The following is a 144179-nucleotide window of genomic DNA, read 5'->3' as shown; positions in this document are numbered from 1 at the left end:
GGATCAAACTCAGTGCCTCACATGCACGAGGCCAGTGCTCTACCACTGAGGCATAACCCCAGTCCCTGTGTTCTCTTTTGATAATCAAAGGGATCTGATACATTCAAAACTACTAAATATCAAGTTGGCAAATTTAAGAAGAGAGGCACCTGTGATAACTGTTAACAATGTTTTCACAAGTAGTTGGGAAATATGACCTTGTGCATTTTTTTTTCTTTTTCTTTTTTTTTTTTTTCAGTGTAGAAGGACTAGTGAGAAGAATAATAAGGGAATTTATTCCAGGTGTTTTTAGAGCAGAGGTTATCTGATCTGACAGTAAAGCCCCAAATTAACTAGAACTTAATCAGTGGTCATTAATTAGCATCTTCAGTTACACACACATTTAAGGTGGGGATGGGAGAAGAAGAGCAAGGAAGGATTTGCTCTTAGCATAAAGACAATTGATAATGGCAACAAAATACTATCAAAACAGCAACTAGCCACCCATGTCCTGTTCTCAATAACAGCATGATTTTCAGAAATGAAACAACTCAGAATTCTGAATCATGCAATGAGATCAAAAGATAAAATTGTCACTAGAAAATTCAATTAACCCACACATGTCATTTCCCACAAATTATGGTGAAGCAGCATTATATTGTAAGACCATAGTGAACCATCTAGCAATTGTGGGTAAGTGGGAATGTATAATATTCTTAAAAAAAAAACTTTGCAGAGTTGTTTAAGGAATGAATTATATTGTAGAACTAAACTAACTACAAGTGTAAGAGTATTTTTAAAAAGAGAATGGACTCCTTAACATGCAATTGAAGCAGAAGAGTCTGGTGTGCCTTGTTTTCTGCTAAATTGCAGGCTTCCTCAAAGATCAGGTTTCAAGTTTCACTGCAGCAACTGACTCTAAGTGATTATCTAGCCTGCAAAAAGAGAAAGAGTATTAAGGAGTATGATTGAGGTATTGAAGATTGCAATTACAGAAGGCTCATGAAAATTGATTTGTTCTTCCATTTTATCTCGTTGAACAATACAGGAATAAGATAATTTAAAATAAATTTTAATATTAATGCGAATAACAGAAATATGATTTAATGTGGCATTTTATTATTCACAATGACAAAGAGGTCATGGAGAAAAAAAAACTGACATAAGACATATGGTTTTTTGGTTTTTTTGTTCTGTTTTGTTTTGTTTTTGGTACTGGGATTGAACCCAGGGGTGCTTAACTACCGACTCACATCCCCAGCCCTTTTTTTATATTTATTTAGAGACAGGTTCTCTTTAAGTTGCTTAGGGCCTCACTAAGTTGCTGAGACTGGCTTTGACCTTGTGATCCTCCTGCTTCATACTCCTGAGTTGCTGGGATTACAGGCATGTACCACCATGCCCGGCTTAAGATTTGATTTTAACTGAGTAATCACACATTTTAGCATTTAATGACAAATTCGCATAATTAATTTTCAGGTGATTTAGAACCCAAGATCTTTTTTGGGCTAACACTCAAGATTCTGCTGGAAGAATGTAATGGTTTTAGAATAAATAAGGCTGTAAGCAAATTAGCATGTTGAACAAAGTGACTGATCTGTCAACTAATGTACAAATAATAAATGATGATGCTGATGGATAATAGCTGATATGTTTATAGTGATTTCCCCTATTTCTGTATTATTTATAAGAAAAATTCTCTAAGTTTCATTTTGTTGTGTTGTTTTTCTCCTTTGGTTGGATTGCTTTCCCTGGACCCTTCCCACCTTTCCATGATCAAAGTTGACTCTTTTTAAAATGCAGTTTAATCCTGGCAGCAATCTCTGACCTCACTACCAAGAAAAAGCGGTCTAGGCTGGGGTTATGCCTCAGTGGTAGAGCACTCGCCTAGCGCATGTGAGGCACTGGGTTTGATCCTCAGCACTACATAAAAATAAATAAAGCTAATTGTGTCTATCTACAGCTAAAAAAAAATTTAAAAAGAAGCGATCTTTTATACTTTTCATGCAGGACTAGTCATTTTCTGCTGTGTAATATGGATGTATACTGTTGTGGTTAGTTTCCCTACTAGGTCTTGTGCAAAAGATTCATGATTTATCTCTGCATTCTACACATGAGGGTCTTTTAAGGTTTTTTTAAAAAATATGTTTGTGCTTTAAAAATATTTATTTATACACAAGAAGTTACATTTTTTAGTATATAGCATTATATGGTTTGACAAATGCGCAGAATCACATAACCAAGGGACAGAAAGTACCATCACCCAAGAAATTCCCTCATTCCATCTGTTTATTAGCCTATCCCTTCACCTCTGACCCCATGGCAACCATCAATCTTTTTCCTGTCTTTCTAGAATGTCATATAAATGAAATTAGATAGTATATAGTTCTGGCTTTTTTCACTTAGCATAATGCATTTGAGACTCTTGATATTGTTATATGTATCAATAGTTCATTTCTTTTCATTGCTGATAGAGTTCATGGCATGGAGGTACAGGGAGATTTAGATTATTCCCTGGCTTGGGATATTATTTAAAAAACATATTGTTGTACAGGGAATTGTACCCGGGGGCACTCGACCTTTGAGCCACATCCCAGTCCTTTTATTACTTTTATTTTTTAAATTTTGAGACAGGGTCTTGCTGATTTTCTGAGACTTGCTTTGAACTTGGAATCTCCTGCCTGGGCCTCCTGAGTCACTAGGATTACAGGTGTGTCCCACAAGGCCTGGCTGGTTCAGGATATTATGAACACATGCATTTTCAGATATTTGTATGAACATGTACTTTCATTTTTCTTAGGTAAATTCCTAGGAGTACAATTATTTGGTCATATGGTAAATGTGTATTTAACTCTATTAAAACTGCCAACTGTTTTGCAATGTGGCTGTACCATTTTGCATCCCATCAATAATGTATGAGAACTGCTTTGTACCTTTACAATCACCTGTTAGTGTAATTTTTATTTAAAAAGCCACTCCAGGGGGCTGGGGAGATAGCTCAGTTGGTAGAGTGCTCACCTTGCAAGCACAAGGCCCTGGGTCCGATCCCCAAATCTGCAAAAAAAAAAAAAAAAAAAAAAAAAAAGCCACTCCAGGTCACTGGGTCATAATATCCAACCCAATAAACAAAGCACATGATTATGAAGCAGAGCACTAGGAATAAAGACCAGAAGCTTCCAAACAAAAGAAAATGATTATATTGAAAGAGTGGGAAAACAGTAACTTCAGGTTTCTCAAGTGTCACTGAATTCTAGAAGGCAACATTCTGAAGTGAAATTATGTTTAGCTAAGAATTCTATATCCAGCCAAATCACCGATAAAATATAAGGGTAGAATAAAGACATTTTCAGAGATTCAAAGACTCAAAATATTACCTTTACATACCCTTTCTTAGGAAATTACTATTTCAAGAATATGTGAGAATAAACCAAGAAAGAAGACGGGGTCCAAGAAATGGGGGAGTCACATAGAAGGTGGTGAGGGAAATTCTTTAATGACAACCATGCCCCAAGCCTAAGGAGACACCAGTCCTGATTAGGTCAAGAGGACAGAAAGGGTCTCGAGGTATAGCCCTTGCCAAGGTAGGACCTGGGTTAGATTTTCAACACAGTAAAAATGGGACAGGGACTCAGTAGTGGCACATGCCTGTAATCCCAGTGGCTTAGAAGGCTGAAGTATGAGAATCCCAAGTTCAAAGTCAACCTCAGCAATTTAGCAAGACCCTGTCTCAAAATAAAAAATAAAAGGTGCTGGGGATGTGGCTCAGTGGTTGAGTACCTCTGGGTTTAATCTCTGGTACCAAAGGGGGGAAAAATCAAATAAATAAAAAAGAAAAGGAGGTAGGGGAGACAGAGGGTATGGGAGTCCTGAGTTGGGGGAATAGAACTGTTAGTTTTGTGTTTCAAGATTTGGATAAAATATTGTTAGCCCTTTGATGTTTAGAAAACTTGTCATAATTATATAAATATTAACTACCAAATTAATCAAAACATTGTTGCCCGATGATGTTTTTGCCAAAAAATCCTGCCATGTGACACAAAAAGATTATGATAAAACTATAGTGAGAGGATGTGGGGAAGTGAAGTAGAGGTGGAGACTGACTGAAAGAGCTACAACCTCAACCACCATAACAGGATGTCAATAGACAATGTCTTTTTTTGGAGGGGTACTGGGGGCTGAACTCAGGGGCACTCAACAACTGAGCCTCATCCTCAGTCCTTTTCTTGTATTTTATTTTAGAGACAGGTTCTCACTGAATTGCTTAGGGCCTCACTAAGTTGCTGAGTCTGGCTTTGAACTCATGATCCTCCTGCCTGAGCCTTTCAAACTGCTGGGATTACAGGCATGTGCCATTGTGTCTGGCGGCAATATCATAAATTGATAAATTAAGAAAAGATTGAATGAGCAAATTATTTAAACTCAAAGAGATAAAATAGTAGGTATAACAACTAAAACTTTTGTGGAAGTGGCAGAGTAGAAAGCAGTATGGGTAAGAGATGGAGCAGAGGCTAGATGGTTTTTAGAATAATTTAAAATACTATGTGTATATATTGTTTTAATAAAAATTTCTAAATATTTGCTTATACTTTTCAGATAGAATTGGGATTGCTGGATCTAAAGATCTAACTTTTTTTTAAAGGTTTTTGTTAAATAATGTAAAATCATCTTCCTGAAGTTGTAACTATTTACAGTCTCATCAGCAGTATGACAGTACCCATTTCTTTACATCTTTGCTAACATAGGTTATTTTACAAACCTACTAGGCTAGGCAAGAAGAAAAAGTTTCTCACTATTATTTCAAGTAGTCCTTTGAGTAGGTCCTACTTGTAGCTGAGGATAAGTGGCGTTTTCTGTTTTCTCTCTATTGATTAATACTTCATGGAATTACAAATCTTCTTTATAAACACACGTATTAAGATCTAGATTCTGGAACTAGAGGGAATGAAAAATTTCCTTCAGCATGAAGTAACAGAAAACATAACATATCCCAAATTGAATTATTTATCCACTTGCCCAAATGAGTGCCTCATGACTTCCTATTTCTATTAATGCCCCTAGTAATGTTTGATACTTTTCTCCATATTTAGTCGAATTAGTTAAATTTGACCCTTTTTTGATTTCCATGCCCATCTCTCCCTACCTACCTTTCAAGTGTTGATTTTGTTTTCAGGAAAATTTTGAGAGATATTTCCAAATTATTCTTCTAAACAATTTTATATAAACATATTTCTACCAATAGTATAGGAGAATGCATCCTTGAACTGTCAACAAAGCTTGGTATTAATTAGGTGTTGATTAACTTTTTAATCTTTAGCAATATAACAGGTAAAAAATGGATGGCACTTCATTGTTATTTTCATTTGTTTTGCATATGCACTCCAGCAGAATATATGATTAGTTCTTAGTGCCAGGCTATATACCCTGAGTCAATTAACTAAAAGTCTTTTGGTAGAGGGGTGGAACTCATGTATTAGCATTTAAAAAAATTTTCCATGATTCCATTGTTCATCTATCAGTGTTAGGTCATGTGGATGGGCTCAGTGCCCAGGGATGAGCAATGCCAGCATTTCACTCCTCGGCCTTTATAGTGAAGGCAGGGAGTAAGGGGGCTGCCTTCATTTATGACTCCTGGTATTTATGCCTTCTCCACCCTAAGACTAAAAATTCACTAATAGTTTGTTTTTTCTCTTAAATTTTACTATAAAAAGATTCACATACAAAAAAGTAGAGAGAATAGAATAATAAATTTTCATCTATTTATCACACACCTAATTATTTTTTTCCAGAATTTTTAAAGAAAATCCAGAGTATCATATCATTTCACTCTTTAATACTTTAGTGTGTTTTTCTGAAAGATAAAGACTTTTTATTGGCATATAATTAATACATTAAAATAGATGGCCCAATGCTGGGTGCAGTGGTGCACACCTGTAATCTCTGCAGCTCAGAAGGTTGAGGCAGGAGTATTGTGAGTTCAAAGTCATCCTCAGCAACTTGGAAAGGCCTAAGCAACTCAGCAAGACCCTGTCTCTAAATAAAATGTAAAAAGGGTGGGGATGTGACTCAGTGGTTAAGAGCCTACAGAATGGGAGAAAATCTTTGCCACCTGTACCTCAGAACGTTTATTTCCAGGATACATAAAGAACTGAAAAAACTTAACACCAAAAGCCAAATAACCCAATTAATAAATGGGCAAAGGAGCTGAATAGGCACTTCACAGAAGAAATACAAATGGTAAAAAAAAAAAAAAAAAAAAAATAGGAAAAAATGTTCAATGTCTCTAACAATTAGGGAAATGCAATTAAAACTATACTGAGATTTCATCTCACTCCAGTCAGAATGGCAACTATCAAGAAAACAAGCAAAAATAAATGTTGGTGAGGATGTGGGACACTCATACATTGCTGGTGGGACTGCAAATGGGTGCAACCATTCTGGAAAACAGTATGGAGATTCCTCAGAAAACTTGGAATGGAACCACATTTGACCCAGTTATCCCACTCCTTGGCATATACCCAAAAGACTTAAAATCAGCAGACTACAGTGATGAGGCCACATCATTGTTTACAGCATCTCAATTCACAATAGTCAAGCTAGGTGCCCTTCAACAGATGAATAGATAAAGAAAATGTGTCACATATACATGATGGGATATTAGTCACCCATAAAGAAGAGTGAAATTATGGCATTTGCCGGTAAATGGATGGGATTGGAGACTATTGTGCTAAGTAAAATAAGTCAATCCCAAAAAACCAAAGGCTGAATGTTCTTTCTGATATGAAGACCTTATACACAATAAGTGTGTGTGGTGGTGGGGGGATAAAAGTTCATTGGATTAGACAAAGGGGAATGAAGGGAAGAGAGGGGTTGGGAATAGAAAAGACAGTTGAATGAATCAGACATAAGTTTCCTGTGTTCATATATGAATACACAATCAGTGTAACTCCACATCATATAAAACCACAAGAATGGGATCCTAATTAGAATTGAGTTGTACCTATGTATGTATAATGTGTCAAAATACACTCTGCTGTCATGTATATCTAAAAAGAATAAGTAGAAAAATGATGTGAAAAAAATCATATTACCAATACTCCCTCTTTTGTCCTTTCCAAGTCACTATCAAAGTTAAGTACTCTCTTTACTTCTATCAGCTTGAATTAGGTTTGCCTGGTTTTGAACTTTATATACATAGAATTACTTCACAACTTACATATATGAATAGTATATAGTTTGGTGTCAGATTCACTTTACTCAACATTATTCTGGTAAGATTTATCCATATCACCATGTGTAGCAGTAATTTTACTCTGGTATATGGATTATTTACATACTGCAGATAATTTATACATTATTTCTTATTGTATGAATATTCCAAAAGTCTTCATTTGTAACATTGATAGTTGGATTATTTCCATTTTTTTGCCTATTGCAAATAGTACTGCTACACATATCTGCACATATATCTGCACATCTGTTCTATATATACCTAGAAATTGCAATTGGATCATAGGGTATGCCTATGTTCAGTTTTAGCATGTTTCTGTTAGTTCTCTAAAATGGTTGTACCAAGTACGACCCCACAAGCAGTATATGAGAGATACAACCAGACCACATCATCATCATCATCAACAACACTTGACATGATCAATTGTTGCGAATTGGGTTTCTGGCAAATAGGCTGTAGGGCAGGCTCAAAGTGGCTATAGTTAAGCTTCTCACTGAGGCCTCCAGCAGACTATGTTTTTAGTAGTATCCAAGGTCATGAACACCCTGATTCAGTGTATGTACTCAAGGTCATAAACATTTGCTAGTAAGCATGTGCCCACTTATGTAACCTGTTGGTAATATGCCTTCTTTGGCCTGCACATAAAAAAAGCCCATGGAAGAACTCAGGGAGCAAAATGGGGCTGGCGAGGATCTACTACTGCCTCCAAATAAAGAATGTCTGCTATCCCAACTGTGCCTCAAATCTTTCAACTGTCTTGCTTCCTGGGCCTGAGTCACAATTGCCACAGGACAACAGGCCTAGTCAATGGGATTTTCTGCAAGTGACAGGTGCCTCAACCCTGCTAGATGGAGGTGGAGGGGAGGGACCTGTGACCACCAAGCAGCTCATAACGGTAGGTTGTCATGGTCCTATCAGTATGGACTCCTGTAGAGAGTTGGAATATGGTTGGATGGGTTCCCTGTGAGCATAGAGAAGGCTATACATGCTGTTAGCTCCTATCTATGAAACTGTGCACTCACTATGCAATAGGACAAGTGGGTTGAATTTTTCTGATTGACCTACAAATGAACATGGACCTGGTGAGGTGGGCTGTGAATTGAGCAATGAAGCCCAGGCACTGGCCCACAGTCAGTGAGAAAGGTGGCGGTGGCGGTATAGACTGGATGGAGAAAGAGGCTGAGGAGCCACGCACATGGCCCTCGGGATGAATGTTTCTTATAACTCTGAAAGAAAAAAAAAGAAAAGAAAAGAAAAAAGGAAGAAAAACCTGTGCAGCTTTAGGAGAGATGAGGGAGTTCTAAGATAAGAAAGAGGCCTTGGAAGTCAGAGTATAGTCACTAGAGGAGGATCTCTGGACCTTAAAAATAGTAGTGCAGAGGCCTCTCCTGTAGTCCTAATGAAGTCTGGAGGAGGGGGGGGAGGGGGAGGAGGAAAAGGAGGGGAGAGGGGGAGGAGGATTAACACCTGAAAGCTCAGCCAGTGATAATGCAGAAAATGAAAGAGCAGCAGCTGCTGGCTCAATGGACAGCTGCCAGCAGGGCTGGGCCAGGTAACCAAGTTCACCATGTTCTGCCTGTCAAGCAGAGTTGGTGGACTTGTGAAAATAATTTGGACAAAGGCCAAGAAAGCCCCTGGCCACTTTATTGTTATGCCTGTGAGATTTACGGGTGCCAGGAGCTGACATGGGTGCAAGACATCCTATGTGCCTCATGTTATTGACCCTGCACAACCTTGTGACTCAGATGTGTTAGGAGCTGGCTGGGGACAAGAGACCTCAGGAGATTCTAGGGCTTGTTATCTATGTAGGTGAACCATAAACAAGCCCATACCTTGGAAATGAGGCAAGTATATTGTTCAGTGTTTGGCACTGATAATTCCAGTTGTATAGAGCTGTGTGAAGACACTGTCTCATTTGATATTGTAAAAGACAAAATAGCCAGTGGGCTGAGCTAAATGGCAATAGCAAATGAGGTATCCCCCACTGTGATATGCAGGATAGTTGTGTTGTGTATTGGGGGCAAGTTCTGTGGCAAGAGCTCTGGAAGCCGGGCCACCAGGAATAGGTGAATATAGGGCATGTTACTGACCATGCATGCCCCAAAAGCCCAGGAAATGATGAAACAGATCCTTTGGCGAGGGTGTGGTGGTTAGAGTGGGTACCTCCCACCAACCTGGCGGCTTGGTTACACCACTGCCCACAGCATGCAGGTGTGAAAACTATGTGGGATGGAGTCAAACAATGGGGTCTGAGTTTAACATGGAATGTTCTGGTAGATGCCTGCCAGGCATGTGTGGTTTGTACTCAGGAGTATCCACACCCTGATGCCTTGGAGCCATGGATGGCCAGGTAATGCATGGATGTGTCCCCTTGACACAATGGCAGTTTGACATTGGCCCTACATTGCAGTCAGAGGGGACCATGTTTGTCCTGACAGCAACTGATACTGTAGGAGTTCAGGTAGGAGTTCAGGATGCCAAGACATGGAGGCAGGGTTTAGAAAGATGCTACTGGAGGACAAGACAGAGAGGAATCCTGTCCCTGTTTACCATAAGTCCCATTACCATGACAATTCCCACACGTTTAAAATACAGTTCAGTATTTTAAAATGACCAATGGGGGTGAATTGGGGAGTATTCTAATTAGGTTTTTCTAAAGTAACCAATGGGGAAAACTGGACAATATTCTAATCAGGTATCATAGGGTAACAAGTGGGAGGAAATGGGGTAAGGTCTTCAATCAGTTCTGTTTAGGGAAGAGAATGCCTCACAGCTCAGAGTATAAGACACTAATTTCAGACATAGGGCCTTGAGCCTCTCTCTTGTTCAGTCCATTACGCTCTATTAATGGAGTGCTACCATCACCTTCAATAAATCTGTACTTTGCCTGTTACTTGTGCATGTCTTTCTCAATTCTTTGTTCAGGACATCAAGGACCTGGACCCCAACTGGACACCCTGACAATAATAATGTGTCTACAGGCTTGTTGTTTGCCTGGCCCTGTTGTCAGGCAAATCAGCACACTACGATTCATACCCTGACAGTGTTAACAACCTTGTCCTGCCAGCCCATCACAATAGAGAGTGATCAAGTCACCCATTTCATGGGTCAAGATGTGCAGCCAAAGGCAACTCAGTTACAGATTCCACAGAAGCTGCATGCCCCATATCACCCATTGGCTGCAGGCATGATAGACAGATACAATGGCCTGCTTAATCAAGGACTTAAGATTGCAGGCAAACCCGCTTTCTATGAAGGGGTGGGCACAGCATCTGTGGGTATTTCTGAGAGCCCTGAATGAACATCCCCAATGAGGGGGATCATCTCCTATGGAGGCTTTGTTGCACTGCAGAGCAGTCTCAATATAGGTCCAGGGGACAACAAAGGATGTTGTACTTAATTAAGCCTCGGTTTAGGAAACAAGGGATGTTCTTTTGTTTGCTCCCAAAGAATTGAATATAGGGAAAACTGTGGATTAGATTTGGCCCTGGACAATAAAGGCTCTCCACCTTTGTTGGGTAACCCTGTTATACCCATGGAGAAAACGTTTGGAACATGATCTACTTGTGATAAAGTGGGTGACTAGTGAAAGCTCTGGATCCTACCAATAATATTTGTTATTTCCCTTTAGTCAATTATGAGTTCTCCAGTGCTGATACACACAGAGCCTGCTTAAGTGTAGGACCAAGCTGTATGAGTGTGGTTTCACTGCCCAGGGAAGCTGCCACAGGTGGCCACTGTGCTTTCCTGGGATTCAAAGCTGGCATGTATTCCCCTGGATGGACAGGATTTACCCATACTAGTGCCTGTAACTGCTTTGTTCTTTTATTTATAGGTGTGTCCTTGCAAATACCATTGTGAACTGGGCACACACCTACACCGGAGTAGTAAACACCTCTTCCTGCTGGGTGTGCACCAAAGTACCTATGAGTTTTGCTGAACTGCCCTAGTGAATCCAGACTACATCCATGGGCAATTGGACATGGCTGAGAAAGGCATTCATTACCACTTCAATATGGGATTAAATTGGCAATGGTTTTTGGTAATCCTAGGTGGTGGGGCTTGTTTTCTGTTTGTGTGTTATTACAGTTTATACTGTTGTTGTGGCCTGTAAATGTAGAGCTCTGCCTTCCTCACTGAGGGATCATTGCTGAAGACCTTGACCATGTAGATTGTATGGCAAGGAATCCTAAAAGGATGGGTTGTTGAGCAGACTCAAGAGAGCTATAGTTAGGCTCCCTCCCTAAGGCTTCTGGCCAGTTATATTTTAGTATGTAGTCAAGGTTATGAACGCTTGGATTCAGAATATGTACTCAAGATCATAAACATTTGCTTATGAGCATGTGCCCACTTATATAACCTGTTGGCAATGAGCCTTCTTTGGCCTACACATAAAAAAGACCTATGAACGGACTCGGGGAGCAAGATGGGACTGGTGAGGGGCTACTGCCACTTCCAAATAAAGAATGTGTGCTATCCCAACTGTGCCTTGCATCTTTTTTCAACTGCTGTAGCCCTGGACCTTGCTTCCTGGGCCTGCAGGACATAGACGCTGAGAAAGAGGTCATTATGTAGGAAGTTTATTGGGAGGTGCTCTTGGGATCAACACCTGTTGACGGGAAGAGACAGAGGCAAAAATGGATGGAAGGAGATGCAGGGCTATCATACATTTTTAACCAGTTCTTCAGGGGAGCTCCTGGGAAGTCCATGCTTTTGGAGCCTTGCAAAGCTTCTACCCTGGTATGCTGTTATATCTACGAGATCACCAGAAGCAGATGACGGAGGGTAGTGAAAATCAGTCAGTCAAGTCATTTTGCCTCCTGGTTGTTTGGGGCCATGTCTGTGGCAGAAACTCTCTGGTGGGTGTTAACATGCAACTTTCATACCCACTTTGTATTCCCTCTCACATGGCCACCCTCCCCTAGAAAAACTTGCCCCTATCTACAGCATTTTGTCTTCCAGGCCCAGACCAGCTGATCAAACCCTTGCCACTGCTTATAATTCTGTTCATATGCTAACCTGGGGCCACTTTTCTTTCCACGCAAAGTGGATGACTGGTACAGTGAAGCACCTCGGTAGTTCTCGATGCCAGGCTACATACCCAGGTTGATTAAATGAAAACTTTTGGATGAATAGAAACCAGGTATCAGTGTTTTTATTTGTTTTTAAGATTTCTAGGTGACACCATAGTTCATCCAAGGCTAAGAGATGCACTTCAACAGATAAATGGATAAAGAAACTGTGGTATATATACACAGTGGAATATTACTCAGCCATAAAGAAGAATATTATGGCATTTGCCAGTAAATGGATGAAGTTGGAGAATATCATGCTAAGTGAAATAAGCCAATCCCAAAAAACCAAAGGCTGAATGTTTTCCCTGATAAGTGGATGATGATATATAATGGGGGTGAAGGGGTAGTGGGGTGAGAGAAGAATGGAGGAACTTTAGATTACATAGAGGGAAATGAAAGAGAGTGGGGGCAGGGGTATGAAAGATGGTGGAATGAGACAGACATCATTACCCTATGTACATGTATGATTACACAAATGGTATGAATCTACATCATGCATAACCATAGAAACAAAAATTGTACCCCATTTGTGTACAATGAATCAAAATGCAGTCTGTAAAAAAATAAAATAAAATAAAAAAGAACGGTTCAGTTATTTTATGGTTCTAAAACTTGGTTGTAAATTAGAATCAACTTGACAACTTATTTAAAATGCAGATTCTTAAGCCCCACTTCCAGAGATTCTGATTCAGAGGATCATGTCAAGGCCCAAATCTTTGCATTTTTAAAAGTCACCCATTTTTAACAGTAACTTGATTCTGATGTGAGTGGACCAAAGAGCTAGGAGAAAATCTAAAATAAGTTCCTTGCTTCCAAGAAGGAAATCTCATAGAAGCACAAATTATTTTAATTGGTGGCAGAAGGAATTTTAGCATTTTTGAAAAATCGTCTTTAGAGGATTTTAGAAATCAGACAATCCATAATCTGCTAGGATAATTTAAATGAAATCTTACTTGAAAAAGATATGCGTCTGGGAGTAGGGTTGTGGCTCAGTGGTAGAGTGCTTGCCTAACGTGTGAAGCCATGGGTTCAATTCTCAGCACCACATATAAATAAATAAAATAAAGGTCTAGCAACATCTATAAAATATTTAAAAAAAAGATATGAATCTGAGTTGCTGTGAGACACTAACTAAACATATTTAAAACTCTTACTGAGTGTGGTGGTACACCTCTGTAATCCCAGTGACTTGGGAGGCTGAAGCAGGAGGATAGCATGTTCGAGGCCAGCCTGAGCAATTTAGAAAGGACCTAAGCAACTTAGCAAGATCCTGTCTCAAAATAAAAAATAAAAATAAGTAAGACTCTTCATCATACATTTGACTTTTTAAAAAAGTCAGGCTACATTCTCAAGCTATGTTTGTAACAGAACCAGCCAAATTAAAATTACAAAGGCTTTTTGCTATCTTTTTGAAATTCATGGTGGGTTCTCTTTTCTGCAAAAGCCCATAGACAACTGGCAGTAGGAATTTTCTCTATTTAGAGCACTGCTTCTCAAATTCAATGTGCAGAAGAATCACCTGGTACTCTTGTTAAACTGCAGATTCAGATTCAGTAGGTCTGGGCTGGTTTCTTCCTGTCCTGTCCCTGGTCATGTCCCCACCCCACCCCCTGCATTTGTAACAAGCTCCCAGGTGATGCTGATGCAGCTGGTTTAGGGACCACACTTTGAGTAGCTAAGTTCTATGGATTCCTTTTCCTTCCTCTTTAGCTTATGCTTCACCTTATAAGAAATTCCGTGACACATTAGTCCTTTGAGCTAATTCCAATAAATTCAAACTGCTAGAATATTTGAATCTGATTCCATTACATGTTCTGCCCTCAAAGTTAGAATGAGGACTTAAGGAAATAAAAAATCACACTATTGTCAAATATGGACTTTAAAAACAAACCAAAATGTGACCCACACTCTCCATATTGATTCAGACTTTCCATGTCCTTTGATTTCAGTAATATTGTTGCCACATCTTGACCTCTTGTTAATTAACAAGATTTAAAAGATATATCAATGGAAAAATGTGTTATTTATCTGTGACATTGTAATTAAGTAAAATTTCTTTAGAAACCGATTTGGTAATATGTATAATATGTATAATCAGACATTTTGTTTATATCAAAACTGCCTTAATGTCTGACCCTATATTTTCAGTCCTGATCATTGATTACAAGTAATTTACTTACATAAAAAATGTTTGCTGAGTGTTTGCTATGTGCTCCTCTCTGAAGATGATAGATTACAGAACGGGCAAAAATAATCCTTACATCATACTTTAAGTTTGGTAAGTTACAAAGGCACAGATTCAAAGGCATAGAGGGAGATGGGGTAAGAGCGGGAACACCCTTGGAAGAGGATAATGGTAGGCAAAACCCGATCTTAAAGATCTGTGTGTACTATGTAAATTTAAGATTACACAAATGGTATGCCTTTACGCCATGTACAAACAGAGAAACAACATGTATCCCATTTGTTTACAATTAAAAAAAAAAAAAAAAAAAAAAAAGATCTGTGTGTAGAGGGAAACCCAGGCAGCTGGGAGGGATGAATGCCTCAAGATAGGAATAGAAAGTGGAGAAGAGAGGAGAGGGTTCAGGGGAACAAAGTAATGGGCCTATGCCGTACTTCAGTCATGATTTTGTAGGGGAGGTGAAGATTTTCCCGTTGCCCTCCTAGATTGCATAACTAAGTCTATGAAATAAACTGTCAGCAGGCAGATGATCAGGATAAAGATATTTATCATCTGCATGGGAACATCAGAGGAAAAAAAATGTGAAGACCTGAAGAGAGCAGATTTGGGAGCTTCTATAATGACTTCACAGAGGGATGGAGAGAAGGGATAAAGGCAACCAAGGGGAAAGTAAATGATTTGGGGAAAGACAAAGGGACCCTAAGAAGAACAGATGAGAGAGACGGTAGTTTGTGACAAAGTTTGTGTTGGTGTGGTGTCACTTCCTAGTGTCCTCTCCTATAATCAATCTTTGCTGGTTGGGGAAATTCCTAGGGGAGGGATTTATGACAACTGAGTTCCTTTTGGAAGATGTGTCTTTTGACTGATAAGGAGGATCAGGGAGACAGAAAAATGCAGTTTCTTCCTTCATTTTCTGTCTTTTAAACCCTTTCAGCTCAAAATAATTGACATACCAGTAGGGCATATTTTAGCATGTCCCAAACTCCTTCACTTTTATTTTGCTGAGCCGTGAAAATATTCATCCTTTTCTTGGGGCACACTAACCCCACCAAGAACACAGAGAACAGAACTTTTATCTAATGAGATGGGCACAGTGATGATCCTGGCCTCTAAGGAACAACCTGGGGTTCTTGTAAGAAGTCGGGATTAAGGCTAAGAGGTGCTTCCCTGAAGATGAGCATAGAATTAAGGATGCTTTCATGCTCAGTTGCAGTGAAGCCAGTGCATTCTGGGCATCACTCTTATGATGAGTTTACCTCTTGCCCTTGGCTAGTACCTCCTGCTTTGCCTCCTATTTATACTTCTGACATGCAAAGATGAAGGGCGGTGGTGTTGTGCCTACATTAGTTTTATTCGGAGAAAGTGGTTGTTCAGTGATCTTGGAAAAGTCCAATGCAAATGTGTTACAGCAGATGGCAGCCTTTCCCCGGGAGAGAAGGAAGAGCTAATGCAAAATTGGCTTTGGTTTCGTAGTTGAATTTTAAATCTTTACCCTGGCATAAGTGTCAGGTGATTTATCTAGGATCCGAAGTTAGAGATTGGCTTTATCATAGAGGAAAAGAGAAGCAGGTACCAGGACCTGGAAAAGGGGATTGTGAGCTTGCTTCCAGGGCCAATCCCATACTGCTAGCTCTTAGGAGCTCAGTGGCTCTCTTGGCGAGTCTGGTCAAGTTCAGACACCACTGGGCATAGTGGGCAAATGTGTCAGTTTGAGGCTCAGAACAGGCTCTGAGCATGAGTCTACAGGAAGGCACAGAACTATCACCAAGACACAGAAAAGAGCAAATCAGGAACTACCATGCTGGGGCTGGGAGTATTACTCAGTGGTAGAGAGTTTACCTAGCATTCTCGAGGCTCTAGTTTCAATACCTAGTACAAAAATATTGAAAAAATAAAAAGAATTACCCTGCCATGTATTCCAAGGTAGGAAATTTGATAGTAGAAGTAGTCCCCTTTTCATTCTGAATCCATAAAAACACTTTAAAAACTAAGTTGCCATTTAAAAAATTAAATTATGTGCATAGACATTTGCAAAGTGCTTGGTGGAAGGTCATATTTGGTAGAGAAACTTTACCCTGGAAATATATCCACTTTGTTTCTACTTTTTTTTTTTTTTTTTTCTTTCCTTTTTTGTGATACTGGGGATTGAATCCAGAAGCACTCTACCTCTGAGCCATATCCCAACACCCCCAGTTCTTTTGTTTTTTACTTTGAGACAGGGTCTCACTAAGTTGCCCAGGCTGGTCTTGAATTTGCAATCCTCCTGTCTCAGTCTTCTGAGTAGCTGGGATTACAGGCATATGCCACGGCACCAGGCTGTTTTGCTTTTTTAATGGTAGGATTGTACTTCTCACATATCAAGGAAGTGCTGCAGAGAATATCTTGTCATTTAAAACCTACAGTAAATGAGGAGATATTTACTAAAGTCCCTACAGATGGAGTTACTTGGTGCCTGAAGGAAATGGTGGTGATTAGACAAGGAGAAAAGCAGAAAGAAGTCAAGAGACTAGCTCTGACTAATGAAATTAGTAAGGCTTAAATAAAATTAAAATGAAAAATTCCTCAGTTGCATAAGTCACATTTCAAGAGCTCTACTATATTGGATTGTACGATTACTGACAGAAGCTCTACCAAATAGCACTGGACTAGAGGTGAAAACCACTTGTTGCCAAGCAAAAGGTCAACAGTTTAGAACAAACCCCCTTGTTACACGAATTATTGTACTAATAACTCCTAAGTGGGGCAGGGGTTACAAATCATTTCTTATAATCCTCACACTAACCCACACTGATGTGGCCAACATTGGTTGAAACCTTTTTACTTCAGGTCAGACACTATCTGTTGTCAACAACTCATTAATCTTTGCAAGGACCCAGTGAGGTGAGTACTATTATCATTCCTATTCAATGGATGAGGAAACTGGTGCAGAGAAGGGCTTTAGTAATTTAGCCATGGGTATGTAGCATAAGGAACAGTTAGAATTCAAACTCATATCTTTCTGGAATGTAAAAATTAAAGGCAAGGAAAATGTCTAGCTCACTCTCTGTGAGTAAAATTTGCTTTTGAGCCACTACGCTCCAAGACAGACCCAACTCTTAGACTTTCTATCACATAATTGTCTTTCTGACTGAAGAAGGCTTTTTTCCAATTCCATAGAGTAATAATGATCCTGCTAGCCAGGATATGAGCCACTTCCTTCCCCCAGAGCAGAATCTGTTGTCTGCACAAGGGAAGTTGGTTTCTCAGAAGCTCACCTTAGGAAACAAGTCTATTTGGGTGAAAATTTCAAAGTAAAAATTTTCGCTTAAGATTAAAATGAAGATTAACGTATATGAGTACGTGCTATTTTCTCTCACTGGTGAGATTATGAAAATTTTTCTGTTAATCTGTGTTTGGCAACTTTTCTACATGACTATGTATAGTAAAATTAAAAATTCAAAGTCAGACATTGTTTCCTAAAAATTGTGAATTGGGTTTTGTTACTAGTCTTTCAATAATGTAGTAAATGTTATAAATATTATTTGATGCTAATAGTCAATGAAAATACTTATAATTGAGCGCTAGATACTTCAACCAATAGCAGAGGAAATATAGAATTTTGTTATAAGGTTGAAAAGGATGCTAAACAATGTCTAGGAGCTCGGTGATTCTCTGTAGATCAGGGCTCAGTTATTTTGTGTTCATGGTCCCATATTGTGTTGAACACTTCAAAGTGAGGTGCTATCTGCTAGATAATAAAACAGGGAAAGGCTGGGACTCTCACAGCCTTTATCCTCAGTTAGAATCATGGTGTCTAAAAAGGAGGAAATTGAGAACTGGTAATTGCTAAGGTTCTTTTCTCCTACAAAATTCAAGATTTTTTTTTTTAAACTAGTTTTAGATTAGTAGTTTTAGTTGAGTATATCTTTATGTGCTTTTAAAACAGTTATGTACTTTGAAGTTTCTATACATTTTAAAATTAAACTTCTTTAATTAAATTTGGTGTGTGTCTAAAGGATATACTTTTAGTAAAACCTGCAGGAGGATTCAGTGTGAAAGGATAGCCAAGTAAGATAGTAGTAACCAGGTTTTTTGACCCAGTAGTAGAGTGCTTGCTAGCATGTGCAAGGACCTGAGTTTGATGCCCAGAACCACACACACACACACACACTAAAGAGAGAGAGAGAGAGAGAGAGAGAGAGAGAGAGAGAGAGAGAGAGAGAGAGAGAGAGAGAGAGAGAGAAATCAGCTAAAAATGTTTTCAAATATCTAAGTATCTTGAGTAAAGTTTAAGGAATCGTTCATTTTAATGGCTAAGGAAAGCAATTTTAAGCACAAGAGGTAACCTAGAGGAAGATAATTTAGAACCAAAGAATCAAGAACCACTGCCCACCCCCACCACTCAGGCTTCCATTTAAAACCAGTTCCTGCTTAGACAGTAATTTAAGTGAGGTGGCTATAAGCCTAAAGTTATGGAAGATGAAAGATAATGTGAATTCCCAGCAGTCATCTGCCCAGGCAGTCAGCTGAAAAGGAAGAATGAACTGGAAAAGGGTAACAGACTCATTCGACAGGTGGAGCATGCAGCTGCAAGGACTCGGGTCAGAGAGGCCCTCTCAGAAACAGAGAAATATTCAACGTGGTTCACTCTGATTCCCTGCAAGAGTACAGACCTGGCAGCCTTAAAAAGGAAGAGTCCTGGAATCAAACCAGACTCTTTTGTGTTTCCTGTTTGGCTGAAAGTAATTTGAAGCAAACAAAATCCTGAGATCAATCAATTTTAAAAATTTATACATGTGCACACACACACACACAAACAGGCATTTTATATTGCCTGATGATATCAAATAATCCACTTTTACCGACTAAATTGGTTTTGCAAATGGCCTGGAGCTACCTATTTGTCTCCTGTTTTCTGCTCTTCATATTTGGATAATATTTCAAATAACTTTTCGTTTGATGGAAATAACCAAGTTAGGGTCACCGATGTGACACTGTGACATGTTTATTTTTGATCTCATGTTGCACTTCTAGTTTCATAAATAAGACTGCATTTGAGCTTGGTTTATGGAGTTCGGTTTACAAGCATATCCTCCACTCTCTTTTATTTCCACCCTTTGGCTTTTGTAGATGTGTGTTTTGCTCAAGTGTCCTGAGACTTGGAAGGACCAGCTAGATTGATGAGCTTTGAGTTGCTGCTCACACAACTGTTTATGTGAATGATCTCAAAAAGCAGGCATCACCTCTCATTTGTGGGATGAACAAAATTCAAGAGAGAAAGTTGGGGTTACACCATTTTTTACATTTTTTTTTCAGCTGCAAAAACTTGAAGTTAATTCTCCTTGTCAGATCATGCTACATGATCATTCATACCAGGCCTTTTTTGTTTTATTTTACCTTGTTATTCCTACCCCCACCCCCATCATTGTCAGCCTTGGTAGCCATTCTAACATATTTAAATATGTGATTGGATATGCATAAATTCTTGTTTTTTTAATATAATGTTTTTTTATGAATGTATATGTTTAAATTCCGTAATGTTCAATGGCTTTCAGTCTTTTCTTGATATTTTATGCAGAGTTGTTTTTAAGTTCTATTCATGTCTAGCTCAACTAGCTCATGTCTTCTCTCTGCTGCATAAGAATCTATATTATGTGTCTAGTACTTTTAACATATCCATTCTCTTAGTTTTGGATCCTTCAGACAGTCTCTAACTCTTTTGTATCAGCACCAACTCTGCAGGAGACATCTTTGTACAGATCTCCTCATGAACCTGTGTGAAGAGGCATTCCTGGGTGGTAGGTTGTGTATATGCACACATATACACACACATACACCCAATTACATATTGTTCAGAGCTCTCTGGAATAGCTGTATCTATGTACCGTCCCACCATCAGCACAAGAGGATTCTTGGTTCTTACATCTTTGCCAAGACTGTCAAGATTGCCCAAATTTCTAATTTTTACAAATCTATGGGGTGTATGGTGCTATCTCAAAGACTTTTTATTTGTATTCCTCTGTTTACTACTGACAATGAACTTCTCTTTAATCCTTCGTAGGTATTACGTTTCCATTTCTGAGAACTGAGTTTTCATATTTTTGTATTTCCGTCAGGTGCCTTATCTGATTTACAGGAGCTCCTTATACACACTAGGTTTTAATTCCTTGTTGGTTTGCTATATCTTCTAAATGTTCCTTTCAGTCTGTCCTCTATCTACTTGAATTTGTTTGTGATGGTCTTCATCAAACAGAAATTCTTAATCTTGGTACAGTCAAATCTGTCAACATTTTATCTTATAGCTTATTTTTTGGTCTGATTTACAAAGTTCTTTCCTACCCTAAAGTCTCAAATATATTCTACCTATGTCTCTATTAGCATTATCCTTTTGTAGCTTTATAAGACATGAAAAATTTGTGACTTATTATTATTGGCTGTCCCTAACATTGTTTAAAAGAGTACCAGCCACATTGGAAGAACTTCACAAATAATAAAACTTTCTTGCAGAGAGAACTGTGTCTCTGTTAGTGAACTGAATGACTACTCTGGTGCAGACTGCTTGGTGGTTGAAGAGGTTAGACAACCCTCTTTGATGAGGGCATCAGTAAGTCAGTATCTCCCTGCCACACTCCAGGATCATCTCATGCCTCAGCTTCTGGAGTAATTTTCTAACTGACCTTATTAGTATTTTTGGCTTTTTGCTATTCATCCTCTGGCCTGTTGCCAGCATGCTAGAGCTTAGGAACAGTGCAGGCACATAGTGAATGCCCTTTACATGTTAGTTATTATGACGATGGTCATAATCATTATTATTATGTGTTGGTATTTCTTTTTAAAAAATTTTTTTGAAGTTGTAGATGGACAGCATGTTTTTATTTTATTTGTTTATTTTTATGTAGTGCTGAGGATCAAACCCAGTGCCTCACACATGCAAGGCAAGCACTCTGTCACTGAGCTACAGCCCCAGCCCACAGGTGGTCATTTCTGGGTGAAATTCAACCCACTATCAGTGGGATTTATACTTTGAGTTCCTTCTCCTCACTGGGACCCTAACTGGAAAAAAAATCAATCAAAATTCACTTTACCTAGCAACACTTGAAGTTTAAAAAAAATCCATTTTCTCAGATTAATTAGTTCACATAACAAAATTTACTCACAAAAATCATTGGCCTCACAATATCATTATCCAAAGTGATTTGTCAACTACTGTATTATACTTTATTGTACTGGACCCATTCTAGGTTCAGAAAGCGCTTCTCCCAATGTATCTCTCTCTCTCTCTCTCTCTCTCTTTTTCTTTCAGGGTTCTTGTTATTAGTAATTTCTCCCACAGGGAGAAATATGGATCTAATTAGCTTCAATGTCTTCATGAATCAGTGTAATATGTTGTCAGGAATGTGTACATTTTAAAAGGGAACTCCAGGATAAAAAGATGAAACCCTGGTGGCAGAAACTATGGGCACTGACACGGGGGTTGGAGAAGGATGTTTGACTTCATCTATTCTGATCAGAATGAGGACTATTTTCCTCCATCTTTTTGAAAAACATGGCTCACTGCAGAATTTAAACCCTTGTCTCAGGGTTTATGCAGCTGCTCAGGACTTTCCAGTGTACCATTTTCTCACTTTTTTGAAAGCACATATCAAGGACAGCTTAGCTTTCAGTCTTGAATGTACAAGAAATACCTAAAATTTGTTGGTGATTGTTTGATAGTATGCCTGAAAAACCATCAACATTGCATCTCTTTTTGCATCTTCCCTCTGATCAGCCCTCCCTCCTCTACTTCACTTAAAATGAAAGAAATCAAGTAAACAACTTGCAGCAATCACAGGACCCTAAAATAGCTGGTGATCTGCAGCAGGTTAAACTCAGACCAACACACATGCAAATCATTCAAATTGTGTACCTGGCAAAGAAAGCTAACAATTTATACTTTGATCTGACTTGATTATTTGAAAAAAGCTGATTTTTTTCTGTGGCATAATTATAGATGCTAGTTCTGTCTTACAGCCAAGTTTCTCACTAGAAGGCAGATTTGTCTTATGATTCCTTTACATAGAAATTAGTATTCTCTAACACAGAAATAAAGTGGTATACACTAGTGCTTGTGGATCTAAAAAATATGTTTTTAGCTGGGAACGCAGCTCAGCACTTGAATGCTTGCTTAGCATATGTGAGGCCATGGGTCCCCCCCCTCCACACACAGCTTCCTTCTTTTTGCCGCTGGTTGAAATTCATTGATTTTAATCCACAAATATTTACTGAGTGTTTACTATATGCCAGGAAAGAAACATAGTGCTACAGAAGACAAACTGAGTCCCTATTTAAGGTGGTTGCATTCCAAGTGAGGAGGGGACAGCTAGTAAACATGCAAACAAGCCAAATAATGCAATTTCAGTAACTAAGGACTGTGAAGAAGATAAAATGGAACAATATGGCAGATGTTACGGGGGGGGGGTGTGTGTGGCTAATTGGTGACCTCAGAGTTGGGAACTGAAGACTGAGAAGGAAGCAGGAGAGTGACAATTGGCAATCAAAGAAACAGTAAGTACAAAGGACCTGTGGCAGAAATGAGCCTCATATGTCTGAGGACAGAAAGGCGGGCTGAGCACAGTAAGAGGAAAGGCTTAGAAGGAGATGAAGAAACAAGGCTAAATAAGAGCAAGGATGAGAGAGGCAGAGCCAGATCAAAGAATGATGAGAAGCTGGGAAGTTATAGTGTACATGAAGCAGGAGTTTGGGTTGTTTGTCTTGTGAATTCAAAAAATGAAATCCACAGACACAGGGTGAGAGCAAAGTAACAGAATTTATTAGAGTAATAGAAAGCAGAGCTCCCAAAGGGGAAGGGTCCCAAGAAAGGGATACCAGAGAGTGGGAATTGTCTAGGGGTTTATATGGATCTACAGGGAGAAGGAAATTATCCCCCTACCCAATGCTGGGTAAGGCACTCAGTGTCCAGGAGCTCTTTGTACCCACTTTGGTCCAATGTACTGTATTTTTGGTGGGGGTCTGGGTACTAGGCATTGATTATTCTTTCTCTCTCTCTCTCTCTGCCTATATAGGAGTCGGCCTGACCTTGACAAGGCCTGGCTTGTGTCTGTAGTTTCTCAGCCCTGATACACAGACACCTCACTTTGAAGGAGCCCAATTTCTGCCTGTTTTAACCCTTTCTCCTGCCTCAATAGGATCTGATTTATACTTAATAAAGAACTCTGCCTACTTTGTGGGAAATGGACTGCAGGAAGGTTGAATAAAGAAGTGGAGAGATCCGGGACAGAGTATAGCTGTCCAGGTGACAAATTTTAAGGGCGTGAAGTTTTCACATGCAGTGGGTGTACCTGTATTAGCACTTGAAAATTCAGTAGCATTTACCATGCTGACTTTGGCTTCTTTTCTGCTGGCACTGGAAACATTATGCTGATATAACAGAGATAACACCTGTGAGATATTAAACCAATATATTTGCCTTCCCAGTAAACCCTTGTCCTCATGGCTCCCCACCCATTGATTCAATGGCATGCATTGTGTCATGGAGACAGAAAACCCAGCCAAGAATGGGTAAATCATCACTTAGAGTCTCAAAATAGGATCAAAAAAATTAATAGCAAAACAATAGCTTGAAATCAAGTAATTTTAGTTGGAAAAAGTCACACTCTGGTTGAAAGAAAAAAAAAAAATGAATGTGTACACACCAGTGAAGAAGAGCTGGAGGACTGCCCCTGAGCAGATCATAGGTAGAGCCAAGAAGAACACAGGATATGACCTCAGAGCCATTTTCCCAGACTGGAAAGGAAGATAAAAGTTAAAGCAACAGGCAGGAAATTAGGCTATTTGGGGAGTAGAAGCACAGGATTGCCCCAGATGAGTGGAGACAGCATCCTGAAGAAAAAGTTTGTATCCCACTTTCCATTTGGAACTGAGGCAACTACAGAGAAGCAGAATTGCTGTGATTGGACAAGAACAGTCCTTGAGATCATGCTTCCAGTTCCTTGGGGTCTGAGCATGGTCTGAGGAGAGCCAGTGGGAGAATGATGGAGGCTGACAGGATGAACAGGCTGGAAGAGGCCTGGCCTGGAGACAAGAAGATGCGAAGATTATGCTGTTCGCCCCTTAGGGCCGGGGCCAGGGATGGGGCCATCAGAAACTGAAATTGGTGTTGGCTCAAAGGCCAGAGAGAACAATTTCTTCAACAAGGGAGGTGGGAGGACCTAGAGAATGGCAAATAGATTTTTCCTGCACCTAAATGACATCTTGGGAAAAGGAAGGAGGGAGGAGAACCCTTGGGTGAGGGAGAAACCTTGAAAGATTGAGTGATTTCCCAAGAGACAAAGTTCCCAGTTTCAAAAAGACTCAGATATCTTTAATTGGCAAGACCAAGTCTTTCCACCTGCATGTGGAATGGGGACTTTCCAGCAAGAAGTCATTATAAATAATAAGGTGACTTTGTTTTTGCATAATTGATTTTTAGTGGGTACAGAAATGGGTTGAAAACCCTGCCACATTCGGAAAGTCTGTATTGTTACCAGATGAAGAGAAATCAGCTTGGTGTACCTCTGCCTAAGATGAAGAGACAGGAGGAAGGGGATAGGAGGAGGGGGATCAATTCAGTCAATAGTGATTACCTCTAGGAAGGGTGATTGGGGGACAGAGGAGGAAGGTAAGTATATATTTCATAGAATACCTTATGTACCTTTTGCGTTTGTTCTATGTGCATGCATTAACTATGTAAAAAAGAAAACAGGAAAAATAAGTTTCTGAAATGAAAAAAAGCAGATGCACATAATCTGATATTCAATGCTTAACAATTAAAATTAAATACTTTTCATCTCACCAGAATCTTTGATTTCTTCTCCATGGTGTACCTTTTGGTTATTCCTTTCACCTCTGTTAATGTTTGTTCTGTAAGCTGTCTTGCCTCTCCAACTAACCCAAGCACAGTACTGCATATCCTGCAGATGAGCTATCCTTTCTACATGGGAAAACAAGCCCACTGAATCAGTCTTTCTTGCTGTCCTGGATTGAATCATGGGAAGGATTGATAAGGGTATTTGTTCCCACTCTGGCATCGCACAGCATGGGGAGGTCGTGGAAGGAACTTGGTTTCTGGGGTCAAACTCAATAGGACTTACTTCTGCCAGCAACTAGCTTGAGGTCCTTGGGTGGGTTTCAAGTTTCTTCTTCCACACGTTGGAGTAATATAAAGCTCATTGAATTATCTGAGCACAATGCCAGAACTGTTCTGATTACCTTCAATTCCCAGTCCAAGAGAACAGAGACTAATTTTTGTAAACTCTTGCATCCAGCCAAACTCAGCATACCTCTTCTCCCTGTTTCCCTCAGTTTCTACCCAAGATCTAAGCCCCTTCATTTGTCGGTGATATCCCTTACTCTCATTTCCATTACCCACTGTGTGTATTTCACTACTTTGATTCAACCGCTCTCAGTTCCCTCTTTTATTAATGAGTATGTTTTCATTTGCAGGTAACAGGAAACTCCAGTCTAACTCTTTTAAACACTAAGGGGATTTATTGGCTCAAATAACTAAAAATGTTCACAGTGGCAAGGGCCTTGGGTTTGGTTACAATTCAGACTTACCAAGGACGCTGTGTCTTTGTCTCTCCACTCTGTCACCCTCAGGTGTCAACTTCATTCTGGGATTGGCTCCCCTAGTGGTCCTGGAGGTTGGATTTCAGCAGCAACTAGGCCCACCTGCTTCTTCATTATATTCAGAGGGGCTGAGAAGGAGTAAGTTTTTAACCATCAAACAAAAACCTGACCTTTCATTAAATGGAGGAGCCTGAATCAATCGTGGTGACTAAGGGAATGCCGCGTGCTAATTCCCTTAGCTCTGGACTTAATTATCCACCCTTAAGTCAATCACAATAGCAAGGGAGCTGGGATTGCCATGATTAATTTAGATTACTTGTTCTTAACTGGGAGCAGTACGATTTCCTTCCTACAGTCATGAATTACTTAACAATGGGGGTAGTTCTGAGAAACACCAATTTCGTTGTTACACGAACATCACAGAATGTACTTACACAAACCTAGGTATTTGTATTAGTTAGCTCTCCATGAAATACTTGAGACGACTTATAAAGAGAATAGTGTTATTTTGGCTCATGATTATAAAGGTTCTAGTCCAAGATCATGCTTTGAGTATTTGGTGGGGGTGGTAGATCATGGCAGGAGCATATGGTGGAGCAAACTGCTCATGTCACAGACCAGGAAATGGAAGACAAAGAGATTGGAGTCCCACAGTCCCCTTTGAGAGCATACCCAATGACTAAGGACCACCCATAAGGTCCCAACTTCTAAAGGTCCAAAGCATCTCCCAATAGCACTGCCCTGGTGACTGAGCCTTTAGCACATGGGCCTTTGGGGGACATTCAACAAACTATAGCAATGGTTTAGGATACTACACACTAGCCACTCATACTAGGATATAAAGTATAACCAACATCATATTTGTAGCCTGTCATTGGCTGAAACATCATTATATGATACATGATTGTATATGCAAATGTTATGACTAGGAGGAGTGCCACTGGCATTAGGGGATGGCAGTAGGGAGACTAGGAGCATCAAATGTCTTGCAATGCACAGGATGGTCCCATTGGCTTTCCCCAAATGCCAATATTGCCCCTGTAAAGAAACACTGTCTTAGACCATAATCACACATTCCTGAGGCTGGGGGTTCAGTTTTCCCTGAAGTACGAAAGTCACATTTATGGGATATGATGGATATCTGGAAAAAAAATGACTAGCTCACTTAGTTCCTCTCTAATCTTTATTGAATCCTGTCTTTACTTAAATCCCAACTCAGACTATTATTTATTACCTTAGCTAACCTCTTAACAATATTGTTTACTTTGTACTCCTATTCTGTTGCATTTATCCCGACAAACCCTACTGTGGCTTTGACTCTGTTATCTACCATTAGATCCCTTGAAAATAGGGGGTCAGAAATTTAACTGAATACATGGTCATTCATAATAAAAACTATATTTGTGCTGGATACAGAGGTGCACATCTGTAATACCAGTGGCTTGGGAGGCTGATGCAGGAAGATCATAAGTTCAAAGTCAGCTTCAGCAACTTAGCAAGATCCTTGCTACTTAGTGAGGACCTGTCTCAAAATAAAAAGGGTTTGGGATGTTGTTCAATGGTTAAACACCCCTGGATTTAATCCCTGGTACTAAAAAGAAAGACTACATTGTCAGCCTCCCCATGGGACTAAGCTTAGGTCAATGGATTTAAGTAGAACTGGCATACACCCTTCTCCTAGTACTTACTTCTTCCTGATAGCTAGAATCCAAACAAAATAGACGGAGCCAAATAAAACACATTGAACCATGACACAAAAACCAAGTCCTGAGGATGGCAAAGAAAGGGACTAGAAAGAATCTGGATTCCTAACACCATGAAGTTCTATTCCAGCCTTATTCATCTACCTGGATTTTTATGTAAGAGAGTAATCAACTTCTTTCATGTTTAAGCAACTGTTATTTGGGATTTTCTGTCATTTGTAGGCAAACATAACTGGTATAAAAAGAAGTCAATCTATCCATCTTTATATTGGGGATCCTAAAGCACATGATTAAGCAGGTCAGTGCCAATATCAAGTATGTTCTCCAACCTCAACTGGGCCTCAGGGCTGCCCAGTAGTCTCTCCAATTTTTTTCAAGTAAACACTTTTGGCCTTCTTCATGCTCTTCAGACTTTACACTCTTCCTTTTCCCACCTTCCTTCTTAGCATTGACCTCTGTTTATCTCAGATGGAAAATAAAAGAAAACTTTAGATAAGGACTTACCTTTAGATCGGGAGGGGGGTTCCCTTCACTGTCCACCTCCAAGATTACTCTATCCCACCATTTTGTTTCTTCCTATTCTCTCTCCTCCGTCCTATTCAGGGACTACTCTCTACCCATGATTTCCCTCCCCTATTCCTGCTTCCTTTCAGCTTTCAAACATCATCAAGTAGCTCTCATCTGCAAAACAGAACTAACCAACCAATCAATTAACGCTTTCATTCGACTTTGCATCCTCTTCCAGTTTTTCTCTTCCTTCCTTCCCTTCTCTCCTTTTCGTCACCCTCTCCTTCTCCTTTTCTTCTTGACTGTAGTCAATCTACTTGACTTTGTTGAGTACACTTCTTCGTCCTTAAGGATCTTCTCAAAATCTTTGTAATATGGTTTCTTCTTATGAGGGTCATAACGCTTTCTTTGTAGTTAAATCCAATGGACATTTCTCAGGCCTTAACTTACTTTTCTCCATAGTCAATATAACATTGTAGATCATGTCTCCTTAAAGCATTCTTTTCTCTTGGCTTCTGGGCCATTGATCTCTTCTGATTTGATACCTCCCCCATCTCCAGGATCACATATTTCTCTCACTCTTTGTTATGGGCTTTTCTTCTTCCACCCTACTCCTGTTAATCTCTGTTCTTCTAGGATATGGCTTCCTAGGAGATTTCACTCACTGGTAGGATCTTAGGCTTGAATGATCCCTAAATCCATATTTCTAAGGCAGGTCTCTTTTGGGGGGGACTCTAAATGCATATATCCAACGGCCAACCAAACATCATCATGGATATCTCATAGTGATCTCAAACTGTATGCATCCTCCTCCCCTTCCCTATTATAAAAAACTCATCTAGCTATCCAAGCCAGAATCACGGTTCTTCTTTCATCCAACCAACCACATAGTCCTACCAAGTGTACTCTTTACTTTTTTTTTTTTTTTTTTTTTGTGGTGCTGGGGATCGAACCCAGGGCCTTGTGCTTACAAGGCAAGCACTCTACCAACTGAGCTATCTCCCCAGCCCCAAGTGTACTCTTTAAAAAAACAAAACAAAACAAAAAAACCCTTTTACTTTATTTTTATGTGGTGCTGCCAAGGATTGAACCCAGTTCCTCACATATGCTAGGCAAGCACTCTACCACTGAGCTGTAACCCCAGCCCCCCAAGTGTACTCTTAAAGGTATTAAAATATGTTTCGGATCTGCCCACCATTCTCTCTCCCTTCTCTCTCTTGGGCAGACTTGCCGGCTGATTATCCACAGCATGCAGAACAATCTTACAAAATTGTCATTCCCTAATTCCCAACTGCCCTTAGGTTAAAGCTCAAAATCTTGATTCAAGCTAACAAAAGACCCTATCTCCTGCCTGCATCTCTGGCCCCTTTTCTTGCCATTCCCTTCCTTTTACTCTCCACTTAGACACATTCAATTTCGGTTTCTCAAATATGCACTACTCTCCATTGGTGCTGACTCCGCTAGCTAAGCTGTGGTCTCTGCTGGGAATCCTCTTCCCATCATACCCCTTGCCACCCTGCCTCCACCCATGACTGCCTCCTTCTTCCTTCAGACCCTGATTCATATTGCTTCTATCTAGAGCCCCTTCTCTGACTTCTCTGAGTTTGTTCAGCGCTCCTCCTAAGTGCTCCCAAAGGATCTTTACTTCTGTCCTAGCCCATACTATACTATACTATATTGTAATTATTTACTATTAAATTTTCAACATCATGAGGGTAGAAACCATGTTTATTTTATCAATCTTTGTATCTCCAGTGCCTCTCACTTAGTTCAATGTATTTTTATTGAGTAAATGAATCCAAAGTAGGTATTCAGTATTCAATACATGCTTACCTTTCATAGTGGATAAACGTGTCTGACTAGTCAGATAATTAAGTGATATTCAGTATAACAGTCACTCTCACTGTGAGTGAAAAGAAAGAATTCCTTTCTCCAGACATCTTTAGTTAATGTTTAAAAATTACTGCTAATTTTAACAGAGCACTGTAAATTGTGATGTTCATGCAGAGAAAAAGATCAAATTCAAACCAACTCTTGGCTTCCAAGTCAAGGTGCCAATAGGCCTCCTCTTTGAAGTTTGCCCAAGGGTCCCAAGAACAAGGAGAGAGAAGTTTATCACAACTGTTAGCCAAAATACTTATTACCTTCTTATTCTACTCAAAAGTAGAGTTCTGTCACCTATTCTGTGATCTCAAGGTTGCAAGAAAATTAGAAACAGCTCTTTAGCACATGAAGCATGAAGGGTCCAACTCTAATCTGCTCAAATATTCAATGAATATTTAACTGCAGGCTAACTGTATGCAAGACATCCTCTGCCTTTTCAGATTCTCCTTAGGTTTTATGAAAGATCAAACTTTTGTCTCCTGTTATTTCATTCTCTCACATAGTCCTTCATTCAAGAGAGGAGGACCCTAAGTCTAGTGAGAAAGCTCCCCTAGCCTTTAAGAAGCAGAATAAAATCAGATAAACAGTTTCAGACCCAGTCATACAAGTCCAAATCCCATTACTAATTTATGATTCTAAAAAGAATGTTGCTGAGTTGCTTGTTGAATCGTATCAATCATGGCCTACACTCTTGTATCATTCCAGGACAGATCAGGGGCTGGGGAATTAGCTCAGTTGGTAGAGTGCTTCCCTTGTATGCACAAGGCCCTGGGTTCAATCCCTAGCACCACAAAATAAAAAGCCCCCCTCAAAAAAACTACTTATTCAGGACAGTTCAGCCCTGGCACTTGTTTGTGAGATGGTTGGTCATAGGATAGTTTTCTTCATGAGAAAATAATTGGTTAAGGAATAGGATTAAATTTTAAAAGTATCAACAGACTAACTGCACTACCTCCAATTCCACTTAAAAGAAAACCAGTGATCCGGAATTCCATAAACACATGGCATTATCTTCTTGGCATCCCAGGTAGGTTTAGATTGCTTAGATGAAACACTAGAAAACAAAAAAGTAAATGCTGGCATTTTATAATTACTGTGTTAGCTGGAAATGAACAATGCAATCAGAAGCACATAGGAGAGGACTTCAAGGGTCAGTGTGTTCTTTCCAGCCAGGAAGATGGTGGCCATGCATAGGGCTCCCTTTTAATTATATATAACTCTTGAAATAAAGCCTATCCTGTTTCATAGAAAGAAAACCTTTAAAGAAACAAAGTGATAAAGCAAACTTTCTGGAAATGTTTTCACTGAACTGTGTGAGAGAGAGGTGGGGGAGGGGAGAAAATGGCAGGGGAACTATTCTTAAGTGAAATTTTTATGGACTACTAACAATCTAGACCAATGAAGTTTGCAGGCTAACAATAAGGATCAACGACTGACTAGGAAGTTCATGGGCTAGCAGTCTAGGTTGCAAAATGGTGTGGGGGAGGCAGAATAATTGTGGCAGCAAAATAACAGGAAGAAATGACTGCAGCCTTGTTAACCCCATTGTCCCTTCATTTAATTGTGTGCAAACCTTCTCTAGTAATGACTGGGTTCTGTGACCCAGTATAATGAACAATAATGACAAAGGTGAATGTAATATTCTCAGTGTAGAAATGTATATATTTGCATGTTATATCACTTCCTTTACTGACGTCTCTCCCATTTTGTAGTACATTTCATTGGTAAGTAGGCTTAATTCATCATAATAAAGCCGTGCATGGAAAAGTTAAGATCAAATTTTTATCTGAATCACAACAAAACATTTTTGCAGATCACAGTTGTTCAAACTGGTATCACAGGTCATCATATAATTCAATCCCAATAAAGGCTAATAGGAATAGATCCTTGTGATTCATTGATTTTTTTTTTTTTTTTTTTTTTGTACCAGGGATTGAAACCAGGGGCACTTAACCATTGGGTCTCATCCCCATCCCTTTTTATATTTTTATTTAGAGACAGGGCCTTGCTAAATTGCTGAGGCTGTCTTTGAACTCGAGATCTTCCTGCCTCAGCCTCCCAAGCTGCTGGGATTACAGGCATGCAAGATCGTGCCTGGCTGTTAGGGAATTTTTATGTTGGGTCACTACTGTAGAAGCACTGTGTACCCCAAATCACACCCTTTCAAGAAGTGTTTCAGCTAAGAATTATTTCAGTTACTCTTTCCATCAGTCATTGAATGACTGAAGATAGTCATAGTTCATTTAACATACATACTCTGACTTTGTTGCATTTCAAATAGGCTATGGAGTTCCCCAAGTGGAGAAGCTGTTAATTTGTTAGTCTGGGACCATCAATTGTACAAGTCTAATTTCATACAAAGGACCAGCACCAAAGACCTAAGGAACTAAGATGAGATAGAATGACATTGATGACAAAGGGTTAATTTTTTTTTTTTTCCCTATAGAATTTCAGGTAATTCATGGCTACAGCCAGAGCCAAGGAGTTAAAAAGTATGTTACAAAATTACAGGAAATGCTGCCTGCAGCACAACCGCATCCTCTCTGAAGGGCAGGCTGCTTATCTTGATGTATTCTAACTCCCTTCACTCACTCAGTCTCTAGTTTATTTACAATGAATAACTGCCCATTGTTACCTACTCTGATAAAGGAACATCTAAGCACTGGTTTCTCAGGCCAGACTGGATTAAGGCTTGGACTTGTGCCTTGCCTGAAGAATTCCTTGTAGTTGTGAAATCCCACCCAGACAACATTTTCAATGGCCCCTTTGTACCTAAAGAGGAATTAAAACACTTTGGTAAATAAGTATGGCCATATTTGAAGTCAGCAGCAATAATGAAACCATAAAAGCACCTTCAAACAAACTCTTGATTGTTAACTGTCAAACTTAAAAAAATCCTAGAACATATACCGAAGCTACTAAAATGCTCTTTTAAAGTTTCTCTGCAAAAGTCCACATCCCAAGAGTAGTATCTTTGACTTTCATTTCATCATATACAAGTATCATTTCACAGTTAAATTACCTCTGCAATAAGAAACCAACTTTGCATAATGTACTTGACTTAGGGATTCCTGCCATGGTTGAATTCTTTTGAGTAAAATCAATGAAAAACATAATTGACATTTGCATTCATGCAGTATAACTAATATAGAAATGGCACACTAACAAACTCGCTAGAATTTACATGCTCAGGTGAACAGGTTTTTCTTTTTTCCTTCAAGCTAGTCATCCCCCTTACCCTCCGTACTGGGGATTGAACCTGTGGCACTCTACCACTGAGCTACATCCCCAGTCCTTTTTAAAACTTTATTTTGAGATGGGGGTCTTGCTAAATTGCCCAGAAAGGCTTTGAGCTTGAGATACTCCTGCCTCAGCTTTCCATGGTGCTGGGATTAAGGGTGTGCGGAGCCAAGTTAGTAATTTTGAGAAGCATTACTTACTCTAGTTGGGAGCAATCTAGTGTTTGTGTGTTAAGGGAGAGGTGGAGATATTTTTGGACCTCTCATCAAGAAATTACCTGTCCTTGCCTCCTCAACCCCTGTACAAACTGGTCTTTGGAGGTAATTGCTTCAGGATTCTAACATTTTACCAACACCCACAGTGAGAAACTCCTCCTGCTACCCCTCTTCAGCTGCCACTGAAGCCTATTCTTGATTTGGGAGTTTCTAATTATAGATAACTGACAGCCTCTCATTCTCTTTTCCCTCTGCACCTGATTCAACTCCTGCCTCTTCACCTAGGGATTTGCCTTTCATGATTCAAAATCTACTCAACTTTATGGGTACAGGTGTTCAGATTACTCTTATTTAACTATGTTGTTAACTGAGTTTTTTTTATTTTTATTTTTGTTGCTTGACAGTATAGTAGCTATTGTTATTCATTTTCATCTCCATTTCAAATAATTCTCTAAAAGGAATTTAATGAAGCCAAGTGGAATTGAAAAGTATCTGAATGCATTGCATTCCTAGAGAGGTATGGTATGCACAATAACTACTGATTTCACAGTAAATAGTAAAAGAAAATAAAGAGCCTTGTCAATGAGTGAGATGGATGATTTGTAATGATTCAGGTAGAGTACCAAAGGACTGCAAATGAAACTCTCAGAGAATTCTTTTTTGTTTTTTTGTTGAGACAGGGCCTTACTATGCTACCCAGACTGGCCTGAACTCGTGATTCTCCTGCTTCAACCTCCTGAGTAGCTGGGATCGCTGGCACAGCAACTGTGCCCAGCAGAACTCTTTTACTCTTGTCCTTCATTTCCAAACTAGGCAAACCTTTTAAATGAAATCTGAAGCAGACCATCCCTTAGAATTGGGAACCATTGTTCACATGACAACACTCTGCAGACACTTATAATTTAAAAATAGAAGCTATTAAATGCAATGTACTTATGTTTGCTTCAATAATCAAAACATAGGAATATACCTGAGTCTGGATGACTCAAATTTATAATCATCAGTGTACCAGTGTAGACAGGGGATTGAGGTTCTACTACCAGATCTGTCAAATCAGTGACCGCTTCATCTAAGACTTGGTTTCCTCATCCATAATCTGATTGCCAACATCCCTTCTAGTTTATATTCTATTTAAAAAATAGTTATACAGTAATAAGATATAATACTTCAGGGCTGTGGTTGTAGCTCAGTGGTAGAGCACTTACCTAGTATGTGTGAGGAACTGGGTTCAATTCTCAACACCATATAAAAAAATAAAAGTATAAAAAATACAATAATATTAAAAAAAAGATACTGCGAGACTATCTATAGTAACCTTAATTCTCCCTTTTAATATTAACTGCCTTCTGTGTCTTTCCTTATTAATCATTGGTACTCAAAATGAAATGTCTGGCTGTCATATTTTTTGGCCATAACTGGTATTTCTTTTCTTCTTCATGAGAATCCTTTTTGTTCTCTTCTGGTACTATCCACGGATTTTCTTCTTATTGCCCTGTCAAACTTCCAGTTAGCGTCACTTTTTTTAGTGTGTCCCCCATTCCCTGCTTCTCTCTTGTTCAGCCAAGGTAAATGCATTTTCTGATCAAATAGCTTCTGTAACCTTCTTCCTTTTCCACTTTTTTTTATTTTGCGGTGCTGGGGATCGAACCCAGGGCTTTGTGCTTGCAAGGCAAGCACTCTACCAACTGAGCTATCTCCCCAGAACCTCCACTATTTTTTCTAACTCATAACTCAAGAGTGTTTCAGTAGTTTTGAAGTTGAGTTCTTAGTTTTCTCTATCCAAGAAATAGTTTTCAAGCATTGACCATGTGGCTTAATAAGTATCATATGACTATGATACATTTCAATTTGCAAAAGAATTTCTTCAATGTACTTCACCATTAAAATGGGGAAGCAGCAAAATGTAGTGGTTGTGTACATACAAATAGGGTAAGACTTCCAAAGTTCAAATTCTGAGTCCTTTAGTTATAAGTCCTGTGAACCTTGGGCAAGTTACACTGTTGTGGCTGATTTCCATTGTAAAATAGAGGTAACAGTTCCTACCTCACAGGGTTGAGTTTTTAAATAATATCACTAATATTATTAGTATGGTGCAAACAGTGCTTGACACACACACTCAAATGTTAGCTGTGACAAATTTATTTTATACTATGGCTTGATTTTGACTTACATAGCTGGGTTTACAATTTAAGAGCAACCAAAAGAACCTAGCATTACCATCACATCACCTACTACAATGTTTGGACATGATACTTTATGACAATTACTAAGAAAACTCTTGATCTTATTTATTTTCTGTTGACAATGATCAGAGAGGCATATTACTTCAGGGAAACTGGTATTAAAGTCTGGATTTATAAAATAAGTTCAAGAATTCTGTTTGCCACAAATACTTCAATGTTTATAAACAACAACAAAAAAACTTTAAGAAAAAAAAAACACTTGTGCTCTGCCACTTTTATAAAGGATTTGAAGCAGCAAAATATTAAAACTCAGGAAAACTGAGGAATATTTATTTAAAAAGTCAAGAGTCAAGTAAAAAGGTGTATATGGGTGAGAAGAAAGAAAAACTATCAGAAGACTTTAGCAAAAAGGAATTTACTGACTGCAGTTGAAAATAGAACATTTCCTTAGAGGGCAGCCAAAGCGAAGACAGAAACTAAGTGCTGTCCCTTATTTCAGTGAAAGGAAGTCACTATTAATCATGAGGAATACTCTTTTGATTTGTTTCTAAGCTAGCATGAGGTATATAGAGAACACTGATCATAATGATCATAAGTATACCGAGAACTTCAATAGCAGTTAAGAAAAACAGAGACATTCCAGTTTTGGCAAAAATCTCTTCTAATAGGAGCCTCAATCTAATGTCCTAGATCACTACCTGATTCCACTGTTAGAGCAACCCTCCCCCTAAACTGTTAAGGCCATCCTTCCAGTTACTCAAGTTGATTGAGTTGAGTATTCTTTCCTCACCTGCCTTTTTTTTTGTTTTGGTGCTGAGGATTGAATCCAGGGCCTATGTCACTGAGTTACACTCCTAGTCCTGAGCCCATTTGTTCTTGATTCCTTCACACACCATAGCTGATCTGGCAGCAAATGCCATTGATTCTGCCTGCAAAAAATCTAGAATTTGATCACTTCTCAAACAATTTCCAATGTCACTGCCTTGATCCAAGCCACTCTCTCCAGGATTACTGTACTTTTCCTGCTCTCACCTTCACTGTTTTAGTCAGATCATGTCACTCTCATTCCCCAAACCCTCTAATGGCTCCCGTCTTACTTGGAATAAAAGCCTCATACTCAGATGGTCCTTCATGATCTAGTTTCATCCCAACTCCTGCTCTCCTTAACCTGTCATTTCACTTTATCTACTACTTTCCCCCTTTCATACCACTTAGCTACATTGGCTTCTTTGCTATCATAGAAGTATTCCAGAAGTTTCCATTTCAGGGCCCTTGCCTAAATGCTCTTCTAAGTAGCCACACCCTTCAGCTACTTCAAATCTTTACTCAACTGGACCTTCCACATATTACAAAACACTATCCCTCCTCACCAGTACATAATGTATATACTTTCCTTTTCTGCTTTGTCTCATCAGCATGGTTCACTATCATGTTGCATTTTTTACTTTTTCTTGCTCATTTCTATCTTTCTCACCTGACTACAAATTCCAAGGTGGTAGGGCTCTTTTTCTTCTGCTTCTCACGTAATGTTTAGAACAGTTTGGTGCATGCTAGCTATTCAGTATCTGCTATAAGAATGAGTACATAAAAATTTGAGGTAAAGACATTATAGTATACTTATATAAGAGTAATTCTCAAAGTGGAGGCATAAGACAGATTATAGTTCACTTAGGCAGAACTTTGCTGATCTGATTTGCTATAGGGATATACTCTGAGCATAAAGAGATTTCTATGTCTGAGTATCTGCCCTTCATGTTTTACCTCATTACCATAGCATTTTAGATTAGGGGAATTTGAACCCTCTGTACAAACTGAGGAACTTTTAAACACAAAATTGCTTTGATAAAAATTAAGCCTTTCTGTCTCTCTTTGTGTACCAGGGATTGAACCCAGATGCACTTAACCACTGAACCACAGTCCCAGTCCTTTTTATGTTTTATCTTGAGACAGGGAGAGAGTCTCACTAAGTTGCTGAGTTTGGCTTTGAACTTGGAGATTCTCCTGCCTCAGCCCCTGAGCCATTGGAATTATAGGTGTGCGCCACCACAACTGGCTAAAATTACCTTTCTTGAGAGTGCATTTAAGAGACCTAAGTAGAGTCTTTTCTCCTCGTGGCCAGAATACTGACATTTCTTTAATACAACTGAATAAGTAAGAGTGTTCTATTAGGCACTGGAAAAATGACAGAACTATTACTCAAAATGCTGAGTAGAAAACACCTAATGATTTACATTACTTGAGTTTTTAAAGTTTGAATTTGATATAAAATGAATCATGTTTTTCCCAGCTGCTAGAAGGAAATTCAGGCACTTGGGAAGAACATGAAATTTTTATGGTCACTGAGGCACTATTTAAATAGCCCTGTAACCAATTTGCATAGAGTCAACTCTCCAGCAGGACTTGACTTAGAAAAGGTCTCTATTATTAAACCACTAACAAGTTCCTCTACTATTAAGAGAAGATTTCCAAAGAGAACCAGAGACTTTAAAAAGTATTACAGTAAATGCAACCTCCTTGTCTATTTCAAATGAATATTTTTAAAGTGTTAGGCAGATCTGTCCAGTTTGACTCTGGTTTTCCATTCTCCAATATGCAAAAAGGCAAGACACAAATTCAAATATCTATTTTGAAAAGTATTTACTTAGTTTGAATAAATTAATTGCAAATAAAAATTAAGCTACAATATATAGCCTGAATAGAAATGACTAGAACAAATACAATACAGGACTTGATTTCCTTGCATTAGTCACAAAGCATGTGACAATCTAGAAAACTTCAGAATCAATTATGTTTCTCTGAAAAAGGGGTAACAATAGTTACTGATACATCACAACTAATAAACTTATAATACAAGTTTCCTGACATGCATTTCCTGAGTGAACTCAATGATAATTTTTAAAAAACAAGGAATTTTGACAGTTGAAGTAAAATAAAATAATTCATGGCTTCTAAGTGACAAGTTTTGCTTTTTTAACCCCCCCCAAAACATAACAGCAATGTAGTAGGATAAATTAAAGCTATGCTACCACATACAAAAATTTGCTAGTCAATTAAGTATCACACAACTTTTCAAATTCAAGGAAAACAAATCAAATGACTAAAAAACAATTCTGTCATAATCTGAAAATGTACTGATTTCTACAAGTGTCAAAAGGGTTTGATGTAGTACATCTATCTATACTTTTTTTGTGGCACATTTAGAAAAAAGGCTAGGGGAAAGGAGAAGAAACTTTTTCTTACTTCTGAAAGCAAAAGACTTACTGAAGTTAAGAGAATAAACAGACCTTGCAAGTGTGTCCCTCTACTGTGTGTCACTGGTGCACATCTGCCAACCATTTATTTGAGTCACACTGTGGCAACTCTTATTAGGATTCAAGCCCACAATTAAGGCTGGTCTGCTAAGTTAAAAATGGGGGGGGGGGGGCATTATCATTCTTTAACCCTTTATCTCTAAATTTTCTAATGCCCAGATAAAGCCAAATATAGAATTAACTAAGCATTTCTTTTTCTAAAAGCAAATCAAGTCACTCTCCTTTCTTGTTAATTTATACTTTTTTTCATGGGAATGATTTTTTTTCTAGAAACACTGAACAGATGAACCACAGTTTATATCCAAAAAATAAACTTGCCAAATGTTGCTGATACTAAAAACAGATTAATTATCATGGGAGAAAAATAGATAATCTAGATTAAATTGCATATTCAAAGGAGCATATAAAATGTTTCTTAGCATTAAGTTTTTGTTGTAGTACTACACTTGAGAGAAACACTAAGGAAAAAAACTTTCCTGATTATCTTTGATGTGGTTAAAAACAAACACTTCTTAGACAATGGTAATTAATATGAACCTGATTTTACAAAGTACTCTAATTTACCAAATTACATATTTAGATGGGGATGGGAGAGAGGCTTTCTTCTTGTTCTTCCTTCTAACTCTGCAAATCCTTGAGCTTTGTGCTCACTAAACTACCATTCACACGCAAGGTGTGAAGCCATCATTACCATGCTACACTATCAAGAACATTCTAAGATATTTTCTAAAATAAAGATAAATAGAAAAAAGTTAATATACATGTTGCTGTATTTTACAATGTTTGCAACAAACTGTAAACTAACATAGTTTGAACCAACAGTACCCTCAGTTATACAAAACAATTTCTCAACACTGAGGATGGGTGATTCAAAAACACTAAAATGAAGGCATCAAATTAGACTGTCTTTTTTCTCCTCAAAATATATTTTCAAAAATTGTAATTCATAAGTCTGGTACTTTCAAAAATTCCTTTGCTTGAGTTTCCCAGATTTTGCTCAGAAATTGCTACTATTTCTTATAAATTTTTAAAAAAATTCTTCATCTTAATGCAAATGATCAGAGCAGAGAAACTGTGACATGGACAACAGGTTGCAAAACCCAACTCACTTAGCTTATAAATTTATAATGTAGTCCTGTAAAAACTGTCTGTTAGTCTAGAGGTCCTTGGAAAATGAGTCTGATGTAGCCTTGTTCACCAGCCAACTGATGTGCACAAAAGGGACAGGCTGCGTGAAAAGTATGAGTACCATGAGGAAGCGGGATCTGGGACCAATAGGCTGTTGTCTTCTCTGAACACACATGCCCACAAGGGCTAAATGCATGGGTTGGAGGGCCAGCGTCCACATAAAATCCAGCTTCACATCCAAGCCACAGAGGGACATAGGGACCAACAGATCTACACATAGGACATTCACGATCTTTTCCGTCACGTTCTTCTTTGTTTCCCCAGTTATGATAGCCATGTACATGGCCGCAGTTTAGATATACCCATGGTTGTTTTTCATCTACAACATCTTTCCTCTTCATACTAGGAAACGCTAATGTGTTGAACCCTACAGGGCACTGAGGTCGTGCTGCATTGATTTCCTGTCTTAAAGCTTCTAAGTGCTTCACAGTAGGAGTGTGGGAAAGGCCTTCTGCAGTACGCCACAGCAATGTTGCACCGCAGAGGTCAATCAACGAGCCATCTTGTAACTGATTGGTTTCAATTTCCACCTAGAGATAAAAAATAAAAATGAAAAATGCATTCACTATTATGTTTTGGATTTTTACGTAAGAGATTTGGTCTTAAAGGATCCTTGCTCAAGAAATGAGATTTCTTAGGATTATCCACTAAGTAATCAAGAAACTGTCATGAAAAATATAAGTCTGAAAACTAAGGATAAAATATTGAACAGTAACATATCTCTTTTTATTTTTAAAGACAATGTACGATTAGAACATCTGACTAAACAAGAAGCCTAAAATTTTCAATTAGGTAAAAATGGTCAAAGATACTTAGACCAAAGTTAAAAGGTTAGGATACTTAGACCAAAGAGGTTAGAGTGCTGTCACACTGAGGAAAACTTAGGTTTTCAAATTTGTTGACATAATATGACAGAGAAAATCCTTAGAGTTTCCTAATTGAAACAATGAGATATTATCTTCTAGTATAGAATTTGGTAGTGTATTTAACAGTCAGACTCAGTTCTCTGTATCAATAATAGATTCAAGATTTTTTTTTGAATACACATAATGCGTTCAGTCCAACTCATCATACGTACTGATGATAGCTCAATAAGAAACTATAATTCAGTACTTACCATTTTTCCTCTCTGTTGAGCTGATCTGGTTTCACGCAGGCTGAATACATTCCCACACACTGATATTTCTCTCCATATTCCAGGCTTGGAGTCTTCTGTGAACCCATTGCGTGGATGCATCACAAGAACACCATTAGTGGTCAAGCCGTCCATCTGCCCATCAGATGTCTTCCATTTGGCAGCCTTTTCCTATAGAAATAATAGTAGTGAACTTACATTTATTTTTAATTCAGACCTAGAAGCTGGTATAAAAGAATGCATCATTTAGGAAAAAAGCTTTTTACCCCAAGAAAGATATTTTTTGATGAATCAAATCCTGCAGCATAAATCCGTGCTGTAAAGGGGGGGTTTCGTTCACATATGATTCTACAGGCGAATCTTGATATAGTGCTTTGTACTGATTGTGTATCAGAATTACTTTGACTTCCAGGAACTGTGTCAGTTACTACAAAATCAATAGGACTTTCAGTCGACCGACCAATCTAAGGGAAAAAGAAACATCTATAAACCTATTTGAAGAACACAGTGGAAAATATACTCAAGAAAAGTGAAAAATTAAGGTGAAAACACAAGACTCTGAAATTTTTTTTCATGTTTTTAGTTGTAGATGGACACAATACCTTTTTTTCTATTTATTTATTTTTATGTGGTGCTGAGGATTGAACTCAGTGCCTCACAAGTGCTAGGCAAGCACTCTACCACTAAGCTACAATCCCAGCCCAACACTGAAATTTCTAACTCAAACTTGGCATACTTTTTTTTTTTTTTTGGCGGTACTGGGGATGGAACCCAGGGCCTCATGCTTGCCCAGCACTCTACCAACTGAGATATCTCCCCAGCCCCAAACTTGGCATATTTAACTTTGGGGGTATTTATACCCTTGGAAACTAATCTTTCATACTCTCTATGGTGTAATAACCACTTGGAGCCCTGAATAAAGTGGGAACTTACGACAGAATTTATGAAACCCTCAGAGTATGAAGAATTCAGGATAACTCAGATTTCTAGATGGCTGCAGACTATAACCCTTTTGGGTGGAAATACATCTTCCATGCACTACTCCCCCTTGTTTAACAGGATATACTGAATATTTAAACAAATCCTGTATGATGACTCCAGAACATTATACTATGATTACCATTTATAGAAAGCTGCAAAGCAATGATGCTTTAGGAGCTATAAGATAATTACATGAAGGGCTCGTGTGGCCTTGTTTTAAGGTCTTATGTACACTTCACAGATTTTCTCACTTCTTTTTTGCTAAGTTACAGCTATCATTTCTTGATGTTACTGATACTTTCTCCAACAAGAAGTTTCTCCTCTGACCAGCTGTTCTTATTTTGATATGGGTTGAGAAATCAAATAACCAACTTCAAAGAACAGCATTACAAAGGTTCTTAGAGCATAAGGAATTCTCAAAGAAGCCCAAAAAAGGAATTTCGATGTGATTCCATAGCATTTACTTTATATTGTCTATATGTCTTTTAAATTTTCTTGCTGGTTCTTGCCCATATTTCTCAAGGTTCCAAAATAGGAGTTCTGGATGGGTGAGGTGTTGGAGAATAAGAGACATCTTTAGAACTGCTAGGCAGTAAATAAATTATTTTCATTTTGGAAGTTGAAAAGAAGATAACAAATCATTGGAATAGGTGACAAAAATGGCAAGTGTTACAAGGTTTTAAACATTTAGAAATTATCAGTCTGTTAATATTTGTTACAAATATAGTTCATTGTCATGAAAATGAAGAATGTGAATACTGAGAAAACACTGACCCTGTACAAAGATGATGACTCTTAAAGTCATTCTTTGCATGGCCGAGTCTCAAGAGTTCCTCACATCAGTAACAACAAACTTGATCATGATGTATTATGATGCACCAATAAAAAATGTGGAAAAGAGTTCCTCATATCAGCACACTTTTAGACAAAACTCTTCAGTGTTTTTGTCCTATCACCAAATATAGTTTTTACATTTAGTTTTGATAGTTTCAGGAGAAAGTTGGTTGGTTAAAAATGTAAGATTGAATGTCCCTTTTGTTTATTTTTAAGATAATGATATCCCAAGAAAGTGACCACAGAACTTTGAAACTAAAAATATCTCCAAGAAAAAAAAAGGACTTTTAGAGACAAAAGATGTATGCCAAGGACTCGACTGAGGATTAATATTCAGATCAAGCAAAAGCATCACTTATTTGGGAAGAGCCACTAGATTATTTGAGAAAGTTGACATTTGATCTGAGCTTTGGAAAAGACTGTAGACATCAAAGCAATACTGGTAATGACAAGTGAGAAGAAAGTTTAAATACCTATAAAGAGAAAAATCCTACATGAATGTGATCAGATGCCAAATATTTAATGTTAAGATTAACTTCAAGTAGATCTTCCTCAAGTTGCTATCATTAGCTTTAAAACTATAGATTTTTCATGCACTTTTCTCCACAACCATGAAAATGGTTCCTTACAGCCTATCCCAACTTTTTAGTTTGTCCAGCCTAATTTCCTATCACTTCTGTATACAAGTGCATTCTAGCGATAAGTATCTTATTCAACAATTTTCTGTCACTCTGCACAAAATTTTTCTGCTATCTCTGGCCAGAATGCCTTTCTCCTGGTTACTGGCAAGGATCCTACCTGACCTGATAAGAAGGTCCAAATGAAAAGGTACTGCTTTGAAGTCTCTTCTCCATCCCTCTTCTACCCTATCAGAAGTCTGTACTTAGGCAGTAGTATACCACCTAGGCTGGAAACTGACTTGGAGATTGAATGTCTGATGGAAACATACATGTTCTTGTTCAGTTTAAAAAACAGATAATCTAAAATGTTTATAAAACCAGTTCCTCAAAGACTGCCTAATTTACTAGGATATTTCTGATATATCTCAGGTTTTCTGCAAAAATGGTTGTATTTTCCATGGGTATAATGCCTGTGGAAAGACTGTATTAGTTTATTATTATACTGGAAAAAATTCTCTATGAAAAGGAGAAATTGACTACAAAAGATAAAGAGATGAATAAATAAATACAAGGTACTTTCTGAAGCTAAAATTCTGTGATCAAATGTCTAGGTAGCATCTTGATTTTTAAAAAAGTTAAACACGTTCTTTTTTTTGCGGTACTGGGGATTGAACCCAGGGCCTTGTGCTTGCAAGACAAGCACTCTACCAACTGAGCTGTATCCCCAGCCCGTTAAACATGTTTTTAACTGTTTGGTGGTGAAATAAAATGTGGAAAATCATCCTAAAGCTTTGTGTTAGGTTTCTGCTAGGATCCAAACCTTCATGCTCATTAAAGACATTTTTTGCTTAGTTTTGGTAAAAACAAGGAAACAAAAAATACATTTGAAAATTAACCATAGAGACACTAGTCTAAAGGAAGTGTTACATCTCATTTAAGGGCAAAGGGGAGGAAGCAAACTCAAAGAAATATTTTGCTGTTGGTTAAAATTAAATACATCTCTGGAACTTTTCATCTTTATTTACTCTTGTAAAATAAAGAAAAATAGAAAACTAACTGGGACAAAAATAATAGTAGCAAAATTTATCAGGAAAACATTTATGTCCTACAGAAGTTTCTTTAGTAAACCAAGTATTAAGGGAGAAGATATTTCTGTTTATATCTTTCGATTTAATAGTTCTGTAAACTATCAGTTTATAAAAACATCAGCACTGGATTGGTACAAAAATGATAGAGGTGGGGAAAAAAAAACTTTTATTGCACCAGTTATAACAAGTTTGACATCATGTATTTGCTATGAATAGTTAGAAATTGCCTACTTTTTGTTGCCTAGAGAGGAAGGTGGGAGGTTGTGGCCCCCCAAAAAGGAGCATAAATGCATGCAGCATATTTGTTTCTGGTTTTAGATATTAATAGCTAACATTTACTAAAAGTTTACAAGTAGCTAGCACAGCTCTGAGCTTTACATGCACAACTTATTTAAGCCTAGCTGCCATGAGGAAGATTCCATTACTTGCATTTTACAAATGAGAAAGCTGAGGGAATTCTGATTCCTGAGACCATCTCAACCATGCCACAAAGACTTATAAGGTCTAGAAGTCAATAGATGTTTTAATGAGATGCATTATTAAAAATTATAATCCTTAATTCAACTGTAGCAAAAGTTACTGACAATATATTTTTTCCTTTGGTGCTGGGATTGATCCTAGAGCCTTATGCATGTTAAGCACACATTATATTACAGCCATACCCCCTACACTCCTAAAAAGATTTTTAATTTTTTTTTTTTAAGAAAAAAAATTTCATATATTACCTGAAACATATCAGTGTTGCTGTCATGAGTATATTCAACCACCACTGTCTGGGCCCGAGATAGAGTGTATGATATGCTATGCTGGTCCTTATTGCTTATTGCCTATGAATGAAAAAGTTAATAGCAAATATTATCAATCAGGTTAATTGAAAAATCTTTCCATTAAAAGAAGGTCCAACTATTTTTCATATATATAAAACACTTATGTATTCTCCCCCTGAAATTTAGGGTGGAGGTTAATAACTCTTGCATAATCTCAGCTATGACAATGGTTTTCTTATGTTGAGTGGGTGTAGAATATTTTGAAGTAGAGTAAAAACACAAATTTTAAAAACAAAAACTTTAAAATCTATCTCCCTTGTAAAGTGTTTTAATTATGAAAGTAATCAAAACCAAATGCCAAATAGAAGCTGGAATTAGTACTTAGTACCTAAGAAGAAAATAGTAAATTCTTTAAGATAGGAAACTTATTTTTAAAGTCCTTTAAAGAGTTATATAGTTAACCAATCAGCGGAGTTAGCTGGTTTTCTAATCATTTGATGACTGTACAGATGATAAATGTTTGCCATATGCTGGGCTAGATACAGAAAAATTTGCAGAATGATTAAACATTAGCAAAGGAAATGGATATAAAACTATGACTGTACTTTTGACTTATCCTAAACTAAAAACATTGCTAAATAGAACTCTTCAGTTTTGTTTTCAGGCATTTTTTTTATGTAGATGAGCTGAAGATAATATCAGAGGGGGGAAAAAACCTAGTCATTGCATAAAGGAAGTGGAAACAGGTTGCGTAAAAGGAAAATAAGATACAAAGACATATGAAAATGATTATACAGAGTAAAGGAGCTAAATGAAAAATGCTTCTTTTAAAATATTTTTAGTTGTAGATAGACATAACTTTATTTTACTTTATTTATTTTTATGTGGTGCTGAGGATCGAATGCAGTGCCTCACACATGCTAGGTAAGCACTCTACCACTTAGCCACAACCCTCGCCCAAAAAATGTTTAATTAGAAGTTTGGCATTATAAAGTTTTATCTAGTTTTGATTTTTAGCTAATTTGTAACAGATAAAGCTTTAAAATAATAATTTCAGATTAAGAACATTAATTTTCAATACCCCATGAGAATAAACAAATATCTGAGTTCTATCTACCCAGCTTTAGCAGTTTAAGAATGCTACTTTTATTTCTGATGTTTTTTAAAAAAGTTAACTACAGATATAACTCGGGCTGCCCATATGTCCCTCCCTATTCTGCCTTTTTCCTCAGAGGTATACCACTTTAAGAATGCAATGGATGCAATGGTGGAAAGAGACAGACATCATTACACTATGTACATGTATGATTACACGAATGGTATGAATCTACATTGTGCACAACCATAGAAATGAAAAGATGTACCCCATTTATGTACAATGAATCAAAAATAAAAGTAAAAATAAAAAAAAATTTAAAAAAGTGCAGTGTAGATCATTTACATGTAGGCTGTTAATATTTTTTTTTACTACATATTTACGTTTCATGAACACTGTATAATTTTTTTCACATGCTTTAAAATCTATACTTAAATCCAGCATTAAGCAACTGACTTTTCAAATAATTGCTCAGTATCTTTTGTGTGCTTTGAGACTATAATCTTTATTTATTTATTTTTTAAACCACTAAACCTACTCTTAGATTAGGGATAAGAACTATGTCAGGTTTGAGTTTCATTGGACTAGAAGGTAAGATTTTAACCACTTATTCCAGATGCAAGACTAAATAATTAAGTTTTCTTCATGACCTCACTAAATTTAAAAAGAGAATTTTACTTGATTCTTAAGATTCTTGTTCCCTGTAAAGATAAAAAAGGAGTCAACAACAAAACATGAAGGGCATGCTGGGTACAGTGGTGCACACCTTGAAGCCCAATAACTTCAGAGGCTGACATGCAGATCCCAAGTTGGAGGCCAGCCTGAGCAAATTAGCAAGTCTCTGTCTAAAAATTAAAAAATGGTTGGGGATGTAGCTCAGTGGAAGAACACTCCTGGATTTAATTCCCAGTACCACAACAAACAAAATCTTAAGGCATATAACAGTAAAAATCCAAATTATTTCAGAGTTTGGAATTACAAACATTTTCCCTGAGAATGGCTCTCAATCAGAGGTGGTACTAGTGAAGAAGCATCTGAAAATGTGTATTTTTTGGCTGTCACAATGATTTGAGGGCTCAAATGACACTTGGTGGGCGGGGGATCAAGAATATTAAATGTCCTGTAATATGTGGTACAGTCTTGTACAATGAAGAATTGTCACCCCAAATGATAGGAGCCTACTGGAAACACTACAAATAGCCCCTCCGATTGGGATCCATAAGCCATTCACTTCTACCACTGCTCAGCACAGTCCTTTTCTGCAAAGAAGCAAAAAGAATTTCTTAAAGAGACTATTTCTACACACAGTGGCTCTTGAATAGTAATAGAGAAGGCCTAGGGACAAGGCTTGAGGATTGTGTTTGGCACTCCAAACTGGATGGACTACTATTTTAAAGATATTGGTACTTCCTGAAGTCAAACTACTCTGTGATTTTTCTTATTTGCTTATCACAGCATCGACTTCAGTCTGTGTTATAAAACTGGAAGTAGAGGAATTCACAAGGAAATGTAAAGATGAAATCTCTACTTGTCTATCATTCTAGGAAAAACACAAGGGTCTTGAAATGGTGGTCTAGCTTCTGGAGATTTTGGTAGGCAAAGGAAAAGGGGCTAGAAGCACTGATAAGGACAGGAAGGTGAGAAATTATATTATAGATACAGATACAGCTGAGTATTTATTTCCATAGCTTTGATTCAATCTAATAATTACCGAGGTCCTCTATGTACAGGGCACTGTAGTAAAAGTTGTGACAGTCATGAACCAAAAATAAAAGTAAGCCAGGTGTCATGATACATGTCTGTAATCCCAAAGACTCAGGAGGCTAAGGCAGGTGGGTCTCAAGTTTGAGGCCAGCCTCGGCTACTTAGTGAGGTCCTCAGCAACTTAGTAAGACCCTGTTTCAAAATAAAAAATAAGGGCTTGGGACATGGTTAAGTGGTTAAGTGTTCTGAGTTTAATCCCCGGTACCAAAAACAACAAAACAAAAACAAAAACAAAAACAATAAAAAACAAACAAAAACATCCACAGAATCTTAGATAAAGACAATTAAGTTTAAACACTATCTCATCCATCTGATACCTTATTATACATACTATACACTACACTCCTCCACCAGTCCAGGAGATGCCCCTGGAGTAATAGGAATGCCCTCCTTATAGGGGTGGATAGTTACACAATTCTAAACACTACTAGATAAAATTCTGGTCCTACATCCAAATCTTTAAATAAGGAAAGGGAATGTTTCCTTGTAATTTCCCTTCTGACAGCAGTTCTTCAATCCAAACAAAATTCCTGAAATAGAATGTGAGGGGAATGCTAGAGAATATAAGCAACATATAAAAGTCTTTCAATTTCTCTAGTTTATTTTTATTTTTTTACCTTTGCTGCCTGAGGAGTACATGCAATATGAACAGTGCTGGGCTTTACCCCATTTGCCTTAGGTCTTTTAAACAAAGCGAACCTACTTTTCCTCCTTCCTCTATCGCCATTTGGGAGAGACCCATTATACCTGTTGTGGGAAAAATAAGAGAGATTAGGTGAGCACTTTTAAGAATCAGACAATTATAAAACAAATGTTTTACTTTACCTTGTAGAATCAATTCCCAATTAATTATCTATTAGCATATTATAACGATCTCAAACTCCTTTTGGCAATTGCTTATCTCCAGACCAGTTGTCTAGGTATGAAACAAAGTACTAATCTTTTTGGCTACATCCCAAATTTCAGAGAATATGCATAGATCTGTATTATCTACATATTTTCATCCCTCTTTTAGTGACTATAATAAAGAGCTTGGGACCGAGGTTGTGTCTCAGTGGTAGAGTGCTTGCCTTGCATGTGTGAGACACTGGGTTCAATTCTCAGCACCACATATAAATAAATGAATAAGATAAAGGTCCATCAACAACTAAAAAAAAAAAAAAAAAAAACTTGATTAATGGTCTAACATATTCCTTATGACTCACTGTATTTTTTTCTATTTTTTAAAATTGTTTTTGCATGTGCTAATACAACATTTAAAAGTATAATGTGTTGTTAAAAATAAGGAATATTTAGATTTCTTTATTAAGTCTTGGCTACCTGAATGTGTACATACATGAACACATACACACTGGGAGAGCTTGGCTGCTAACTAGTAAACATAATTTTGTTTTTCAGGCCTTATAACCATGTTTTCATAAAAAATATATGCCCTGAAGACAAGCAAGTTAAGTAAGGACTGAAAGAACTGGAAACAAGTTTTAAAAAATCCAAACAGAAACAGTTGGGTGTTCACTAATACGGGTAAGTGCTGAGTTCTAATCCATACATTACCTCACCTAATATAGTCTGGAGCATTGGCCTTACTGTCCCCATTTTTGCAGACTAGGAAATAGGTTCATAGGAATTATTTTTTGAAGGTCACACATGTCACTGGCAAAGCCAAAGCCTGAATCTGGATATGTTTGTTAAGTTTTTTTTTTTTTGTCGCTCTTCACTGCTTCAGTGAGGTATAAGCAGCTAACTTACTAATAATCTTCATTCATTGACCTTCTACCCTGATAAAATCTTTGGTTTGATAATTTCCTATATGTAGTTGATCAATCTGGGCAGAAATGAAGCAGGGAACAGGGACATATTTGGAGTTGGAGGAGAAAGTGATTTTATTTTATTTTATTTTTTGCGGTGCTGGGGATTGAACCCAGGGCCTTGTGCTTATGAGGCAAGCACTCTACCAACTGAGCTATCTCCCCAGCCCGAGAAAGTGATTTTAAAAGAGCCTGCAATTATGGTTGACAAGGAAGAATCATGTTTTAAAGTTGAGAGGTAATTTACCCAATAACTGTTGTATATAGAAACCATACTGATTCTTTGTAAAAAAAAAAAAAAAAAAAAATACAACATTTTGTATTGGGAAAAAGCCCTTGCTATTTCTTGCTAGCCTTGTTACAGTACAAGGCATAGTCCCTTGGCTAATGTTAATTTTACTATCTAGGCTATGTGTTGCCACAAGTCCCACTGTAGGCTCCTTATTCCCCTCACTACTATTCTCTAAGTTGCATGGCTCATTCCTCTTTGGGATCCTATGCTTTTTGTTCCCATATTGTGTTCCTGAATTCAAAGTTCTTTTCTAAGAGAAAGTAACAGCAGAAACAGACCAACTTATCTGAGTTCACTTCTTCTAGAATTGGGAAGAAGCATTTGCATTTTAAGATACCTAGTACCAGATACAGAGATGATCACTATTACTAATGATTAACCGAGAACCTTCTAGGCTAAGAGAAGTAGTTTAAAACCACATACTAAATTTTAAAACTTATTCTTCAAATACTCTCAAATTTCCTACTAAAATACTTAGAATAATTAAAAAATATTCTTTTTTGTAGTTGCAGATGGACAGAATGCCTTTATTTATTTATTTTTATGTGATGTTGAGGACTGAACCTAGTATCTCACACATGCTAGGCAAGCACTCTGCCACCTGAGCTACGGCCACAGTCTAGTTTTTTTTTTTTTTTGATAGTTAAAAGCTGCTAGTCATTAATAGTATTAGAATCAATGTGATGTGAAATTATAATATTAGAGTTACTACATTAAGTTTATGATCTTTTAAGTTTGGTTTTTGATAGAAAAAACTTTTATGTCTTAAAGGGCCTTAGATGATCTTATCTAATTGTTATTTTACAGGGGAGGAAAAACTAAGGTCTATAATAGTTGAATTGCCCAAGGTTACAAAGCTAACAGTGTTGGAATAAGCACTGGAATCTAGGATCCCTGACTCTTAGTCAAGCTCAATAACTCTATGATCTCCCCAGTGTCTCTTTTTCAACTGCAACAACACATTCTTGCTTGAACAAGAACTTATACCAATCTGATTCTCAAATATACTGGAGTACCTAGAGCCTCATTTTAGGCAAAAGGAGAGAAATAGCAGGTGGGAAGGAAAATTTCCAAGTTTTCTAGGATCTCTAGAAATCATATTATTAACATAATATTAATAAATTAATGTTTCCATTTTGACAGTTATAGCAAGTTTACATTTAATAAATTGAAATAATAGAATCATTTATTTTTCAATTCATAGGCTGTTTTTCTGAGAGTTAAGCGGATGAGATTACTGTTGAAGCAAACAAGTAAGTTAGGTACTAGCCTTCAGGGTCTTCCTACTACTGCCATATGCCTATATGACTCCTTTCAACAGTACAGCACAAAGCAGATCTTAAGCACAAAGCACCAATTTCCTGGGGGGGGGGGGGTGCAAAACAACAAAATAAACACTCATTTACATGAAATGACCTAAAGCAGGAGAAGGGGAAGGGAATTTTTGGTAAAGATGGCTGAGTTAAAGTTTTCTAAAAAATGAGACAGAAGTAAAACTTTGCCATTTCTGAGGGTACGGGTAAGACAAAGTCTATGCAGCTTTTAAGCACTTACAAAAATGGCATAAATGTAAGCATTATAAGTTTCTTAACTTGGTAACATTACCCCACAGCTTTAAATTTCTTTCTGGAAAGTAAGATATAAATTCTAAAAAGTGCTTTAAACCTAGAGGCTAAAATTACTATACATTATTCAATTTTATATCTCATCAAATGTAGAATGCTTACCCTAAGACAATGAGTTCACCATATTTTACTGGTGCTTTGGAAGGATGATTTTCTTGATCAGGAGAAAACATGAGCTTGGCTGTCTTTCTCAAATCTCTGTTTACTGATCAGGAGCCTTGGGACACCTTTTGCATTATCTCCTAGAAGGGAAAAGTTTTCATTAATAATGTGAACAATGAATTTCAGTCTAAATAAAGATATTAATTTTCAGCAGTCTTTTGAGAACAGTAGTATGGAAGTCATCACTGATACATAAAGTATGAGACATTTTCCATAATTATGGTTACAATATTTGACACAAATGGATCCAAATTTAAATTTGGGCCTTCCATTTAGAGAAGATGGAGATGTACTTTCCTCTATTATTTCTTTTTTCTTAAAAATTTTTTTTTTCAGTTGTAGATGGACACAATACCTTTATTTTATTTATTTTTATGTGATGCTGAGGATCAAACCCAGTGATAACATGTGCTACGCAAGGCACTACCACTGAGTTACAATCCCAGCCCTTCCTCTATTATTTCTGCAAAGTACAACTAAAACTCTGAACATTATATATAAAATATAAGATGACATGAAAAGGTTGGGGAAATAGTTCAGTGGTAGAGCACTTGCCCAGCATGCATAAGGCCCTGGGGCTTGCCTCCCCAGTAAAGAAAAAAGAGAAAGAAAGAAAAGGAAGGAAGGGAGAAGATGGAAAGAAGGAAGAAGGGAAAGAAAAGAAAAAAAAAAAAAATGGAAAGAGGCAGAACAGATAGGAACCTGAGCATCCAAGAATCACAACTTGAGAGTGAGTTCTCTCAGTTTTCTTTTTTACTAATACATTCCAGACATGGAACTGTAGAAGTCAGCAATCCGGATATGTCAACTGATACATATCAGAGAGGAGGAAAAGCCACAACAAAAGCTTGCTTTCTAGTTAAAGGAATAAGAAAGGGGCAGCCTAGCAAAACAGAAAACTTTGGACAATAAATAACTATCCTACTGCAGTCAAAGCCTACAGAAGATATTATACCCTTCTCCTGTTACACCACCAAGAGCTGAGTGGGGAGCCTTGACTTCCATTTTGTGTTCTGTAAGGAGGAAGTCCAACGCCCCACAGTGGTATAGCATCAGAGGAGACCAAGTAGGAAGACAGGTCTTTCACTCCAAAGGCCAGAATTATCAGTAGGGACTACATAGGGGAACTTGGACTTACACAATGACTCATTAATAACAATGAGGACCTTCCTCGGGAGACTGAGCAGAGACGCTGAACTTCCACATAAACCTGGTAGTAATATTAGAGAAAACACCCCTACTAATCTGTCAAAGCAGTGTCAGGAAAAGGCAGGGAAACAGGAGGTTTAAATGATACCCAGAGCCTCAGAACATAATATGTAAAATGCTCAAGTTTTTTTAAAAATATTTTTTTAGTTGTCAATGATCCTTTATTTTTATGTGGTGCTGAGAATCAAACCTTGTCTAGTTTCACATATGCCAGGCAAGCTCTCTGTCAGCGTCACAACCCCAGCCCTGAAAAATGCCAAAATTATTCGTCATATCAAGATTATAAAGATTTAAACAATGCAAAAGATAACCAGTAGATGCCAAAACTGAGATCACAGAAATTTAAGAATTATCTGACAAAGAATTAAAAGCAATCATGATAAAAATGCTTCAGTAGTTACAAAATGCATTTGGGGCAAGTAGGAAAAAAAAAAAAAAAAAAAGGAAGTTTCAGCAAAGAAAGAAGATATAAAGAAGTAAGTGGAAATTTTAGAACTAGAAAATATATTAACCAAAATAAAAGCCTTACTAGGTCGGCTCAACGGCAAAACAGAAAGGACTAGTAAAGAATCAGTCAATGAAAGAATAGTAGAAAGTACCCAATCTGAATAACAGAGAAAATGGTGTGTGTGGGGATGTGGGCAGAGCCTCATGGGTCTGTGGGACTACAGCAAAAGATCTAACATTTGTGTCAGTGGAATCTCAAGAAGAGAAAAGAGAAGCAGAGCTAAAACAGTACTTTAAGAAATAACGACTGAAAATTTATATTTGTAAAGAAAAATAAAACTACAGACCTGAGAAGCGAACAAACCCCACACAAGATAAGCCTAAAGACATGCAAGCCAAGATGTATCATAATTAAACTTCTGAAAAGTAAAGGCAAAGAAAATATCTTCAAGACAGAAAAAAAACAGATCTTATGTGGGGGAAAAAAAATTAGAAAAACAGCAAACTTCTTATCAGAAACCATGAAAGCCAGAAGACTGGTTTAAGTTTTTTTTGTGTGTGCTAAAAGGAATGAACTGTCAATGCAGAATTTATAGTCAACAAAAATAGAAAAGGATATAAAAACATTCTCAGATGTGGGAAAATTAAAAGAAGTTGCCAGTAACAGACCATAAAAGAATAGTTACTGGAAATCCTCAAAACAGAAAGAAACAGATTAAAGGAAAGATCCTTGGAATATCAGAAAAAAAACGAAGAAAATGTTAGCAAAAATACTGGTAAACATAATAAGCTTTCCTTTTCTTAGATTCTCTAAATTTTATCAATAGTCAAAGTGGAAACAATACTGATATGGTTGTAAATGTATGTAAAGGAAATATTAAAGACAATACTGTACTCCTGAGCATGTTTAAATGAAGACGTATGTTCACATAAAAATCTGTACACAAATGATTATAGTAGCTTTATTTGTACAAATAAATGTTCTTACTAAATGAATGACTGAACTAGTATATCCACACCTTGGAATACTATATAGCAGCAAAAAGGAACAAACTATTAATAAATACAACATGGATGAATCTCATGAATTATGCTAAGTAAAAAAATGCTAACTCCAAAGATTACATAAATAATTACTTTTATATAACATTCTTTTTTTTTTTTTTTTTTTTTTTTTTTGCGGTGCTGGGGATCAAACCCAGGGCCCTGTGCTTGCAAGGCAAGCACTTTACCAATTGAGCTATCTCCCCAGCCCCACTATGTAACATTCTTGAAATGAGTAGAAAAGATAGTAGGCATGGGTTACAAAAGACTGATAGATGGGCCCCTGTGGTGACAGAAAGGTTCTTTTCTCTCTATTAATGTCAATATCCTGGTTGTGAGATGTAGTGCAATGGTAAAGTGCTTGCCTAGCATGTGCAAGACACTGAGTTTGAGTTTGATTTTCAGCACTGCCAAAAGATCAAACAAAAACCCAAAACCTAAGAAAAATGTCCTGGTTGTGATATTTTACTCCAGTTTTGCAAGGCATAACCACTGGCAGAAACTGGGTAAAAGGGTATACAAAATTTATTGTTTCTTGTAATTGTGTGTGAATTTACAATGATCTCAAAATAAAAAGTTAATTAAAAAATATAAATTTGACATAAATATGAAAAACAAAAACCAAACCCTTCTGATAAGTCAGAAAAATCCCTATATAAAAAACCCTCAAGCACTATCATGTCTAGTTCATTAGCAGTTTAATGGGACCATATGTTCTTTATCTATTCTCCCTCTGGTTTTTCTAATGAACACTGTTACAAAGGTTTCACAACAAAACTCTTACTATCTAGCCCATAAATGTCTCCCATGTTTATATTTCCACCAATAGGTTTTGTAGGAAACTTGTGAATAAAACATGTCTTTTTCTACAGTACACTGAAATACAGTCTATAATAATGGCACTTTTGGACAGAAGGCAACAACAGAATATTCATAGTCCAATGAGATCAAGTCAAGAGAGAAAGCTTAGCCATTCTGACACCATTTAATCCTTTGGAAGCAATATAATACTTTAAGACCAGCAATTCAGACAAACATGCTAACTTTATTGAAAGTTAAAAAATATATTTTTTTATTTTAAAGAAATAAAGCATACCTAAAAATATTTTAAGGAAAACATTTCCTTCATTCATATGAACTAAAAACAAAAACCACCACCACAAAACCTTCTCATCTCCAAAAATAAATGTGTTCTTGTTGATCAGATTTTAACTCATTAGACTATTTAAAATTTAGGTAACAGAAATTAATACATAGGTATGTTACCATAATTGTCAGACATTAGACTTAAGTAAATATCTTAAGCAAAAATGAACTATACTGATCAAAATCCCTATTTAGCAAAAGAAACTGATGCTAACTAAAAACTTCAGTGCCAAAATTTAAGAGTTTAAGATAAATTAAATGAACCAAAAGAAAAATCAAATGAACCAAAGAAAATTTTGGTTTCTTGTAAAAACACCTTCTTTATAGTATATGTGAAATCATGGTTGAAAGCTGGGATGTAGCTCATTGGTAGAGCACTTGCGTTGTATGTGCAAGGTACTGGATTCAATCCTCAGCACAGTAATAAACGGAAAACAAAGACAAGAAATACCCCAACATAGGTGTACATATAAATATGTCTTCATATCCTTCATTTCCTTCCCAAGAAGCATTCCATTTAAAAAAGGAAAGCAGAAGTTTAACTAGAGGCCTTAACTGTGCTTTTTCTTTTCAATTAGGATGCTGCCATCAAACATGGAAACATTGCTTTGACACATTTCTGACCAAGAACAGCAAGAATAAGAATTTAATAACATTAATTAATTAAATTTAATTTTAATTAAATAGCATTGCCTTGTTTTGATTTGGATTTTTACTTAGACTTAATTTCTATTTAAAGGAAGTGATGACTTCTATGTTTAGTAGCAAAAATGTTTCTTTAAAAATAAGTTCATTTGCCAGGGACAGTGGCACAGGCTTAGAAGGCTGAGGAAAGAGGATTCTGAGTTCAAAGTCAGCCTCAGCAACTTAGTAAGGCCCTAAGCAACTCAGTGAGACCCTGTCTCTAAATAAAATACAAAATAGGGCACACAACCACTGAGTTCAATCCCTGGTACCCAATTTAAACAGTATTAAGTAGTTAACAGCAGCATGGAGATGGCAAATATATGAAAGTGTCATATGAATGCCCATATTTGACTGATTTAGAATATCATATGGCTAGCAAATATTAGCCTATGTTCTAGTTCCAGCTCTCTATGAAAAATGCAATCTGTTTCCTCATCTTTAAAAATGAAAGAACTGAAGCAGAAATGAAGAGAATTTTGAAGTTAGAAAAAATATAAGCAGCCATCTGGTCCTGACATAAGAATTTACACTTAACATACATAGCACTATATTATGCAGGTTTAGTTCTACTGTCTCTACGGCAAAAGGAACAATTTAGCTCAGAAAAGGAACTAAAAAGAGTAACAGTAGGGGCTAGCGTATATTCTTCAGTTCTAAACTTTTTGAAGCCGTTGGCCAAACTGACCAAGAAAAACAGTATATTTCCATTTAGATATATTCTTACTCTGCTTAGGTCTCTCAGAATGCCTGATCTTGAAATAATTTATCAGTGACATTGAAGTTTCTATCATAGAAACAATCTCAAACTTGTTTTCTATTTCTGTCTTTAATAATCTAAAATCTAAAATAAAACAATTCAGTAGTACTGGTTATTTATATACTTAAATGGTCCAAGATAAACAGTTTTCTAAAGTTTAAAATGGCATATGATTAATTGATATATAACTGGCATTACTAAACTACAAATAAAATATGCCATGACAGCTATTTTTCTGGAAACTTCCTAAGCATTTCTAACACATGTCAAGGGTAACTGTAAAAAAAAAAAAAAAAGTTGCTAGAATCTTTATATGAAGATTTATTATCTTCACAATGGGCCAGAATTTTTAACAGCACAGGAGCTAAAACCTGGGCTCCTGAACCTCTTACATATACAGGCCAGGCCTATGCTTGTGCATTCACTCTCTTTATATATTCTCTCCATATCTTAAAAACCGATTAAGATATGTAGTTCTTCAAAATGAAGTCCTGAAGTCATGCACTTGAGAACCTGAAATAGATGTGTACACAAAGAATGACCTAATGCTTCAGTTACTGATCCCACTTCTTGGTGGTTCAACTCCATGTATACCGCTGTTATCCCAAGGTGATCTAGCTTAGAGAACAGGAAATGGCAGCGCCATTAATTCTACCCTACTGAAAAAAAAAATGTTAAGAGAAGATCTTGCTAAGATTATAAAGCTGTGTTTTCTTTCTTTCTTTCTTTTTTTTTTTTTTTTAATTTTATTCTTCTTTCTCTCTGGTACTGGTGATTGAACCCAGGGGTATTCTATCACTGAGTTATATCCCCAACCTTTTTATTTCGATACAGGGTCTCGCAAAGTTGCGCAGGCTAGCCTCAAACTTGTGATCCTCCTGTCTCAATCTCTGGAGTAGCTGGGATTACAGGTGTGCACCACCCCTGGCTTATGAGGCTGTTTTCTATAATATCTATTACTCTGAAGCTCAGTTTCATCCTTGAAAATTAAGCATGTTGCTCTCAAAGGCAGGAACTAATCTTCCTAAGTTAAAACATTTTTTTCAATAAACATTCTGAAATAATGATATTTTTTATGTGAGTTTGGGAGAACATGAAAAGTTGGTCACAAAATATTTCTTAGGAATAATCTTATTTGTTTGATTGATATAACAGCTTAGCCATATGTTCTCTGAAGTCCAGTGAAACATAATTATTTTCAAATCACGTCTTACCAAAGGGAAAACTTTCTATAACTGTCAGTTTCATCTCAAAAAGGGAAACTGGGAAATCAATCTTCGTCCCTCAACATAATGTTTTCTTTTACTAGTTACATTACTTAGTCTTTTGCTTACTACCTACTAAACACAAGTACAAAAATTTCTGCCCTGAAAAATAAAAAAGAACTAAAACAAATACTAAGGAAGGGACAAAACAAATCTTATATAGATGTTTACCCAATCTTTTGAACACTTCTATTTTGGTGGCAAGTGGGTAGGCATAAAGAGACGCTAGATGGAAAAGAGGAAAATGTTTTAAAAACATGAAAATGGTATAATGTTGCTTTATGGTGAAAAAAATATGTGGACTGCATAAGTTATCTCTGATGAAAGATTTCCATCTACATTAGAGTCTCCATGTGGCTGATTTCAAAATAACTCAAACAGAAAGAACTGTTCAGGTATATTTGTGGGGGAGCCACTTTATGAAACCAATGCAGCTTATGATTGAACAGAGGTAAATTTATAGTAGTTTCTTGGTAAAAGTGATACTTTAATCACATTCTTCCTTCTTTCACAATCAACAGAATTAATAAGCAGGATTTTCACACAAAAGGAGAAATAATAGTGTCGGAGGTGGTAGTTGGAGGTTATTATTTCAGTTGCTCAAAGTAGCACCAGGAAGAAGCAGAATTCATGTCCCCTTTCCCAAGAGACAGGACACCAACTGCACAAACACCTAACCTCCCCTAGCAGAGTAGCTTCATGACATGCTGAGAGTGTATTACCTACAAGGATAACTTATTTTCATCCAGATGGAAAAGTAATTAACATATTTTCCAAGGAGCACATTTATTGCTTTATAAACTCGGGTTTCTCAGTCTGGGCACTACTGACATTTTGACATTGTAGGGGCTTGACCTGTGCGTTTTAAGAGGCTCAGGAGCATCCTTGGCCTTGACATCCACTAGATGCCAGTAGCACACCCTAGTTGTGGCAATCAAAAATATCTCACTGTTTTACTGAATCCCACCTTGTAAGAACCACTGCTGTAATTTTAAATTAGGGACAACAGAATTTGTTGTAAAGAGGGTAATTTCCCCTATTTTTGGCAGTTTGGCACTTAATAACATCATACTAATAATGGTATCTTAAAAGGTTATTTGTATTAAGCCTTTTGTTAGTAAAGGCAGCAGCTTTGAAGGAAGTTGCAGCGAGAGTGAGAATGGAAGAACTTCACCTTGTCTTGTCTGTGCATTTAAAATATTTTATTATGATAACCTCTCTCAAATGGTTGAAGGAAAGAGACTAGAGCTGAGGTGGCTACACAAATAGTTAAAAGGCCAGTACTGGAGGCAGACAAGGAAGCATCTTTTGGACCTATGAGACCATACTCAGAAAAAATAAAAACGGCCTTTGGAAAACATAGGGAGATGCTTCTAAGTCAAAAAAGAGGTGTTAATTTGAATCAACCTTGGGTTGAGGTTCTATTTTTGCACATGCACAGAATGTTACTTAGCAAAATACTCTCACATAAGAATATTTTATTTGACCTTCACAATAGCCCTGTGAATTGAATTGAAAATGAATCTACATTGTGTACAACCATAGAAATGAAATGATGTACTCCATTTGTATACAACATATCAAAATGCAGTCTGTAAAAAATAAAAAGCTAAATGAAAAAATAATAAAAAAAAGAAAAAATGTATACCAATTTTTAAAATAGGGGAAACTATAAACCTCCTAGATGAAGTAGTTTAGGTGTTACCACTAATTCACACCTCAGACAAGGATGAATGGGCTAATTCCTAAATAAGAACAAGAGACTATATAAGAGACCATTTAGGAGAGAGATTATAAAATACATATGCATAGGTCCTAAATAAATTATACTTCAGCACAGATGAGTAACAACTATGCAATAGTGACCAGGGCTTTTTGAGATTATCTCAACCTCCGTCATTTCCTCAATGCTCACTCTATTTGTCAGTCCTATTTCCTGGTAGTTATCAACAATGAAAACTTCAGTAAATAAAGTGGACTTTACATACTTGCTTTAAAAATCAGGAACCTAAGGCAGAAAGAAGGGTATTGCATTAAGGCAAATTCTTGGTACCATCAGGAAGAAAAACATTTAGTGAGTACAGACAGTTTAGGGACAGAAAAATTCATGTGCTCCCTGAATGTTATAGCTAAGAAAAAGACTGCAGGGCAGCATTACTGATTGGGAGAAGGGATTGATGAAACAACCTCACCATCTTCCCCAAAATAATCACTTAATTCTTCACTCTTGAAAGATGTTATTTTAAAAACACAACTAGGAACTCAAACATTTTTATTGTCCTTGTCCATTTTTGGCCTGCATTCAACCATTTTAGATTTCCCAAATTCCTAAAACGGTAATGTTTCTCAGAAAGCAAGACTAGAAATTCCCCTATTAACCATTAAAGCACCAAATAAAAATTCTGCAGAAAGCAGTAAATCTGGTGGAATTTGACAGTTATTTGAAATAAAAACACAAGATAAAAGTATATTTGTGGGAAATTCTATCATTTTCTAAAGTCAGCATCCAACACTGGTCAACTCTTTTTCACAATGGCTAACACTGTGTTCTGTCTCTGTGCCAAGTACTGTTCTAAGCACTTTACATGTATTAACTCATTTAAGCCTTGAACAATCTTACCAGATTATAAACCTTATAAACCTTATTTCATAGGTAAGAAAACCAAGGTTATGAATCAAAACTGCACCACGATGAAATTGTTGAAATAATTATGTTTTAAAGTACACTGGGTAGGGGGAGAGGGGATATTACATTGGGAACTAAAAAACCGAACCAAAAAGTCCCCCAACTCCTTTCTTACTGAAGTACTACAGAGTGATAGTCTGTATAACTGATGCTACTGTCCCGGGGGGAAACTTTTAAAAAATATACTTCTATAATAACAATTTTAATTTTCTCAGTAATGTAATCAATTGTTTAAAGCTTAATTTAAGGTCTCTTGGATAAGCTGGGGGTGGTGGCACATGCCTGTAATCCTGACAACTTGGTAGTTGAGGCAGATGAATTGCAAGTTCAAAGTCAGCCTCAGCAACTTAGTGAGACCTTGTCTCAAGATAAAATTGAAAAAAAGAAAAAAGAAATGGCTAGGGATGTGACTCAGTGGTTAAGTGCCCCTGGATTCAATCCCTGGTAAAAAAACAAAACAAAACAAAAAGTCATTAGATAAATTTTAAACTTGGTGAAAAAAATGAATAATAATTTCTCCAACCAATTTAAACCCCACCAACCTATAGAATTAAACATGGAACACTAAGGGATAGCCACTGTCTTATTTCCAAAAGTAAGCATTATTAATCTTATATAGGCCCTGTATTCTTCCCACAAAAATATTATTTAATGATTAGTTGGGGAAGTCAAATTATTCCCAGAATAGAATAATCTGGGTTTTCCTTAGTCTTTGTGTTTATTAAAACAATGACCAAGTTCTGTGCATTTTTTTTTTTTTAAAGCCAACAATAGTCTCAAAGTATCTCTCCCAAGATAATCATTGATTATACAGGGTAAAATAGTAATTTTACAGTGGGTGAAACTTGGCAGACATTTTCTTAACCTATTGGCAAATTTAACATTGTCAGTAATAAAACATTTTCATGTCATGTGTCTCTAAGGGATATTGCCCCAAAATGGATAATGTTAATCTAATGACAAAACTCCAGACAAATCCAAATCGACAGACATTCCACAAAAGAACTATGAGTACCTGTTAAAAGTTCCATGGTTACGAAAGACAAGTTAAAACTGAGAAATTGTCACAGATTGGAGATGATGTGAAGATGTAACGATTACATGGGAACATAAATTGGATCTGGAACAGAAATAGTGGGAAAACTGGTGAAATTTGAATATGATTTATAGTTGTGTAAATAGTACTATACCAATGTTAACTTCCTGGTTTTGGTAAATAAACTCTGGTTATATAAGTTAATATTACAGGACGTTGAGTAAAGGGTATAGGCAAACTTGATGCATTAGTTTTCTAATTTCTCTGTAAGGTCAAAACAACTTCAAAATAAAAAGTTTGAAAAAAGGCAACAAAAATAGAAAACAAACAAAAATGCCCTTTAAATTCAACACAACACATTAAAAATATAAATTTGAGACCCAAACATTTTCCTCCTTTCAGCCTTCCTACAACCTAGTGAGAATTCCATGTTGCTTGGTCGTGCCAAGTCACAGTGCCTGCAGGGTCTCATGTCTTTTCTCTGAGGTAAAACTATTTTATCTATAGCCCTCTAGTTAGGAAAGATGTCACTGTACAAGTGTGGCCACTCACTAGACAGAGTGATACCTGAATCTGAGCAATTCACATACTGACCGGAATTTGACAGAACCATGCTTCATAGTTTTTTTCTTAAGAAGGTAAAACAAAACAAAACAAAAACATAAAAGGGCAATTTTACTACTCAATGTTCTAGGTGGTCTTAGAAAACACTTTGTATATGCAGTTATATAATAACTTCTAAATTAATGCCGTACACTGAAATCTTTAGCAGTACTGAGCTTTTCAATTCTGTACACCTATATCCACATGAATAGAAATGGGGGCTGGAGGAGAAATTAAAGAATAAAAAGCAACTCTGGGTAATTTTTGATACATTTCATTTAAAAAGCTTTAAATTATAAATCTTAAACTAATAAGTCAAGTATTTTTGAATAATTATTTCATTGTAACTGTTTTCACTAATTATTTCATTTTAACTGTTTTCTTCAGATAAGACACTTGTGAAATACTAAGCCATGACTGTTCATATGGTCAATCCCAAGACTTTGGGTGCCTCATAATCATAAGGGCTATATTCAGGGCCCTTAATAAATTCCAAAATTTACAAATTAGATCTGTCATACATTATTTTCACACCCTACAAAATGGTTAAAATACTTCCCATACCTCACAGGGTCTGTCACAAGGACTGAATGAGAACAACATAGCTGCAATGAGCTATGAATGTTGTCATGTGCCTGATTTGCTCATTAAATACTTTGTGTTGTTTCAGCACTGGTTATTGAACCCAGGGATGCTTTACCACTAACCTATATCCCCACTCCTTTTAAAATTTTGAGACATGATTTCACCAACTTGTCCAGGCTGGCCTCAAACATGCAATCCTCCTGCTTCAGTAGTTGCTGGGATTACATGCATGCACTACTGGAACAGACCTACCTCTTTTTCTTTTTGGTACTGGAGATTGAAGTGCACTTAACCACTGCCCCACATGTTCATCCTGTTTTTTATTTTTCTGAGAAAGGGTCTCATAAAGTTGCTTAGTTGCTGAGGCTGACTTTGAACTTGAGATCCTCCTGCCTCAGTCCCCCAAGCTGCTGGGATTACAGGTATGTGCCACCATGCCCAGCTATTTCTTTCTTTTATAAGACTTTGGGATGTGTCCAAATTATCTAAACTGTAAGATTAAACAGTGATTTACAACTATATAAAGTAATATTTTAAAAATCAAGTATTTGTTAAATGTCTATTATGTATTTAATTAGGCATACAAAGTAGTTCTTCATAAATACTTGGTTTACTTCATGGTGGTTGAGACCCATCATTTAAGATTTAACTGTTTTCTAAAAGATTCATCTTTCTTGGTATCTAAATAAATTTAATCTATTCTTTGTGGGTAACTTTGATACTCTCTAGAAAGTTCTAGTTTTTTATGCTTTTAATTATATATAAACATAAACAAAGACCTTAGAAACCACTACAAATTAATTCAAGGCTGAATGTTATATTGGATTCTCAATAGGGGAAAAACAGTACATCTAAATCAAATCAGTTAGAACATGTTTTCCCTGCTCTTGAAAGGAAGACTTTAAGTCTCCTCATTTCAAAATTCAGTAAGAAGTTCCATCCAAAAGGAATGGGTAAAGAAAAACAGAGTTGAAAAATTGAATTACAAATAAAACCCTTAACATTGTTTTCTTCAGTAAAACCAGTTATCAATAGAAATAAATCATCTTAAGATTATTATCATTATTGTAAGTTGACAATATTTCTACCACTGAGCTACATCCCCATAGCTCTTTTAAAATATTTTATTTTGAGACAAAGCTCACTAAGTTGCCCAGGCTGGCCTCCAACTTGGGATCCTGGGTTTTATAAGCTGTGCCATTACACCCAGCCAACAAGTTTCATCATATGAGAGTTTTAATTTTTCTTTCGGGTTCACAAAAAAAGTTCTCAAAAGTAGTAGTTGATCTTTTTTTTGACCAAATCAAATGTGTTCCCCACAAATTTTTATAACAGTAATTTAGAGACACTGTGTGTGGGAGGCTCAGAACATCTTATTTTATTTTTTTAGCAGAATGAATATCTTAAATCACTCAGTATGGTATTTCTATTTAAACCTTTTCAATAGGAAAATGTTAAATACAAATAGCAGGGATATTTCTAAAAATTTTCTATCATTCCACCACTTTGGTAATTGTTATATTATCACATTACAAATACCAAATTATATAAATTATGATCAATTTCCCTGTTTACAACATTTCTCTTGTTACTGACTTATCATCCATCTTATACATATACAAGAGAATACTTCATCCTTACAAACAGATTAGAAAATTGGATCAAAAATAATTACACGTTAATATTCTAGGATCTGGATTAAGTTATTCATAATTTCCAACAGGAAGACAAAAACTTTAATTATATTTTTTTTGGTGAAAATAAAGTGCTTCAGAAAAGAACACTACCTGGAAACTAATAATTGTTCACTTTTTTTTTTTTTTTTTAGCAGAAAGAATCCCCCTAATCAATCATCATTTAATAATTTCATTTAATAATCTGAAATTATTAAATCTCACTATATCAGAAGAACAATCAGAATATCCAATTAGAAACATTACCTAAAATCCCTATAGAGCATAACTGTTAGCATTTTTAGAAAAATTACTTGTAATTGGTCCCACTTTCACAAAGGATCTCTTTCTTGAAAGGATCTTGGGAGAAGATTTATAGATAAGAAACTAAGATTGTGAATAAGCTGTCAACAGCTAAGCAAAGTACAATGACAGCACCATCATTCTGGCTACCAAGCAATTTCCTTCAGAAAGCAACATAATTCTCAAATTTGATAACTGAAAACAATAGACAACATCACATTCTAATACACGTAAAAACCTACTATAGCTTAGATTTTAAAAATATTAAAAATGAACAACTTTCAGTTTTCTATAATGAACAAACAATAAACACCTATAGTTATATTTCTTAGCTTTCTTTATGACTGATGGGAAATAAGATTAATAATGTAAATCCTCCCTAACAACATGAACAGTATTTGAGATTTATTCAACCCTTTCCCTAGGTTGGAAGAAAATTTAATTCATATAACACACTTCTAAAGCTGAATATGGAAAATGAAATATAGATGGTTTAATTATGCTTCAAATCATTCTTTTTGCAAGCTTATTTTAACCTGAAGCACCGACAACGTGACACTTAAAATTAAGCCATAGAACACCTACCTTTTTATTCCATTGCTATCACCACACGCTAGACAAACAACCTTCTCACCAGAGGATAAATCCAGATAGTATTAAAGCATCTACCAAATACATTTGGAACGACACACTGAATAAGCAAGCTGTCTGCTCAGTGTTCTTTCACTTAAGCACCTCATAATGTGTGTGGGTGGGCCTGTGTTACGCAAAATAGGTAAATACTACATAATTCTAGATTCTATTGGCTGAAGTGAAAATTCACTTCTTCTTTACCTCCTCCCTAAGGAAGTCTGTGGCCCAAAAGGGAAGAAACGGAAGTAAGAGGAAGCACAGAACACTTTTTACACAGGCTTAATAACAAGCTATGGAATAAGGTACTTCAAAGAGAAAAGTATTCTATTTCTTAAAAAGGCTGTCTTAACAATATAAATGCTCTATAAATGTCAGAAGTATAACCAAGATAGAGAACTACCTTTTCATGACAGTAAAATAGACTATTTTAACAGATTTAATAGGATAACTTGTTAAGAAATACTCCATTTGAAAAAAAAATCAATGCAATTCATATGTAAAGAAAGAGTATGCTTTTAGCACTACTAAATGGATCCAATTTTTTGGTCTAGTCCTAAAATTCTATATTATCTAAGACAAAAACAACTGAACATTTAATCACATTTTCAATTGATCATATTTATTTATTTCTAGCTTTATACTTTAAAATAAACTAGATTCATTTGGTGCTCATGAACATGGAGAAATAATAGCTGTACCCAGAGATAAGCTGGGACTAGAAAAACTTCATCAAAAAGTTACTGCGGGCACCCAACTTAATGACTTTTGCTGCTCTCAGATTATCCCACTTATACATTCCATTCAAGGAGTAACTACCTATACTACAAATTTCCCCATATCCTTTCTTAGAAAAGTAAGTGTATTTCTCAAGGGGAATGGTTGGGCATGGACCTACTCTATTTCTCTACACAAAAGTGAAACTACTTTGTGCTTAATTATGCTTTTTTTTTAAGAATACAAAAATAGTGCTGGTTCATACTTGCTCAATAAGCTACACATGCAAATAATCTATACCTTAGTTGTTAAGCTGAAGTCCAACTTGAATCTAGGTACTCACTATTTTCCTGTTAAAGTCTTTTAGTACTCCTCAAGTGTTAAACCTTACTATTAAAAGTAATGAATGGAATACTAAGACTGATATTGATACCCACAGTTCGTAGCCACCTATTAAATGGCTATGCAGACAGTAAGACTAAATTCAATCACATTAGAGTGAATATTACTAATAATAAAACCTAATTGAAAAGTACCCTTTGTGACCTTAATTAGAATCATTCAAAGTCTTACCTATAAATGTACTGCATTTTTTTAAAGTATAAAAAAAAAATACTTTTGGTGGCCCTAAATTTATTTGCAAAGCATTCTTATAAAGTGTCCATAGGACAACAGGGCGACATTTTAAAGAAAATATCATTATAGTAATATCTTATTGCTAATGACTTGGCACAGAATGAAACCACCCTCTTATAGCTGGTTTCTACTGGTCTCAACATTCCATAAATATGTCATATGCCTTGAAGCTGTTCTTCAGTACATCTGGATAATACTTCTTTTCCTCCTTCTACTGGCAACAGGCTCACTTAGTTTATAGTGAAATAAATCTGCTCAGGTATCTTGCTTACGTCCAGTCCAAAAAACTTACATGCAAGGATGATCTGGGTATATTTTAAGATCTTGCTATCTGGTAATCCTGCTTTGTCATGTGATTCTGGACTGATGAAACTGCTCAAGAAGTTGAACATGACAAGTTCAGTGTTCATACCGAATAGAATGTAGTTGTGGTTGACTGTCTATATCTTAAAGTTTATTCCATAACAAAATCTGAGAATCTTTTTAGCCTTTGGATCAATATACAAATTCTCTTAATTTTGTAAGTCTATTTGTTGCTCAATCCTATGCAACTGAGATATTAACAGTCTGAGATATTATGATATTAATATATCATATAATATGATATATTATCATTATTACCTTAATGGTTAAAAATAGAACATTAAGGGTATAAAAATTTCTTATGTATACCAAGCTCTGTGTTTGTATCTCTTAAGAAAATACATTTTTCTTAAAGAGCCCTAAGAAGATACTGAAGATAAAACCTGCATATTTTCTAAGTGATAACAATGAACTGATTTTAAAATAGGACAAAGACCCATATTCATAAGGAATAAAAAGGTTAAATTTCTATGCTTTTCGTTCCCAGTCTGAATTCTGACACTTCGAAATACATATGTAAATAAAACAAACCCACAACAAAAAAACCCTTCCTTTTGTTTATCACGTGCTTTTATTTACAATGAAGTTTGATTAAAAACATCACAGAGGCCAGTCAAATACAAATATAAAACATAACCAAAACTTCAAGTAGTTTTCTCAGCTGGTGGGAATTAAAGTTATCAAACTTTGGCAAATGTACCTGAATCTCAATAACTTTTCCCCTACTTACATATCCAGTTTGGCTTACAAGTATCTTAAACTTTTTCATCTTACTCTACAATGAATCTGGCAATTATTTGAGTTGAGTCCAGGGACCAATTATAAACTATTAGTACCCTGAAACTTAAAAAAAAAAAAAAAAAAAAAAAAAAAAATCACTTCCCCAAACAAAAAGAAACTGTGCTTACCTCACGATTTCTAGGTCTTTTCAGATGTCCGTTTTCTTATAGTCCTATTTTTTTTCCTTTTGTTGTTGAGATTTTGGTTTCACCTTTGGACCCAACTGACCTCTGAGAGCTTGCTTCTTTTCTAATGATCTCTGAATACTACCAATGATGTAATCAAGGACTCATTCCTTATAGTCACTTTACCTCTAGCCACACCTTCAGCAGGTGTGTAAATTATTTCTTCCTTTTGTTCTGCCTCACTGGTGATGCTTAGGCCATGTCCCTCTAGTCCACATTACAATTCATATAGATGGTATCTGTTATTCAACAGCACATTTTTATTATATCTAGATGTGCCCAGTTTTTCACTTGTCAAATCCATCTAACTACAAGTCTTTTGAGAAAATGTACATTAGGCCTGAGCTTCATCAAAAAGGCATAGTTCTTCCATGTTAAGGGAGGAAGGAAAAAAAAAAAATCACTGGTGTTACTGTAACACATAATCACATTTTAAAGCTGAAGGAACCTTAAAGAATATACTGTTCAATCTTCCTTTCAATTCTCTCATTTTATAGATGAGAAAAATCTATATCCAGAGAGGGTAGGTTATTTGATGAAAGTCACAGGGCTAAGTAGGGAAGCTAGTTAATACATCTTTCTACTCCTATGTTAGAGCTTGTTTCATTAATTTTAGAGGCAAATTCATAAGCACTGAAGAACAGAACTGTCAGCAAACAAGTAACTCATACTGTACTATATGGATATTATTACATGAGATGGTGAAATGTTTGCTTTTAGTGCTATTCTTTGCTATATGCTATCATAATTTTATACCATAAAAAGAAAACTGAAAATCAGACAAATAAAAATTTGGTGAAAGGCATCCCTATGGAGAGCTGTTTCTTTCTGCACAAATGGGGCATGCCTCCCTGAATTGGCTGTTTATATTCACTTTGTAGGTTTTTATCACCTATAAGTCTCCTTTAAAAGAAGGAAAAAAAAAAAAAAAAAGGAAAAAAGAAATCTACACATCAAAAGTACTTCCACAAAGAACCTATAGAATGGGAAAATATATTTGAAAATCACATGTATGATAAAAGACTTGTATCTGGAATATTTAAAGAACTTTGACAACTCAATAATAAAAAGATAAATAACTAATTCCAGCAACTCAGAAGGCAGAGGCAGGAAGATTCCAAGTTCAAGGCCAGCCTTAGCAACTCAGCAAGACCCTGTCTCAAAATAAAAATTTAAAAGTTAAGGATGTAGTTCACTTGTAGAGAGTTCAATTTAAAAATTGGTAGAAGATCCAGATATTTCACCAAAGAAGAAATATAGTCAATAAATACATAAAAAGATGCTCAATATTATCTGTCATCAGGAAAAGACAAATCAAAACCACAATAAGCTGCCACTTCAGATATACTAGGATAACTATAATAAAAAGGACAGATAATGACCAATATTGGCAAAGATATAGAAAAGTTGATATCATTAATCACTGCTAGTGAAAAAGTAAAATGGTAGTCACCTTGGAAAATACGGTCTAGCATTTCCTCTAGATTAAACAAAGTTATCATATGACTTAGTAATTCAATTTCTAGGCATAAACCTAGAAGAAATGAAAACTATGTCAGCACAAAACTGATGCATGTTCATAGCAGCATGATTCATGATAACCAAAAAGTGAAACCACCCAAATGTCCAACAATGAACGGATAAACAAAATATGGCTACACCATACAACAGAATAGTTGGCAATAAATGGAATAAAGTACTAATACATGAGTGAACCTTTAAAACATATCACTAAGTGAAAGAAATCAGTCACAACCACATGTATGCCTCCATTTATATGACAAGTCCAGAATAGGCAAATCCAGAGACAGAAAGTAGATTAGTGGTTGCCTGTGTATGTGTTGTAGAGTGGGGAGTTGAACTAGGAGTGATGGCTAAAAGATATGGGGTTTCTTTTTCAGATGATATAAACGCTCTAAAACTAATTGTGATGATGGCTGCACAATTCTGAGACTATGAGTAATATGAGTTGTACTTCAAAATAAAGCTGTTAAAATAAACAAGAAGGCAAACAAATAAAACACTAGCACATTAAAAGAAATCTGCTACAGACTCAAGGACCACTGGATACCAGCATTCATCTGGAATTCAAATACTAATCTTACGCAACTTTAGAACTTACGTAAATTAAAAAAATTCTAGATATTGTAACTCCTACTTCTTCTTGAGTCAGAAAAGCTGAGGGAAACTAATTACATGAAGAGTCTACAAAATAGATAAAATTTTCAGAGCTGGAATTTCCCAAACCAAATGCTTTTTGTGTCAGAAATCATGAAATTAACAACCAGGCTCGGAATTTTAAATCTCATACTCTATTTTGGTCAATTCTTAATTGTAGGTATGGAGTTTTTTGGAGTTGTTTATATTTTTACTGACATCTTACATCACCTTCAATGAAAGCAAATGAAGAATGTATTCTCTGACATCAACCAATTCTCTGAATAAACTCAACAACCAACCACCTATTTGGAGTTAGTGTCAGATTCTACAAATTGAAGGGCTCAGTCCCAAAAGACTCCTCCTAGTTCAGGTGTCAATCAAAAGTCCCAGGCTACCTGTACTTCTGACCTACTTACTGGCTATAAATTGAGGGGTTCCATAATTTATTAGTATAGCTCACAGAAGAGCTAAAACAAAACAAACCACTTATGTTTTTCTTGGTTTATTATAAAGACTATAACTCAGAGCCAGGCATTGGGGCACGACTGCAGTCCTGCTACTCAAGAGGCTGAGGACAAAGGATCACTTGAGCCTAGGAGTTTGAGACCTGCCTCGCATTGTAAGACCTCATTTCAGAAAACAATCATCACCACCAAACTCAGGAACAGCCAAATGGAAAAGATGCATAGGGTAAGGTATTTGGAGCAGGTGTGAGCAGTGGGGTTTCTGTACCCTCTACAGAGGTGCTGTTTCCAGTGCTTTGTTTTTTTGTTTTTATTTTTGGTACCAGGGATTGAACTCAGGGGCACTCGATCACTGAGCCACATCCCTAGTCCTATTTTATATTTTATTTAGAGACAGGTTCTCACTGAGTTGCTTAGGATCTCACTTTTGGTGAGGCTGGCTTTGAACTTGTGATCCTCTTGCCTCAGCCTCCTGAGCTGCTAGGATTACAGGTGTATGCAACTGTGCCAGGTTCCCAGTGCTCTGATGTGTTCACCAACCCAAAAGTTTGACCTCAGGCCCCAGACCCTTTCCTGGGTCAGTGGGTGAGACTGAAGGTTGCAATCCTCTTGTCACTTGGTCCTTCTGGTCACCCATTCTGAGAGCCCCACTCTAAGTAACCTCAAGAGCATAAATTAAAGTATGATCTGAAAAAAGCTCATTATGAATAACACAAGGCATTTTGATCACTCAGGAAATTCTAAGTGTTTTAGGAGCTCTATGCCAGGAACCCCAGGAGGCACAGACACTAAACAAATTTTTGTATTATACCATAGCAACAGTATCATATTAGCTGAATATTCAAATAAATAGCCTAATAGAAATCTATGGCCAGTATGTGACTTAATTCCTAAAAGAACAAAGACATTACCAAACCAACAGATATGGTATTTAGCCCAAAGTTGGTGTCTGAACTAATTAGCCAGCCTGCCCATCTACCTTTGTCCTATTTGACTAAATAGCTAAAAACTGAAGTTCTCTCATAACTAATATTTCTAAGTTACCAGATGATGACATCCCTTCACCACCAGGGAATAAAGAGTCACACGTTTTCTAATATTCTAGATTAGTACTTTCTATTAAATACTTAATGATTTTTCCTATTAACAATTGTGGGTTTCTCTCTCTCTCTCTCTCTTTTTTTTTTTTTTTTTTTTTTGTGGTGCTGAGGATTTGAACCCAGGCCTTGTGCTTGCAAGGCAAGCACTCTACCAACTGAGCTATATTCCCAACCCTTGTGGGTTTCTCTTATAGTTTTATTAGATTTTGGAGCAAGTTGCCAAACTGAGGGGTGCAGTCTACCTACTCTCAATTTTGTGCATCCAGAGTCACCAATGATGCAATAAATGACCTCAGAAATACGACTGAGCATTCACTATGTCAAATCTATGGGAACATTCAAACTAATGCAAAGATATGATTGCCTATACCACCTTGCTGACTTATGAAATAAAAGTGTAAATCAATCAGCCCAAGCCAAATCAGTACAGGAGAGGCAATACTATTAATGCAAAAGACCATAAGTACTATAAGATTTCAAGAAAAATGATACCATTGAGGTAGAAGAGGATCCAGAAAAAAGTTTTATTTGAGTTGAGGTATTTGAGTTGGATCCTGGGAGAGAGATTAGATTATGATAACTGGAGAAAAGGCATTTCAGGCAGAAAAAAACTGCATCAAAATTAAAAAGGAAAAGGGGGGAAAATCCACATTACACGCTTCAGAAAGGGTCAGTTAGCAGCTTACTGGAGTGAAAGATTTAGTCAGGATGTCAATGAAGACCAATTTATAGAAATTAAGGACCATACCTTTGATAAGCAAGCAATATATACATACACATTTAATAATCGAATGAGATACATCTGGAAAGGTAAAGAAGTGCTGGATATAATGAGCCTTAAAACCCAGGATAAAGAATGAACTTCATTTAATAAAAAGACTTTAAATGAGGCTTCAGAGAGGGGAAGAAAATGAACTTGTATATAGCAGGTATGCAGACTATCACCCATGTTAAGCTCAATATTTACCATTGTCCTATGACAGATGAGGAAATTAGGCTAAATAATTTGCTCACAGTCATTTAGAAACTAAGTGGCAAAACAAACTTATTTGAAACATCTGGTCTTTCTAGATGTTTAGACGTATACAAAGTATGTTAAACGTAGAAGAAGTAAATAAAACATTTTGGAGACTGAAGAGGAAAACAACCTAAAAAACACAAAACCTCAGTAGCAAAAGTCAAATCTGAATTTGAGCACATGTTCTATCATTCTACAGTGCATAAGCAAATCCACCAAATTAGGGCCAGAAAATGTATGACAACAATGTCTAGGACAAAAAATAATATATTATCTCAAATGTAAATTTTATATTATGATAAACTTTTATTTTGCCAAATCTGAGTGGAATATTGGAAACGAAAATATAGGCTGTTTGGGCACACAAAAAATTCACCTTCCCCCCCCCCCCCAGGGCTGAGGACAGAATTCAGGGCCTTGCATGTGCTAGGCAAGTGCTATGCCACTGAGCCAAATCCCCAACCCTTAAAAGTCACTTTTGAGATTCTTGGACAGTTATCTCAAACAATAAACTTTCAAAAGAGATTAAACTGGTAGATGAGAGGTTAGCCTAATGATGGAGAGGGAAAGATAAGTCCTAAGTATTGGGGCAGAACGGATGATGTTAAGTCATAGCCTTCTTTCTAGTTACTGATTTTACTCACACGTTTTGGTAATTTCTTACTGTTAATTTATGAAAATCTCCATCAGTGAAAATCTTGTGTGGGCTCCCTCAGCATTTTTGTACTTTATTGTTCAATTTCCCTCAAAAGTAAGTCTCTTCATCTAAGGAAGGTAGGAGACCTTTTAGGTCATCAGACAGGGATGGGTTAGAACCCTTCCTTTCTCTCAGTGTGAATGGATAAAAAACATATCAATAACCAATCAACCAAGCAGTAATCTCTCATTGAGTAAGTTGGGGTGCCTAGACATTTCTGAAATGCAAGGATATTTAAAAAAATAACAAGTTACATATAAAAAGAATGCCTTATTAAACTATGTAAAACTAGCTAGGGCAAAACTGATCCAAAAAAGACATCTCTGATGTTGGAGTCTTTATATTTTTAGGTACTGAGAACCAGGACAAATATGATAAAGCAGGAGTTTACTTATAGAGTGCAGGGAGAGTGGTTTGGAACAAAACTAACAATTCATTAATTATTAAGGAATTTTAATATTTGTACCCCCAAATGTAAAACCTTACTTGAAAAAATTCAGTACAGTACAAACAAAAAGTATGACAATTATTGATTTTCCTTTATTTCATGACAATAGGAAATGCCTCTTTACACTATATTTTTTCAACCATGGCTACACTACTAATACCTGAAAAAAAAATTCCCTTAAAGCATTATTAATTTGCAAAATCCCAGGTTCTTACAAAATACTTTTGTTGATATTTACTAAACAACAATAATGAAACAAGGGAGAAATAAAGCACAAACCCTATCAAGTTCCAAGTCATTAAGAGTTTATTTGAAAACTTTTCAGAGAGACATGTTTGTGTATAAAACTTCTGTTGGGCCACTATTCTTTTGTAGATAACATCACTGCAATATTTTCTAACTGATGGTGAGTCAGGTTTTTAATACTGATGAACATAGCTTGAATTGGAATGGATGTCTTCTGGGAACTTCTGCTGAATTAAAAATATATTCATTAAATTCTGTTTTAACTTTTTTCCCAATCTTCTATTTCCAATGAGACCAAGTGACAACTGCAATTTTGCTAATTGTAGTTCTTTCTCTCGTTGTCAAAGGGTTACCATACTTGAAACTGGAACCTGGAGAATCTAGGTTGTTGTCTCAGTTGACACTTGAAAGTTGTAATTTAGCCTCTAACTACAATGTTAGAATTGACCACTGAACAGGAATATCTATTCCTTTTCTCAGAGCAGTTCTCCACCTCTGTTAATTCACTTTATAGATCATATAATTCATTCATGTTTTCTTCATATTCAAAACAGGATTTATTTGGATGATACAGGGCTGGGGGTTGTGGCTCAGTGACAGAGCGCTTGCGTGGGGCCCTGAGTTCGATCCTCAGCACCACATAAAAATAAAAGTAAAGGTATTGTGTCTGTCTTCAACTAAAAAAAAATATATATATAAATTTTTAAAAAATGAGATACAAAGGGTGAATAGTGTATATTTAAAAGTCAGAAAAATAACACTGCCTTACTCTGAAATTTCTCACATTCAGGTTAGTTCAGTAAACATTTATGCTTAAGAGTGCCTACTATGAGTCCTACACTGTGCTAGGAGATCAACGTGAAATGTTCCTATCTTGAAGGTGCTAATAGAATTAGGAAAAATAAGGTTTTTCCCCTAGAATTTTTGAGATTTCTAATTTTTATTCATATAATAATCGTCTTAAAAGACAAAACCATTTGTCCTAATTATGCCTCCTGCTTTTAATGAAGTTTTATTACAGAGTATATGATAGTATGTTTAAATTTCTATATGTATCTTTGAATTTCACACAGCTTCCAATTCTCAGCAAGAATCTCCTCTCTTTATTCACATATTAACATCTGTCAAACCACTGGGTTCTACGTAAGGCAACATGATTATTTTTTAGTCACAGAAATATAGGCAAGATCCTAATGGATATATTGCTCTTTTTCTTTGAAGAGACACAGACATAAAATTGCTGATATTTGAATCTGTATGTTTGGTGGGTTTTAAATTTTTCTTTCCAACATTTCATCACGGAGTATTTGGTCTATCACCATCTCTGTGTTTACTGAGCCAAGTATCTACAAGGACAAACAGTAAAGCTTCCTATTCATTCCAGTGAAATCAATTAGGTTATTCACACATTTATTGAACACTTGCCAAAGACTTCCCTTTTTTGGTATCAATAAAAAGCAATCTTATAATAAAGGTTATTTTGTTTTGAAAAAAAGCCAGGGTTCTCAAATTTGCTGTACTACTCTGCAACTCTTGCTTCCCCTGCCTTCAACACTGTGTGGGTGGAGGAAAGAAACTAAGACATTCAGAACAAAATGTGAAGTCAAGGGAAATTTTTAGATAGCAATAAATTGTGAAAATCACTTAAACTTAGAACAATCTTTTGTTGAGAAACATAAATGGAGGCATTTTAATATATCCCTGGCATTTAGTGAAAAAATACTAGGCAGAGAATACAATAAATTTATAGATCTGAACTGTTTAACCTAATCGAGTTTTTTCATACAACCCAATAAACTGTAATTAAAACCATATTCAAATAGGTTTTGTCTAGTGGTTCTTCTTAAGACCTTTTAAAAAGGAAGACTTTATCTGGAGACAAAGTCTTAGTTCATGCAATGTATTATTCCCTTTTTTATGATTATAAAAATGTTCTTCAGTAAATATTTAGACTTGTCATAGTCATTTAAGACCACTCATTTAGGTCACACTGTATCTTTAAAAGAACCATTTTATATTTATAAAACACACAAAACCTATATAAATACCAAATACACTGCTGATTCTCGAAGATGTAGAATACAGTATACAGTTGCTAGTACTGATCCTCATACAGTCTTATATTTTAACAGTCTTATAGTTTCTTATATGATAGATTAAATTATTACCTTCTAAGGCAATATATATGTTAAGTTTTCATGCAAATCACTCAATTACCTCCTGAGAAATACAATGTATCTTTTGTTAGAAATAATTTTCAAGCTGGGTAGGGTGACCCATGCCTGTAATCCCAGAGCCTTAGGAGGCTACAGCAGGGGGACTGCAAGTTAAAGGACAGCCTCAGCAATTTAGCGAGACTGTTGTAAAATAAAAAATAAAACAGACTGGAGATGTAACTCAGTGGTAAGATGCCCCTGGGTTAAATCCTCAATACAAAAAAAAAAAGAAAAAAAAAAAAAGTTCAATTCTATTATACATTATTAAAAAATTACTGTAGTGGTGTAGTAGCTAAAGAAGAAAGTTCCTCATTTGATATGTCCCAATATAATCAATTAATTTTAATTTTTAAATTTCAAACCATGTCTCTTTTGGACCTGACATAATTCAAATTCTTCCTGACTTTTTCCTGAATCTACAGTAACATGACTCTCCCCCTCTATATCACATACAATGAACATTTTTGACAAAACAATATATAGAAAATGCTCAGCAAACAATTTTTAAAATATTATCTCTACTTACTTATAAAAAATTCTGATATTTTAAGACCTACCTGATATGCCTTTTCCAATTAGTCTCTCTTTATCCACTAAACTGGGTATAATCTATTTTGAGCATCCACAGCTTATGTGCAAGTCTTTTAAGGACCTTATATCTAGCTTTGCATTACAGTTACATATAACCTTGGGCTATCTATAATCTATTAAAGCTAAACAAGGAGAAACTGTCTTGCTCATTTTGCAGCACTTCAAAGAATAAAGGAAAGGATGATTTTTAAAAATGTTTGCAAAGTTATATCTTAGGGAATACTTATTTTATTTGGTGGATAAAGCATAAATATTTCTGTGGTGTCAAGAAATTAAATTTTTTTTTTCTCTAAAGACTGTAGAATGTTAAAGTCTTTCAGGAATGGATGTTCTCATTCATATACACATTAATATGACATAAGAAACAGGAGGAACTTTGTACTTTGTTTCATATTTTTTGGTAGAGTAACCAATCATGGGGATCAATCTTCTCTTCCTTTGTAGTAAGAAGGAAGTTTTCATTTTCAGACTAAAATGCATTATAGAACTTAGCACGTAAAGCCTGTCAGTAGCTCTCATAACCCCTTAACTCCTATTGTAGCTCTCTTAAAGGCCCTAACCTAGGCGAAGACCTCAGTTTCACAGTCCTTTATGAATCTGTTTCAAAAGACCAGTCTGCTTAAAACACTGAAGAACTAGCTCAACAAATTTGATAACTACAGCTAACAGGAAAATTAGTAATATGGTATTTATTAAAGTAGCAACAAATTTCAATACATTTTCAAAATCCTCATTGGTAAAAAGTTCTAACAATTCCCATTTAAAAACAGTGAATTTATAGAAATTCCAAATTAAAACTAAATATCAAATGTGAAAAAAAGTCTTTCTACTTTTTTCCTAGGTCTTTTCTAATTGAGTACTAATCCTTAACATGGAAAAGGTACTAATAAGCATCATGGACATCTATTTTTTACTGTCCAGCAAAATTCAGCCCTCCCCTGGTATAATGGTATTGTTATTTCGTTTTTGGAGGAAACCTGTTTTTTACTTTCAGTTCATGTCTGGTGGAGACTACACCCTCAAACTTGGCTAAGCATTAGTTGTCTCAAAAATTTGAGCTTCATGTTCTCCTGGCTACAGGGGAGTGGACCAGTTAATAACCAATAAGATGCAATAAGACTTTGCCAAGGCTTCTAGGAAAAAGACGGTCACTCCTTTAGTTACTTGTGACACTGTGAGGATTTAGAGGGTAAGGGAATGGAAGCTATCAGGAACACTAGATTAGAAAGCAACACTGAGGAAGCAGTACTAAAAAACGCACAGAAACCGAGTCCTGGTAACATTATTTATGCCTTGAGTGGAGTCATTCTTGAAGACACACCTATCCTGAACCAATTTACACAAATCAATACATTTCCTTTCTCCCCCTCCATCCTGTTGAGTTTTCCACTACAGCAGAAGAGTCTTAACTGATATAAAAATTATTTCAAGTGTGTTTGTTTCCCCCAAAGTAAATACACTAGGTCCCAGAATTAAGCAAGAACACTCTTCAGCACAGATGATTTTGGCTTTTCAAAGTGCGCCCTCCTCTTAAGGCCTTCTTCCCCTAAGTTCAAAGGTCACAAGATTTCATATCTTCTACCTCATATTGTCTTACTACAACGCACTTTTTTTTTTTGCCACAAAGGAATTAAAAAGTGACACTGGAAAAAAGAAAATAACAAGTAATTAGGTAGAGAATTAAGCTGGGGGGGAGAGCAAATCAGCCATAGAAGCTTTAAGTAGTAACCAGATGTACTTTAAATTTTTACTAGAAGCATAAACAAGTGTCAGAGACTAAAGCTTAAAAATTAAGCAGAGTCGACAACATAAAGAATTTAATACAAAGACATCATAATATTGAAATCAAAGATCCTATTCAAAAAGCAGCTGATAAAAATTAAAATTCACAGAAAAACTTCTTGGGAAATTAAAATGTCTTGGACTTTTAAAAAGAGGCAAATCATTACATAATTTCAAAAGAGGGACCAGTAATCGTATTCATAAAAATTCTTGATTTTTAAACACACTGGTGGTTATGACATGCAACTGAACCCCCAAGTCATTCTGAAAATGTTCAGCAAAAGATTTAATAGAATAAGTAAGTCACAACTACTAAAGTCATTACAAGAGCAATGTAAAACTAGTACTTCCACTTTCTAGGGATTTTGGTGACTTAACCGCTAATAAGAAAAAGAAAACATGGTATACAGAACAAAATGGAATTAAATGGAGGGATATGCTTAGGCTTCTCAGATGGTAGTAAAGTGAGATTTTATGTGCCTATTTTTGTATCTTCTATATTGTGAGCAGTAGGTGTGAGTGCTAGAATACATTACCATACTCTTCTGATCACAAGGAGACCATTAATATGGAGTCTGTAGGAAACATGATGAGATAAATATTATTATTTGAGATGAAGTAAAATGGAGTAGTTAAGGTAGTTATGGAGTCAGACTGTCTATGTCCAACTATCTGCACCATCATTTAATAGCAGCGAGACTTGGATTAACTTCACTGAGGCTTAATTTCTTCACCTGTAAACCTGAGATAATAAATAATAACAACAACTAATACATATGCAAACTTTAAGTGCCAAGCATTTTTCAAAGAGCTCTGTGTATTAATTCTTTAATTCATAATAATGTTCTTAGGATACAAGTAATATTATTGTCTCCGTTATAAAGGAGGAGAATGAGACAAAATCAGTTTAGTAAACTGCCTGAGGTCACAGAGCTATTAAGTCAGTAGGACTGACATCTGGGATTGGAACCTGAGACATCTTGGTTAAAAGCTAATAGCTGTCCTCGTTATACCCTATTAATATTACTTAACTTCAAAGAATTGTTATGAGACAAAGATCGAGCACATTATAGCAGCTCTATAGAAGTCTTCAGGCAGTCCCTTTCTAGTGACCTGAATATTTATATTATCAACTATTTAGAAGTAATTAGGGGCTGGGGATATAGCTCAGTTGGTTGAGTGCTTGCCTCTCAAGCACAAAGCCCTGGGTTCAAATCCCCAGTACCGCAAAACAAAACAAAACAAAACAAAACAAAAAAAACTAGAAGTAATTAGTATGGATACTATTTCTAGTTGAAGAAAATATTTTGGAGTTAGGGCAATATTGGAAATTAATTTTTATTAAAGGTAATAAATTGGGCTGGGGACATAGCTCAGCGGGTAAAGTGCTTACATCACGTGCACAAGGCCCTGGGTTCAATCCCCAGCACCACAAAAAAAAAAAAAAAAAAAAAAAAGGGTAATAAATTACTTCAAAAATTCTATGGTCCTATGGTCTGATATTCTGGAGACTTCTGGGTTTGGAAATTTATTTTTGAGATATCCATGGAGAAAGTTAGAAACGTATACACATACAAGTCTGGCATTTGGAGGAGAGTTATGGGTCACAAATATAAACCTGGAAATCTTCAATATATAGATGAAATGACCTATGGAAAAGAGTATAGAGGAGAAAGACAGGAGAGTCTAAGACTAAGGTTTCCAAGGTCAGATAAGATGAAGACTGGATTTAGCAAGATGGAGACAATATATTAAGTGATCACCACATCTATTTCAAAGGAATAATGAGATTTTATTATTTATTTAGCGTCATTTCATATATATATATTTGTTGGTGTTGTTTTTGTTTTTTGGTATTGAGGACTGAACCCAGGGGTGCTTAACCACTGGGCCACATCCCCAGCCCTTTTTTGTATTTTATTTACAGACAGGGTCTCAGTGAGATGCTAAGTGCCCTGCTAAATTGCTGAGCCTGGCTTTCAATTCTCAATCCTCCTTGCCTTAGCCTCCCAAGTCTCTGGGATTATAGGCATGTGCCACGGCACCCAGCCATTATATATCTTTTTATCAAGCACAGCAAGCAAGCACTTGAGATATGTTGATAATTATAATGGGATTTTCCTTTTCCCTTCCTCTTCTACCAGCCTTCATTAATGTGCATAATTAATTAATGCATATATTATTGTGAGGTATTCAGTAGTTTGAACTATGATCTAATGGAATTTTCTCAATTCCAAGTTTAGTTAGTATTAGGTGCTAGGAAGACAAGAAAAATTAGGACTTGGTCTCTGCCATTAAATTTATGCTAGACAATTTAATGTAAATATGTGGCACATGAAGTGTTTGAGGGTTGAGTTGTGGCTCTGTGGTAGAGCACTTGCCTGGCATGTGTGAGGCCCTGGGTTTGATCCTCAGCACCATATGTTAATGAATAAATAAAATAAAAAGATCCATTGACAACTTAAAAATATTTTTTAAAAAAAGTGTTTGGGCACCACGGAAGCAAAGAATACTCATCCTGGTTGTGAGGGGCGTTGTGTTAAGACTATTTTTTTAAGAACAACATCCACTCATTTATTTTCTGAGCACTACTATGCTCCCTAGATCCTGGGAACACAAAGACAATAAGCTTAGACCTCTATATACATAGTTTATACTGTAGTAAAGTATATCCAGATATGCTAAAAGAGAAATTGTAATACAATTGAGCTATCAATCAAATAAAAAGTCCTGAGATTCAATCCTAAACCTAGAGAAGATCATATACAACAATGATTTGCCAGATGGGCTTTGAATAATGAAAAGATCTTAATCAGAGACACTTATTCCATCCAAAGGGAATAACATATGCAGAGGTCTAAAACTGGAGAAAAGCATTATGGCTTAAGCAAAATAATGACAGGAAGAAGAGGGAGAAGCAGCTAGAGAGGAAGGTTTGGTAAATTATGTAAAACTTCATAAGCCAAGACAGAATCTGGAACACGTTATAGAAAATGGGAAACCAGTTGTAGGGGACTAACATAACTGCATTTGTTTTTTTCAGATTTTCAACCTTGACAAACTAAAGTGGTTCCACCCCCCTGCCCTAACCTGTACTCACCTGGTACCTCTGCTTCAGTAAATGGCACAACTAAATCCAGAAATTGCTTATATCAGCAACTTGAAAGTCCATCATACCTTCTTAACTTCCACATACTATCCTGTCCATTGCCATCCCTTATCACTTGTCTTCTAAAACACATTCAACTCTCCCCACTCATGGTTTTTACTCCTGCTGTACTCTCAGACTGGAACAATACTATTGGGCTCCTCCTTATTCCTGAGATATTTAAGTGTCAACTCCTCAGAAGGCTTTCTCTGACCACCCAATATAATCCAGGTCCCCTGTTACTCTGTCTCATAGCACCTTGCTCTGTATGTACTTGCATAATATTGATCCTCTTCCCTAGTCTGTGATTTTCATTAAGAACAGTCTCATTTTGTTCTTTCACCATATAGTCACCACTTGTACTACATTCTACATTGCAGATATTCAAGAAATATTGGGTTCATAAAAAGAATTTTTAGAAAAACAAAATTAAAAGCGATATGGAAGATGTATAAGAAAATGTGAGGAACCAGAATCCAGGAAGTCAGATAAAAATAACCCAGAAGAAAGAAGATGAAGAACTGACCTAACAGGATAGCAGTGAGGATAAAGGAAAGTAGTACTTGAGAAACCAAGGCAGAAATGACAGGCTCCTGACAGGCATGTAGAGAGTGAAACGCTAACCTTCATCAGGATGGAATGAAGAAAAACAGATGTGGAAAGAAAAATGTCTTTCTGCCTATGGTAAGTTCCAAGAATTTGAATTAGTATGTTTAGTAGGCAGTTGAAAATTTAAGTGTGGGGGCAGATCTTGCCCTCCTTTTTCTTCCTGCCAAACCAAGTCAGGATAATAATAATAATAACTGAATAATACTGTTAATATTGTGTACATGTGCAGATATATAACAATGAATCCCATAATTATAATTATAATGTACCAATAAAAATATGGAAAAGAGCAATAAAAACAACTTCTAATTTTTGACTACCTACTTTATGTTTGATATTTAACTGAGGGCTGAATAGAGAATCTCTATTCATTTTGACAATGTTACTAGAAACATACTCAGAGCCTTGAGAGATTAAGTAAACTGAGTCAACTACCAAAGCAACAGAGTTGCTAATCAGTGGGGGAGGGTTCTACATCCATTTTCCTTCTAATCAGAGCTCCTTTCCAGCATACTACCTTACTTTTAGCCTGAGTGACCACCTATATCAAGTTTTTCAGGAGGTGCTGGGGTTATAGCTCAGTGGTAGAGCACTTGCCTAGCATGTGAGGCACTGGGTTGGATTCTCAACACCACATATAAGTAAATAAAGAGCCACTGACAACTAAAAAATTTTTTCAAAAAGTTTTTCAGGAAAGGGAAAAATATCAAATTTAAAGGAGTTGTCAGAATGAGAAAACAGGGAACAAGTACAAGAAGAAGAGAATTCAAAAAGAACAAATTTAGTGGCGATGTGAAAGAGTTGGAGAGAAAGAAGTAGCATTAAGAGTGCAAAGAGCCTCTAACCCAGAAGGAACCTTGGAAATTATCTAGTAATAAGTAAAACTTTAGTTTTTATGTTTTGTGGTATAGTAGCACAAGTAAAAGCTTATTAGAAATGAAGAATCTCAAAATCCATTGAGACCAAAAGTGTCAGAATATGCCTTTTAATATGATCCCTAGGCAATCAATAGAATACATTAGCGCTTGAGATGCACTGGTGATACCATTACTTAGATAAGGACATTAACCAGGTTAAAAAACAGTTTGCAGAGCTAGAACTCAGATCTCTGGGTCTGGCATTCATTCTGCTTCACAGTGCACACACCACACAAACATATCACTTTGAACCTGAGGTATGTGCCACAGAACAGTCAGAACTTGAATTTAAATCAAATTATCACTAAACATTTTGATTTGTTTTCATCCCGTGTGGAATTTAAAATGCCCCTGTAAATTTTCTTCAATATTTTAACATTACTACATAAAACATAAACATGCTATCCCTGACTACAAAGAATTCTTAAATTCATATAGTTAAGTTTTGACCTTAAACCCTCACTGTAAAGAGGCCGTATACTCAGAAAGGAAGAGACTTCTTTTAGCCAAATCATTTAAAGTCATGGAATCTTGGAGTTGGAAGAGACCTAGGATGACTGAGATGACAAAAGGATTTCATCTAGAATACCAAATATATAGTTTCTGAGAGCACTGTATCAAAAAGAAGTCTGAAGATGGTTTGGAATCAGTCTTTAGTTATGTCAGCCATGGGCTGGTTCCAAAGAGGACGTTAAGTGCTACAAATTAGCTGACCTTGTAAAGATAAAGAATTCGACCCAGAGAGGCAAAATGAAATATATGATCTCGCATACTGAATAAATGGACCAGTACTCTAGGTGCCCTAACTTCAGGTGTAGTGATTTTTAACCTATACCTACTGCTTTTTCTGATACATTTATTCAATTTTAAAAATTCCTTTTCAATTAACATATAATAAAAGTCAAACCAATTAAAATTTAACTAGGAATAAATACCTTATATGGTTTATTAGGTATTAAAGGATTTGCAATCCTGTAATAAAGCACACATGTAAATACACTCAAATATTTAAATGAAGTCAACAACATTTCAGTTCTATCTCTGTGATCAGTGAATGATCTCTGACTAACATTGCTTCCTAACAATTTTACTTCATGGTGAATTTTTCCATATGACAACTCTTTTTTATACAGTTTAGCCATGATGACTCAGGACACCTAGATGCTATGAAGGAGCTTTCAATTCAAGGGGTAGGAGGAAAATGAGGGGGCCTACTGAATCATTAACAGCCTACTCGGTTATGAAACCTTGCAAATTCTTTTTGGAAACCATTTTAAAGGTAGGTTTAGGAGGTAATTCTGGCAAGTGCCTTAAAGACTAGTCTTTAACAGATGAACTATGTGAATAAATCAACACACTATTTCTAAAAGAGACACAAGATGCTTTTAGCAAAATGGAATTTTATTGAATAAATTTCAGCATTGAATTAAAAAGAAAAATGTCTGGTATCAACAAAGTTATAGATCTGCTCTATGTTCAACAGTTTAAGAACTCACCTCGAAATTCATCATAGCTCCTTTGGTGACCTAACAAGACTAGTTCAGAGACTGAATCATTTAATTTAAATGAAGATTACAGTAAAGCATTAAGTATACTTAAAACAGTTTCTGATATGTGAAGTCTGCACATAGGGTTGCAGTTTCTAATTAGAAGCAGTCACTACTTTACAAAAGATACATATTTTAACACACTTTCTTATGAATGATAACTGGTTTTATAATTTGGATGTTTTAGACTTCTGATGGTAAATTTAAAGAATGGTAGTGAGAAACAAGTAGAAGAAAAATCTATCATGTTAACCAAAGTCTAAAATGACAGAAAATCAACTTTTAATGCTTCCAGTACATGCATACTATTAAATCTGACTTAAACCCAGAGGAACATTAAGTTCAGAGGATAGTATATACCAAGAACCAGGAAAACAACATGAAGATTTTGAAGAACAAATTGCTTTCACTCACTGTTAAAAAAAATTGAACTCAACTGTACCTTCTAAAGATTAAGCTAATCTTAAATGTTGAGCACTACAACATGCAACTAGGAAAATCAGAGTCAATCATTTCATAATTCACTTTTTTTTTTCTTTTCAGTAGAGGGGACTGAACTGAAAGGTACTCTACCACTGAGCTACGTCTCCAGTCCTTTTCATTATCTTGAGATAGGGTATCCCTAAAGTTGTCCAGGCTTGCCCCAAATGTGTGATCCTCCTGACTCAACCTCCCAAGTTGAAAATAGTTTTTCAAATCCCACTAGGCTGTTAATTCTATCAAACTTTGCTAGTTTAGCTATATAGATTTCAGATGGATGAAGTTATTAGTTACTAGGCTTTCAAATCAGTAAGTCTATTACCGCTTCCTACATTACTGAGTTAAAAAAAATATTGCGTCCTGCAGGTCAAATAGTTATCAAGCTACGTCTAGCTGATAGAATACACTGTCTCTACCAGAATACACATCAAAAAAAGGTAAGGAAAGTTAAGACAGAAGATAGAGGTAAGGCACAAATACGAAAAGTGTTATACTTGCTATCTGCAAGTTACTTCTTTAGGCTCTTAATTCATTTTAGGTCCCCTTTATGAGATACTGTGGAAGAACAATGGGCAAAAATAAAGATGGTGAAGGATCATAAAGAGGGATAATGGCAGAGTAATGAAAAGATGAAAATGAGAAAGGCAGGGACATGGAATTATGAGTATCTTGCAATGCATGAGCTCAAAGTAACACCTAAAACCCGCTGTTGCAAAAACCTAAACTTAATAGGTTTAATTTTCAAATAATTCTTAATTCTTAATGTTTAAATTAACAAATGGTATTCTTTTAGCAAAGCAACTTCTTTAAATAGAAGTTTTATTATTTTCATTCGCTATCTAATTTATAAATTTGAGTCAGCTCATTAGGTCATAGATGCGTAAGTAGATCCAAGTTACAAGAATTATTTCTGGCAATGTTTACCATTTTGTGACAACCAATTTTTTTCTTTCCTTCCTTCTCTTGTTCCCTACCCCCTCTTTTTTCTTCCATTTTAAGTTATTTATTTATTCTACATAAGTGGAAATGAAAAGCAGATTCATCATTCTACTACCAAATCAACAGACTGAAAGCTATTTCTAAAATAAGTCATACTTCAGTATGGTTATCACAGAAATTCAAAGTCCTTTATGAAAAACTGCCATTTTTATTTTACAGATGAATCAAAGATAGCTTTTTAAAGACTTTCAAGAGTTAATGGAAAGCCCAGGAATTAAACACCTGCTGTGTGTTCCACACTAACAGGCTAGTGTTTCAAACTCATTAAATAGTCCAGTCCAACAGATCAATCCTGATAGTATGTGTAGTGTATGAAGAATGGGTCTGGTTATCTATTTACACATACACATGCATATGCATATACACATATATATGTATATACACGTACACCAAAGGGATGAAATTAAGTGAAATGACTTGAATCCTAACAGTTTACTGAAAAATGTTTAAAATAGGAAGCTTTGATAAAGTATTCCTTTTACAGTTATGTACATATGGTCTTAATGATCACTAAATAATTTAGTATATAATAAAAATTCACAAATTCTACTTGCCATTAAATTCTAAACACTATTGATTAAAGATATAAATGGCAAAAGTTGTGTTCCCCCACTGTTACACATAATTAAAAAGGATGGATTTCTTTATCCATTATTACCAGTAAAAATCATTCAATAAGTTTAGTTTCTCAGGTTGGAAAAATTAATCCTATAAAGAATGAACTAGTATAATATAAAAATAACCCTATAAAGAATGAATTATTGTATATAATTCAAAACTAGGGATATATTTTCTCATGAATAGAAAATTTTCTAAAAATCCAAATTTATCAAGGGTTTTCTTTGATATTTAAAAACATCTGGATGACAACCAATTTTTCTATTTTTTAAAAAATATCTTTTAGTTGTAGATGGAAACAATATTTTTATTTATTTGTGTTTATGTGGTGCTAAGGATCGAACCCAGTGCCTCACGTGCTAGAAAAGCAGCAAGCGCTCTACCACTGAGTTACAACTCCAGACCTTTCTAAAGTTTTAATAATAAAGATTTAAAACTTGAAACAATTACTGATTTGAGAAATGAAGTATGAATAGGAGACTTGAGAGCCAGACTCATCTCAGCAATGTCCATTAGTCTTTGGATTTCCCAACTGTACACCATACCAATAAGTTATACAATTTTACTACATTTTTAAATGTCACCTCTTTAGTCTTGAATACATGATATAAATAAAACATCTGCAATGACTGTTTTGAGTATTTAAGAAATGCACATGGGCCAGGAGTGGTGATACATGCCTATAATCCCAGTGACTCCGCAGGCTGAGGCAGTAGGATCACCAAGTTCGAGGTCGGCCTCAGCAACTTAGCAAGGCCCTAAACACCTTAGCAAGACCCTATCTTAAAATAAATAAATAAATAAAGGGTTAGGGATGTGGTTCAGTGGTTGAACACCCCTGGGTTCAATTCCCAATACTGAGCCCCCTCAAAAAACAAAAGCACATGAACTTCTGTGCATTTGTGTGTTTTAAGTATTAGAGCTTAAATACCCAAATGAATATAGTGCCTTTATACTAGTCACTCACAGAGGTTATATCCTTATTCCAAATGATGCTACAATTGTCCAAAACATGATTAAAACTCCTGTTTAGTCTATGGGTGGGTCTGATTTTTAGAAGCAGTAATTGCCTTCTCACAATTTTTAGAAATAGCCTCAAGTTATTTCCTATTTTCTTTCTGTTGAAATCAATTCTGAGTCATATCTGATAAATAAGATGAAGTATCATGTGGCTCATAACCCCTTTTTCCTTAAAAACAAGGAGTAAATACAAAGTAACAATCTATTTTCATGTGTGGTTTAGAAGGCAAGCAAAAAAAAAAAAAAAGTCAAAAATATTTTGAGGAATGTTAGTATTACTAAAGAAGTATATGACTTCCATGGTGACCACTCTAAAATAGAAGACTTATTTTAGGTTTCTACATTAAAACAAAGATAGACTAGTCCTATTCAATCTATTCTTTATTATTGTCTCTTTACCGTTCTGACTTTGTTTCCCGATATTCTCTCTCAATCTGATCCATTCTAATCTTGCAGTTTCTTGTAGTCTAGATACACTCCCCTCCCAGGACCATTGTACTTGTTCATTCTATCTGGAATGTCTTGCACCAAGTTTACCTACAAGGCTTGTTCTCACCTCCTGCACTTTACTCAAATATATATCATCTTCTCAATGAGGTCTTTTCTGACTACCCTTAAAACTACATCCCCTCTCCCTACCCTTTAATGGTGTCCCACATAGTCCTTCTTCTTCCCTGCTTTATTTGTGTGTCATGTGTGCATAAAACTTGATAGAAATTTTCCAACACACAGAAGTAGAAAGAATATGTATCTATATGGCATCTACCATCAACAAAATATAAAGTTGATCTTGTTTCAACCATATTCTCACTTCTAAATTACTTTAAAGCAAAAAAAAAAAAAATCAAGATATATTTTAATTCATAAATTAAATATTTCTACAAGGCAAGGACTTAAAAAAATCACTATTCATGCCTTGGAAGTCAGTAATTCTGCCAGGCATGGTGGCGTACACCTATAATCCCAGTGGCTCCGCAGGCTGAGGCAGGGGGATCATGAGTTTAAAGTCAGTCTCAGCAACTTATCCAAGCACTGAGTGACTTAGCAAGACCCTGTCTCTAATACTATAAAAAACGGGCTGGGGATGTGGCTCCATGATTGAGCACCCTGGGTTCAACCCCAGTACCAAAAAAAAAAAAAAAAAAAAAAAAAAGTCAATAATTCCTTTAAATTACATATCCAGTGTTAAAGTTTCCCCAATTTTTCATAAATATCTTTTTAAAGTTAGTATGCACAGAGCAAGATCTAACTCAGTTCCATATACTGCATTTGGTGGATATGCCTCTTAAATCTCTTTGAAGTCTTGTAGTTTCCTCCCCCTCTCTTGTTTCTCGCTATTATTTTTTGAAGAAACCAGGTCACTTTACTTGAAACATGAAATACTTTACTGATTTATTTTATTGTCTGGGTCTTGTTATTAGAATGTAAACACCAGGAAGGACAGATTTTAGTCTGTGTGATATCAGTACCTAGGCCAGTCCCTGAAATGTAAGAGTAAAAAATCAAATAAAGAATTAATATTTGGCATTCATTCCAGAAGTCTATTGCCCATCCAACAGCAGAAACTGGTAAGCACAGCACTCTTTCCTGCTGTATCTGAACTAGGAAGCCCAGTTTTCTAAACACAGCATCTAGGCAGTGACCATCAGGCAAATGGATTTGGTACCCAAGGTGGTATCTATTTGCTATCCCTGCTTTATTTAGACACCTTCAAAAGTGTACTTCTACCCAAAACAGATTTGAATGCACCTTCTATGTGGAAAATTTAGCTGAAATTTAGCACGATAAATTACTGAATATATTTCTTGTTAAGTATGTTTAAACATTTCATAGTTTATTTTAGACAGTTTAGGGAAAAAAGTAAACCGCAGCCAAAAAATAAGAGAAAAAGAAACTGCAAAAGATGATGGAAAACTGGGGATACTACATAGTTTTAGAATTAGCAACATCCCAAGAGATTCATTACAAAATAAAAATCAGCTACAAATGCTTTTGAGAAGTAAATTACATGTGTGTTGAATTAATTTTTTAAAACTACATGAATGGTCAAGATTAACTGGGGGAAGCTGACAGATGTGAGGATTTTCCCATTTATACGCATCAGCAACACATTCTATTTTTCTCTAAATGTATTTTGAGGTGCAGAAGTAGTACTATGGGGTGAAACTACAGTACTATATAGAATCTCTTTTCTCTGTGGAGTTTACTGCAGGCAAGAAAAGAATAAAAAACACCTTGTACAACATTCTGAAAAAAATAAATCTCAGAATCATTTACAATTAATTTCTCTTAAATCATCTGATGGAACCCTTTCTCAAAGAGTTTATTCTGAAGGTAGGTTCAAGTTAGGTTTCAATTACCTATTTCTAGTGAAAAAGAAAAGAAAAACAGATATTCCCCAACATTCATCCAATATATCTTGTGCACTTACAAATTCATTTGGCAGCAACAAAAATCATTTAGGATTTCTAAGTGTAATATGTTGGGCAATTATTTCAAACCTCTGAAGGAAAAATATGGAGAAGTGATCAATTCAAGATAACATGGGAAAAAAAAAAAACAAAAAAACTAGGGGCAAAACCTGAATCTTCCTCAGATCTTTCAGTGACCAATATATATACACAATGGAATATTATTCAGCCATAAGAATAAAATTATGGCATTTGCAGATAAATCGATGGAGCTGGAGAATATCATGCTAAGTGAGATAAGCCAATCTCAAAAAAACCAAAGGCCAAATGTTTTCTCTGATAAGTGGGTGCTGATACATAATGGGGGTGGGGTGGAGGGGTAAGGAAGAATGGAGGAACTTTGGATTGTGTAGAGGGAAATGAGGGGGGGGCAGGGGAAGGAAAGATGGTGGTATGAGACAAACATCATTATCCTATGTACATGTATGATTACATGAATATTGTGACTCTATATTTGTAAAACCAGAGAAATGAAAAGTTGCACTCCATATGTGTACAATGAATCAAAATGCATTCTGCTGTCATGTATAACTAAATAAACAATAAAAAATAAATAAATTAATTAAAAAAACCTCTAACAACACAAATCCCTTGAAAGAATGACTTCTGTATATTTCTGGCTAATATATTTAGAGGGAATCTGGGAAAGATGCTATCAATTTACAAACAGAGCAAAGTGAAATGCACTGTTTATAGACTTCTTAAGTAAGAATTTTGTCTCTTATTTATACATGCAGTTGAGAATCTTTACTATTGTACCCTTTAAATTTTTCTTTATCATTTTCCCTTTCCTTCATTCTCTTCTTTCAATTGTGTGTTTTGTTTTTTTTGTTTGTTTGTTTTTGTTGTTGTGCTGGGGATTGAACCCAGGGCCTCGAATATGCTAGGCAAGTGCTTTAACAGAGATATAGCCCTGGCCCCTTCACTGGCTCTTTAAATCTGCTTTATTTTCCTCGGCTGAAAGACAAAATTGGAATAACACGATTTTTCCAAAGAAACTCCTAAAACCACCTCAGTGCGATCACATATTGGTCATTACAAAATTTTAATATACACAGTTAAAATATATACAATAAAATAACTCCTATAAGTCTTTCTGACATAATTACTAGGATAGATCTACACTAATATTCCAAGATAAAATTTATGTATATATGTAGGAAAGACAGTTTTCAATTCTAACTCTTGCCTTAAAATCATTATCTGCTAATAAAAGTTTCTGTTTAAAAACATTAGTTGTTCACAAAACAGCAGAATTACTACAGTCCTTATCCCTAAAGCTACTGTACAACCACGATAAAGTATATTTTGAAATGAGATCTTTTAAAATACAACTGACATCTAACAACCTGAAAGGAAGCTGAAACTAAGTCAAATGGAAACATCCTTAATCTTCCCCTCAAAACTTGCCCAAGTGGCACTCAGCAGTATTAAATTCAGTTTCCAACCAGGTACTTTTCAGTCATTTAAGGGATCCCCAAAAAATAACACCTGCAAAACCAGACTTCACCAGTCAACCCTGATTCTGCCTTTTGAATTCTAGGGACTGAGTGAAAACACTGTGCTAGAAGCTTTCTTAGAGTACAAATGCCACTGTTAAATCTGGTTGGTAAATACCATAGAAAATATTTAACATAACCCAACACTTAAGGTTATTTAAATGCCAGTTTCTTAAGGAGTGCAGATAACCCCAAAATCTGCCACTAAGGCAGATTTCCAGCTCACTTTTTTCAAGTGAATAAATAGCACATTACTACCACGCTAATAAAAATATAGGTGATAGTTTCTTCTTTAAGAGCTTTAAATTTATTAGATGAGGTATTATAACCATTTTACTACATACAACTTTTTGCATTTAATTGTTCTAATTTCCAATGGTTTTAAACTCAATATCTCTTAACAAACTACAGAAAGGGGGAAAAGTTAGAGACTTGGGGGGAAAATAACAAATGTCTTACTTTTATTTTCTGATGTGACCACCAGAATGTAAAATCTAGGGGGGGCACCTAAATCATACATAAACAAATTCAAGCGTATTTAGGATAAGTGAACATATTCACTGTTACAAGAGTTCTGATCACTGTTCATCTCAGGAGGAGTTGTAACAATGCTTGATTTAAAATTTTTGGTACCTTCCAGTTTGGTATCAAATAAATATAACTACTGAAATAAATAAAATTGCCCTCAGAGTCAAGTATTTTACTCCAGAAGTTATTAATAAAAAACAAAGAATTTATATGCTATATTTATATAATCAGGACAATGTTTTGATTAAACCCAAGGCTCTTTATACTGAGCTATATCCCCATCTTTTTTCAATTTTTAAATTTTGAGATAGGGTCTCCCTGGGTTGCTAAGGCTGGCCCTGAACTTGGATCTCCGATGTAAATCTGCTTACTTTGAGAAAACAGTTTCCTTGTTAGGTATAAAGAAACTGTATCAAAAACTGAAAGAGAAAAATTGCACAAAGGAAACCTTCTCTACAATTAAAAAAATTTAAATTCGCACTAGTATAGAAATGGATAAACTCATTTCTCCTAAGAGTAATACATATTCAATGTCAAAAAAGCCAATGCCATATCTGAAACAAGAGATCACCTGCTATGAAAACATTTTTGCAAAGTAAGAAAGCCTCTGAACCAAAACAAACTGATAACTATTTTATGTACTTAATAGCTTTAGTTCTTAGTACAACCAGCATCTTATGGATAAGGTGCTCCACAGTATTTATGAATACACTATTTGATGATTAAACGATGGGACGATTGTTGGTGATCAAATGAAGACATATTCCCTTGTGTGTAGTATCTAAATTCTTGGGTGAACATTAAAAAAAAAAGAGAAAATAACAACAAAAAACAAAACCCTATCATTCCTCTAGTCTCAGAAGAGACTTGCACCTATAAAAAGAAAAGTAGATGGTGAGTTTATGATTTACAGTATTTTCCCCACTCGGAACATTTTTCAGGAAGTCCTTTGAGGTTTTAAGATTCAAACACTATGCACTAGGAATTATTGTTTCAACTACCTAACAATTACCCAGACTTCTTTCAGACTTCAGTTAACCTGTACGTAAAATGAGCATCTTAAACTTTTCCACCGGGCATTGGAGAACGAGTTATTACTCATAAACGCTTTCAGATCCTCAGACACCAGGCGCGGTAGATCAAGCATATCCATCAATTAGAGAGCTTTCGGACCTCAGTTTACCGACGGACGGAAACGGGTGTATTAACTTGCTTGGCAAAGGCCCCGGAGGTGAAATTAATTAGTGTTTTTAAAATGCTCTGAGATCCAAAGATGAAAGGAAATGTGAGAGACACGCAGAGAAGATGACAATCATCATAACAATAAAAAGAATGACTAACTTGGAAGTCTGTGTTATGTAAGGGAAGAGAAAGAAGTTATCAGATCCGTGCAAACAAAGCAAAAGCCCACCGCCCCCTTTGTTTCTCTTTCATTTCCCTCTGCCTCTCGCCGCCCGCAGGGCTCCCCTCCCGCAGCAGGAGAGCGCTGCCCGCTCGGCGCGGGGCCGGGAGTCGGACGCCTTGCGCCCGCTCCCCGCGGTGGGGGAGGGCGCGCCGGGCCGCCTCCTGACAAAGGCGCTTCCTCCTGCGAGGGCGCGGGATGCAGGCGCCGCAAACTCCGCTCCCCACCGCCTCCGGGCGCGGCGCGGGGGCGCGCAGGCGGGCGGGGAGAACCGGCCGGCCCGCCGCGGGGAGAGCCGCCGAGGAAGTTGCTCGCCGGTCTTCCCCGCACCCTTCGCCAGCCCTGACGCGACCCCTCCCGCGCCGTGCCGCGGCCGCACTCACCGGACAACTGCTGGTAGTCGGAATGCCAGCGCGGCCCCCGAGACCCAGAGCGTGGGGGCGAAGAGTGCGTGCGCGGGGGGCGCGAGCAGACAGCCCGGCGTTCCGCCGCCGCCTGCCTCGCCAGCCGGCCGAACCCCACGAGGCGAAGTTGACCGCGGAGCCGAGAGCTGAGGAGTCGCGGACCGAACTAGAGGCGCGGGCCCGCTTTGTGGTGCGCTCCCGGAGGGTTAGAGACAAATCCGTTCGCGTCGCACGGCTGCTTCTGTTGCTGTTGTTGCTGTTGCTGCTGCTGCTGCTGCTGCTGCTGCTGCTGCTGCTGCTGCTGCTGGCGGCGGCTGCGGCGCCCCCCGACGGTTCCTCCGCCTCACACTGCCTCTGGGTCACTGACACACACTGGAAGGGAGGGGCGGGGTCTAGCAGGAAGGCTGGACCTAAGGGAGGGGACAGGGGCGGGTAGGGCCACAGCGGGAGGCGGGGCCGCGAGGGCTCCTGGGAATTGTAGTTTTCTGACATCGTTGTGGAGGATCCCACCGCCCTCGTTCTGCAATGCGCATGCTCGAAGATGTTCGCGTCCCCCCTACACCGTTACCATGGTCACCGACTTACTAAGCTAGCGTGTGCAAAGGGTTGTTGACTAAACAAGGCCAGTCTTGTGTCCTGGTGTTGTTGGGTATTTGTCCCACAGCCGGTCCTACCTACTTCACTCCATTCCCAACAGCTAACCTCACTACATACAAGTGCCCCATGCAATCTAACTTTTCATATTTCAGGCTTTTCTGCATCTTTTCTTCCACATATCATAAATTACAAATATCCCTTTCCCTTGCTTCCTTCAAGTGAATCTTATCTTAAATTCAAATTTCTTTATCTAGAACATTGAAATCTACTTGTTTCCAATAATTTAACATAACAATAAGTTATGAAACTGTTAGTAACAGCACCACTGTGCTCAGTCATATCTAACTCTAGTATGGGTAAAGGTAAAGTTCATTATTAAGATTGCTGAATTTTACTTGTTCGTGTAAAATAATTTAAGATTTGTTCATTTTAAGGCCTACAATGCTTAAGACATACAAATTTCATTAAGTGCCTATAAGTTCAAAAGGTAAGTGGAAAGTTGAAAATGGTACAACGTATATAATGTATTAGCAAACTTTCATTTGGCAATGAGAAATCTGAACCAAGCTATGAGTATGTTGTTGGGCTGGTCAACTAAGTCTACACCCATGCTGGGCACCCAGGTATGCATAAGTCGTGGTGAGAAGGGTGGAGAAAGCCAGGACACATGACTGGTTCTCCAGAGGGCTAGAAGTAACCTGCCCCAAGTTCATTGTTTTTCTCATCTCAGTCTACTTAGAACCCCACACCCTGGAAGAAAAAGATTAATGCTTAGGAATCAACATACATTTAGAGAAAGTCAAGGTTTCTGAAGGCAGTCTCAGTATCAGAAATTCTGATTCCTGCAGACCACATAATTATTTGCTCATTCAAAAACATTGGATGGCTTTGTGCCAGGCACTTTACTGAGCCCCAGAAATAGAGATGCAGAAATGCAAAAGAAACATTCCTTGTTCAAAGTGCTTACTTTGCAATAAAGCTAAACAGACTCAGTGTGTAAGGACTATAGCAGAAAAATGCATAAAACCTCAGACTCAGGCAAGGTCAGGAAGTGCTTCAAAAGATCATTTGAATTTGAGAATAACTAGAAATGGGTGTATCTGTGTATTTTAGTGTACAAAAGGAAACCAGAAAAGTGGGGAAGAGCTTTGGAGGGCAGGGACAGCAGCCAATATGAAAACATGGAGGCATGTGACCAAAGAACATTCTGGTTCAGCATTGCAGGTGGTAGAATGGAGTTGGGGAGAGCGGCGAGAGTAGCTGCTGAAAAAAGTAAGGAGACAACTTAGATGAAGAATCTTGTACAACATACTAATGTGGGCTTTTTTTCTGGAAACAACAAAAAGTCACACCAGGATTGTAATCAGATAAAATTTTGATAGATGGGTCAATAAATCTCCTTTGTTTAAGCCAGTTTGAATTGAGTTTTTAGCTGCTTGCAACTGAAAGCATCATAATTCATAACTTTCCTCATCCTTTACCCCTAAACATAGGCAATTAGTCTTTCAGTTCTATTAATTCTATCCTCTAAGTAGTGCCTGATTACTGTAGTTCTGAATCCTGCTGCCACCAGTACCTTAGTTCATTCTTTTATCTTTTCCCACATAATACTGTATCATGCCCCATACATGTTATCAAAATTTTATCTGCCTAGGAAGATCCCCCTCTAGAGTGTAACATGTATGGGGCATGATACGGTATTGAGTAGGTTGAGTTTGAGTTGACTCTGTGATATCTAGTTGGAGTAGTAGAGTGGCAGTTATATATATACTCCTTGGCTCAGGGGAGAGATCAAAGCAGCATAAGATAGGATTGGAATATGCCATCATATAGATGGTATTGAAGTTGAAGGAATAAATGAAATCACTCTGGAATAGTATGCATAGCAGAAAAGGAGGAGTCAATAATAGAACCATGGAGGATTCTAGAACTTAAGAAGTAGGCAGGAAGATCATGAAAGTCTGTTGGAAGTAACAAAAGAACTAGGACATAGGAAGGAGCAGCAAAAATGTAATCAGGAGTAAAGTCTACATAAAGCTGCAAATGACTCAGTTGGCAGTCAGCAATATCAGAGCAGTCATGGTGAATATGCTCCATATGCTAAGAGAAATTGAAGATAAAAGAAGTGGAATCTAGAGATTAAAATTACAACTTCTGAAAGAAAAATTTTACCAGATAGGATTAAAACTCAGAGGTAGATTAGACACTGAGCAAATTAAGACACTCAAAGGAAAAATTAAAACATTTAAAGACATAGCAATAGTGGTGTACACCTGTAATCCCAGTGACTCAGGAGACTGAGGCAGGAGGATCCCAAGATCAAAACCAGACTCAGCAACTTAGTAAGGCCTGAAGCTACTTAGTGAGACCCTGTCTCAAAATAAAAAGTAAAAAAGGGCTGGGGATGCGGCTCAAGTAGTTAAGAGCCCTTGGGTTCAATCCCTGCTACCAAAACAAACAAACAAAAAGACAAAGCAATAGAATCTAGTCATAATCAAAGAGAAAGGGGAAAGGGAAAGGGGGGAGGGGCAAGACTCAAGAAGGGTCTCAGTGATCTGTGTGATAATATCAAGTACTTTAACATTTGTTTAATCACATTTCCAGATGAGAGAAGGGCCTTAGGGGTTAACACAAAAATTATTTGAGGTAATACAGCTGAGAGTATTTTCATATTTGATGAAACTTACAAACCCAAGAAGCAAGCTCAGTGACTCCTAAATAGGCTAAATGCACACACACTCTTAAAAACCATGGCAAAAGGCGTCATCACCAAACTGTTGAAAACCAGTGGTATGGAGAAGACATTAAAAGCAGCCAGAGGAAAAAGGTATATTATATAAAAAGGAACAAAGACAAAAATTCATTGGACTTCCAATCAGAAACTCTAAAAGCCAGAATACATTTTTAAAGCACTGAAGGGGGAAAAAAAATCTGTCATGTAGGATCATATATTTATAGAAAATATCTTTCAAAAATGAAGGCTAAAGAAAATAAACACTGAGACAATGTATCTAGCAAAACTGCACTACAGGAAGTACTAAAGAAACTTCTTCAGCATAAGAAAAGTCATACCAGAGGAAAATTTGGATTTATACTAAAGAATGAAGAGTTCCAGAAGTGATAAGAATTTTCCCCCTCAATCAAAAAAATTTAAAGATAATTAATTTAATAAAATAACAGCACTATTTTAGGGCTGTAGAAGTAAAATGTTTGACAAAAATAGCTCAAAGGGCTCAAGGAGGAAATGGAATTATATTGTCTAGATAGATCTGACATTTTACATGAAGCATCATATGATTGAAGGTAAATTTGACTAGTTAAAAACATATATTCTAAACCTCAGAACAGTTGTCAAAAATAAAACAGGTATGGTTAGTAAATCAGCATGTAGGTACAATGAAATCCTAAAACAAACAAAAATGTGGGACAAACTGAAATATAGAAGAGATTTGTGTCCCGAATGACCCATGGAACTGATATATCAACTCTGGACTCACTACCTCCTGACTTTTCTTAAATTGAGAAACAAAATTCTATCCTGTTAAATGCATCACTATTTTGTGTTCTGTGTCATATGTAGCTAAATCGAAATGGAACAACCACAGCCAACAGTTTCATCAAATTGAGTATATTTCTCAGAATCAGAGAGACTCCCACATTGCCTAGAATTTGGCTACATGATTAGCAACTTCAAAATAGTTCTGGGTCTTATATATTTGGGACTGAGTAGTTCATTCTTTTGTATAAAGATCATTTACTATGAGTTCAATCAGTTTTTTTTTTTTTTTCTGATGTTTTTCATTATCACAGAACATGCCACCTGTAATGTGTACTAAGAGGACATGAAGGGTGGAGGGAGAGAAAGTCAAACTAGGAAAGGCTGGATGGTCATTTCACTTCTCTTTCTTTTTGTCCTTCTCATTCATAGCCAGGATCATCATAAGTTTTCTAAAGAGAGTAAGGAAATCTAAGAAGAGATCAACACAGTGCCAGACATAATCCTTATTGCCATTTCCGGCCTTTTCAATAATGAGTTGAGTATCAAAAAGGACAAAGCCATACACATCCACCAGCCCCATATACAGGTTTGCCTTGGAAAAGCCAAATGGATCCAAAGAAAAGGTTCCCCATGGTGACAAGAGCATCAGGCTCATGGCTGACATCAAGACACTTCCCAGAAAGAGGTAACTCTGGCACCTGGTGTAGAGGGCACTGAGGGTGAAGCAGATAAAGATCATTGCTATGCCTATGAAGGCCTAGGAAGGATGCTGGGATTGACAGTAGTGCACAGTTCCAGAGCAGGACACAGGCAATTCCTGTAAGGAAAGCAAATCCAGTGAGAAGTCCCAGGCTTTTCTGTTTAGTTTCACGGCAAAGAGGTGTTGCCATCATCCAAACCAGGGAGTTCAAGGCAGAGTAGGCCAGCCTAAATGAAATAAGTGACAACATGAAATAGGCTCCCAAAGCCACCGGAAACATACAAAGGGCAAAATTGGCATAGACCTTCTTCAAGTGCTCTGTGTCAAGGAGGTTATATGTGAAAAAATTTTAAAGTACATCAAAGTTGATCTTTCAATCAAATAAGTTCATGGTTCTAGAGTCTCTGCAACACAGTCTCTGCACTCCTTAACCCACTTTTAAGAGACCTACCAGCTCTTATAACACCAGATGTACTCTCAATCAGTTTTTCTTGAAGGATAAGTACATATAAATGCTTAGTACAGTCATTAGAGTACAGTAAATGCTCAGTTAATATACAGTATTTTGAAACCGAGCTTCAATAATTAAGGTAAATATAGAACAATTGAGACATATACTGGGGTTTGTACTACAAATTCAGTTGTAGAAAAGTGATATTCATTTACATATCAAAATCTGTGATGCCTTTTTTGAAAAATCTGTAATCCTTTGAGTTCAGAACTGTTCAGTCATGGAAAATTAGTGCACCTCCAATTACCACCGGCTCACTCTACATAGCTAATGTTAACATCTACATTTCCTTAACAATAGCACTTATTCTTTTGTTGTTTATTTGCAACAAAAAGTATATTCAGCTACCTAGTCATTTCCTTCAGAAAATGGATCCCAGGGAACTAAGCTTTTTTGGATTTTTTAAATTTTAAAAAGGTTCTGATCTGGGGAAGTTGCTTGATAAATTTCAACAAGTTTCCTGATCCATTCAACTTTATCAAAATCAACTAAGGTTGTTTCTACTTTTTCCTAAACAATGCTTAGGATATGAACATAAAGAAAAATCACAATATAGATACCTGTGTTAGTCAGCTTTCCTTTGCTAAAACAAATACCTGAGATAAACGACTTATTAAGAGAAAAGAGTTATTTTGGCTCACAGTTTTAGAGGTTTCAGTCCATGAGTAATTGGCCTTGTTGCTTTCAGCATGGAGTGAGGTACCACATGGCGTGTAGCATCTGGCAGAGCAAAATCGTTCACTTCATTGTTGGAAAACAAAAGAAAAAGCAAGATGATTAGACTAGGGTCCCATTATCTCCTTCAAGGGCACACAGTCATTCACCTGAACACCTCCCACTAGGCCCAAGTTCCTAAAGGTTTCACCACCTCCCAATGGGAAGCAAGTTTTTACCACATGGATGTTTGGGGAACACCTAACCTCAAACTTTCACAGTTCCTTTCTCTAAAACAACATGCAACAAATATAATTTGCTGGTAAATGATACTGAGGAAATTAAACAGACCAATCTTTAATTGTAACTTGAAGTAACTATTATAAACTTTTCTTTCATCTTTCATTGCAAATATTTCATCTGCTGCAAATAAACAGATCTTTTCAGGTTTTGTCTAAATTTTTCATAGCTTATGCTTAAAAATGATTATATCCTCTCATGATAAATTCCTGACACACTTCCCTTTGGGACCAGGAAGATTCTAGTCAAACATATCGACATATTGGACTCTTGCTGAGATTCTTGGTTTTGAGAGCAATAAAGTTGTGTGTGTGTGTGTGTGTGTGTGTGTGTGTGTATTCATTTTAATATTTAGATTTTTAGGTAGGCTAACTCTCAGAACTCCTACCTTCCAACATTCCTTCCCAAAAGAAAATAATTCTCTCCTAATGTCCTCAAAGTCTCCAAATAGATTATAGTCAACATGGAACATGTTCCTATTTTAAACCTGTGAATGGCATACAATTTGAAGTCCTGGGCTTTCACTCAAAAGATTTGTAGGCCCCAAATGCTGGCTCTGACATTTTAGATACATTTGGAAAATGTCAAAGACAATCTAGTTAAGATTTTAATGTTTTAAAGGAATATGCTTGTTCACTGAAGAATGAAGCCTGTATATGCAAGCAGTCATTTTGGAAGATCAAAAATATTGTGATCCAGGCATGGTGACTCACACCTGTAATTCCAGCAGCTTGGGAAGCTGAAGCAGGAGGATCACAAGCTCAAATCCAGCCTAAACAACTTAAAATATATTTTTAAAAATACGTAAAAAAAAAAAAAAAGGTAGGGGATGTCACTCAGTGGTTAAGTGATCCTGGTTCAATCCCCAGTATTAAAAAAAGAAATATATATATATATATATGAAATATATATATGAAAAATGAAAAGTGAAAACCTCATGAAGATAATAGATTGTGTTTTCATCTCTAAAATTGATTTGTTTGCTCATGGGCTAATTGCTTAAATTTTCATATCTCCAATTTCATGCATTCATTCTTCCATCAAATACATATTGAATATGTACTCTGGTACCAGGTTATGGATGCAAATATTAATTAATCATGATCTCAACCTTCAAAAACCTGACAATAAGTTAATAGGTAAGAACAATAAAGTTTTATAGGTTCTTTTCTAGATGCATATTTAGGGAATAGTGGGAATGCAGAGAAGGGAATAATCAGTTTTGCATGAAAAACACTTCGGAGCTAAGGTGGCAATGGAGCTGAATCCTGAAAAATGAGTAGGTGCTCACTAGACAAATGGGAACATGTCAGCAGAACTGCAATTTCAGAAAAAGATTCAGGAGGATGAAATAATTGGGCCCATAAGGGTGTGGCACGGGCACTCTGGATGATGAGGTTAGGGAAATTTTCTGAGAGCAGATCATAGAAGTCCTTGTATATCACGCCATACCAATGAGTTTGGCAATGAGGATCTGTTGAAAGATTTTAACAGAGGAGTGATACAAAATCATACTTGTGCTTGAGTAGAGTGACTAGCTAAGTGAACATGCAAAAATGTGGGACAGATATCACAGAAAAAATGAAGTAGCATATATATTTATGTATCTACATCCTCACCAACCTTTTATTAATTTCTGTTGTTTTCATTTTAGCTATTCTAGTGAGTGTGTAATTTCCCATTGTAATTTCTTGAATGATTAAAGAAACTAAGCAAATATTAAGAATAATACTGATCATTTAGAAATCCTTTCTTTGAAGGGTCTATGTTAAAATTTTGCCCTTTTTCTAATATGTTGTCTTTTTTCTTATTGATTTGTAGTTCTTTATATGTTCTAGTTACAAGTCCTTTATCAAATATATAAAGCTATGATATTTTCTTCTACCTGACCTAGTCTTTTTGTTTGTTTGTTTGTTTTACCCCTCTGAGGTGATTCAAACCGTGGCCCTTGCACATGCTAGGCGAGCTCTCTCCAAAGTGAGCTATTTCTTCAGCTCCCTGACCTAGTCTTTATGTAAGTTTTTCAACTTGAGATTCTCCTACTACAAAGGTAGTGTTAATTTAGACCTTATCCTCAACAATGAAGTAACTTTGGGTTTAGATTTATAACAAGAAAATTTTTCCTCTATTCAGAGATAAGGGCAGATATTATAAATAAATTGTTTGCTACTTGTCCAGTCTGATGGACAAGCTTGTTCTAGTTCCTTTGCACTGACTGTGAAGCTCTTTGAAAGTCCAGACTTTAGCAGAAGTCCCCGTTCTACCCCTTTTCTCTGCAGGGATGAGGATACATCTTACATCTTCTGTCCCATCTGTGGAAATTAAAACCCTGGCCCCCAGCTCCTCAGGACTCTTATTAGGTCCCTGGCTTTGAGTATTCCCTAATCATACATTTTTTTTCCCTCCTCTGACAATGGGTTTTCTTTTTCTCTCAACATCAATTATGTATTTCACTGTTTGTTTGTTTAATTTACCTAGAATTTCTATGCATTTTGTATCAGAAAAGGTGGTCCCAGTCTACCATGATATAGGAACCTATTTTTCATTTATTCTTGAAAACTGTATCAGACATTTCGCTACAACTCCTATTTTTTTTTTTTTTCAAATTATTTACCAGTACTTTTAGGGACACATTTTACTTTCTAAAATGTGATACTGATTAGTTATTAGTTGTTTAAGTAAAACAAATGAAAAAACAAGTAAACAAAAAACCCAAATTGTCTGGTAGGCCTTTCCATCTTCAGAAACTTATTACATTGTTAGGGAATACTGGGGAGCTGGGCCAGGTGGGGAGAGGGTTTAGTGTAACAGCCACGTTTAAATTTGATAACTTAGAAGAATGAATATTAACTCACTATACTCAGTTCAATTCTGCCTATTCCATCCCTCCAGCTAGGTGGGTCTCTACATAACCCAATCCTTCCTTATTAGTTTCCTCAAGTATCAAATTGTTCCCTACACTCTCCAGTTTGTTTGTAATCTCTTCATGGACCTGGATTTTGTCAATTGAACACTCTTGTTTGAGCTCTGCTTCTCTAAGGATGGATTCTGCTGTAATATTTTCTCCAATGGTTCCCCCATGCAGTTTCACATCCTTCCTTAATCATCTGGTATCTCCTCCTGTTCTTCCTGCCCCCACAGTTACCTCTCAGAGATCAGTTGCTTCACAACTCCACCCTACTGTGTCACTGTACAAAGCTTCCAGCCTCTCAACCTGAGTCACCACACACCCCCTTCTAGTTTACCAGCCTGGCTCCTGCCCCCAGCCTTGTCTTGACTCAGATAAAAATCAATATCACATATTGCATAGATGCAGTTTTATTTGCTAGACTTGGCTAACCTGAGCTGTTTTGATTGGTGGAAGATTTTTTTAAATGCATGTTTTAAAAATCTTCTTATTATAGAAAATTTCAATATATACAGAGGAGAGAAAGTAGTTTAATGAATCCCACGTAACCTCAACCACCTTCAACAGTTTGAACTCTTGGTCAATCTTATTTTATCTCTACCTCTACCTCACCCACTGGTTCATTTTGAAACAAACCCCAGATGTCATATAATTTCTTCTGTATTTCTATTTGTGACTCTTAAAAAGGGAGGATCTTTTTTCTTTTCTTTTCTTTTTTTTTTCTCTTTTTTCTTTTTCTTTTCTTTTTTTTTTTTTTTTGATACAGGGATTGAACCTAGGAGAGCTTTATCACTGAACTACTTCCCCAACCCTTTTTTAAAATTTTGAGACAGTGTCTCACTAACTTACTGAGGGTCTCACTAAGCACTGAGGCTGGCCTTGAACTTGAAATTCTCCTACCTCAGCCCCCCAAGTCATTGGGATTATACATGTGTGCCACCAGATGTGGTGGGGATATCTTTTTTTTCCCAAAGTATAAACACAATGCCACTAACATCCCTAAAAACAAAAACCCTGAATATTTTTTTAATACTCTCATATATCCAGTTTTTTTTAGTTGAGATCCAAATAAGAAATATACATGCCTTTAGTTGATCTATCTCTTACATCTTTCTCTTAAAGCAACAACTTTGCATTATGGAAAATTTTAGGGATAGTAAAGGTCATACATAAAACAAAACCTTGTTCTTCAAATGTTAGCAGACCAATCACCCTTCCCCACCTCTTCACTCCTTTTACTATTATTTTTGTATGTATGTGTGTATGTTCTTATAAAACTTTATTTGTGAAAACAAACAGTTGACTGGATTTGATCCACAAGCTGTAGTTTACAAGTCCTTATTTTTTTTAATTGACACATTTGTACATATTTTTGGGTACAATGCAATAATTTGATACATTATATAATGCAGAGTAAACAAATTGGAGTAATTAGCATTTCCTCTCCTCAAATATGTGTCATTTCTATGTATTAAACCCTACTGCTGTTCTTTTGGGTGATGGCAACAGAAACTGTATCACTAGAATTATGCTTCACTCTCACCCTTAACATTTTCCTCTAGGAAGGTAGCCAACCTAAGATACTTTGTGGAGTAAAATCACAGAGACAACCAGCACTCTCTTGGGATCCTTAACCATAACAGTGGCATCCCCAAGCTGAGTGAGATTAGCATCCCTCACAAATGCAAACAGGATTCCTGTCCAACTCTCCAGAGTTGCCTCTCCTAAGATATACTCACATTGAGAATGCCCTACACCATAGCATGTGTTTCCTTTTGCTTATTAAATATCTTTTTGCTCTTAGTTTTTCCTCTGGATATGAGAATGTCAAAGACTATATGTAGGCAGTTAAAAAAAATCCATTGATATATATAGAGGGAAGATGCTAAAAAGCCCACTAGTGCAAGCTTTTAAAGAAAGCCATTTGGCTATGCCAGGAACCATGGCACACACCTATAATCCCAGAGATTTGGGAGGCAGGAAGATTGCACTGGAGGCTAGGCTCAGCAATTTAAGAAGGCCCTAAGCAAACCTGTCTCAAAATTTAAAAAAATTAAAAATGCTGGACTGGGGTTGTGGCTCAGTGGTAGAATGCTCCCCAAGCATGTGTTAGGCACTGGGTTCCATCCTCGGCACCACATAAAAATAAATAAATAAAATAAAGGTATTGTGTCCATCTACAACTAAAATATTTAAAAAAAAAATTAAAAGTGCTAAGGATGTAGTTCAGTGGTAAAGCATCCCTAGATTCAACCAGTAGAACCAAAAACAAATAAATAAGTAATTAAATAAAAAACTCTTTAAAAGAAAGTCACTAAAAAGATTATCATTACTATGACAGATACTGACATTTTCATTTCTTAATATTCAGGAAAATTGTGAGAAGTAATGCTTATCTCTCAGATAAGTTCAGTAAATACTCAGAAGTACTTTACTAATTTATAAGTATAAAAGGGAATTCAATAAAAAGCTTGTTCTACTCATATAAAGTAGTAAGACTGATATAAAATAAGAAAATAAGCCCTTTCATAATTGCAAATTCAGCTTGAACAGTTTATACAATTTCTAAATTTCCTTGTTCAAATAGAACCATTTATAACTTTTGAGATTATTTTACTATCCTAAGCAATTTGTTGCTGTTCACTCCTCAACCATAGCTATCTACTCTCATCTTTTACTCTCCAGTTCCAAATTCCAACAGATTATTCAACTGGAGGCTTAGAGTGAGCTAGGAGTTCTAGGCAAGTAGGCAATACTTAAAAGTCAAATCAGAACATTTCTAATTACTCTGAAGACAAATGCTATGTAAAGCTTCCAGAGGTAACAAAGGACCAGATTAGTGATTGTGTGTAATGTTAAATTTAGAATCAGATCTGAGATTTGGGAATGGTCTTTAACTAGCAGTAATTGTTACCTCTCACCTTCCCCCTTGGAAAAATGTCTGCTATGTTGCAATCACTGAGCAAATGCCAAATGCCTTCTGGGATGTTCTGATCCTGCCAAGAATACCCCTCACCCACTACAACCACGCTCTCCACTACTCTGTGGGAAAGTCTTTGAATTTCCAGTCTCCAGCATGCACCTAAATCCTGGTCACACAACTCTAACAAATGGGTGGTTCAAGCAACCCCTTAGATTGCTTGATTGAGTAACCAAAAATGTCCAGGGAACAGAAAAGAATTAGGGCAGGGGTGGTATATGTGCCTGTTTAGAGCTTTATGTGTGACTCTTGACACAGAAGAAATTGCCATTAGAATTCTGCTGATGTTAGAATTGATCATCATTGTGTGTCTTGATAAATAATCATAAAAGGAACACAGTAAGAACCTCATTCTGAAAGTATAGAGCAATGAGATTGATATGAAATAAGAAAATAAGCTCTTTCATAACTTGAGGTTCAGTTAAAATTGTTTGATTTCTAGATTTAATTGTTCAGTTACAACTGTGAACATATACACTTATGAGATTATTTTACTATCCTAAACAATTTGTTTCTACTTACTCTTCAACAATAGCTATCAACCCTCATTTTTTCTCCCTGTTTCCAAATTCCAACAGACTAATTGATGGGAGGATTAGACTGGGTTACTGGTTAAGAACAAATAGATGATACTTAAACACAAAGAAATGGGAAACAATGCAAATATTTGACAATTTGATTCAATTATTAAATGAGTTAGGTATTGAGATTTATAAATATAACCATTCTGAATTTTTGCTGATAACATGGAATTGTGGATTCGTCTGTTGATGTGGTTGATTGCCTATGAATAAAAGGCAAACATTAGTGCCTGATAACACAGGCAAGCTGGTTGGCTTAGAAGAAAACTTTAAATCTACCTTTGAAAGAAAACAAATCAACACAACAGAAAAGATAGGTTATCTCACTGTTCAATATGGTAGAAATGTCAATTATTTTGAGACCATTTAGCAATCAAAATAGGACACCTAATCCAATGAAAGGAAAACCTCTGAGCTGTCGCTAATAATAGTTAATAATAATAATAAGATGAAGAAGAAAGAAAAAAAAAAGGTTTAAAAAGGTTTATACCAGGTTGGTGATGTAGCTCAGTGTTGGAGCACTTGCCTAGCATGCACAAGGTCATGGGTTTGAGCCCCAGCACCATAAATACATACATAGATATATACATACATAAATAGAAAAAAGAAAGAAGAATAAAAATCTATATGCCCAAACTCACAAACTTTATTAATACAAAAATGTTTTTTAATAATTTCAACTCTTTTAAATAATTTGATTATTTCATTCCCTGGGCCAAAGAGACTAGAAGCAATGAAAATGTTTTTCCAGTCCCTGTGAATCCTAACATTGTGGATTAACTACATTTGAGGGATAATTACATGAACAGCTAACTTAAACCTCTGAGGTAGGATGATTCCTTTAGTTTTTCAGAGGAGTAAACAGATGGAGACAGATGGATTAATTCACCCAAGATCATACAGTAGAAAGAGGTAGAGTTAGGATTCAAACAAGTATTTTACCATTGCACAGACTTTCAGGTATAAATGGCAAACCCCAGGGACTGTGTAGCAGAGGTGAGAGTCAGAGAAAGTTCCTGCTTTCATAGCCTGTAAGTAACAGGAAACAGTAAGAGAGGTAGGAGCTCAGCTGTGGGACAGGAAAACTGATACTGACAGCAGAACACAGGAAAGGGAACTGAGAGCTGGGGGAGCCCCAGACAGATATTATTTAATTTACTCTTTAAACTATTCTGCAAAGCAGCAGTAACATTTTTCAGATGAAGAAACTGAGGCATTAGAAAGTTGAATACATTTCTGGAATTGCTATTAGTAAGTAGTTATCTGGGCTTGGAATCCAGGTCTGTTTGGATAGAGGTACAATTGCTTTTTCCAGATTCCCTACAACCAACAGTTCCAGTTTTTACATTTCATTTGAAACCATTTGAAACCATTTAATTTTGACTTTTATCTTAAAATATTTCAATACTATAGAGGGGAACAATCTGACATCCTTAGAAAGATCTTTATTTTTACTTTGACTCCAAATGGTTTCAGCCTTTCCAGAGAGTTTTCAAAGGTGAGTTCCACATTCATTAAAAACTTAGAGTATTTAATTAATAAGGAGTAATTGATTTTAAAAAGGTCTTCTAATTGACTTCAGAAATATTATGAAGTATGGTCTGGGTTTATAACACCATAGGGAGATCTATTTATGACACTTTATTATGCCAGAAATGCTCTAAAAATTCTTCTGTTTAATCCTTCATATAGTACATATATATTGGTTCATATGCAACTTAGAAAAGGTGCATCATTTATTAGGACAACATCTCTACAATCTTAAAAGAATATGCTCCTCCTTTTAAAAACATTTACTATAATTATATTTTCTAAGCAATTATTTAAGTATTGAATTAGTATGACAGGTCTTATCAAAGCAATAATTGAATAACTGGCCTAGAATAGTACTTGGTACACCTAGATGTAACTCAGATACTAGACTGTTGAAAAGAACATAATGTCCTGCTTTCTTTCTCTTTAAAAGAAAGGAAACATTTTAGGAGTTAGCAGGATAAAGATAGGACTTACCTATTTCCTGCCTATCAACAAAAATATTGAAAGGGGACCTAATCTTCTATTACTTGGCATGTCTCAGAAAAGACTAATTCTCTCTTTTTTCTCCTTACAACTTTTAAAGGGTTCATATGTTCCAGACCTTAGGGGACATTGCCATCTTTCACTTTTTTTGTTTCTTTTTAGTTATATATTACATTAGGATTCATTTTGACATAATTATACAAGCATGGATCATAATTTTTCTAATTCAGCCTCTAGCCCCCTTTCCTTCTCCTTCTCCCTCTCCCTGTTCCCTTCCCTATATTCTATGAATCTTACTGCTATTTACTTGTAGCTTTTTTTTTAATAGCTTTTTTTTTTTTGTGAATGTACATGATGGTGAGATTCACTGTGGTATATGCAAATAGGAAATAGGAAATGTAAATAGGAAAGTTAGGTCAGATTCATTCCACTGTCTTTCCCTATCCCAGCCCTCCTTCCTCCCTTCTTTCCCCTTTGTCTACTCTACTAATCTTTCTTCTATTTTTTAAAAATTATTTTTATCCCTCCTTTATTTTGGATTAGATTCTGCATATCAGAGAAAACATTCAACCTTTGACTTTTTTGGAACTGACTTATTTTACTTAGCATGACAATCTCCAGTTTCATCCATTTCCTGGCATATGCCACAATGTCATTCTTCTTTATGGATGAGTAATACTTCATTGTGTATATATACCGCATTTTCTTTATTCATTTATCTGTTGAAAGGCAAAATAACTATAAATGTTGGCAAGGATGTGGGAGAAAAGGTACACTAGTATATTGTTGGTGAGACTGCAAATTGCTATAACCACCCTTGAAAGCAGTATGGAGATTCATCAAAAAACTAGAATTGGAACCACTTTTCATTTAAAAAAAAATTGTTATTTTTTAAAAATTTGTTCTGTTTAGATATATATGATAGTAGAGTGTAATTTGACATTATACATACATGGAGTATAACTTAGGATCCCATTCTTGTGGTTGTATATGATGTGGATGTCGTGTATTCATACAGGAACATAGGAAGGTTATGTTCGATTCATTCTCTCTTTCCTATTCCCATCCCCCCATCTTTCATTTCAGTGTGGCATATTTTCAATATCCTAATACCTGTGTTTTGTATACAATATAGGTAGCTTCTAAGACTTACTTGCTACTGTGTCATACTTAATGTTACATATCTTTTGTAACTATTGTGACATTTATTACATATAAATTAAGATTTTAAAATTACCTATTCTCTGAGATTCATCTGTATAATTAGCTTATACTATGACCATAAAAATATTTAAAAAAATTTTTTTAGATGTTGATGGATCCTTACTCATTTATTTATATGTGGTACTGAGAATCAAACCCAGTGCCTCACATATGTTAGGTAAGCACTCTACCACTGAGCCACAATCCCAGTCCCAAGATACATGTATATATATATATTTTTTTTTTTTTTTGCTTTTTTTTTTTTTTTTTGTGGTGTTGAGGATTGAACCCAGAGCCTGAGCTGTATCCCCAGCTATATCTGCCAACTGAGCTATATCCCCAGCCCTCCAAGATATTTTTTGATGATGAGATCATATGTGTATAACAAACAGAAAAGCTCTTGTGAACAATTATATATTTATATGGAGTGTATCTAAACACTGTCATAGAAAACTCAAAACTCAGTTCATATCAGGGCACTGGAAATAGAACATTCCTCTTTGTATTTGATTTTCTGGTGGTGTATCTCTATAAATACCTAAGAAATGATGCAAATTCACATAACAATCACTATCAGCCAAAACTTCTACAAGTGCTAGCAAAGGTATGTTCATGATAGTTGTATCAAGGATTCCTATCTTTGCAGTTCATAAACTTATGACTAGACACAAAAAAATACAATGCAGTTTGAGCATTATTTTTGGTGTGCATGATGATAATTTGCAGAGACCATTTAAACAGACCTAAAATACATAAATTAGATCTGACGCTTCTAAAGAGAACCCCTCTCTTCTCACTTTGGAGAAAATCATTTGCTATTTTACTTAATTATTTTTTCCCTTAGGACTTAAGGGAACCCATAACCTGAATAAATTTTCTAACATATTTTAAATAATATACCATAAAAATTACATATAGTAAACTCAAATTTAATTGGATAAATATTTAAGAATGTGACTGTTAAATAATATTCTCTTGAAATTTAATAGTGATCTTCAAAGTTCATAAAATTTTCCCTTTCTTAAATGAAATATTATCCAACATGTAATTGGAAAAAACTTACATATCTTTGCATCTATTCATTGTGTGATTGACCAACATAATCTATAAGTATGCCTCAGTTAGCTACTTAAAACAGCCAATGAACTAGATTTTAATTTTTAAACTTAAAGAGAGTATTAGTGTTTTCCTAAATTTTCTCAACTTAAGTTCATCACCTGGGCAGAGCAAGACCTTTTGCTATCCTTTATGATCACACCTATTCCTTCTATAATGTCATTCTACTTCCTTCAGTGTTCACCAGAATGAGATTCAGAAGCAGTTCTTTTTTTTTTTTTTTTAACTTTTTATTTGTTCTTTTTAGCTATACATGACAAGAGCATAACTCCATTCTGGTGGTTGTACATTATGTGGAGTTACCCTGGTGGTGTATTCATATATGAACATAGGAAAGTTATATCTGATTCATTCTACTGTCTTTCCTTTTCCTATTCCCCCTCTTCCCTTTATTCCCCTTTGTCTAAGCCAATGAACTTCTATTTGTCCCCCTTCCCCTTATTGTATGCTAGCATCCACCTATCAGAGAGAACATTTGACCTGTGGGTTTTTGGATTCGCTTATTTCACTTAACACGATAGTCTCCAGTTCCATCTATTTACTGGCAAATGCCACAATTTCATTCCAGAAGCAGATCTTAAGGCCTTATTTCACCATCATTTTTTCTCACTCTGCTCAAGTATCATTTCTGTCTTTGCTGCACCGTTGATATTTTCCTCTCCACTGGCTCTCCTAAAAATGCCCTCCTCAACCCTGCGTCCTTCTTCAACTGTTACTCTAGTTCTCCTTCTCTTCCATTCACTTCTTCGATCTTCTCATCTTTCATTCACTCCTTTGTTCTTTCTCTCTCTCTTTTATCATAGTAAAATATACATAACACCAGATTCACCATCTTAATGATTTTTAAGTGTACTCTTCTGTGGCCTTAAGTATGTTTATGTTGATGGACAAACATCATCATCATACATCTCCAGACCCCCTGCAGCTTCCCAAATGGAAAAACTTCTTAAACATTGAATACTAAGTCTATTCCCAATGACCCCAGCACTGTGGCAATCAGTATTTTACTTTCTGTCTCTATAAACTTGACAATCTTAGTGAAATATAAGTGAAATCATGCAGTTTTTGCCCTTTGGTAATGTGTTTATTTTACATAGCATAATGTCTTCCAAGTTTATCCATGTTTCCTTTATTCTCTTTGTTTTGACTCTGTCTTCTTCCACATCATACCTTGCCAAGGTCATCCATGACCCCCTGCCTCCTCCATACTATGGAAAACTGTCTTTATATTTCAATAGCAGTTCACTATACTTGATAATTCTTGATACAGCCTCCTCTATTCACTTCAAACACATCCTCTTGTGGTTTTTCTCCTACATTTGTATAACTTCTTTGTGGTCTCCTCTCCATCTTAAAAACTGTTTTTCTTAGGTGTCTTTGTATACTCCAAAGTCTATACTTCTCAGCTTATCTCCCCCACCACCACTTATGTGTTGACTCTGACTCTTCATCTCCAATCCGTATTTCTCTCCTGAGAAAGGGCCAACCTCTGTAGCAGGAGATCTCCACGTGAGCATTCCACATACAATATGTCCAAAACTTAACTTTCTATCTTATCCTCCAGATTTTTATCAAGTTAATGAATGGAACCATTCTCGAAATCATTCTTGACTCTTTGTTTTCCTACCCGTAACATTTAATTGATTTCTTAAGTTTACTCACTTTTACCCACTTATTATTCCTGCAATCTGTCCTCTTTCCTCCATTTTCACTGCTAGTGCTATTTGTCAATTCAAACATTATTCCTGATAATAGACATTCTAATTGGGGTGAGATGAAATCTTAGGGTATTTTGATTTGCATTTCTCTTATTACTAGAGATGTTGAACATTTTTTCATATATCTGTTGATTGCTTGTAGATCTTCTGTGAAGTGTCTGCCCATTTCCTTAGCCCACTTATTGATTGGGTTATTTGTATTCTTGGTGTAAAGTTTTTTGAGTTCTTTATAGATCTGGAAATCAGTGCTCTATCTGAAGTGTGTGTGGCAAAGTTTTTCTCCCACTCAATAGGCTCTCTTTTCACATTGTTGATTGTTTCCTTTGCTGAAAAAAAGTTTTTTAGTTTGAATCCATTCCATTTATTGATTCCTGATTTCATTTCTTGTGTTTTAGGAGTCATGTTAAGGAAGTCTGGTCCTAAGCTGACATGATGAAGATTTGGGCCTACTTTTTCTTCTATTAGGTGCAGGGTCTCTGGTCTAATTTGTAGGTCCTTGATCCATTTTGTGTTGAGTTTTGTACAGAGTGAGAGATAGGGATTTAATTTCATTTTGCTGCATATGAATTTCCAGTTTTCCCAGCACCATTTGTTGAAGAGGCTATCTTTTCTCCATTGTATGTCTATTATCAAGAATGCAAGCAACAATTGGCGTTGGTGAGGATGTGGGGGAAAAGGTACACTCATACACCACTCATGGGGTTGCAAATTGATGCAACCACTCTGGAAAGCAGTATGGAGATTCCTCAGAAAACTTGGAATGGAACCACCATTTCACCCAGCTATCCCACTCCTTGGCGTATACTCAAAGGACTTAAAATCAGCATACTACAGTGACACAGCCACATCAATGTTTATAGCAGCTTAATCACAATAGCTAGATTGTGGAACCAATCAATAGATGAATGGATAAAGAAACTGTGGTATATATACACAATGGGAATATTATTTAGTCATAAATAAGAATAAAATTATGGGATGTGCAGGCAAATGGATGGAGTTGGAGAATATCATGCTAAGTGAAATAAGCCAATCCCCCAAAAAACAAAGGCTAAATGATTTCTCTGGTAAGCAGATGATGATACGTAATGAGGGGGAGGGTAGTAAGGCAAGAATGGAGGAAGGACAGATTGTGTAGAGGAAAATGAGGGGTGGAGAGGGGGCAGGGGGAAGGAAAGATAATAGAATGAGACAAACATCATTACATGTATGATTACACAAACGGTGTGACTCTACTTCATGTACAACCAGAGAAATGAAATTCGTACCCCCTTAGTGTACAATGAATCAAAATAGTAATGATAATAATAATAAAGAAAAAAATAAACCAAAAACCAAATATTATTCTTTCTGGAATTAATGTTGTAGCATCCTAATAAGACTGCTTCTTTTTCTTCTTCATTTTATTTTCATCAAATTTGATCATTTCATCCTCATCTAACATTTTCTCCACCAATTTCCAGAACAATCTTCTGACAAAGCAAATTCAATTATGTCATGGTCTAAATACAATATTTGAATATCTTCCCATTGCCTGTAGGAAGAAGTCCAGAGTCCTTATAGCAGAGCTGCCATATTCTGCTGGATCTGGCCTTTTCTCACTTTTCCATCTCAGCATTTGCTACTTTCCCTTTTGTAGTATTCATTCCTACAGTTGTGATAAATGTCCCCAATACAATCCTCAGGCCCACCATGTCATGCCTCTGTCACTCTCCTGGATACTTCCTGCTAGTTCATTACTGTAGATGGGTGTAGTGGATGCTGTGGAGTGATTCTTGGTTTCCTATATTTCCTCAGGACAAAAGCACTCATTCCCCTTAATGTTGAGAGTGTTGGCAACTGACCCCTCAGTTACATTTCATTCTGGAAATTGCCCTCGGTCAAAGAGAGCTTAAGGTCAATCTTTTCCTCCTAGGAGCAGCCTATATGCAATGAATAGTTGATACAGAAGTATAAAAGCCTAGGCCTGTTGCCCCAGCTGGTATAACACAAGCCATCCTAGCTCCATATTTCCCTGTGGAAAGGCTGAGGGCCTTGTAACTGTATCACCATCCAACTTCTCCTGCCCAGTTCTGCTTCCTTCACTTCACCCTACAGGTACTGATCCTAAAAGCAAGCTTCTTGCACACAGATTTCCATCTGAATCTGTTTCCCAGGAAACAGAATAGCAACAGTGGGTTAGGATTCTCAATACCACATGCCTATTCCTATCACAGTTCTTATGCCACTATATCATAATTGTCTATTTACTTGTGGATCTATGCCTAAATATAGGGAGCAACTTGAGAACTGGGATTTTAATCTTGTCTTTTTATCCTTATTTGCTTTTTGTCCTGACTCATTAAATCCTTCTGAATAAATGAATGTGTAAATGAGGGCATGAGAAATTGTTTTCTTCAAAAGTCTGGGGTCTTTCTTAAAATTCTAAGGTCCTTCCTGAACTTTTTTTTTTTTTTTTTTTTTTTTTTGGAATAGCTTGAGAAAAAATGAATTGTCTTTCTCAGAATGTATTTTAGGTTGATGACTTTTCATGCTTCATGAAACTACAAGAAGCATGGATTTAGAAGTCTGGGTTGAATTTTCACAGGACCATGTCCTAGTTTTATGATTTGGGACACATCATATAACCCTTCATGCCTCAGTTTAGTTAATGGGAAAATAGTATTACCTAACTCATCAACACTGTTTGGTAGTAAATAAATGCAATAACATCTGTGTGAAGTGATGGCATACAGTAGATGCCCAGTAAATTTTAGCTCTTCCCTTTTATTTCTTTTGAGATCAAATTCACCCTTCTGTGATAACTTGCAAAGAAATAAATTACAGTAGCTCAGTCATACTGAAACTATTTCATTAGCTCTCATTGTCTTTATTTCTCCCCACATGGCAAAAATCTTTCTCTGTTACTATGCTTATTTTAGAAGGGGAAAGGGGTAACTGAAAGCATCTAGCCAACCATGCAAGTCTCTACTTGCTACAAGTTTTCTTATTTATTTATGAGGCATCAAATTTGCCAATGGCAAGAGGTGTGGCTGGGTGTGTCTGAGAGTGAATCAAAGGTGAATAAGTGACATGAATGTAACCTTACCTGATGGGTTTCAGTGCAGTGGAGGAGGAGATAAAGTGATGAACTTAAGTCACCAATGAAATGTTAAAGAGAGGGTTGCAAGGTATCCCACATTTGGATACCTGATTCACTCATAATTCCAGTTTTCTATTTCTTTTTTTTAATGTTTTTAAAATTTTAAAATTTATTTTTATTGCAAACAAATGGGATACATGTTGTTTCTGTTTGTGCATGGAGTAACAGCATACCATTTGTGTAATCATACATTTACATAGGGTAATGGTGTTTGATTCATTCTGTTATTTTTTCCTCCCCCCACCCCTCTCACCCCTCTTTTCCCACTATACAGTCCCTCCTTCCTCCATTCTTGCCCCCCTCCTACGCCCCCATTATGTGTCATCATCAGCTTATCAATGAGATCATTCGTCCTTTGGATTTTTGAGATTGGCTTATCTCACTTAGCATGATGTTCTCCAATTTCATCCATTTACCTGCAAATGCCATAATTTTATTATTCTTTATAGTTGAGTAATATTCCATTGTATATATATACCACAGTTTCTTTATCCACTCATCAATTGAAGGACATCTAGGTTGGTTCCACAGTCTGGCTATTGTGAATTGAGCAGCTATGAACATTGATGTGGCTGTATCTCTGAAGTATGCTGATTTTAAGTCCTTTGGGTATAGGCCAAGGAGTGGGATAGCTGGGTCAAATGGTGGGTTCTTAAAACTTGGAAAAATTACATTTCTCAGCTGTCTTGCTGTTGAGTGGGTCATGTGATAACCTCTGGTCAATTAGCTGGGAGAAGTATTTTATCACAGGTGGAAGAAGTATTTAAGAATAAGAGATCAGCTTTTAGTTAGAAGTAGTCTGAAATATTAAAAGACATATGCCATAAATAACTCCTGGAGCAGATTACACACACACACACACACACACACACACACACACACACACACACACACACTACCCTTTTTTGTGCTAAACTCTGAAATATTCACATTAGTTATTACTACTGCAAAACTTAGACTTTCCTAATAGTTACATTGGGCCTCAGGATAATCTGAATAAATAAGACATCTCAGGAAAAAGAAGAATCATGGCCAGCTGTTTTAGAAATTATAATCGGAAGGCTGTTCAGGATTCACTCTTGTCCATCTGTACTGCTCTGCCACTGAAGTGACTTAGCTTCTCTCTGGGAATCTGCTCCTTTTTGTCTATTTACTTTTGTTCCCACTTCTAGTTGCCAGGTACCACTTACCTGCATCTTGCATCATATTTCTATAGCTTTATAAAGGGATGTAGAGAGATAGAACTCAATTAGTCTACTTTGGAAAGCCATGAACCAGGCCACCTCAAAGGTTACTCGGAGACCATAAATTGGCTTTCTTTGAGTCATGGATACTCCCTCCCCAGTCCAATTAGAAACAGCCATGAAATACAAAACATGGCCATTTATTAAGTTTAAGGAAAGAAAATCTTGGGCCTCTGCCTTCTCCACAGTCAGGAGCTGTGGGTTAGAGTCCAGTAAGATCAGGACTATCCATATGTAGGCACCGTGTTGACTTGTCTGGTAAACTAAGATGTCTTCAGGTTAGTAGGAGAGAGGTTATTATTCCATTGCTATGCCCAATGGACCTGGAGTTGATTACACAAATGTCTTGGTCTTGACTTGGAAATTGACCGGTGGCTTTTGAGTTGGGACACAATTTTTATTGAGCTGATGACACATCTTCCTAGATGAGACAGGAAATCCAGACCCAATGATCCAAGGTCAACAGCAGATTTCTGGCCTTTCAGAGACTTGTTGATCACAAATTAGATGTTTGACTTTGAGAATGTTCTTGTATAATAATACACACAAAAATCAATTGTTTTAGGGTAATCTAGTCAGTGACTTAAAACTGTTTGATTTTAAATATAAATTATGAACTATTTCACTTCATCTTGGGCATTTAGTTAACTTACTTATAAGTGTGAAATCAGAGCTTCCCTTGACTTTTAATGTCACTGACCTACTGGCCATAGTGCTTAATGAATAATTCTTTCAAAGTATGGTAGTCCGTGTTTTGTGTATATTTATTTACCTTCCTCTTAAAATACTTATTTTCATTTAAAATTCTATTTAACATAGTTCTTTCTTGTTTAACTTTCCCTGAGACACTTTTTAATCTTTCCCTGAGCACCCCACTACCTCCTTAAATGACTTCGACTCCTTAATTGCTCTCCACCTAACTGCCAATCAAAACCCCCATAGCCTTTGAAGTGATCTCAGTTTAGGGTTAAGAGGAAATAAGCTAATTAAATTGCTATTAAACTCAGCTGCATATTACTAGTAGTTATCTAGCAAAAATAATGCAGACTTTTTTAAAGATCAGAAATGTTTTTCCTACTATTCTTTAAATGATCACAGTTAGGTTGTCCCAACTTCCTTTTGACAGTACAAATGAAATGGAAGTTTCCAACACTAGTTTCTGATCAGAGATAGTGATGTATAAGATAGGCTTGGCAGATTTAATATTTTTGAGAAACTATTAACATATTTCATATAATTAAGATGCTGTTATTTATAAAATTTATCCCTATTTCAGGAATGTTAAAAAGGAATAAAAAATGTGTGTCATAAATTCTCCTGAAATAAGGCATATGGGTTGGTGCACTGTGGAAAAGTAACAGTGAGTTAGATGGATGCTGAACTTTAATTGAGACCATGTTTAACTTCTGCTATTGGAGTTTAGTCCCCAAAGTGGCAGTGTTGGGAGGTGATGGAATCTTAAAGAGATGAGGCTTACTGGGAAAAAATTAGGCACTAACCTCAGAAGGGATTAATGTAGTTCTCTCAGGACCCCAGTTATTTCTTCTAAGAGTGAGTTGTTATAAAGCAAGTCCACCCCATGTGCTTCTACACTTAACTATTTCCCTTCTGTTTTTCACCATGTAATGACTTTGAGCCAGTTTCAGCAGGCAGGGCTCTCACCAGAAGGTAAACAGATGAGGTTGCCTGATATTGAACTTTCAGCCTCTAAATCTGTGAACTACCTAAACCTCTTTACTTTATATAGTATCTAATCTCAAGTACATTGTTATAGTAAACAGAAAATGTAATAATACAACTTTCAATCTTGTTCCTTATTAACTGTGTAACCTTGGGCATGGCGTTTAACCTCATTGAGTCTAGTGTCCACTTTTGAAAAGTGGAGAAAATAATAGCTGTAGAGTTATTAGTTGTTTTACATAAGATGTTGTATACAAAAGCTCTTGACATAGAGTAGGTGCTTAGAGGGTATATGTTGAACTTGAATGTACTTCTTTTAAGCACATTTTGGACTTGAGGGAAGAGGTTCCTGTCCTATTATGGGATTGATTAAAGAATGGAAAGGATCCTCTGGTTAGGAGAGTAAAGGCCTTAGTCTTACATGCCCAACTTCTTTTGCATTGTTGCAGACTTGATAGTATTTTTTTTATTCCTTTCTTTAATTTTTTCACTAAATCATTATATTTTTAGTCCCTACATTTTTTTCAGGCACTGGGGCTAGAGAGATCAATAAGACACAGTGATATCCATGGATTACAGTCAAATAGGAAAAGAAAGTCATGGAAGAATCAATTAGAAGCATTATTCTTTAAAATTTTGCAAACCTTTTCATTAAAGAAATAATTTTTAAAAAAGATAGAGCCCCAATATCTTATGCAATTTGGAAAAGTGTAATAGAAACATAAGTGATTTAAAATAAACTCTAAGATAAAGAAAATTCCCTTCTTTTACTTTTCACTCTTGTTCGAGTTAATTTTGACTTTGGCATCAAGACCCATTTTGTTTTTCTTCTGCTCTCACACTCTGCATCTGTTACTTTCTCTGTCAGGCAAGTATAGAACGTAAATCATCAGGCAAGAAACAATAAGCACACATCTAGAATCTGAAAAAAAGTGGTAGACATAATTTTAGATATACCTGTTTTTATGGTGATTTTGCATATACTATATCTGTCTATAGAACTCAACACTTTCCTGGTGAGGTAGCTTGGCATATTGGGGAGAATATAGGCTGAGGAATTAGAATAAATTAAAATTTTGGCTTTACTAGTTTCATGGGCAAGTCATTTAACTGCATTGGGTTTCAGTTTCTTCATTTGTAAAAATAAGTGATAGTAATATTTATGGGATTATACTAATGAACACATATGCCTATGTGTAGTAGGCCTTTAATAAGTATTATTATTATTCAAACCCAAGAATGCAAAAAAATTATTTCTCAGTCCTTGGTCAATTGTATAAAATACTCAAAATGCTTTAATATAATACAAGTATATAACAGGGGCTGAATTTGTCCTTATCATATTAAGTAGGAAAATAGTCATTAAAATTGCCTTAACCTGGGATACTTACTGGAACAAAGTCATTACCAGCTGTAATTGCTAACTAGGGTGGTAAACTATGAGAACCCTGATGATATAGGTTGGAGCCTCATGGAGTATGGAATGCGAAAACCTTTTCAATTTCATAATATGAAATTGGAGTCTGAAGTTCTTTGGGATTAGATAATTAGGATATTTCATGTCTGATAAGTGATAAGTAGTAGCTTTGTTTTTAGTATCAATATCTGAACCCCTTTTTGTTTTGGGAAATTCTCTTAATAACTAGATGTAGGACTCATGTCCCACTACTAAAATGCAAGCCCAGTGACTCAGTTAACATATATTCCTAGGGATAAAGGCATGTCATGTGATCTTCCGCTAAGGACTCTGGACTTAGCGGCAAGGACAAGAAATAATTCATTTTAGTAGAAGAGATGGCAGCAACATCCAGTGTCCAGTGACATCGGTGTCCAAGGGGTTTGCAGTGTCATTTCTATGTCTTATGAAGTAAAGAACTAATGTCATTATAGCAATCCAGCGCACTCTAATGTAAGCGTTTGTCTGCTTCAATCTCAACTTCTCTGGGTTGTGGCCCATTTCTTGAATCTGATTCTTTGGACTTTCCAACAATTCTAGGAGGTACCTATCAGTCTTGCCATTAAATTCTTTGTCTGCTGAATATTAAGTCCATTTCAGTTGTTTGCATCTAAAATCTTCTAGGGCAAATAGAAGAATCCAGCTGTGGGTAAAGTGGAGGTCAAAGCTGTCAGAGACTTCACAAGGAGGTAGTGAATATTTACTGATAGTTCAGATGAAAATGTGCAGGTTCAAATGAAAATGTGTAGGTAATGTCCATTTGTCAATGGGGTCTCCCATCAAGAGTACCTTCTAGTCTTGAAGACATATTTCTTAAACCCAGATTTTCATATCAATCAAAATCTCAGCTGATAATCAGAAGGCTGGAAATAAGGAGAGAAGGCTGGCTCCACAGAAGATAAAAAAGTTCTTCTGTAGGGAACAATTGAAGAAGGCAGCTCAAACAGCCAGACTCACTGTCATGATAGCCAGCACTGCACCAACATGATCCTGATAGGTCATTCCATCTTGATTTTAGCCCGTGGTAGGAAATTAGTGCCAAGGAAGCAGCCAGTGTTTGTCATGTCTCATCTCTGTCCCCAGGTGGTTCTGGGATTTGTCTGGAGCTTGAGGAGTCTTCGTGCTTCTTAGGATAGAGCATAAGACTTTGAATGAAATCCAGGAGGAATCCTGACTAAACTCCCAGCTATCACAAATCAAATCTAGCTCTCCAGAAGAGGCAGGTAGGGGAAGGCATGGGCTCTGGAAGTGGTAACCCAGGTCATGGCTGAGGCTACAGTCAGGGAAAAAAACCAGGAGACCAGAATCTGTCAGGACTGAAAAATGGTAGGGAAAGCAATATAAGAAGCTGTGTAAAAAGAGGTATAAGACAAAGGCTGAGTGTGTCAGCTGTATGTGTTGATGCTGCCAAGGGGTTGGGCTTGATGGTGATTTTTCAGGCCTAACTTCAGAAGTCTCAGGAAACCAGCATTACTTCTTCTTATTCACAGTGATATTAAATAATTAACAATTACTCGTTATAAAATAATGATAATTATAATTAATTATTATTAATTATTTACAATAGTAACAATAATAAATTCAATTTTTGCCTTCTGATACCATTCTGAGCCTGTATTTGCCTCTTCAGGGACAAAACTCACTGTAATCCTATGACATGAATCCAAATGAGAGGTAGTCTTTCAAAATAACTGCATTTTCAACAATATATTGAGTCGAGCCTGCCCTTCCCAGCCCCATCTTGGGACAGGAAGAGGGCAACTGGCTACAAAAGCAAGTTTGGTGTCCTCTTATCCTTTGACAGTCTGACACTGTAACTGGGGACTGTGGCATTATGGAGCTTTGAGGAGATAGGGCCTTAAAAAGAGAGGGAATGGTTAGCAACAAGATGATCCCATCTCCTATCACTGGGTTTTAATAAAACTGTTCTTCTGGCATACTTTTGCCAGAAGCACGCTGACCAATGCTTAAAAGCAAGTCAGGAGCAGTTCATGGGCAGTCATGTGGGATGGCAGTAAGGATGAAATGCTTTGTCCTGAAAGTCAGGCATAATGTCCTCTTGCCTCCATACACATCAGGACATCAGAAGAGCACTTTCTGTACCCTGTGTGGGATATTTTTAGAATCTTAGCTGCCTCAAAGTAGAAAATAAAACTCAACAGGATTTTTAACTTGTTTTTAATTTCTGTGTCTCCTTGGCAGCTGTAATATTATACATAGTAAATATCCAGGGGTAAACTAAGCAGTCACATGGGAAAATGATATTTCACACCTCTATTTTGGAATTATGTGCAAAATTTGTCACATTCCTCATATTGAATGTGGCATAGTTAAATTGATAATCACCCCAGTTGAATATGATGAACTGTAATTAAATTATTAGTCATTGTTCTGTTGCATAAAAAATATTTGATTTCTCAACTCATGGATAAAATCTATAGTAAAGGTTCCTTAAAAGCATTTTATCACTGACTTATGCAAGGCTGTAAAAAACAGATTAGCAATAGCTAAAAAATGGAGTGAATAATTAGAGATTTATTAGGTCCTTTGTCAACGACAACAACTAACCTTTATGAAAATTTAGACACAATTTCTAATAGAATAATAAAACTCAAAGGGTTTTTGCTTCCTCCATAACTGAGCACTAGATCTCTGCAGTCCTCTGGCATGTACTAGCAACGCTTAAAATTCCCCTTTTGTGCTAAAAAGGAAGTGTTGGCAGAGCAAGAGGCTGGGAATGTTGCTATGCTGTGCTCCCTTTAGCTTTGATTCCTCTTCTCTCCCCATTGCTTACCATCTAGTTTTCATGGTTCTCTGCCTGAGTCCTGCTTCCCTCCTTGCCGTTTGTGCTCCTGCTTCCTCCCACCTTATTTAGTCTTCGAGGGGATCTTTTCTCCTTTCCTTTCCCTTGTCTCCTTCTTCCTCCTTTTCTGTCTCTCAAGGCAATGATGCTGAGTGATTATTAAGAGCATGGGTTCTGGAAGCAGATTAAGGCTTCAATTCTGGTTTGCAATATATTAACTGAGTGACCTTGGGTAAGCTACTTAATCTCACTGTGATGCCATTACCTTTGTCAATCAAGATTCAACTGGGGAAACAAAACCTCCATAGCGGGACACACTGGGGAAGTGAAGGTCTGAAGAGGGTGTTGGAAGATGAGAAGGACCACCTATCAGTCCATCTGAGAAGGTAGGCATGTCCAGCTGCTGGAATGGGACTGTAAATAGGGAACTGGTGGAGAGTCTATGGGGTTCTGTTGCCTCAGAAAGTTCATGTTCAAGTATCAGGTGGTGCTGTGTTTGATCAATGGGATGAAAGGTTACCCCAAAATAGAATGATGTGGAGTACAGGAGAATAGAAAGCTAGAACCTGCTGGTACCTCCATCTGCTTATTACTGTATTTAACCAGGATGATCTTCAGAGAACAATGGCTGCTGCTGTACTTCTGCCTTCCAAATCTCATACAGATTTCATTTCTGGTCAAATCAAACCCAGGATCACACAGGGAAGAGAATTCTGGAGAACCTAGGTCTAGTTCAACTAGGTTGAGGAAGTAAAAATCACTAGGTGAGTCATTTTCCAAATGTACTATTAGGAGTTCATAAATCACGGGATGTTGTGAAAAGTAAATGAGATTTAATAAATGCAAAAAAAGCATTTATCACAGTGTCTGACACATAGCAAGCACACAATAAATGTCAACAGTCATTTTTTCTTTCAATCCTTTTTCTCTCATGTTTACTCTTTTACCAAAACACCATTGTCATTATTATTGCATCAACAATATTCAAGACAATTAGTAAATTATTATGGAAATTGCAAAAAGCCTTTTCCAAGTAACACACACTGTGTTTTTTAATACATCAACACATAAGATGCTATTTTATTTTATTTGTGGTCCTGACGATTGAACCCAGAGCCTTGCAAATATTCTACCACTGAGCTACTCCCTCAGTCCCAGGATGCTTTTAGTAACTATGAACTAGGTAGCAAAATAATTCACATTAAAATACGAAGAAATTGAAGTAGAGAGATTACTTACTTGTCCCAAATAACAGATTGTAAACACAGTACCAGTTTTCACTAGACTAATGTAAGTGCAACCATTTTAAATATTGTTTCTGTTAGGAGTAGGAATACCACCTGTAGGAAAATCATCTTCTGAAATATTGCACCTTCAAGCTAACAAAGGATCTGTCTCAGAGTTCCTTTTTGGTATTATTGTTTCACACAAAATATGGGCAAATTGTAAATGTCCTGCACGGTTTGGGATGATACCAGTAGTCAGAAAGAAGTTGGTGTAGAGTAGTGTTAGAGTAACTTTAATTAAGCCAACAGAAAACTGAGGTATTTGGGAAGGGAGATGGATAAAAGTTGAAGAAAGATTAAAGTTAGCTCATAATTACATGCAATTTTACAACCTAAAACATGAAAATACTGCTCCAAAGGAACTCCCTGGTCTCTTTTAACATGACCTTGTGAATTTTACTGAAACAAAAAGTTTCTTAAGTTATTCTAATCTTTTGCCCTACCCTAAGTTCAAGCTATTTCCTAAAGAAAAAAGCTCCAAATCTGTATGTTACTCCAGATATTGTATTCAATGGGCATGTGCAGTATTTAAAACACGTTTATAAAAAATTAAAATGTTGTCAAATATGACTTATCACAGTTTCCACTCATCTTGCCTCATTATCTCTCTCTTAGCCTTCATTCATTGCTATCTGCCTCAACCTAGAAGACAGACGAACTTCCAATTCCTGCAAAGGAATGGTCTCTGGCTGACAGATTTCAAAGAACTTCACTGGTCCTGAATTTCCACTTGGAAATTAGCAGAGACAAGGGCATGAACCTTCCAGTTTTCCATTCATCTGACCCTTCTTTTCCTAGACCGTATCTCAAAATTCTTTATGGGTGAATTTGCTGTGTGGTATTCTGACATTCCATAGGTTTACCCTCTGAGAAACAAGACCTGAACTGCTCAAAAAGCCATACGGGGAAACCATATGAGTTCATCTTTGTCAAATGTGACATGCATTTTATAAGTGAAAAATTCTGAGACCTAAAGGTTGAATAGGCACTGAAAGAGTGATACAGAAAGTCTGTGATTTGTTTCTAAGTAGACACAGGTGCGACCCTTGCAAATGCACTTTAAAAAGGGTTAATTGTGCACTTCTCAATTTGTAGGGCTTGACATTTTTAAGTGTGTTGTTATTAGGGAAATATTTTATTTCCTATAGTTTGGAATATATATGGTATGAAAACTTGAAGGTTCTAGAATATGATAAATGATAGTGCTTTAGTGATGTTGACAAGCATTTTTGGCATTGAGGAGGTTACCTGTCAAAAGCATTGCTAATACTCCTTGTTTTGATTAACTAACTGAAACCAGGAAAATGTGTTAAAAATGACTTATTCAGAAGTTGGATTTGGTATTTTATGGTAAAGATTGACAAAAATTGTGACATATAATTTAAATTATGGGTGCAGGAGAGGTAATCATAAATTTACTGAACAGAATCTACCGTTTTCTAAGAGATATGGAGATAAGCAGGGTTATAGAGTCTAGCTTGTTAAAAGGAGACATGGAACTTTTCTCCCTCTAAGAGGATACTAGTAGCGATTTGCAGTTGGAAATTTCTCCTGGTATGCTGTTTCCTGTTTTGTTCACTTGAATCTGGGCATTCTGCCCCACTTCTTATATCATCTCCACTATTCTCTTATCCTTTTTGTAACAATTATATCACTAAGGAGGCTTTTGCTTATTTGTTATTTATATCAAATTATTACTTTAAATTCATTTTAATTGTGTTCTTCTAACCTCTGGAAACTTTCTAATCTCCACTCTCAAAAGCAAAATGTTCATAATTTATAGAATAAGATAACTGTAACTTGTGTCTTAAATTAAAAAAAAATCCTTAACTGTTGAAATAAAAGGACCTCACTAAACATATTTGATATTATTCATTTGGAAGACTAGACCAGTCTAACGCATAATTACAACTTCCCAAAACGTGTGCAATCATGCATTTAACATAATAAGTTAATACAAATTCTAATTCCTTGTACACTCATGATGACTTCTACAACACATTGTATTTTTCCCACTTTTATCCAAAATACTGCATAGAGGCCTGGTCTGTGTAATGAATGCACTTTTAGAAAAGTGTATTTCCCTAATTTCAAGGATTCCTTCAAGTGCTCAGGAAAGTATATAGAACTGTAGACCCTTGGACTCCTGCATATCAAAGGAACCAAATGATTTACATATATTTTGGAAGAAAAAGAGGTAAAATATTTAGATTAAGCTCAAGCATTTAGTGGAAAATAGTTTTATAGGAAAGGGGTTGAAGTCACATAGTTTATGTTAACAATGGCAGGACTAGTAAAGATCTGATGGATCTTGGAAAAATAATACTACCCTTATGCTCGAATTTCAGAATTACTTGAGCTGTGCTGTCCAAAAGAATTTTCTACAGTGATGGCAAGGCTCTCTAATCTGTGCTGTCAAGTATGCCAGCCACTCACTGTGGGTGACTATTGAGCATTTGAAATGACTAGGGTGACTAGGGCAACCAAGGAACTGGATTTTTTAGTTTTATTTGTTTTAATTAACTTAAGGTTGTTTAATATAGCTACACATGTCTAATGGCTACTGTATTAAACAGTGCAGTTCTACAGTGTTATTGATAAAACTTCTTCAAGAAATTTCTCTAATTGAATTATTTCTTCAGGCACACACACGCACATGCACATATACATCCATTTATTGTTTTTACAAGTAATTAACAAGTGATTTCTTTGTTTCAGGCACTGAGAAAATAATAATGAGCAACACCACCCAAGGCCCTACCTTCATGGAACTTATAGTCTTATGAAATAAATAGACACCAATCAAACAATTACACAGCTGGCGGGAATTAGAATTGAGGGCTGTGAGATTATTCTCTGTGGCTGATTTCTGTGAAGAAAACCAAGCTTTACAACCTCTTTAAAGTCTTCTGATTTCCCCTCAAGGAAATGACCTGTGACCTAGGATCTGAAAGACATTTGGCCTTATGAAAGAGATGGATTTTATCAGTTTACACTTCAGAGATCAAACAGGGTTGGTAGGAACAAATTTAGATAATTATCATACTGACTACATATATAAACAAAATCACTGTTTTTCTTTGGAAGGAAGAAGAAGAATATCAGGAGCCTGGTGGCTTAGGAGCATTAATGCTGTCAAAACTGAAAGTAGAACAGTTGATCATAGTATATCCAGGGAGTTTCCAAATCATTTTGACTCACAGTGTATTAAGGCAGAGGCCCCCTTAAGAGTATCTTTCTCTGTTATTGAAATAAGGTCATAGAAAGCACACATGCACATGTGGGTATGCACACACGTGCACTTGGATGTAATTAAGAGGTAAGAGGTCAGGTGAATTACATTTCTTTAAAGAAATATTTTGAGATGTTCTTGGAAAAATATATCCCTGCTGAATACTAGATAGGTTTCGAATATAAACAAATGATGTCTCTTGCAAACATATAAAACAGCACTGATCTCTTCCATTTAAATATTTCTCAATCCCTATCATGGTTTTCTGGCAAAGAGTTGATCTGAGGGCTCAGGAAACAAGACAAAAGGATAATAAATAGGAATTGGAATCTAGTTTGCACGTAGAATTCCAATTTCCCTAGAGGTTCTAGTTCATAATCAAATTTAACTGTGAAATAATATATGATAATTTGAAAATAATTATGCACTCTCAAATAAGAAGCCACTAAAGTATGGCTGCACAGGATTACAGTAGCATGTGACACTCTCTAATTTTGCCTGCTGTAGCTTTTATTTGGGTTTAAAGTTGGGTTGCCACTTCCTCCTCCAAATATCCTGATTCTAGTAAAACATTCAAGAATTTCTAAGGAATATACTCTCTCACCCTCAGAAGAGTGCAAAGTATGTAGCACCTCCACCAGTGCAATATTTCAAGAATCTTCCTAGTTTTATGGAATGGTGCTAGGTGCCTGAGCTCTATTCCCCCCTTTTTCTCTTTTTTCCTTATGATGCCTGATAGCATCTGAATTCAATGACATGGATGTCTATTACAAAATTACATTGCATTTCATTAGCAAAAATCACTATATAACATACCTGAGGAACATATTGAGCACATGTGCTATACAGAGTCACTGAGAACTCTTGGGTCAATACAGCTTTGAAGATTTTTTTCTTACCCACAAATATTGACACAATGTCTTTCCTTGGGATTTTATGTTAGGTCTCTGTGAGTGATGGGAATGATGGGATGCTGCTCCTTAATTCAAGTGTGCAGTTACCCCAGAGCCTCTGAACTTTATTGATTGTATTGAGTTCGATTTTCTGTGAAACCTAAATGAATTGTTTTTATCAGGATAGGTGATCAGTCCTTCCCTGGAGGTAGGCCTTGCTACTGGGGGAATCCCTGAGTCGTTATTACCCTATCCTTACTTTTTCTAACCTAAAGTTTTCCATTAAACAATTCCTGTTGAAAAGATTTATGTCTGCAGAGAGGGAGGCAGGAAGGAGAATTCAGTTCAGGTTTTTGGTAGTGACTAATATTCTCTCTGCCTAGTTAGTCCTCAAGGCCCACACCTTTATATTATGTACTCTGGAGCCTTTTGCATATAGTTTATTGTATAAGCAAATAATCTTGCGGACTATTTTAACTTTTTATAATGTAAAATTTCAAATATATCCCAAGACATGTCAATGTATCCTGTAGACACATTCCAGTGCAAACAAAGTTCTATGCACTTCCGTCTTTCAGCTTCCATACTTTCAAATTTTGGCCAGAATCCTTTCATTTACATCCTACCTATTTGCTCCTTTCTGTATTATTTTGAAGCAAATTAATGAATAGTTTGTACCTGGCTAGAAGAGTTAATAGAATAGGACAATTTTCCCCTTAGACCTACTTTGATATTCTCTCTCTAGTAAGAAGTAGCTGCTAACTTTGAGACTCCGTGGCATTTTCCCACTACTTTTCTTCTAGCACTTACCATTTCTTGGCCTTTTAATATATTTTCTTTCTTATTGAACCTAAAAGCTAGAATCTCCTAAAAGCTCCTAAAGCTCCTAAAAGATAGAATCTGTGAGTAATGTGCACAGAATTCAATAAATATTTGTTGAATGAAAGAAGGAATGTATGAAGATTGGTTATAATGACTAATATGCAAATTTAAATCAAGATAGATCCACACCCAGCATGGGGAATCAAAGACACATACAACTCTTGACTCTGTGATTTGATCTGGCTTCTGTTTATAGATCTTAAGTATAGACCTTGAGTTTCTTCCAAAGGCCAATAAAAGCTTTAGGCAAAATATATTTATCTTGAATTGAATGATGGAGGAGCTAAATATGGTGAAAGATATATTTGTTATTCATGGTAATGTAAGGTAAAACAAATGGTTTCCTGTAGCTATCCCTTAAATAGTACAAGCTTGAAATGGTAATCCACATTTTGCATGAAATAATAAATAAATTTGGAAAGAATAAGGTTCTATGTGGAATGAACTTTGGGGAATCCGGTAAACCTGGCTGCAAATCCTTGCCTTGTCACTTGTGTGCTTATATGACATTGGGCAAGTTATTTAGCCTCTCTGACCCTTACTTTCCTAATCTATAAAAATGGGAAGGATTTTTCCTTGCTTCATGTGATTCTAAAGGATTAAATGAGATAGCATATATCAGATCTCCCAGTATTGCCTGCTGTGTAATTGACACTCCTATGCATTGTTAAAAAAACTAGCAACCACTTATTGAGGAGAACTCATTATATACTGGCACTGGATTAAGCAGAAAACAAGTTGTATTAGTCTACTTTATATTGCTATAGCAGAATATTCAAGACTGAATAACTTATAAAGAAAAGAGGTCAATCTGTGTTGACTGTGGAATGAGAGGGTAATTGCTTATTTTAAATTTGAATCACAGTTCTGGAGGTCCAAGTGCAGGGTGCTGGCATGTGTTTGCCTTCTGGTAAGGGCTCTATGCTGCATCATAACATGGTGGAAAAAAGCAGAAGGATCAGTAGGTATGTGTGAAAGAGAGAGAAAGGGGGCTGAACTCCTACAATAGGAAAACAATTTCAAAAATGTCCACGACCTCTCAACACAATTACATTGGGGACTAAGTCTCAATATGAGTTTTGGTGGGGACAAACTCTATTCAAACCACAGCACAACTATTATTTTAATTAATCCTTGCAGGAACTTTGAAGACCATGTTCACAGTATATTTTTGTTTTCCTGATGATGGAATTAAGGTCTAAAAATTTAAGTAATTTACTCAAGACCACACAGTAAGAAGTGGAGCTGGGACTTGCAAATTTGATCCTGGGACTTTGTAACTCTAAAGAGAAATTCTTTGTCACTACTGTGCTTCCTAATTTTAGTATAACTCCTGTGAAACTTGGCATAGAAAAGTAAATTAATTTTACTGTTATTATTCTTAAAATTCTAAAGCAAATGCCTTTTCTTTCAATCATGTTTTGCTGTCATGATCATATGTAACAGAAACTGAGAAATGTGCAACTTTGAATAATTGGGAGTCTTTCAGAGTAGGAGAGTTAATAGTACAGGATGAACATTTGAAGACCATATTCATTTTTATTTTCAACCACAGAAGACAAGTGATCCATAGAAAATTAGTATTTTTATTTAATGGATGTGGAATGTACAGAGACTTTTTGAAACACTAATTTAGTGATGTAGCAGGAAAATATTCATAAAGGCAAAACTTACAGATGGTACCTACAGAAATAGCAGCCTCAAAATTGCATAAAATTTAAAAAACTCAGAAAGTTTTCTGAATAAGGTTTTCAAGGAAAAGTTAATATCAATAAAGTGTTTAGGGCAATGCCTGGCACCTAATAAACATGGAATAGTGTTGGGGGTTATGCCATACAGACTACGCCAAGATGGCGCCTGGCAGCCAGCCAGAAGTTGTTTTGATCACATCAGCGATGGAGGAAGTCGGTTAACATAAATACACTCAGGTGTTTTATCATCGGCCGTATTCAATTAAGTCCATGCACACAATGCGTGCACTTGTGTTCCTGAGTGCTCCTGCTCGTGCCTGCTCGTTTTTTTTTAACCTTTACCGTGATTGGATAGCTAGCTCCTCACCTGATCTTCGCTTAACTAGCGTTGGCCCTACCCTTGGCCTCCTGGAGGGGATATAAGCTGGCTCTCCTTGAGCACCGGTGTTCCTGGGTTTCTGAATCATCAATAAACCAGGTAAAATCCAAGAGTCACGCTACTCGTTTGTCTCCTGCGCCAAATTGACTCTGCTGGATGGCGTCAGAATAGGTGTTTAGTAAATCATGAAGGATGAGGCATAAAAACCCTAATAAGTCCCAAAGAATCTGAGACACTGTCCAGTTCTTAATTAAGTCTTAGGAAAACAATCTAGCTTACCCCTAAGAGAGTGTATATTTTTGTCTTTTTCTCCTGCTGCTTATTAAGAGTTTGGCATTTCAGAAATACATGAGTTCATTTAGTTCACTCAATACAAAAGCCTGGAAAACTTCCACTAAAATATTCAGGTTGGTTGTTATTGAAGGTTGTTCTTTCTGTTCTCTTTGAATATAAATATTTAGATTGTTCTTGTAGAGAATGAAATCTTGCATGGAAAGCTATCTTTAAGATTGGACAGACCTGGCTAGTTCCTACAAGCTTTCATGTTCCAGATACAGATTGACTGTAGTAAAGAAAAATTTGAGTCAAGTGTCTGAAGAACAGGGTGTGATTTAACTAAAATTGCCAATTTTGTTACAGCATGTTTAGAAAATTTGCCCCCAAACCAGCTGTCATGGGTATTTCTTAACTTAAAATAATTCCCACTGAATCTTTTGAAAGTAAATAGTTGATGTCCAAGAATCTCCCAGAACAAGCTATTGTGAAGTTCCATGAGGACAGGAATCGTCATCTGTGGCTCTCACCTTTGCTGGCTCAGGGCAGGCACCATAAATCTGTGTTGACTGTGGAATGAGAGGGAAATTGATTATGCTACAGTTCAGACATAACAGGAGCCTAAATTTGTGTTAATTCTTAAAATTAAAACTTTCCATAAACAAACTCCAAAACTCCTGAATATTATGTGAAACACTGTTCAAATAATTTTTGGATAATAATCTGGATTATTATCATCTAAGTCATATATGGCAATAAGTGTGCTCCAGGATTGTTCCATACTGAAATTCCCTCTCCCATGGATTTGGACTCTGGCAGAGATAAAGGAGACCCTGAGATGGTCTCAACTGGACAAATGTTGAACAGAACAATTGTTGCCTCCAGTTGCTCTTGACACAAGTATTTGGTGGGGTGGGGAGAAGGACAATGTGTTTGCTATTCATGGGCAAGCTCTTTTTATTTATTTATTTTTTTAAATTCTGCAGACTTTGCAAACTAATGATAATTAATGGTGCAGGGTCCCCAAGGCTGGACATGTGGGTCAGGTGTCTTGTACCTAGACTTCTGATCATGATCGATAATGGGAAAGAGGAAGGAGCAGTGGTCACCTGCCTCTAATACTAATGCTGTTTGTTTATGCTCTGTCAGTCTGCTTTCACTTGGGTGTGGAGTGGGCAGCACCTCTCTATGAGAAGGTCCCCAGGGAGAGAAAACTCAAAAGGAGGGACAGTGTGATAGATGAGCCATCAGGTTGAAACACGAGTCCAAAATTGTCCATCCTTTGTCTCGTCTTTAATGTAAGCAGTTGAAGAATTAAGTTGCCTCTGCTGTGTTAGAGTGCCTCAGTTTCCCTAAGTTTGACCATGGTTTGGGTACTTAGAGCAGGAGATAATGCTCTTGCACGCATCATTAAGCACAGCATGTAATTAGACCCCAATGGGAGGAGGCGTGACCAATGAATGTCAGACATTCAGGCTTTTTGTGTGACTCCAACCAGAGGTAGAGAAGTGGCTATCCAAAAGACAGGCTCAGTGAAACAAAGGAGCTTGAAGGCAACCGGGGCTCCAGTCTGACCAACCCCATAGTGTAAAATGCATGGGATGAGGGTCAATGAGACACAGTGAGATAGAAGGGTGAGGGAGGGGGAGAACTTTCCAAGTCACATGTTGAAGTTCTGATTAACTGGTTAGACCACTCACAGCTGGTGATCTTGGGTAATTTATATAACTTTTCTTGGTCTCAATTTCCTCATTTGTAAATCGAGGAAAATCAGATTCCTGGATACTGAGAGTACCTATGCTGTCAGGTGGTTATTAAGTCCAAATGAATACATGTAAAACATTTAGGTGTGTGCCTGGCAAATAGCGAATGCTCAATAAACATTAGCTCTTTGTATCCACGGTTCAGGTCTGCTTTCATGATGTGGTTTGGTATTAGTCAGGTTTTCATTGTTGTGATCAAAATATCTGACAAGAACAACTCAGAGGAGGAAAGATTTATTTTGGCTCAGTTTCCGAGGTTTTAGTCCACAGTTAGCTGGTTCCGTTGCTCTGGGCCTGAGGTGAGGCAGAACATCGTGGCAGAAGAAAGCTGCTCAACTGATGGCAGCAGGGAAGTAGAGAGAAAGAAGAAGGGGCCAAGGACAAGATAGAGTCTGCAAGGACACATCCCCGGTGACCTACTTCCCTCAGCCATGCCCCCAGCTGCCTATAGTTTCCACCTCTTTCCAGTAATCCATTTAAATTGTGAATTCAACAAATGGTTTAATCCTCTGATTAGGTTAGAACCCTCATAATCTTATTACTTCCCCAAATTCCCACTTCTGGACACTGCTGAATAGGAACCCAAGTTGAGTTTTGAGGGAACATTCCAAATCCAAAATATAACAGGTTTGATTACCAATAAAGGACTGTTTTGGAACACAGCGGCTCTGCTGGGTATCACTGCATAGTTTAAATAAAATGTACACCTATGCAGGGAAAACTTGGTGATCCTTTAGAAATGTCTTTAAGAAGGATCACACCTGCCGCTAAGTGTGAATTATTTGGCTAATTTAGTATTACAAAGAGTAAAAAGAATTTTTAAAAACCCTTTTCTTACATCTACATTCACTTGATAATGTAATAGGACACTCAGTGTCTCACTCCCTCACCTGTTCTAAGAAAGCAATTAAAGAACTTCATAAAACATTGGGTTGAAAAAAAGAATAGGCTGTGCATATCTCCAGAGAAGTTCCTTTATTTGCAGCAATGCCTTCTCTTTGAATCTCAAGCTAGCCTGTATCCACTGGGGGTTGGGACAGAGAGTGTTGGCTTGCGACTGATCTCTGTACAAATCTACAGAGCAGCAGAAAAAAAATCCCACCAGCAGAAAGATGCTATGAGTTTCTCAATAACCACATGGTCAAAACCTCACAGGACCTGAAACTTCATATGTCATCAAGACCAGCACATGCTTTTGAGAAAGTCAATGAGGAAGTTGTTGGAAATGTAATACATTAACTGACTAAAGTAGAAAAGAAGGCAATAATGTAAGAATATTTTTTAAAAATAATGTTTTTGAATACTGAAATTCTGGGGATGGGGAAAACTCAACAACTTTCTAGGTTAATGTTGGTTACCTCCATACCAGGGAAGTCAAAACACTTAATGCAAGCTCATTTTAGAAGTGACCTAGCAATAATGTAGAAGCATAATTATTAGATCCAGAATATAAATCACAGCAACAAATAAGTTTTTCTAGAGACTTGGCTAAAGTTTTGGTCAGGAAAAGCATCCTCAGACTATTTTCACTGAACTCTAGCTTCATAGTGTAACCAGGTGAGGAACTAGTAACCACCACCAAGTTTGTGGAGAGTTGTTGTTATACAGTGATTATTTTATAACTATGATAACTATTTATCTATTATAATAGGTCTCTGGTAAATCAACTCAGAACAGCATTGTGGGGAACCCAGGTCTTAATCTAGGGTTGGCAAGTTCACATACCTAGCAGTGGCCAGAGAAGAAGGAGAAGGCACAAACCAAAGTGGGCTGTTACCTCAGGATTTACATGTGACCTAAGTTTTCTTCTTATTTGAAAGATAGTATGTTTTCTGCACAAACAATTGTGTTTCATAGATAGAAAAAACAAACCAAAGTTCTGAATCAAAATGCCATATTTCATAAGGAAGGAATTTAAAAAGAAAAAGAAAAAGGTTGAACTTGATAATTTGAAAGTTTGTAGTCAGAACCTTGGAGTTTGGATCTTGCCCTTTTGCGATAGTGTGATCTCAAACAGGTAACTTAGTTTCCCTGTGTAGGGAATTGAGTAAATAACTTAATCTTTCGGGTATAGATTAGGAATATCTTATGACCATTTCTACCATGACTACGCAGCACAAAATAAAGGGCTTGCTGATTATGTGACTTAGCAGATCAGTAAAAATAGCTGAAGCAGCCAAGACAAGCCTGAGGTAGACTGTCCTTGACTTGCCTACCTTGATGACTTCTGGGCCTTAATTAGCTAACTTATTGCAGACTTCCCTGCAATAAGTCAGTGATTTGACTGCAAAGTTGTTTTCCTTCTTGGGAAAAATGAGGAATGTTCATATTATTACCAAGATATAAAAGAAAAAATTTAAAAGATGATTAAAAACCAGAGAGTGGAAAATATTTGTCTACTGAGCTTCCACTTTCCTTCTATTCCCCCAAAGATCAGCTCCCTAAGTTCCCTACCAACTTAGGTCATCTGCCTCCAGCCCAGTGAATCTCGACTTGAGGAAGTATCATAAGCCAGATGGCCAGGCTCTACCCCAGAGTTCCTGAGCCAGCCGGTCTGGGCTGGGACCTGAGATTTTACATTTCTAATAAGTGATGTTGACGTGACTGGTCTGGTCAGGAGAACACAGTTTGAGACCCACAAAGGGAACTGACCTCCTGGCAGTTTCTGATTCCTTCTTGACTGTGGTTCCTCCCCGAACCTTCACCTCTGCCTGGGTCTATTGCTTCCATTTGCAGGACTTTTGCTGCTCTCTCTGGGTGGCCTCGGCTGAGAGCTAATATGGGGGTCTAACTTCCCCACACTTGCTGTAATAGAAACCTTATTTTATTTATCGATTTTATTATTATTTTTAAGTAAAAGGATAGTGACACTAAGAGGGGATTACAACCAGGAGAGAATGAAGTGAAACTGAAGTTAAATCAGATTGTTCATGATTACACAAATGGCATGCCTTGACTCCATGTACAAATAGAGAAACAACATGTATCTCATTTGTTTAAAAAAAAAAATCAGATTGTTCTAGTGTGCAGTCCTTCAACCTTTCTTCATCATCACCTCCCCTGAGGAGATTCTTGACATTTTTCTCCCCCTAATCAAACCCTACCTCAAACCCACCCCTCCCTGTGAAATTTAAATACCACAGATATACTGTGTATTTGTTTATTTCCTATAGACTTTGGGAGGGTTACAAATCATTATAATATCTGAGCTTGCTTTTATCCACCTAGAACCCATTTCTGACCCTTTGGGGTGATATCACCTCCATTGAAAAATGCGTATCCAAAGGCAAAATCATTTAGACAATTTACACTGTTTATGGCTTCCCTCTGCCGACACACTTCTGTTCTAACCTTGCGCCAGTGTTTTTTGAAAATGTTCCTGTTCTCATCCAGAGGCCCATTCTGCAACTTATTAGTGCTCTTTCCTGTCATTCTGCTTTTTAGGCAAACCCCCTTCCATTCTTTCCCCTTCAGGTCTAAAAGATGGAAGAAGGAAAGAGGAACAATCAAGTCACCTAAAAGATCTAGAGCTCTCTGTTATCCTTCCTAATTCCTTACCAACTGGTCTCAGGGACAAAATTCTCCACCAAACGGCAAAGACTTTTAAGACTAGTACCCGATACTTCCTTTAGTCTGACCTCAGGGTCTAATGATACCACTGCAGCATCTCCCAAAGTTCAAGTTATTCAATCAGGAACAGCCCCATAGGGACTTTAGGAGGACAGTCAATAAACAACACTCCAAAAATTTCCCTTCCAAGATTTCTTCAGTGCTAAGGTGTGCAGAAGTTCCCAATTGTCCCTGTAGGCTCTGGGAGAACATCTTTCCTTCATCACTCCCCCCAATCACACCCCTCCACACACACACATTATACACACACATGTGCAAGCCCACTCAAACAAAAAGCAATGATTCTTGAAAGCAGAATAGTCCAAATTAAGGGCAAGAAATCTTTTTTCTAAATACAACATATCTGCCCAAATTCCTGAGCCCACATGGGAAATAGACTTTTTCATTTTTAATGTAGAACATTTTCAGTTTCTTTCTCCTATTACCAGATAATGTCTTAGCTCCTACTGTGAGACACCCATTAGAACATCTTGTCAAACAACAGAACACTCCATCCCAACCAGAGCTCAGAAATTAAAGTTTTTTTTTTTTTTTTTTTCTTTTAACTTGGGGTCATTATTTCCTTTACAGAGCTCTAAAGTAGAAGAGAGGAAATTTGGACCCTTCTATGCTCCTTCCCAGAGTAAACACCTAGAGAGATAAGGACAGGTAGTGGTGCTGGGAAAGTATTCTACTAGTCACATAAAAAAAAAGGGAACTCTGTTTTATTAGGATGGGGGGTCTGTATTTTGGTGCCTTTGCTAAATAGAAAATGGAAGAAATATTACTTAATTCACTGGATAAGGTTTTACATCTAGTCAGGTGATGGGTTGGCAACCAAGACCCAAGATACATGGTGATGCTTGAGTTGAAAACCACCCCTCTGGCAGGCTAGAGACAGCGGCTCCTGGAATGTCCATCACTTGCCATATTAGGGACTCCTACTCCAGTCCTGGGAAAGAATAGAGGTACCCTAATGAAACTTCCTGTACTGAGTGTGATATCAGAGAAATGACCTAGCTCATCCAGGGTCAGGCAGATGAAAAGAAAGAGCCAGAGCTCAAACTTAAGGTCCTCTGGTTCCTGTCTCAATGGTTCTTTCCACCACATCACTGTACTTCCCTTGGTTTCCTCCTTTCTTTATTGTAAAGTTAGGATTTTTCTTTCTTCACAGACATTACTGAAATGTATTAAGTTTCACAATAAAGACATCTGAAAGATCTGCCTGGGTTTGGGCTACAATTTCTGAAGAACTGAAAGGAGCAGGATGAACTTTTTGACTTTTGAATGTGAGTGGGGATCAGAAGGAACACAGAGGAAGCCCAGATGGTTAGGAGAGCTTCCTTACCTTTTCAAGAGCCTCAAAGTGAGAACCCCAAAACATTTCCTATGGCTGCCACATGACTAACATGGAAACTAAGAAAGGAAAAAAGGAAGCTAAGGGTGAGGGCAGGCCAAGATTTCCCTTTCTGTCTCGAGTTCTTCTTCTAGCATGTGAAGCTGTAGAAGGAAGACTGAATGATAACAGCATCTCTGGTGAAAAGGAAGACAGATATGGTGGGTATACAAGATGGGAATTAGCAGCCTGGATGCACTGACCTAACAAATACAACATGGGCATCATTCAGCTTATTTCCTGGAAGCAGCATCTGCATATGACCTCAGTTGCAGAGCAGGGACCCAGATTCATCTGTACCTTGACCTAATTCAAATTAAAAAAGAATTTTAAAGCATCAATTAGGTCCTAGACAAGTGTGGTGGGAAATAGAAGTAGGGGTTTCAAGGGGCTTATTATCCAGGACAGAAGCTTAGTAGGGTACAAACTACTAAGTCAGAATGTAATTTTGCTAAATTTTTTACCTAAAGAGGTAAAAACAAAGTTCCCTGGGAGCCCAGAGCCATGATCAACATTCTGTACACCAGGGCCACCATCAGAAGGTTTAGAGAAGACCAGTGTGGATAGTACATGATAGGGAGTGGGTGGAATTTAGTTGGGGGTTTGTTGATAAAGAGATTATCATTTACTGTGGAAGCGGCTACTTCTAACAAGTCATTTGTGATCATTGAGGTCAATTTTCAACTTTAATCTTATATTTGCATCTCTAGTTTCGGTGAGGTCCCTCTTCCTACTAAAAAAATCTGAGCTTGTAGGTAACCAATTGTTCTTTTCACTTGGATAGTTAAGTAATTAAATGATAACATGTGTGAATGCAGGAGTTTGGAGATGAACACAACTATGTAAGTGGTTGTATACCCCAAACTAGAAATGGAAAATTAATAAACAACCTGTGAAAATCATTACTAAGGTTTTCCTTCTGAATTATCAATAAATAAAATTATTTACTTGGTCTTGGTAACTTGATAGGTGGGGTAGAAGATATCCTTAGATAAGGAATGTGAAAATTTTCTGAGTAACGGAGGCCTGGTTATTTGGGTCAGTATATTAAAATAGAACATAGTAAAATAAAGCAAAACCCCTCAAATCACAAGATTCTGAAAAATTTTTCATTATATTTTAGGATAAGTGGGTCTAGAAATAAAACCTAAGTATATCCAAGATAGTGAGCTTGAAATTTTGTATGGGAGAAATGGCTAATGGATCACCAAAAAGTTCTCTCTTTTCCATGGTGTTCTTTTTGGATTTTAAGACAGAAGATACATTTTTCATGATGTCCCACCTCCCTGAATCTTCACATCTAGGTGGTCATCAACAAAATGTGACAGAAGGGATGTATCTCTTGTAGACCTAGAATTTTAAGAATGAGCTGAGAGTCTTCATTTTCCTATTTGCTGGCTGGATGCAGATGGTGGAACCACAAGATGGAAATATCCTGGATCCTTTAATGATTTTAAAAACAAACACTGCCTACAAACCAGAAACACCTGCATTGAACTATTAAGTGAGTGAGAAACAAAATTTTATTGTTTGGTAAATTATATTACTGTCCTCAACTATCTGCTGCCAATACGGTGAGCTTCCCTTGTGAAAGAGTATTCTTCCTGTTCATTGATACTGGAGCTGATCATATGGCCTGTTTAGCTGGTGAAAGGTGAGCAGAAGTGGCATAGACCAAATTCAAGGAGAAGCTTCTGGAGTAACTGTAGGATATCAACATTATTCTTTTTCTTGTTCTGAGAATATTATGTTTCAGAATTCTACTTTTTCAGACTAGGGGCATCAGAATGAATCCTGGATGAAGATACTTGGAGTAGAGGAGTGCTGATCCATATAGCCAATATATACCATTAGCAAAAAGTAAACCTTTCTATTAATATGGTAATTGCTTATCATGGAAGAATAACCTAGCAAAATATGTGGTAAGCCATTGACATTTTGATAGTAATCTAAAATAGCATTCAATGTTACCCTAACTAAAATAATTCTTGAAATAGGAAGAATTAAGTGTGCAGCAAACTGGAAAGTGGGGACTGGTGAACAAGGTATCATAAGATACTTTTTTAGTTAGATACAGCGTAATGGAATTGAAAGTCTTACTAAATATTAACTGACAAATCACAAACTGGTGAAATTGTAAACAATAAATTAATTTTCAAATACAAATTGAAAAACAAATCAGTAAACCAACAGAACTCCTTTCCCTCCACTGAGCTGTTAGATTCCTCTTGCCTATTGAGAGTTCTTCAAAGACTGAAGAAGTGGGTTGAGGCCTAAAGAGTGATGATTCTATAAAGATGCCTATGTTCCTGCAACCTGAGAGCAACTAGCCCCTTCTCCTTCATGGAATATCAGGGAGCAGGGATACCACAAGGGTGCAGACAGGTTAGAAACAAAGGTATAGTTGAACTCATTTTTCACAAAGTTGCAACCTATAGGACCCATCTTTTGAAGAAATGGATATGGTTATTTTGGATCCTCAGGACCCCAGAAGATGGCATGCCTGGTAGGTATCTAGGAATGGGCTGTGGAAAGGGTTGGAAAGAAAAGCTTGTGTTAGAGCCAAAGTGATATGACTGCCTGAGACCTTAATCAGCAAATACCTGGGCACCTTGGGGAGGCTACTTTTTGTTGTTGTTGTTCTTTTTAGATATACATGACAGCAGAGTGTATTTTGACATATTATACATACATACATGGAGTATATAACTTCTCATTCTTGTGGGAGGTTACTTTTATCTCTTTCTTGTCAACAGGATGTACATGAGTAAGAAATAATTTAAGAAACTAAATTGAATTTTGTCATAAGAAAAAATTAGACTCCAAAAGGTTGGAAGAAAGTATGACTTTCTAAACAATCACATTATGACCATGGAATTTATTTATACAAATGATACATTATGGAAAAATAGTTATTCATGAAAAATTAATTATTCATAAATGTGAATAAAAAAGGTCCTTGACCTGACAGAATTGCAGAACACACTAGATTTCAACCATTAGTTCTGCTCTTTTCCAGCTCTCCACTGCAGGAATGTGAGATGGGGAAGTCTTGCATTCTTGGTGCTATGTTCTATGCAGCTCTTTGAAACTTTTGGTTGGCTGTCACATTGTACTCTGGCTGTGGTCTCAGTTGGGTGATATTCGTCATTCATTCAACCCATTCCATCTGGCACATAACTTCCATTATTACCCTACTGATAGGCTTTTTTTTTTTTTTTAATATTTTAGTAGTTCCCTCATATTTGTAGTTTTGTTTTCTGTAGTTTTGAACTATCAGTCAATGATGGCTCCAAAATAGTAAACAGAAAATTCTAGAAATAAATAATTCATAATTTTAAATTGCATGTCATTATGAGTAGTGTGATGAAATCTCAGATGGTCCCACTCTGTTCCACCTGGAACATGAATCATCCTGTTGCCCAGTGTCTCCATGCTGTAAGATCTACTCACTCATCAGTCACTTAGTAGCCATCTTGGTTATCAGGTGGACTGTTGAGGCATCAGTGCTTGTAAATGAGGTTTGGTAGCAGCCACAGTTCTAGGCAGCCACTGGGGGTCTTGGAACATTTGCCTGTAGGATAAGGTAAGACTACTATGCTTAACTCAGCAGCCTCCTGGCAAAGTTAATGGATACATTCTAAACAGGAAAAGAGGGTGGTGACAAGGACCTGGCTCAGATCCTCACTGCACATGGGATCAGATCACATTAGTCTGGTCACCAGTAGCAGTCCTGAAGTACATCATCAACTCCAAACCCCATATATTTGGTAATCGATTTAAATTTACATTATTCCAAAACTAATCTGTATTTCCTCTTTGTTTTAGTAAGAGATTGAATTAAATGTGTAACAATTAGGTTAGTGCATGGTGTGAGCTGTAATGCTGGCAGCAGTATGTAAAATATGTATGATGGATGAGGCCAAGAATTGGTCTGTGCAATGCCTATTAGTATTGTAGACTCCAGTGAATGAAACAGATATAAAGATAATTATGCAATATTTTTGCCTCTTCCTTTCACTTGAAAGGTAGTTAATGAAGCATAAGATTCATCTATTTAGTTCTAAAATCTATATTCAAATGTTTTAAAAT

General features: G+C 36.5%; 1 protein-coding gene and 1 pseudogene across 3 annotated transcripts; both read right to left on the bottom strand.

Annotated features, from left to right (window-relative positions):
• Window positions 1–38405: 38405 nt before the first annotated feature.
• Window positions 38406–95890, bottom strand: PELI1 (pellino E3 ubiquitin protein ligase 1). 2 transcript variants are annotated; one of them, XM_079111226.1, is made up of 7 exons: window positions 95552–95890; window positions 52397–52536; window positions 49187–49316; window positions 45668–45769; window positions 41686–41883; window positions 41402–41590; window positions 38406–40814 (listed from the first exon to the last, which is right to left on the bottom strand). In XM_079111226.1, the coding sequence occupies exons 2-7, from the start codon at window positions 52465–52467 to the stop codon at window positions 40248–40250; spliced, it is 1257 nt and encodes a 418-aa protein (XP_078967352.1). In that variant the 5' UTR covers window positions 52468–52536; window positions 95552–95890; the 3' UTR covers window positions 38406–40247. The 2 variants fall into 2 exon arrangements, with proteins under 2 accessions (XP_078967352.1, XP_078967353.1); XM_079111227.1 differs by lacking the exon at window positions 95552–95890 and adding an exon at window positions 69152–81075.
• Window positions 95891–99830: 3940 nt separating this feature from the next.
• On the bottom strand, window positions 99831–100759 carry LOC306644557 (bax inhibitor 1-like; annotated as a pseudogene). The gene has a single exon. The product of its transcript is annotated as a bax inhibitor 1-like (transcript).
• Window positions 100760–144179: the final 43420 nt, after the last annotated feature.

The sequence above is a fragment of the Sciurus vulgaris genome (genome assembly GCF_902686455.1).
Source record: "Sciurus vulgaris genome assembly, chromosome: 14".
NCBI lineage: Eukaryota > Metazoa > Chordata > Mammalia > Rodentia > Sciuridae > Sciurus > Sciurus vulgaris.
The sequence above is the reverse complement of the archived record's forward strand: the minus strand, read 5'-3'. Positions and strand labels throughout refer to the sequence as shown.

Excerpts from the sequence above, each read along its gene's own strand:
- PELI1 (XM_079111226.1), bottom strand. The coding sequence starts at position 52,467 with ATGTTTTCTCCTGATCAAGAAAATCATCCTTCCAAAGCACCAGTAAAA. Across the intron at positions 49,317-52,396 it reads GGTGAACTCATTGTCTTAGG|GTATAATGGGTCTCTCCCAA; the intron begins GTAAGCATTCTA and ends TTCCCACAACAG. Across the intron at positions 45,770-49,186 it reads GTACTCCTCAGGCAGCAAAG|GCAATAAGCAATAAGGACCA; the intron begins GTAAAAAAATAA and ends TTTCATTCATAG.